Source organism: Leptodactylus fuscus, chromosome 2 (assembly GCF_031893055.1).
Source record: "Leptodactylus fuscus isolate aLepFus1 chromosome 2, aLepFus1.hap2, whole genome shotgun sequence".
NCBI lineage: Eukaryota > Metazoa > Chordata > Amphibia > Anura > Leptodactylidae > Leptodactylus > Leptodactylus fuscus.
The window spans coordinates 72,640,777-72,784,955 of NC_134266.1; the positions used below are offsets into that span (position 1 = coordinate 72,640,777).

A 144,179-nucleotide genomic window follows, 5' to 3' on the forward strand; every position below is an offset into this window, starting at 1 on the left:
GTAGTACGGGGCACCACAAGGTACAGTTCTTGCCGCTTTTCTCTTCACACTTTACACTGCACACTTTATTTGCAACTCGTCTAGCTGTTACTTACAGAAGTACTCTGATGACTCTGCAATAGTAGACCTCATCACTGACAGAGACGACAGGGAATACAGAGACTTAAACCAGGACTTTGTGGAATGGTGTCAGCAGAACCACCTCAGGATTAATGCTGGGAAGACTAAGGAGATGGTGATGGACTTTAGTAAGCGGAGGAGTGCCCCAGATCCAGCGGACATCCAGAGGACGGGCATTGGGATAGTCAAGACTTCTAATCACCTGGATGCTCTGCCAAGAAAGGGCCACAGCAGGCTCTACCTGCTCAGGAGGTTGAGAGCCTTCTTAGGGCCTTTTTCAACTTTGTGGTAGCATCAGTCATCTTCTTCGGAGTGGCCTGCTGGGTGAGTAGCATACCAGCCAGGGACAGAAATAGACTTGACAGGCTGGATAGAAGGGCCAGCTCTGTCCTGGGGATCCCCCTGGACCCAGTACAGGTCATGGGTGACAGAATGATACTGTCTGTGGTGAGCTCCATGCTGGAAAACAGCTCTCATCCCATGTATGAGACTGTGACAGCACTGGACAGTACTGTCAGTGACCGACTGCTTCACCCCCAGTGTGAGAAGGAGCACCATTGGGGATCCTTCCTCCAAACCGTGGTCAGGCTGTATAATCAACATCAGGTTAAGTAGAGATCACTCCACACAGAGAACTAAATGATCCTGAGCCTTTCTTTTTTCTTCCTAGTTGCTATGACTCCTAGTATCTTTTTCTATCTGCTATGAGTGTGTATGTTCTTTCTTGAATTATATTACTGTATTATCCATACTACTGTAACACATACCTCCCAACTTTTGAACAAGAGAAAGAGGGACAAAATGCGCTGCGCGAATAGCGTGCTGCTGCAAATTTAGCTCCGCCCACTTTTATGTTGACTCCGCCCATTCTCATTCATTTTTCATGTGCCTCCACACAGTATAATTCTCCTACAGTCACCCGTACATTATACGCCCCCACATTGTAATGTTCCCTTCCAACTGCCCCGCAGTATTAAGTCCCTCTCCTGGTGCCCCAGTTTAAACATGAAACTGGAGCAGCTGGAGGGGGACATTAGCAATGGGGGTAGTTGGAGGGGGACAATAAATTAATGGCAGATGAAGTGGGACATTAAACAGGGGCAACTAGAGGGGGACATTAAACTCGGGCAGCTAGAAGCAGACATTAAACCATAGGTGTAGCTGGAGGGGGACATTACACTGGGGGCAACTAGAGGCAGACAGATCCCCATCCAGCTACTCCCACGGTTTAATGCTCCCCTCCAGTTGTCCCCAGTTTAATGTCCCCCAGTTTAAGTGCCCCCTTCATCTGCCCCATTTCATCTCCCCTTTCATCTGCCCCCAGTTTCATGTCCCTCTCCATCTCTGCCCCCAGTTTCATGTTCCCCCTCCATCTCTTCCCCCAGTATAATGACAAAGACACAGACAGACAGACACAGAGACACACACACTCTCTCTCTCTCTCCACCCTGCATCTCACATCCCCCCTCCCTTCTCAGTACATTACACACATCTCTTCATCTCTTCACTGCACCACCTAGTCACGTGACCGTGTGATGTCAAACAAGGTCCTTGCACCATAGTGAAGCGTTCCTCCGATCTCCAGAGCCTTTTATCTGTTATAAGAGCATATGGTGATTGAAGGAATGATTGTTCAGTAAAACATTAAAGGGACATAGCGGGACATGTAGGGAGCTGTGCGGGACCACAGGACAGGGGTATGAAAGTGGGACACTTGGGAGGTATGGTAGCACACTGAATTTCCCCATGGTGGGACTATTATATTATCTTATCCCTCTTGCAAAGTTGCCAGTATAATTTTTGTGTAGTTAAAGTGTAACTAAACTTGCGGACAATTTTATATTTTCTTGCAGTATTTCCCATGAATACATTTTGTAATATATTTTACTAACACATTTTGTCTCCTTTCTGTGAAATCCTGTATCTCTTTATTCTCTCCTTTGCTTCTATATTGAGAGCTGTTCCTGCCTCTCACTGAGTAACTCTGCATGGAGTACGGTCTTGGAGTATAACGTAAGATATGTAAGATATGAAGAAAATGAGGGTGGCGGAGGGTAACTTCAAACACTTATATCTCGGCCATTATAAAACGTACAAACTTGATTTTGTATAGACTGAAAAAAATGTGTTGATGTTCCTTTTTGGTGCTCTAAATATATAGAGGATTGCTAGCTATTGACAGTGAATGGCCCGTTACTAATTGTTAGTAGACCTAGGGTTTAGGTGTTTATATACATATATAGGTATTCAACTGTCTCTAACTAGCAATAACGATATTCACATGGTCTGGTGTTTTTCTAGATAAACGCATTGCATTATTTCTGTCTAAGCAAAGGCAGGATTCTGTTCTAAATGTCAGATCTGTCTTTTCTATAAATGTATATTTTTTTTTAAAGAAACTTATGAGTTAAATAAATATATTTTATACTTCCATAATAATGGTGTTCAGTATTTTCAATTACAGTCCAGCACGCTAAAAGGTCTGTAGGATTTATATGCTGAATAAGTGTGGGCTTTGCAATTTAATAATTATATACTGATATTTTTTGTGTCTGGGGAAAAATTTGTCTACCGTACTTATCCCCTGGCAATTGACAATTTAGTTGCAATATAGTTCCATGCTACTGCAAAGGCTCTGCTTCTAGGTGAGACAGGACAGGCACTTAGGATGAGGATGAACTCATACAGACCTCCCTGTGCCAAAACACTTCTGCAATGAAAATCATGATATTACCAAGGATATGAAGATCCTGGTACTAAGAGGGAATTTCAGAAACAGAAAGGATCGCCACATATGGGAGATTAATCTCATGATGACCTTCAACACTCTCCAAAGGGGATTAAATCAGGCACAGGGTTTTATGACGTTTTACAACAACTAGACACCACATCACTGATCAAAGGAGACATAAACCCAGAGAACTTTTCCTGTGAACTGATATATATGTTTTTTTAAACTGTGTATTTACATGTTCTGTTTTCCATCTATTTTGCATCTAACACTCCATTCCTGTATATACAGTCCTATGAAAAAGTTTGGGCACCCCTATTAATCTTAATCATTTTTTGTTCTAAATATTTTGGTGTTTGCAACAGCCATTTCAGTTTGATATATCTAATAACTGATGGACACAGTAATATTTCAGGATTGAAATGAGGTTTATTGTACTAACAGAAAATGTGCAATATGCATTAAACCAAAATTTGACCGGTGCGAAAGTATGGGCACCCTTATCATTTTATTGATTTGAATTCCCCTAACTACTTTTTACTGACTTACTGAAGCACAAAATTGGTTTTGTAACCTCAGTGAGCTTTGACCTTCATAACCAGATGTATCCAATCATAAGAAAAGGTATTTAAGGTGGCCAATTGCAAGTTGTTCTCCTATTTGAATCTCCTCTGAAGAGTGGCATCATGGGCTACTTAAAACAACTCTCAAATGATCTGAAAACAAAGATTGTTCAACATAGTTGTTCAGGGGAAGCATACAAAAAGTTGTCTCAGAGATTTAACCTGTCAGTTTCCACTGTGAGGAACATAGTAAGGAAATGGAAGACCACAGGGACAGTTCTTGTTAAACCCAGAAGTGGCAGGCTAAGAAAAATATCAGAAAGGCAGAGAAGAAGAATGGTGAGAACAGTCAAGGACAATCCACAGACCACCTCCAAAGAGCTGTAGCATCATCTTGCTGCAGATGGTGTCACTGTGCATCGGTCAACTATACAGCGCACTTTGCACAAATAGAAGCTGTATGGGAGAGTGATGAGAAAGAAGCCGTTTCTGCATGTACGCCACAAATAGAGTTGCCTGAGGTATGAAAAAGCACATTTGGACAAGGCAGCTTCATTTTGGAAACAAAAATTGAGTTGTTTGGTTATAAAAAAAAGGCGTTATGCATGGCGTCCAAAAAGAAACAGCATTCCAAGAAAAACACATGCTACCCACTGTAAAATTTGGTGGAGGTTCCATCATGCTTTGGGGCTGTGTGGCCAATGCCGGCATCGGGAATCTTGTTAAAGTTGAGGGTCGCATGGATTCCACTCAGTATCAGCTGATTCTTGATAATAATGTTCAAGAATCAGTGACGAAGTTGAAGTTACGCCGGGGATGGATATTTCAGCAAGACAATGATCCAAAACACTGCTCCAAATCCTCAGGCATTCATGCAGAGGAACAATTACAATGTTCTGGAATGGCCATCCCAGTCCCCAGACCTGAATATCATTGAACATCTGTGGGATGATTTGAAGCGGGCTGTCCATGCTCGGCGACCATCTAACTTAACTGAACTTGAATTGTTTGTCCAAAATACCTTTATCCAGGATCCAGGAACTGATTAAAATCTACAGGAAGCGACTAGAGGCTGTTATCTTTGCAAAAGGAGGATCTACTAAATATTAATGTCACTTTTCTGTTGAGGTGCCCATACTTTTGCACCGGTCAAATTTTGGTTTAATGCATATTGCACATTTTCTGTTAGTACAATAAACCTCATTTCAATCCTGAAATATTACTGTGTCCATCAGTTATTAGATATATCAAACTGAAATGGCTGTTGCAAATACCAAAATATTTAGAACTAAAAATGATTAAGATTAATAGGGGTGCCCAAACTTTTTCATAGGACTGTATATATGCCTACCTTCAGAAATTGTGTTATACCATCCTGATGAAGGGACCTAGTAGTCCCAAAAGCTCAAAATATGTCATCAAAAATTTTTTAAGTTAGCCATTAAAAAGGTATCAACTACTGAGGACGTCTCTCAAAAAAATGTTTTCTTTCCTGACAAGCAGGGAGAGACTTATTTCTATCGGCTGCTCTGCGGTCTATAATGCACAACTGTCTGTAGGAAGAGACGGCATTCTTATTGGCCAAACACTCAGCTCATTAAAAGGGTTGTCCAGGTAAAAATGGACATAAAAATATTTTTTTTCAAATCAGGTGAAGACCCCCCCCAAAAAAATCATACTCACTTTTCCATGGAACTCCGTTGCCTCCCGGCACGGTCCGGTCCTCCTGGTTTAGGAGGTATTCACATGGAGTATTTTGGTGTAGATTCTGACGTGGAATCCGCGCAGAAAAAAAAGCCACCCATTGACTTCAATGGGTTTTGCTATCCATGTGAAACCCATTGAAACCAATGGGAAGCTTTTTTTCCCATTGATTTCAATGTGTTCCACGTGAAAAAAAGAACCCATTAAAGTCAATGGGAGGCTTTCTTTCCACGCGGATGCTGACGCGAATTCCGCGTCAGAATCAGTGCACGAAAACTCTGTGTGAATGCCCCCTTAGAATTCAGAGTTAAAATCTCAATAAAATACATTTAAGTTTGTGGTTGTAAGGTGACAAAATGTGACAAAGTTCAAGTGGTATGAATATGTTTGCAAGCCACTGTATCTTAATTGGGTTGGGTTATTTTGGTGTGGAAGGACTGACCTCAACCCTTTTGAACACTTTATGGATGAACTAGAACAAAGATTTAGAGCCAAGCCCTCTCTTCCAAGTCCTGCTCCTTTCGCCCTTCTGGATGAATGGACAAAAATTCCAGCAGACACACTCCAAAGTCTTGTATAAAGTCTACCCAGAAGAGTGGAAGCTGTTTTAGCTCCAAAGAGGAGATCAACACCATCATAATATCTATGGATTTAGAATGGGATGTCATAAAAACTATATAGGTATATAGGTGTTATGTGTAAGTGTCCCAATACTTTTGCCTTAATAGTAATGGTATAATTTGTTGCTGATGGTATTAGGGTGCATTCACACTGAGTAAACGCTAGCTTATTCTGAACGTAAAACACGTTCAGAATAAGCGGCGTCTAAAGCAGCTCCATTCATTTCTATGGGAGCGGGGATACGAGCGCTCCCCATAGAAATGAATGGGCTGCTTCTTTCACTCCGTGCAGTCCCATTGAAGTGAATGGGAAGTGCCGGCGTATACGGCAAGCTCTGCTCATGCCGGAGCGTACACGCCGGCACTCCCCATTCACTTCAATGGGACTGCACGGAGTGAAAGAAGCAGCCCATTCATTTCTATGGGGAGCGCTCGTATCCCCGCTCCCATAGAAATGAATGGAGCTGCTTTAGACGCCGCTTATTCTGAACGTGTTTTACGTTCAGAATAAGCTAGCGTTTACTCAGTGTGAATTCACCCTTACTCTTTTATGTAATGAATTACTTACATAAAGAAAAAGGAAAACTACCAAACCTTCACGCAATATAAATAATAGAGTTTTTTAATCACAATGTCACAGCAGGTAATGCCAGCAGGTATGATAATGTAGAATTTAGCCTTGAGAAAGCATAATAAACTTTACCTGAATATACCCCGCTGATTTTACATGTTGACATTGGAGAAGGGTTATGGTATTTTCCTGGTTTTTGAATATATGCCTGTCATTATAAATGAGTATGAACGTCAAATAAATATATAAGAATGTTAGCCTTGGGTGATTTTTTTCAACAGTATTTTTGAAAGGGTGTTAACTCCATGCAGAAATGAATGAATGAAAAGTCCATTGCATAGGTTGTGCTTTCAATAAACTGCAGCAACGCTCCTATTACTTGATTAGGTTTGGTGCAACACACCTGGCCACTAGTTGCTTCCTGCACCCGGAGGCTGCTAGAATAGATGATCTGTGTGGGGTCTGAGTGGTAAAGCACTTTTTAGAGTAAGTTCACACAGGGTTTTTTGGTCAGGATTTTGAGGCCGTATCCACCTCAAAATCCTTACCAAAAAGACAGCTCCCATTGAAATCAATGGTAGCCAGTCAGTTTGTTTTTCCGGGAGCCATTTGTTTTGGCTCCTGGAAAAAGAAGCGAGATGCTCATTCTTTCAGGCGACATCCAACTGAAGACACTCCCTCCCGACTAGGCCCCATTTTGGCCTAATCCACAGCGGAGTGCGAGACTGGATGTCGGTGCACTTCACCGCCATCCAGTCACAGCTACCCGTATTTTGGTTCAGAACCTGAGGCGGCCTCTGCCTCAGGTTCTGGACCAAAAACCCCTGTGTGAACTTACCCTCAGAGGTAAAGCACTTTAAACATGGTTTCCCAATGCTGGTTGATGGATATACTAGCTGCATAACTGGTGGAAACAAATTCCTTGCACTGTGATTGAAAGCAACCTATGAGCAGTCCCCTCCTCTGCATTGTCCTGGGCTCTTTGCCCTGAACATTCGCAAAACCCCTCACATTTTAAGTGTTGTCTCTAGCATCCAACAGGAGACCACTAAAAAGGTCATTCAAGAGCAGAGGGGTTAGAGAGACTTCAGTGCTGAGAGACTGGAACGCTGCATAGTAATAGACTACCTCCAGCAAGGAGGTGGCAGAGTCATTTTTTAGGCTAGAATCATGGGGAGAGATCTTGTAGACCTCTTTAGGGTGTGGAAATGACCTCTACAAAGTATCTAGAGTTTCTGACTGATCACGTTCTTCCATGGTACAAAAAGAAGAACTGTGCCTCCTGCAGCAAGACAATGCACCATCTCATGCAGCAACAAATACCACATTTTTTAGACTATAAGATGCACCGGACCATAAGATGCACCTAGGCAAGGGAAAAAAATTTTGAAGCAAAAAATGTGGTAAAACATTTCATAACATATGGGAGTTGTAGTTTTGCAACAACTGTAAGGCCAAATTGACAGGTGGCCCTGCAGCTGTTCGGGGATACATAGGGCATCTTTTTTTGCAGGGTCCTGTTTACTTTTTAGTTACATCATTTTGGGGCATATCTATTGTTTTGATCATTTTTATTCAAATCAGAAGCGAAACAGCGAAAAAACCAGCAGTTCGGCACTCTTATTTTTCTCCACTACAACGTTCACCCTATGGGTAAAATATTTTTATAAGTTTTTATACTGGGCATAACTAGGAGGTAAGAAAGTTTACAAACTTATTTGTTAGAATGTTGTCATCCTATTACAGTACTATGCCCAAATTCTTTAGAAAAACCCATTCTTTCAGAAATGTTTGTAAGGATGAGTACCCACGTTGTGGAAATGCTACTTTTTTGTTGTTGCAGATTTTCCTGTGGTTTTTTGAGCCAAAGCCAAGAATGGTTACAAAAGGAATAGGGAATATATAGGAAGGTCTTCACGGAAATACCTTCTGCTCAATCCACTCCTGGCTTCGGCTCAAAAAACTGCAGCAAAATCTGCAACAAAGAAAGCTGCGTTTCCACAATGTGGGGCTTAAGTCTAAGGCTGGATTCACACAATGAAGTTTTCATGTTTTTATCCCCTTTTCATCACAGGAATTTTTTAATTTTCGTTTTTGACTTACCAACTGCAAAACCTCATAATGGCTAAGGCCCCATGAGACGATCTGCAGTGCTAAAGTGCTGCGGGAAAAACCACCGTTGGGCACACATTGCAGTTCTTCCCGCAGCGCTTTAAACAGAAACTTCTCTGAATTTTCCTCCACTGACTTTCTGTTACAATTACATCTATGGGGAAGCCGCCAGCATTTCTGTAGATATAATTGACATGCTGCGATTTGGCAGAGCCGACTGTGCATGTGTAGAAGTTTGAAGCCAGCACCGGAAGAAGATGCGGAGAGAGGCCATTCCAGACGAAGATGGAGGCGGCGCTGGAGAATTCTCTCACAGCTCTGGGGGTGGTCCCCAGTGCTGTGTGAGCACTGGGGACCACCCCCAGAGCTGTGAGAGAACTCATTTGCATTCCGAAGAAAATCGGGATTTCTACTGAACGGTGGCGCGGAGAAGACATCTAAAGGTAGGAGAAGAATAGCCTTTCTTAAGGCTATTCCTACGTGTTAGTGAGAAAAAAATAGCAATTTAATGATAGAATCCCTTTCAGCAACTGCTTTTAAAAGGCTGCCATGACAACCTGGGGAAGATTTTGTGTTGTGTACTTCCATGTCTTGACCAATTAGCAGCTGACGAGGCCTTTATACTATATTGACTAATTTAGTTTGCTATTCCTTGTTTGGCTCTCCATTTTGTGTGTGTTTGATCTTTGGCTTACTCCCTGGATTTTCCTCCTGATTTTGCTTTGACGCACTCATTTGGTTTTGTGACCCTTGGCTTGATTTCTGGATATTACTCTCATCTTCTGATTTTGCCTATTGCATCCACTTCTGCTTTTGACCCATGTTCCACCTCACTGTGTAAATTTTAGTAGAGTTTGTTTTGGTTTCTGTAGAAGAGCATTTATTATAAGTACATGTATCTGTTTGGTGACAATTCTGATTCTCAGACTCAGTGCAAGTCATTCCTAAGACACATACTGAACCGAGGCAACTTTGTTCCACAATGTTGGCTCATGACAGAAGAATATTTTGGAGATAGTTAGGGTTATGTTCTTACTAGCATTACCCGCGACTTTGTCCGCGCTGCCTACAGTCCCTACATAAGATGTATGCGTTTCACAGTATGTAATGAGTTTTTAATGTGTTCTAGGGAAAGTGGCGTTTTATGTTTTGGTCATTTTTTTGTAAATTTTGTTTGTGCATTTATTGCACTCTCTAGGGGTCTCGAACCCCAGGGTTTGTGATTAGTAATGCAATGCATTACAATGGTAATGTATTGTAATGCATTGCATAATACCGGCGCTTCGATTGCAGGCCATGTAGCATAGCCTGCAATAGAAGTACCAGTTTTATGCCATGCATTTCATAATACCGGCGCTGCTATTGCAAGTGACGTAGCATAGGGTGCAATAGAAGCGATGGTGTTATGCAATGCATTGCATAATACCGGCGCCTCGATTGCAGGCTACGTAGCATAGGCTGCAATAGACGCGCCTGTTTTCTGCACTGCATAGGCAGCAATAGAACCGCGGGTTTTATGCTATGCTTTGCATAATACCGTTCAGTGGCCGCAATGATCCTCCGCATTAACCCTTCTAGCGCATTGGTCAGCATTTTCTCCACCAGCGCGTGGGCGCTGCTATGTTCCTTCTCTGCGCCGGAACCTGGACCAAGCTCCGGGGTTGGCGTCACGTTGCTATGGCAGCTGGGAGCCTTGCGCAGGGTCCCCGACCTGTTGGTCTTTCGCTCCTACTGCAGCCTATGCTACGTAGCCTGCAGTAGAAGCGCCGGTTTTATGCTATGCTATACCAGCGCTTCTATTGCAGGCTACGTAGCATAGGCTGCAGTAGGAGCGAAAGACCGAAAGGCCGGGGACCTGCACAAGGCTCCCAGCTGCCATAGCAACGTGACGCCGGCCCGGAGCTTGGTCCTGGTGCCGGCTGCCATAGCATCGTGACGCTGGCCCCGGGTGCCGGCGGGGAGAAGGAACATAGCAAGGAAGGAACATTGCAGCGCCCACGCGCCGGCGGAGGACATGGTGCGTCTGTCAGCTGTGACTGAGGTGCCGTTAGGGTTAATGGGGACGCTCGTTGCGGACACCAGTCACCCCCCTGGACTCACCATGTGCATGCTGTGTAGGCCGCAACATCTGCTGGCATGAGCGGGCCTGTGTAGCCGGCTGGCATGCTGGCAGCGGCCGGCGGAACATGCAGGCTGCCGTCATGTTGATTACCATCTCCCCGGTCAATCGCCCCGCCCACACTTCGCCAGCAACATATGGTGCCGCAGCGCTGGCTCCATAGCCCGCCCACACCACACCAATAGGAGGTGCATGGAAAGACCTTGCTGGCGTAACGCCAGCGCCTACAGCAGAGCCGGAGTGAAATTTTGAGGGTCGCAGTCGCGATTTGGGGTGAATGACCCACATTTAGAGTAGCCTATCCTTCCTTCCTGGGCAATATGTCAGTGTTTGTGAAATTTCAACAAAATCCATTCAGCCGTTTGGCTGTGATTGAGGAACAAACATCCAAATACACAAACTTTTTTTATAATATTAGTAGAATAGTGGGGATGCTGATCATGTTTTGAAAGAATGTTCCAAGTGTCCTGTGGTGGAAAACTTCAGCATCTAGGTGGTTTTCAGGAAGCAGGTATGTCCCATCGTTTCTCAGCAGAAATTTTTTTGCCTGTTAAGATTCAGTTTTCTGAATGTAGTATCTTAGGTAATGCTTTTGTTGATTGTGGGTCAGTGGCCTATTTTCTGGATTTGCAGGTTGCGCAGACTTTGGGAGTGCCACTAGTTCCTCTCACTAATCCAGTCTGTTTAACCACAATTGAAAGTTAAAGGGGTTGGCCACTTTCAGACCAATATTGACAACCAAATGTACAATAAAAAGGTACACAATTTTCCAATATACTTTCTGTATCAATTCCTCACGGTTTTCTAGATCTCTGCTTGCATGGTCATGTGGTTTACGGTCCATGGTCATGTGATGGGAATTATTTGCGGTGGCTTTCTGTACCATATATGCCTCAGGCCATCCTGAAAAGAGATAAACACACACACAAGCACGTTCTTAGGACGGGCAGGGACCTCAGCTGTGTTGCGTGGAGGCGCCCAACCCGATCCCTGTCCAGCGCCGGGATCACTGCTGGTTCCGGCTCTGGCGTAGGCCGGAGGCCTCCGCTTGAGTGTGCGGAGGTTCTGGTTTCTCGCTAGCGTCAGGACCAGTCACTGGTTATTCGTTTTACACCATGGTATCAGCTCCCCAGTGACGAGCCTCTCCTGCTTCCTTCCTGCTCTCTGTCACTTCTCTTGGATTCCCTGGATTATTTGACCTGGCTTGCTTTACAAACCTCTCTTCTGTGATCCTGATTTGGCACTTTCCTGACGTCCTGTGTATGACCTTTGGCTTCCATCTGACCCCCCGTTTGGATCCTGATTTGACTACTCCATTGACCTCCTGTGTATGACCCGGCTTCCCTGACTACGCTTCTGCCTCCTGCTACCACGTGACCTTCAGTTATCGACCTGGCTTGCTTGACCATAGATTTGTTCCTCAGGTATCTACGTGTATTCCCTGGATTACCCTCCTGCTCATTTGCAACTCCAATCCTTCCCGCTCTCTTGGACTTCACTCTAAGGTTAGTGACTGGGTCCTTCTGGGTCCTCCTACTTGGGGTTCGCTGGGTGTGCGTCGCCTCTGACTTTTACCAAGTCCAACTCCACCATCAGGAGCTCTGGTGAAGAACTCCGGGCCTGGTTCCACTCCAGTTAGGAGAGCGAGACACACCCAGGACTGTTTTTGCCTCAGTGCTTGGAGATTCTAGTTGCCCAGAAATTACGCTGGGTTCACACCTGCGTCTGGGGTCTCCGTACTATGGTTTCCGTCTTCTGCATGCCAGAAGACGGAAACCATAGACCGGGTCCGGCCGTGCGTGGCGGTGAGCGTTTTGCGCTCTCCGCCGCGAAACCGGATTTTTTTATCCGGACACAGAGTACTGCATGTCCGACTCTGTGACCGGATTATAAAACCCGGTTTCACGGCGGAGAGCGCAAAACGCTCACTGCCGCGCAGCTTTCTCACCCATTCAAATGAATGGGTGAGAAAGACTCCTGCAGGTTTCCGTATCCTGCCTGTGTTTTAGGCAGGAAACGGAAACCTAAGTACGGAGACCGGGCCGCAGATGTGAACGAGCCCTTACTGAGTTATTTGCATCAGGTTCTGTATAATAGTAACTGTATATAGTCAACCTGCAATCTCTGAAATGGGTACAAGGGCTTTCGGGTGTGTTTTTGAGGAACCTTTACTTTTTGGTCCATATTATGCCTAGCAAATGTCATGCAGGCTTGAAATCATGCCAAAACCTGGAGCTAACTATCGTTTGTTCACCAGGTCACAAATGGATGTTTTTGAGTGGTGAACTTGAGAATGAGCTGCTTGTGCCATCATTGGGAACAATACTCTTGGTTACCATACTCTTTTACCACTGGTCATCAGGCCTTTTTTTGCACCTTGCTGCTCCCAAGTCTTCTTTTCTTCTGGGCCAGTTTGGTGTTGCAATGTTTTTAGAACCTGAAAAGAGAGCTGAGAAACTTTCTCTGGTATGGTGACCATGTGTATTGAGGCATGTTCCCTAGAATTTTTTTTTTTCTGCAGCTAGTTTGGCGGCAGCATCTGCCCTTGCGTTACCTTTACTTTCTTTTGTATCAAGCCTTGGTTTGTGCCTTGACTTTAACTATACCCACCTGTTTGGGTAGAAGTTAGGCCTCCGTCAGTTACTGAACAGCATGGGAATCCTTTATAGGCTTACCATTAAACGTAAGGAAAGCTCTTGCTCTCCAGATCAGACCATAGTTGTATTCTATATCAAAGGCATAGTGGGTCTACCCTCAGCAGTTTTACACCGTTTCAGTGACCGTTTACAATTCAGCTTCTTGAGCTGAGGCCAGTGGGGTTAATGGTTCTGCTTGTTTTCAGTGACCATGGCATATCTGTTATAGAATTTACCATCCTTCCCAAATTGAGAGCCATCTACAAAAGAACTCAAAATCAGAGTTAGCAATAGATTCATCATTCACATGACCAAATTCTACAGTTTCTTGTTACATCAGTTAAATACAGTTCATCAAAAAATACATTTGTGTACAGGTTGTTTTACTGTTGTACTTCCTCCCCCTTATCCTGAATATTTTGGTAACAGGGCAGAGTGCAAGGGTGTCATTAGAAGGCATACGTACGGCACAGTGTAGTCTGAGTTGTCTAGCCATTGAAATGTGCTTAGGCTGGACCTGGTACACTATATGCCATGTACATCATGAAGAGTAAGTACTGTGACAGGGAAATCCAGTACGATGTCAGCACATTTTTCCAGGGACAATTGGACTGCAGCTATAGGTAAGCTACTGGTCTTTGTTGGTGTCTATGGCTTTGAGTAAGCATTGCTGTTTCCTATCTCGAGACATTTCAAGTACAATAAAGAGAAAAAGGTCTTGTCATAATTAGTACCGTATATACTCGAGTATAAGCCGACCCGAATATAAGCCAAGGCCCCTAATTTTACCACAAAAAACTGGGAAAACTTATTGACTCGAGTATAAGCCAAGGGGGGTCAATGCAGCAGCTACTGGAAAATTTCATAAATTAAAATGGGTGCTGGAGAAGGGGAGGGGGTGTTTTGGTTGTCTGTCTGCCCCTTCCCTGAGCTTGAGGACTGAGTTTTTTTCTCCCCACTTGGAATTCAGTCTGGCTGAATATAGGGTATCTGCAGTGCTCCTATTACGTTTATAGTCTCGAAAGCTCGATATATCATCAAAAAACTTTTTAAGTTAGCCATTAAAAAAGGTATCAACTACTGAGGACTTCTCTCAAAAAAATTCTTCCTCACACTGCCCAGTGAAGACACTAGCTGCTAAGGTTTGCCTTTCTCACAGTGCACTGTTGGCTTTCTCGTAGTATATAACATTGCACATCTCTGAAGACATGAAAGGTCCTCTTTAAGTGGGACTGAGTCGCAATCAAGCCATGAGATCAATGAACTGACATGATTGGCCTGGGAAGCAAAAGTCAGGAAGTGCCACTATTGCTTCAACCAACTGACCCAAGGGGGTCTAAGGGCTAGTTCACACAGGGGCAAGGAGGCGAATTTTGACAGCGGATTTCGCCTCAAAATCCGCCTCCAATGGTGGTCTATGGAGACTACTAGCACTACTAGAATTGACCTGCCCTTTCTTCAGGCGGATTCCGTGGCTCGCTGAGCTGTGGCTTCCGCCTGGTGGCAGCAACCTCTGGACTCGGCCCATTCATTTGAGCCGACTCTGGAAGGGGAAGCTGCGACGGTCGTGGCAGGCAGGTTTTGACCCGAGAGTAACGCGGCTCTCTGCGTCACTCTCGGTGCCAAAATCGGCCACCCCGTGTGAACGAGCCCTTAGGTATCAGACCCGCCATAATCTTCAACTGAAGAAGAATTTCAAAGGTCCCAGAAAATATCTTTAGGCCGAGACCCCCACAGGACATAAACGCAGTGATTTGCCCATAGCGGAAATGCCACAGGAAAAATCATGACGTTTTACAGTCAGTGCAAAGTGAATGGGATTCTAGCAAATCCCATGCCCACTTTGTGGTACAAATCGTGGTGCAGACACACCGCGATTTCCAAAACTGGCACAGTTTTGGAAATTGCAGCATGTCAATTATATCTACAGAAACCCCAGCGGTTTCCCCACAGGTATAATTTTATCAGCAAATCCACAGAAGAAACCTCTGTGAACTTTCTGTCAAAAGCGCCGCAGGAATATCCGCAATGCGTTGCTGCCACGGATTTCACGCTACGCTTTTTTGCTGCAGGATGACCTGTGGAGCCTTAAATCACTTATTTCTGTCAGAAGACTAGATAGTAGTTCCTGAGAATTCAGCTGTGCTGTGAAGAAATCAGTCTCCCTGCTTTGAGATCTCCTCTTCTCCATAGACTTCTATTGTACCGATTTGTGACAGAAGACAAATAAGTGAAGAAACAAGCAATTTTCTACATTAAAGTTTGTTCCCTTCATGAAATTCAGAAAAATAAAAAGATTAGTTACACTTTGTGTTCTGCTTACCAAACTATTGCCCTAATAGTCAAAAAGACCCCCACTCCAAATAATAGAAACCCCTCTCTCCATCCTGCAGGCCCGGGCTACATGACCAGAGACTTCCAGGGTTTAGGGTGTTCTGCATGAAAACTTCTCACACAGTACACCAGCGGTACCGCACATAATACCGGGAGTATCTCTCCCTCTCCTCGCTGCTATCTTGCGTATTCCGCCCGTTATTTCTAACGTTAAGCTAATGCCGTAAATGAAGCTGCCGGCTCGCAATGTGACAGTGTGTATGTCCGGGCATGAGGAGGAAGAGGAGGTGGTTGATGTCGATGATGGTGGGAGAGGAGGAGGTGCTCAGCTGAAGCTGCTGCTTGTGCTCATGACGCAGGAAAAACGCACCGGCGGCCAAAAAGAGAGACACTGCGAGACTGGAGAAGCCAGGAATAAATAAATATATAAGCGGAAGGGGAAAGGACGGAGGCGCAGCGCACCGCCGGGATCAGCCGCTGACAGGCCGTGCACACCGGCAGGGAAACCGGCGCGAGAGGCAACGCCAAGAAGTTTATTAACGCATTGGAAGTTGTGGGGGAGGATATAAAGGAAGCCGCACCGCTATACGTTATTGTGTATGAACATAGCGCTAAGAGGCGGCCGCGCTCACTCAATGGCTCTCCGGGCGCCTCTCTTATGAGCAGCAGATCGGCTCCTGAGGCTCTCCAGCAGGGAACCAGGGCTCACTAGTTGGCGGTGAGTACATGGCTGGCTGCGGGGGTCCTGTCGCATTGGTTTGGGGGCTGCATGATACCTGAGCGGGGAAGCCCCAGGTACCCGAGAGCCCCTGGCAATGGCTACTAATGGCCGGGCCTGCCTCATACGTGTAAACATACATGACATGTAATAACGTTATGTGTGCACTGTGCCTCCACCCTGCTGTCTTCCTCCTCTCCGCCTCCCTTTTTTTTTTTTTTCTACATGATGAAGTGTAAAGGAAAATGGCTGACGTCTCTGCTCTCCCCCATCCTGTCTGGGGCTGACTGAGGATGATCTAGCACTCCACCTCCTCCTCTTCCTCTCTCCTCCTCCAGAAGCCATTGCTGCCCTGTAGCTCCCCCTCCCCTTCACCTCTCTCCTCAGTCCCCGTATAGTTTTATTTATTTCCACTTAACCCCTAGCTGCCCGCGCCCTCTTCAGAGAGGGAGGGTGGGGGTCGCCCCGTTAGCCGCTGCCTGGTCCAGTGTGTGCGCAGCAGCCTGTGTGTGCCCGGCAGGCCGGCATTTCCTCTATCTGTCTCCCTCCCTCTGCCCTCTCGCTTTCTCCTCCCCCTTCCCTCTTCTCTTCTGCTTTCTGCCAAACGCCATTACTGAGGTGGAGTGATTTGGAGGGGGTGGGTGGGGGAAAATCAGCGAGAGACATGTAGGCCCTGCCTGCAATTACAGGCCTCTGACTAATTTATTTAAATGGCTGCCGCTTCTCCCCCGGCTGAAGCCCTCTAACAGGAGCGGGCTGCCCCCCTCGGCCCTGGCCTGCACCTGAGCAGCCCTCCGTGTAAAATAAAGACGGAAACTGCCGGACATGTAAGTAGACACGAAGCCGGGCCTAGTGCAGCGCAGTCTGGTGGGAATCCAGTCCTGGATTTGGTGACTGTCAGTCTGACGTTGTTTGCCGGTGTCATTGTAACCTCTGTGCAGGCCCTGACTAGCACAGCAGCTCCACCATCTGTGTCCTCAGATAGGAGTATATATATGTATATACATGCACACACTCTGGGCAGGGTATTGAGGGTCAGGTATTGTCTGGCTGTCTCACATACATGGATGAGAGCTGTGTGCAGTCAGGCCTGCTATGGCAGACATTTACTGTCAGACATCTGTGACCCTACACGTCAGGCACAAGTATCAGTATAAAATGTCTTCTCCTATGACTCATGTATATGGAGCTTTTTCACCCTCTGGTCCACCATATGTGTTCTGAATATCTGCTCTAGCCAGCAGGGCTGTGGAGTTGGTAGGCCAAACCTCTGACTCCCACCCCTCTGTTTTTCACAGCCTGACTCCTTCCTAGACGACTGGTCAGAAAGACGCAATAAAGTCCCTCTAATAAGTCAGACCTAGAGATTTCCTTCCTATGATAGTAAATACATGCATGTAATTGTTTCCACAATATTGATCTTTGTGTAATAGAATTGAAAGTCTTATTTTGATGTCTTGAGAAGGTAACATTTTTTCCTACTCCACCCAATACTGGTCCTAATTCCAGAGTCCTGATAACCGCTGTTACCTATGTTACAGTATACTACACATATTATGTGGTGTAACCAAGGTGCACTGTCTGGTAAATTTCTTCTGTTTGGTTTTTTTTTCCCTTTCACTTCCATTTCCTTTCTCAGACCTAATTTTTCCAGATTCTTGTTCTCTCTGAATTTGCACAATTCTGAATGCAGGTACTAAAGCATTGGGTTGCAGTATATGAGACCTCTTAGGATGACCATATATAAGCATAAGGTAGCTGTCAGCTGCAAAGCTTCTTTGGTGGACACTGTTGTGGAGTTGATGGGCCAAACCACTTTTTTCCATAGTCTGACTTTTCATAAATGTCCGGCAGCTGTAAAGATCCTCTAATTCATTAAAGGGCTACTGGTTATATTTCTGTGAGGATGTATATGCAATAAGCTATTTAGAAAAATGTAATTAAAAATGTCTAATTCTTATTTTGAAGCCAAAGATGTCAACTTTTTTCTGACTCCACCCAAAATTTGTCTAGATTTACGATGCCGACTCCACCCAAAATTTGTCTAGATTTACGATGCCGACTCCACAGCCTCTTGGGTCTACAGATACTTCACCCAGTCCCCTGTTCCCAACATACACATGCATGCTTGGCCGAGCAGCTGTGTGCCCTGAATGGGGAGGGGGAGGAAGTTCCTGCCATACACTTATAGTATAAGTTTACCTTCCTAAAAGCAAAAGTATTGAACAGTTGAAGTCTAATAACAGCCAGATCCTTATCCTTCCCAACTTGTGCTGTAGGGGAAGGAAGGGGAGGGCACCATATACCAAAATCGGGGTTCAGTCAACAATCTAGTATATGGCTAGCTTTCTAGGTCTGTTTGCATCGGCAGCAATAACCATGATGTTATGTTATACAGTGCCAGTGCCAGACAGCCCTATTGATTTATAACGTCAATTAGATTTTGCCAGGAAAGCGAACTCTGTATGCAGTGAATGTTCTGTCAGGGAAGAATCTGCAATAGTGCTGTGCCAATGTGAACGTAGCCTTGCGCCCAAAGGCAAAAGATATTGATTTTGATTCTAGGCTTGGTAAAGGATGTGCATGGACAGACTGCTAGGCTGGAGACATGCAGCATTTGTTTTGTTGGATGTTTTTTTTTTTTTAGCCAAAGCAAGTGTCTTCCAAAGGAATGGGAAATATCAAGTAAGCACCTATACTTCTCCCTTTTGCCCCTCCTGGCTTTGGCTCAAACAGCAGCAAAATTATGCTGCGTCTGTCCAGGCTTACCTTTTTTTTTCCCCTTAAGTATTGATTTCTCTAGTTTTTCCAAAACTAGAACTGACATCATGCTCTGACAGGTACAAGAACAGTTTTGCACTTCTTGGTGAGCCACAGGTTCCTAATAAAGAGAAATGTCACATTTCCGCAGGTAATTTGACATTTCTATTGTGGTCTTCTAAAGTTTGTTTATAAATGTTCTTGCTCTTCTGTACGGTTCTTTTACGTTGTTAGTTTGTATACAGGAAGATTGTTCACCCTTACCATCTACAGAAGTCTTATTGGGAGCCATCCTGTGTGTATTTGGGTTCTAATGGATGGAGCTGGCAGAAAACCAAGTGCGTGCATTTCTGCAAGCCCCATTTATATGAATGGGATATTTGTGCTACAAACTTGCAGTGTGTGAATTCAACGCTAAGGTTCAACTGTGGCAGGTAAGGTCAGCTAAAGTAACCTAAACTTCTGTATTACGAAAATGCCCATACTTCCATACTGCCCATACTTGGCTGTGGTTATGGGGTCAATACAAACCGTGATTAATTCACACAATAAACAGACTTGTAAATTTATGTCAGAAACCCAAGCTGCCGCTTTAATGCCGTATCTGCCAAGAACTGTATGGCAGATTCTGTAAAAAAATGCCAGACAAAATAGGGGAGTGCTGTTTGGTTTGGGAAAATCCTGGAGCGGTGGACCCTTTTATAGTTACTGGGACCTTTGGGTGCTCTTGGTGTCCCTTAGCATTGTTGTTAGCAGACATTGTGCCCAAGTATGACTACACCTGCTTATTTTTGTGGTATCTTAGCAGTCATCTGCTTACTTTGATTGTATTTTCTGACCTTTGAATACTTGTCTTTATTTCAGGAAGCCGGTAATTTTGTTGAAATGAGTTATATTAGGGATGAGAATTCAAAATATTAGATATTTATGTTTGGAAGTTTTCAAAAACTTCTCTTTTTTTGGGCACTTGAAACATCTATGGAGGAGTTTCAAAATTAACTTATTTCTAATTCTTCTTCTTCTGCATCTGAGGCTCTGTTCTAGATCGTTACAAACACTAGGTAAAATGCAGAAGGTTGCTGCACCATTTTGTCTAGTAAACTGTCCAACACCTTGATGAAAACCCAACGGATCACCTTGGTGAATGGGATCCATTGGGTGCTGTCATGTGATCGATCCAACACTGGTCTTATTTATGGGGCACATATGAATGTAGCCTAACTGTACTATTAACTTTTGCTTGTTCTTACTGTTGATTTAGTGGCATTATCAGAATCCTATTCACTTACATGCCTTTAGCCTTAGAGTGGCTGTCGATTTAAAAAAATAAAAATTGGGGAGGGGGAGGTTTGGGGCAACAAAACACTCTACTGTCCTGGTGGTCTGGTCCTGCTGCTCCAATGTTTTCTTCTGGCTGAAGTCCCCACCGTACATGACCGCTGAGGCCAGTCAGCGGCCTCGGCGAAAGACTCGAGATGTCACTACCTGTGAAGTCCCGTGTCATTTCCTTAGACCGCTGACTGTCTTTAGCAGTCACATTACTGCTGAGACCAACCAGCGATATAAGGAAAGTGATGCAGGACATCACAGCCAGCGAGGACTTCCACTGTAAGGAAAATCTTTTTGACAACAGGTGTTTTTAAGATCCTAGAAATAAACATTTCAGTATATCGAGGTTCAATATATACTGTGTGGGGCTTATTATATGGAATGGCAGAGCATGGCTGTTCTATGTCCGCTAATGTTCCACTTTATTCTTTTTCTGCTGCTCTCACAACTTTTTAAAAAGATGGCAGGGCAGCGACCTGGTTTGTAATAGAAAATAAAACCTTATGCTAATGCTCACCAGCCAAATGGAGGCCAAGACTAAACTATTGTGGAAGTCTGTGTTAATATATGCATATGAATGTTTTCCTGACTTAAGGCTGATTGCAGACAACCACGCTGGACCCGGCCTGCTGGGATTTAAAAGCATGGGCTGCACATGGACGGCACTGAGATGTCTTCGTGTGCCACCCGTGCACGGGCCGTGCTTCCTCGTCTCCTTTCATTAGATGAATAGGAGCCACAGAAGCACTGCAAAATAGGGCAATGATAGGACATGTCCCATCTGATGCAGCCCGTACGCAGGACCGTGAAAATCACGGTCATGTGTACGGGACCATAGAATAGAATGGGTCAGTGTTCTCTCCATGAAATATACGGCAACACACTGACCTACACCATGGTCGTCTGCAACTGCCCTTGGTGCTAGGCTCAGTGAACATTGTGTTTCAACCTAATCTTAGCATTGCCTAAGATATGTCATTATGGATATCTCGCCCCTTGTACCCTCCGTTCTTGTCATCCGTGAAAGTTCCATTATTTAGACCAGGGCTCTAGAATTTGGGCTAGAATTTGGTGCAGTTGGAATAGGGCAAAGTTATACAGTCTGTCACCGGCTTGTATTGTTGCATATTTACCCTTGCATTCATAGGTGTTCAAGTTCTAATTTGGGGGGAAATTAGAACTTTGCAGCTTCTGTCTGGCTGGAATCATGACAACTTATGCCATGTTCTCTAGATATGGGCCAAGTTGCACAATTTCTTAAATCTGTAAATTGGTTCATGAAGACAACCCCGTCCATGTGTTCTGTTAGAGCATATGGCCATCATAGAAAGGGTCCTTAGTTAGAACAGAGACACTGTTATTAACACTCCTATTATGGCCGAACTGTCCTTGTAGTGGCCGCCATGCAATACGACATTACTGACTTGCTTCATTACTTCTACTGGCAGTGGCAGCTGTTTGCTGGAAATGCATTTTGAAAGGTTTCTCTGGGAAAACCCTTCAGTGAAGACTTGTCTACAGGTTATGAGTTGTCAAGATGATATAGGTAGTAAATACCACTGATGGCTACAATGCTGAATCCCAACACATTTGCGCTTTGACCTTACTTGACTTGAGTGATATTGTGTGTCCGCCTTATTCAGTCGTTCCCTTATGTGTTCTAATTATTGGAATTGCTCCCCTTACAGTTAAAATTGACTAATATTCTTGCAGGCTGGATTTTGCTGTTTTGAAAATCTTTAAACCTAATTTTAAATTCCATTAACGGCACCCTACGTTCTAGCTACTATACAGCAGATGGAAAATGAAACTCCCAGGGCCTATGGTATGGCAGTCATCTATCTGAAAAGGGCATAAGGAAAATACCTCTTCACTGGGTGAAAGAAGGCAGTGTTTTGGTACAGGGCTTCATAAAATGCACCTTCATGTAGATGCGGCTGAACATGTCCATGGCGTTACCCATTCAAGTCTGATGGACACTTTGAAATGGCTGAGTGGAGCTCAACATTCAGGAGACGTTGTGTAACAACCAGCTTGAACACACACACACAAATATGTGATCTACCCTGTTTCCCTGAAAATAAGTCATCCCCTGAAATTAAGACACAGCAGAGGTTTTGTTGAATTGCCTAATATAAAGCACCCCCTGAAAGTAAGACATGCCCCAATAATAATAATCTTTCTGCGCAAAGATTGTATGAAGAAAAACATTGCAGCCGGCTGAACACTGTGTGCAATGTTCTGTGTGCCGCTGCGATACGTTGTATCCACTGTTCCTGCTGCGGTAGGATGAGCTGGGAGACACCGCTGTGCATACACTAAGCATCGTATGCGGCGAGGGGTCCACTCTCCCTGCTCAACCCACAGCAGCACGAACAATGGATGCAACGTACGGTATCACGGCAGCAGCTGGCTTTCCTGTGCACACTGAGCACCGCACACAGCGTTCAGCCGGCTGCAATGTTTTTCTTCATATAGTCTTTGCGCAGCAAGCACATCTCAGCGTAGCGCAGTGGTGGCAGCAGCACACAACAATAAAATTATCAAAAGACATCCCCTGAAAATAAGACCTAGCATATCTTTAGGACCAAAATTTAATAAAGACTGTCTTATTTTCGGGGAAACACGGTATAGGTATTGTTGCTTGTAGCCCTAACAATGCACTGTAACTTGTGGGGGAGTTTGGCAGCAAGTGTTAAATTTTCTTGCAATGTCAATTCTTAGAATTGAAGCACTGAAGCGACTCTAGTCATATAGAATACAGTATTTGTATAGCAAACGATGGGTTCTGCTTTGGCATCAGGTCTAATGATGATTGTGCCTATCAGAAGTTTATGGCAAATCCTGTGGTTATGCCAGAAGTGTCTGTCATGGTACAAGTCTTCAGGTACGGATCAGTTGGGTCAAGTCTACATTGAGCGGAAACCGCTGGTTGTAAATGGATGCACAGGTTTGTTTTGTTTTTTTTTTGATAAAAACTGCTGTTTACCTGTGATATTGGTCATGTGGCCATTAAGGAGTAGACCCTAGCGGTAAATGTTGTATCCGGAAACAGTAACTCGTATTTGGCAGGCCTAAGAATGCCACAGTGATATGGGAATTTTAGTTTGGAAGAGAGGCCCACACATTTCTGGGCTGCAATGTACTGTCAGCATATAGTCCAAAATTTTCCTAGAGTATATGTTGACATATACCAGGAATCCTGCAGGGTATTGAAATGTCTAGTCTTCTGCATTTTACAATAGTTGTGTTGAAAGAGATAGGCAGATGCAGAATATACCCTTCCTGCACCACAAGTTCCTATAGTTTTTTTTTTTTGTTTTTTTTTTGCGGCAGCTTTTCCAATTTACTTCCTGTATCAATTCCTCATAGTTTTCTAGATCTCTGCTTACTTCCAGTGACTGAAAATGTGTCCACAGTCATTTGGTGGACAGGTGCATTACTTTTGTCACCACACAGTAATCGAAAAACTGCTTGGAAACAAAACCTGTACATGTGTGCCCTGTGCTAAAGGCTTCTAAACTGCTTGTGTAACAGCTAGGGGGCATAAAAAAAAAACCAAATCATACTCTCCTGTCCCCGATACTCCAGTGTCCTTCTGCTCAACGGGTCTCTTCTGGAGTTCCACTGAAGCAGCTGATTGGCCTCAGCGGTCACGTGACTACCTGTGACATCACGGGTCTCCTCCTAAGGCCGCTGATTGGCCTCAGAGGCAACATGAGCGCGGAGGCCAATCGGCAGCTTCAGCGGAACTCCAGATGAGACCCGTTGAGCAGGAGGAAACCGGAGCATTGGGGATAGGCGAGTTTGACATTTTTTTTTTTTTTTTTTTTTTTTTTTTTTTCTTCACAGCTCCTGGCTGATTTAAAGTTAACCACTTCCGGACCACTTCATAGACTATATACATCCGGGAAGTGGTTGTCTAGTTCTGCCAGGACGTACCTGTACGTCCACCAGAACACAGCAGCTCCATTTTTGCCTGGACAACCCCATTAAAGGCACTTTTAGTAGAGATGAGCATAGAAATGAATGGACATAGCCGGCACGCGGGGGGTTAAGCGGCCGGCCGCGGTCAAAGCGGAAGTACCAGGTGCTTCCATTCATTTCTATGCCTAGAATAGCCTTTCTAAAGGTTTTGTAAAGATATGCTTATTTAAAAAAGATCTAGGCAATGATAGACTTCCTTTAAAGAGGACCTTTCATCAGATCGGGCACAGGCAGTTTTATATACTGCTGGAAAGCTGACAGTGCGCTGAATTCAGCACACTGTCGGCTTTCCCGATCTGTGCCCCGGGTAAAGCTCTATCAGTCCCGGTACCATAGCGCTTTACAGTCAGAAGGGCGTTTCTGAATCTTAGCCAGGGACGCCCTTCTGCCCAGCAGCACCTATCACGCTTTACTGTGGAGCAGGGAGGAACTCCCCCGTCCCTCTCCTGATAACACTCGTCTATGGACGAGCACTGTAAGCAGATGGAGGGGGCGTTCCTCCCCGCTCCACAGTACAGCGCGATAGGCGCTGCTGGGCAGAAGGGCGTCCCTGGCTAAGTGTCAGAAACGCCCTTCTGACTGTAAAGCACTACGGTACCGGGACCGATAGCGCTTTACACCGGGCACAGATCGGGAAAGCCGACAGTGCGCTGAATTCAGCGCACTGTCAGCTTTCCTGCAGTATATAGAACTGCCTGTGCCCAATCTGATGAAAGGTCCTCTATAAATAGTGCAGGTGCAGTGGAAAAAACAAAAGTACTCTCCTTTCCCCCAATGCTACGGTGCCTCCCAGAACGGTCTGGTCTTTTCAGTCCAACGTTGACGTAAGGCGAATCAGCAGCCTCAGCAAAGCGCATGAGATGTCACTCCCTGTGACATCACAGGTCTCTGCCCGAGGCCGCTGACTGTAAGGGCACTAGTATCACGTAGAGGGACAAGGGTGATGCAGTTACCATGAATTGTGGTCGGTACAAGGACATCCCTTTTGTCATTATGCTTGAGGAACAGCATATTCTCATTGCAGACCACCCTATTCTCACCCCGTTTTGAATCAATGGGAGGCGTTTTTTTTTTTTTTTTTGAGTCTGATTCTGAGGTGGATTCCACGTTAAAAATAAAAGTCCAAAAAACCCTTTGTGAACTTACCACTTAGGGGGAACTTTGTTTTTCTTCCTCCTGATCACCACAAACTTGATACAGGCCCCCAGTGATGCAATCCCTTTACCCTGAAAATGTTAATCCTTGGTTATTGACTTAGTCTAGGCCAGGGGTGCCCAATACGTCGATCGCAATCTACTGGTAGATCGCAAAGGACGTATGGGTCGATCGCGGGATGCAGGGATCCCCACTGTCTGCTTGTTCACAGTGCAGGCTGAGAGTCCTCTCTGGACACTGGCAGGCGGGGCTGCCGCAGCCCCAGCCTGCCAGTGTCCAGAGATAACTCTCAGCCTGCACTGTGAACAAGCAGACAGCGGGGATGCCTGGGCAGCCACAGAACGCCGCGGTCTCCTGCTGTCACGATCCGCCTGGCTCCGCCCTAGTAGATCTTTTGCCTTGGTTAGCTAATAAAGTAGCTCACACGCTGAAAAAGTGTGAGCACCCCTGGTCTAGGCTATGTCTTTATGGGGTTAAAGCTCTTAGGACCTGTTCACATGGGGCGGGGATGGCAGATTTTTGTCCTGATTCTGATGCGGGAAGCGGTAGGGTATTATTTTAAAATTGGGGGGGTTTAAAATAACATTAGCGGTGCCTGTATAGCCTTTTTAAAGCATAATTGTGCTGATAGAGCCTCTTTGAGCATTTTCTTGATCCGTCAGCAAATAGGGTTTGCTGGTTGATACAATCATTTCTGCATACACAACGCAATGCATCCTATTATGTTAACATAGGGCTGTGGTGGCGAACCTATGACACGCTTGCCAGAGATGGCACTCAGAGCTCTCTCTGTGGGCACCCATCTGTGGAACAGATTATACTGTGTGGGGGTCACTGTGGAGCAGATTGTACTTTGTGGGATCCACTGTGGGGCAGATTGTATTGTGTGGGGGCCTCTGAGGGGCAGATTGTATTGTGTGGGGGCCCTTCACTATTTTTGTCATGCAGTATGATATGATATTACTAGCCTCTGCCCATGACTTTGTCTGCGGGTTGTTGGAGTGGATGATCCGCCTATATTCAGCAAATTGCTGCCGTCGATGGTTTGCCTGCTCCAGCGTTTTGGTAGCTGTTGGGGTCCATTCACACGGAGTAAACGCGCGTTCATTTTGGCAGAATACACGTGTAAAGAATACACGTGTAAAAATAAGACTCCCATTGACTTCAATGAGATTTTTTACACGTAAAAAAACAAAACAACAAAAAAAAACACAACGCATCAAATGTCTCGTTTTCTGGCGCGTTTTTTACACGTGTAAAAAAAATGTCATTGAAGTCAATGGGAGTCTTATTTTTATACGTGTATTCTGCCAAAATGAGCGTGGGTTTACTCCATGTGAGTGGACCCTTAAGCTGTCCTGCTGCTGAACTTGTTCCTCACACTGTGCCTGTGATTGTTGCGGCATCTCAGTAGCTTGCTGGGACGCCACATAATGAGCGTGTTGTTAGCGTTGATGATCCACCTGCACTGGCGATTCAGCAGCTCTCAAGTTGGCCTGGCACTGAAGTTGTTCTTTAACCGTGCCTGTAATTGTTTCGCCATTTCAGCAGTTTGTGGCGACGCCATATAAAGAGCGTGTTGTTAGCATAAATGATCTCCGTGAGCTCCGCTTGAGGAGAACGCCATGACTTCTGGCTTCCTTCATAGCGTTGTTTCCGACAAATTAGATTCTCTTTTTCCAGGCATGTTTAAAATTGACAAACTGCCAATTTGGATTAAAGGTGTTTGCCCATGTCAGTGTGTCAGCAGTGCCTGGAACAGATCAGATAATATGCAAATGCCTGTACACTGAGGGTTAGCGTGTGTTTCCACAGAGAAATAACAGCCCTGGATTTCTCAGAAGCTGAGATAAGAGCAGTGTAATATAGTATGTGAACATAAATACATAAGTTGTAAAGCCATGTCACTTACCGGGATAAAAAAAATAGCCTATATTTTAACTGAGGTTGAAAACTATGTGCCAAATTTCACTTCAGCCATTTTTGTGTTTTTGAGGAACAAACATCCAAACTTTCACATATATAATATTAGTAGGTGTACGATTACAGGCCTTAATAACATCCTATTAATATTATAAATGTGAAAGTTTGTGGGTTTGTGTGTTTGGATGTTTGCATGTTCGGATGTTTGTTCCTCAATCACGGAAAAACCGCTCGACCGATTCGGCTGAAATTTTCCACAAACGTAGTTAATACACCCGATTAAACAATAGGCTACTTTTCGTCACAATAGCGCACATACGTTTTTCCCAGGACCCCCACAAAACCCAAACTCACACCACCATCTCTGCAATCTCACACACTTTGGACCATAGCAAGCCACAAAATTCATATTGCCCTTTACAGCCTCGCCCCTAACCCCACACAATCACATATACATATACTTTACCACTTTGCCCCTCACCTTAATGATAATCTAGAGGCTTTCTTTAACGCTCTGGAGCAGCCATGTTTGCCGACCCCCACCACTCTGACAATCCGCGACACCCCCCACCCATGTCAATACCCCTAGGCGGTCTAATAAATGCAAAAAAAAAAAAAAAAAATTAAAAAAAGTAAAAAAAAAATAAAAAGGATTAAAAATTCAAATCACCCCCTTTTCCCTAGAACACATATAAAAGTACTTAAAAACTGTGAAACACATACATATTAGGTATCCCCACGTCCGAAATCGCCCGCTCTACAAAGCTATACAAATATTTTTCCTGTTCGATAAACGCTGTAGCGGGGAAAAATGGTCAAAAGTGCCAAACCGCTGTTTTTTCACTGTTTTGATTCTGATAAAAATTTGAATAAAAAGTGATCAAAGCAATAACATTTCCCGAAAATGGTAGAACTACAAAGTACACCCGACCCTGCAAAAAAAGACGCCCTATACATCCCCGTACATGCACGTATAAAAAAGTTACGGCTGTCGGAATATGGCGAGTTTAAAAAAAAAAAAAATTTAAACACAGTTTTGGATTTTTTTTTAAGGGGTCAAAATGTAAATAAAACCATATAAATTTGGTATCCCCAGAAACGTAAGGAAACACAGAATACAGGGGACATGTCATTTTGGGTGCACAGTGAACTCCGTAAAACCAAAGCCCGTAAGAAAGTCGCAGAAATGCATTTTTTTCTTCAAATCCACCCCATTCAGAATTTTTTCCCTGCTTCCCAGTACATTATATAGAATAAATAATGGTGGCATCATGAAGAAAAATTTGTCCCAGGAAAAATTAAGACCTCATATGGCTCTGGGAGCGGAAAAATAAAAAAGTTATGGGGTTTAGAAGGAGGGGAGTCAAAAACGAAAATCAAAAAATGCCATCGGTGGGAAAGGGTTAACTTCAAATACTTCTGTCCCAAAGTCGCTATGTAAAGTTTCTCACAACACCGTATAGCAGCTCTAATACAAATTAGCTTCAACACAAAAGTCTCACGTATTCTCTGAATTACAGCAAAAACAAGATACAAAGTTACATTTCATATCCCATACCTTATACACAGTACGAAAACCTTACCCGCGCCTGTATATACCCACTTCTACAATCACCGCAGACGAAGTCGCGGGTACCAGCTAGTAACACTATAAAACAGATCCTGTGTGATGTAAATAGTGAACATTAATTGTTCAAAAGTACCAAATGCAAACTTTTATATTTCAGTACAAAGTTGTTTTGTATCATTGAAGTGCTTTAAAGCCCCATTCACATGACCATATTTTGCAGGTCCGTAACTGTCTGCAATTTTGGATCTGCACAGTACTATGGTTAAATTGCTGTATTGGCATTTTGTGATAAATTATTGGGTTTTAGGTTGCAGTTTGGGCACTCAGTTTCTGAAAGTTTCGTCATCACTGACTTAGGGTCTGTTTGCAACATAATTCAAGCTGTGTAGGACATGAATAATTGTTCCTACACCCTGCTATATGTACATCAGCCGATGCCACCACCTTTCAGTCATGCTCTGATCGACATGTTGTATTGTTTATTGGTAATGATTGCAGACTGGAAATTCAATGTTGAATTCTTAAGCTGTAGTAGTAGTGAGGTATTAAAGACCTCTAGCAGGAACACCGATTTCTATCCCTACAAGACCCACCTGACTGTCTCACACTCTGAATTTCTTGTGTGTGTACAACACTCTCTGCAGCTCATTCCTTACTTTAAAAAAAGGAAGGGGGGGGGGGGGGGGGCTACCACTGCGATTTCTAGTTTTCTTCTGCTTTCTTTGTCACTGATTTACTATCAATTCCATGAAGCTTTAGCACAGCCTCTATTGATCAGCTAAAGCCAGTTCTTTCTCTGCCTGCTGAGCATACACTGGTTATCCATCATTCTAGTTTTGTTTTCACCAGTCCCACCCACATTCAGTCTAGCTATGATCAGATTGAATGTGGAGTGCAAGAGACCTGCTTTCCACAACATGGAGCCTCAGCCTGAAGCTTCTGTAATTAAGAACCCTTTCCCAAAAAAATAAAATAAAACTGGGAAAAATGCTGAAGTCAGCATTGCTAACTTTCTCACTGTAGATTGATGACTTTCAAATTGTTTTGAAATTACGTTCTAACCCTTCCCAGGTTGGCACCAGCAGTTCCTTTTCTACGATCATTTCTGTGCTCTTTCCATTTTGACATTGTGTACATGCCTGAATGTACATGCCTGAATTTACCAGACCAGCAAACTGCTAAAACTGGCCATACTTGCTAATGATCAGTTAAAGCCTCTAGGCCATACCTCCTAGTCAACTATCCTTTTTTTTTTCCTTCATAAATTACTGATAGTAAACTTACTGTAGTTTATCAGAAATCTAGATTGAATTTCTGTTAAAGTAAATATGCTACAAACTGTATCTAATTTACAAAATATATTTAAGAATAACGCCATTTCATTTTGAAGCTGGTAACATTTATCTCCATTTTCTTTTTAATCTCCTCCACCCAAGATTAGCTGGTTAGCAGTACCTGCCGCTGCTTACCCTCTTAATTCATATGGGAGCTGGTTTCATACAAGCGATTTTTGTGTCTGCGGCTGAAGCCGATTTCATGCAGCTGTCTATCATAATGTAATGGTATCTGTGGTTGAAGATCTCACTTTGTACTGTGTGTGCTGAATGGGATACTGTTAATATACTGTTTTATTTGGAATGTGAATTCGGCCACCATGACTGTAAAGCAAAAGGATAGGACTGATGGGCAAGAGTTGTTTTTTTTTTTTTTTTTTTTTTTTTTCTTTCATGTTTTGCACTTTAAGGTGTGGGGTGTTTCCGTCCCCGTTTCCCCACCCACCCTCCCTGTATAGGATACAACCTATACTTCTAGGCTTATGTAAATACCTAAATACATTGCTCTAGCACTGCTGTTTTATTTGCTTATGTAAATTATTCCTCCCAATGTTTGATTCTCATTGTTGTCAAAGTACCTGGAAAAAACGAAGGAAAGTCCAGCAGCCTCGAATAAAATTCCAAAACTTTATTTAGTCCACATAAAAGCGGTACAAAAGTTAATAAGATGGCAAAAAGGTATTTCCCATAGAAAAAAAAATAGTGTCCTGGCTGACGCGTTTCGGAAGCTATGTTCCTTAGTCGTAGGCTACGACTAAGGAACATAGTTTCTGAGACGAGTCAGCCAGGACGCAATTTTTTTTTTTTTTTCGATGGGAAATACCTTCTAAATACCTACCATCTTATTAACTTTTGTACCGCTTTTATGTGGACTAAATAAAGGTTTGGAATTTTATTTGTGGCTGCTGGACTTTCCTTCGCTTTTTCCATGTGGTATATTCTGGGCCGACAGAGCCATTGCTGTCCGTGCATCTTCACTTCAAATACTGTATACGTGAGTGTTTGTAATCTATATGCAAGATATACTGAGTTTTTGCAAGTGGGCTGTGTTTTCCCCTTCCCTCATCCCTCTACTAGTGGTCAAAGTACCTGCTCTGTGTCCGATACCAGGTTATATGACTTGACTATCTGCATTTGAGCACTCAGGTCAGCTAACTGCAGTTTGCTGATACAGGATCAGACAGTATCTTTTCTATATTCCTCTAAGTGCTTGTTATTGCTGATGGGATATTAGTAATAGACAGCAAGCAGCTTTCCTGATATTGGTCAAATCCTTGTGCCAGATCTTTTTAGCTACATCCTAACCTAGATTTGCAGTTCATTGTCCCTAGATCTTTATTCTGTTAGTTTTGACTTTTGTCATCAATTTGTCTATTTTTGTTACCTCTCGTAGAATTACAGTAGTGGTAGTAATGAATAGAGGAGAGGGGGCGACTGCATTGTATTATACACAACATTGTAACACCTCCCCCCCTTCCCGAACAGAAGTCTATACGCATTAAAAAGCGGTTACCTAAAGGAAACCTGTGGACCCCATAGAATATGATGCACAGAGAAAAATTCTGCTTGCAGGACTCTTCTCTCTGTGTGTTTCGTGCAGAAACCACACGGACCCTATTATAGTCTATGGGGTTTGTGGGTTTACCAGGTAACTGTTATTTAATGCGTATTGGTTTTCATTCAGGGGGTCCCCAAGCAGACGCCCCGAACGCAGATGTGAATAGGGCCTAAAGCATTTTCCGAAATCTCATTGAATGGTCTTTATTGGTTTACAAGTGCTGCATAGTTCATAAGACGTCTACTTTTCTAAGTTACATTGTGAATTCTGCTCTTGAATGAGCTGTTTTGTGACCAACAAAAATATTTCGCTTTTATCATCTTTGTCATGGCAGCAGCATAGTGCAGCCATAGGCTGCTGTAAGAATTTGTTTAGGGGTCTTTGTTGCTCCTCTTTCTGTACTAGTAAATTTTTCTTAATTGCTGAGTGGTGGGACTGCTCCTGGTATGATATGAGTTGGGAGGGAATAGCTCAACCACAATGAGATGATTGGGATGTAGTGCAGGGAAAGGGGAGCTGCCTCTTGCAGGAAGACGAGAAAGATGACAATTTCTTCTGACTTATTTCAGCTCCTGATGTGCTGTTTATCTATTTCCCACTGCATGTAAGCACTGCAATGATGATGCTTACACAGGGACTTGTCAGTGTTTGTTCATTTAAGACCAGTGTGTGGCATCTCATGGTCCCCTGTGTCATTACATCAGCTTGTTCCCTGGGCTGTCTGTCCTTGCCTTAAAGAGTAAGAGCTTTAAATTTTATATTTTTATTTATTTTTAATTTTTTGTGAGTCTGCACCAATTCTGCACTTGCCTAATATAGGGGCCCACGCAGTGCATGTGATGATCATTTACCCCATTAGATAATATAATTTTCTGCCTGCAGTATAGGTGAACGATGGTGGGTGTGTGTTTTATATTTAAGCTGAAAATAAACTCATTGGTTGATGGCGGCACTATTATACAAGGCTATTACAATGAACTTAGTAGGATTCTCAATATAACCCTGAATATCTGGTTGTCTAGTACAGGGGTCCTCAAACTTTTCAAACACGGGGCCAGTTCACTGTCCCTCAAAACACTGGAGGGCCGAAATATTTCGCCTCAGGCGGCAAAAAGGCTAGGTTCACCCCTGCTCCTCAGTATGCCCCCACCCTACAGTATTATATGCTCCTCAGTACCCCCCACTGTATTATATACTCCTCAGTACCCCCCACACTGTATTGAATACTCTTCAGTACCCCCCCCACACACTGTATTATATACTCCTCAGTACCCCCCACTGTATTATATACTCCTCAGTAACCCCACCACTGTATTATATGCTCATCAGTACCCCCACCCCACTGTATTATATACTCCTCAGTACCCCCCCACTATATTATATGCTCATCAGTATCCTCCCCCCACTGTATTATATGCTTATCAGTACCCTCCCCCCACTATATTATATGCTCATCAGTACCCCCCCTGTATTATATGCTCATCAGTACCCTCCCCCCACTGAATTATATGCTCATTAGTACCCCCCCCCACTGTATTATATGCTAATGAGCATATAATACAGTGGGGTGAGTACCCTCCCCCCTCATCAGTACTCTCCCCCCCTGTATTATATGGTCATTTGTACAATCACACCCACACTGTCATACTTACCCATGAAGAGCCGCCGTGGTGCGTCCTCCTCCTTCAGACTGCAGGAGCGATGACGTCATCGCGCCTGCGTCGGGGTAGAGGTCACTCTCTGTAGTCAGTGTAGGCTGCGGTCGGGCGGCCCCTGACAGCTTTCAGTTGTATGTGCAAATGCACATACAACTGTAATCGGCGATCTGCTCACTAACGGGGAATCGGATTCCCTGTTAGTGAGCGATCCAGGCGACAGCGCAGGCCGGATAAATGTCCTCGGCGGGCCGCATGTGGCCCGCGGGCCATAGTTTGAGGACCGCTGGTCTAGTAGATCTTTTAAAGTGTTTATCTAAGAATTTCTCCAACCCTTATGAAGGCCGGGAAAGATGTTGAAGGGAAAAAAAAGGAAAAACCCACAAGAAAAACCATAAATTTTGAAGCTTTTTTTTGTTTAATACTGAAAGAATTCAGATATATGCGATGGAGGCTTCCTCAATATCCTAGTAAGAAGACTTGTGCACTGAGAAACTTATTTCATTTCATCGAAGAGATTTTAAAGAGCTTTAATGTCCTCAGAGATGTGCGGTAGAAACGGAATTCCATGTACTGTCTGCTTTATCGGTATGCACCCCCTGTGCTGGAGATATTGGTGCCATTAGTTTTGACACCGATATTTCTCCACTGTCAGAACTGCGGGCCTTACAATCTAGCGACATCGCTGGGCTGTATGGAACGCCCACCCCTCGACAGTACAAAGCTATTGAAGAGTACTGTCAGGGGGCCTTTCCTTACAGCCCAGTGATGGCGCTAGACTGTAAGGCCTGCCTTTCTAGTGCTATGTAATACAGTGTATCTGAGGACATGAAAGGTCCTCTCTTAAATTGGCAGATTGATGGATACAGACAAAGACTTCGCTTTTGTGTCCATCACTGTTAACAGCGATATTAAAATAGAAATGGAAGAGCAATAATGAACCCCAGTGACATGGAACCAGGGGGCTGCTCAAAAAAATAAAAATAAAGGGTACACTCAAATAACACATCCTAGATCTGAATTGAATACTTTGATCTGTACAAAGTTGAATATGATGACGACAAAATCACATGGAAATCAAATTTTTTTTAAAAAAAAAATGGAGGGCTGGATTTGGATTCACCCCCAAAATTAAAGTGGAAAAACACTACAGGCTGATCCAACTTTGATGTAATGCCCTTAAAACATGTCAAAATGAGGCTCAGTAGTGTGTGTGTGGCCTCCACGTGCCTGTATGACCTCCCTACAATGCCTGGGCATGCTCCTGATGAGATTGCAGATGGTCTCCTTAGGGATCTCCTCCTAAACCTGGACTAAAGCATCTACCAGCTCCTGGACAGTCTGTGGTGCAATGTGATGTTGGTGAATGGAGCGAGACATGATGTCCCTGATGTGCTTAATTGGATTAAGGTCTGGGGAACGGGCGGGTCAGTCCATAGAGTCAATGCCTTCATCTTGCAGGAACTGCTGATGCACTCCAGCCACATGAGGTCTGGCGTTGTCCTGCATTAGGAGGAATCCAGGGTCAATCGCACCTGATGATCTCATCTAGGTACCTATTGGCAGTCAGGCTACCTCTGGCGAGCACATGGAAGGCTGTGCGGCCCTCCATAGAAATGTCACCCCACACAGTTACTGACCCACTGCCAAACTGGTCATGCTGAAGGATGTTGCAGGCAGCAGATCGCTCTCCATGGCGTCTCTAGACTCTGTTACATGTGCTCAGTGTGAACCTGCTTTCATCTGTGAAGAGCACAGGGCGCCAGTGGCAAAGATGCCAAGCGTTCTACACGGTGTTGGGCTGTGAGCACAACCCCCATCTGTGGACGTCGGGCCCTCATACCATACTCATGGAGTCGGTTTCTAACAATTTGTGCAGACACATGCACATTTGTGGCCTGGAGGTCATTTTGCAGGGCTCTGGCAGTGCTCCTCCTGTTCCTCCTTGCGCAAAGTCAGAGGTAGCGGTCCTGCTGCTGGGTTGTTGCCTCCTATGGCCCCCTCTACATCTGGTGTACTGGCCTTTCTCCTGGTAGCGCCTCCAGCCTCTGGACACTATGCTGCCAGACACAGCAAACCTTCTTGCCACAGCTCGCATTGATGTCCCATCCTAGATGAGATTGCACTAGCTGAGCCACTTGTGTGGGTTGTAGAGTCCGTCTCATGCTCAAGCCCAATCAACATTCAAAAGTGACCAAAACATCAGCCAGAAAGCATTGGTACTGAGATGTGGTCTGTGGTCCCCACCTGCAGAACCCTCCTTTACTGAGTGTGCCTCGATAATTGCCAATAATTTCCATCTGTTGTCTATTCCATTTGCACAACAGCATGTGAAATTCATTGTCAATCAGTGTTGCTTTGAGTTACATTGTGTTGCTTAAGTGTTCCCTTTATTTTTTTGAGCAGTGTATTCCATGTAGGCTTCCTCCTCCTGACTCCAGCTATGATAAAAGTTTTGTAGGACAAGTCATCTGATTTATCCAACTCTCTCTTTCACAGTGCCTGATCAATGGATAAATATTTATATATTGCAAATATACACAATTTGAAGATTAAAATAAAATAAATAAATCACTAGGCTTTTCAACCCTTCCCTCAATGACTTCAGTGAATAAACTGTTGCTGTTGAATTTCAATGTGAAGAGAAAAGCCTGCATGGAGTTTGGAGTGTTGCTAATATTGATAATGAGGATTTTGATGCAAATAACTGGATCTTTGATATTAATTTGAGCTATACTTTGTGACATCTTATCAGAGGAAAATGCTTCTAGTTCCTTTTATCCTCCTCTCCTCAGCTAAACTTCTCAATTCACTAAGGCATGTGAGCTTTTACACCCCCCCCCCCCCAAAAAAAAAAAAAAAATCAGCAATGAAAACAGTCAGTTTTTAACGGCTGTATTACATTCATGCTGCACGTTTATTTAATACTCTATGGTATGACGAGTTCACTGTTCTAATTTGGACATATGTGGTCCGAAAGGAACTGCAGGTAGAACCTCTTAAATATTGTAATAACTGAAGTAAATGAACAAGTTCAAGCAGACACTTCGGTTATGTTGGTTCATGTTAGGTTTTGGTTATTTTTTGATTAATTGCTCAGCCCTAGTCTCTACTCTTGTGTATATAGGTAATGTCTGTAATTATTTTCCTCTGATTGCCAAAGCTCACCATAGACGTGCACAGGACAGTGTTCGCTTAATTTGCCACTTCTTTGTGCACAGGAAATGGCACTGCTGCGAAACATTTCAAGGCATGGGCGCAGTAAATAAATTGGTCAAATTCTGAATAAAAAGGGATTTAGATAAGCAGTGTGCTTTCTCCTACGCTTACTTCCATTCATTATTTACCAGATTGAGAGGTTTCTAAATTTGTCTGGAGATGCTGTTCCAAGTAATTTTGGCAAATTAAATGCCACCCACAGAACAATAGAGAAGAAGCGAGCAACATAGTTGATGACAAAATTGCATTTATACACTGTGATCAAAAGTATCCGGACACCTGGCTGAAAATGACTTACAAGTTTGTGGCACCCTCCATCAGTAATGCTGGAATTCAATATGGTGTTGGCCTACCCTTAGCCTTGATGACAACTCATACGTTCAATCAGGTGCTGGAAGGTTTCTTGAGGAATGGCAGCCCATTCTTCATGGAGTGCTGCACTGAGGAGAGGCATCAATGTAGGTCAGTGTCTGTGCGACCTGCTCTGCCTCCGCCCACTGTTTAAAAAGTTTGAGGACCACTGGTGTTGAAAGATGCAATTGCCATCCCCGAATTGCTCTTCAGCAGTGGAAAGCAAGAAGGTGTTTAAAACATCAATGTAGGCCTGTGCTGTGATAGTGCCACGCAAAACAACAAGGGATGCAAGCCCCCTCCATGAAAAACACGACCACACCATAACACCACCGCCTCTGAATTTTACTGTTGGCACTACACATGTTGGCAGATGACGTTCACTGGACATTCGCCATACCCACACCCTGCCATCGGATCGCCACATTGTGTACCGTGATTTGTCACTCCACACGTTTTTCCACTGTTCAATCGTCCATTGTTTACGCTCCTTACACCAAGCGAGGCGTTGTTTGGCATTGACCTGCGTGATGTGTGGCACTCAATCACCTGACCACGTTCAAAGTCCGTGAGTTCCGCGGAGCGCCCCATTCTGCGCTCTCACGATGTCTGTCTACTGAGGTCGCTGATATGGAGTACCTGGCAGTAGGTGGCAGCACAATGCACCTAATATGAAAAACGTATGTTTTTGGGGGTGTCTGGATACTTTTGATCACCTAGTGTATGTATACTCCATGATTGTTGTGGAAAATATTGGGGCCCAACTTGGTGTAAATGCCGTGATTTGCCTGCAGCGGACATGATGTGGGAAAAATCCTGGCGTTTTACAGTCAGGGCAAAGTGGATGGGATTCTAGCGAATCCCATGCCTACTTTGCGGTAAAAACCGCGCTGCAGACACAACATGATTTTCAAAACCTGCACAGTCAATTATACATACAGAAACGCCAGTGGTTTCCCTATAGGTATAATTGTAACAGTCCGCAAAAGAAACCTCTGTGAACTTTTTATCTAAAGCACTGCGGGAAGAACCCAATGCATAGCCACCGTGTTTTTTTTCCACAGCGCTTTTGCTGCAGGACGCCTTAAAGGTCTTTAGCTTTAGCCTAAGGCTCCGTTCTCACGGAGTAACGCACCACTCATTTAGACACGTATACATGTGTCAGAGCGTGGTGCTTCAAAACAGATCTCCATTGATTTCAATGGGTGCCGGCTTATGCGTGCTGCACATTTAAATCAATGGGAGGCTTTGTAACCCATTGATTTCAATGTGTTACGTGCCTAAGCCGTCACCCATTGAAATCAATGGGATATGTTTTGAATTGCCCCGCTCTGACACGTGTATACGTGTCTAAGGGCTAGTTCACACGTGGGCAAAGGGGCGGATTTCGCTTCAAAATCCGCCCTTTTACAATGGTGGTCTATGTAGACCGCCGGGCTTTTTTTCCCCCGCTAGCAGCGGGCTGCCGCTAGCGGAGAAAAGAGGCGACCTGCCCTATCTTCAGGAGGAAGCCGCGCGGCTTCCGCCCCCGGCAGCTCCCTCCTATGTCGGCTCATTCATTTGAGCCGACAGCGGAGGGGAAAGCCGCGACCGCGATGGTCGTGGCAGGCGGGTTTTGACAAGAGAGAGACGCGGCTTGCCGCGTCTCTCTCTGTGTCAAAACCCGCGCGGGCAGTTCACGTGTGAACTAGCCCTAAATGGGTGGCACGTTACTCCATGAGAACGGAGCCTAAGTGTCATATCTATATGGTGAGTTTGGCAGCCAAAGTTCACTGGATAATATGATAAATAAGAAAATTGTCGAACATAAAAATAATCCCCAGCCCCTTCTTTCACCATAACATTTATTACATCTGGGGCTGGTGGCAGTTCCTGATAATGGCTGTTTAAACACTTCCCGCTGCAGGCATTTTCAATTTTGTTTTTGACTTCCTGCTTTCCAAAAGTCATAACTATTTAATTTTTAATTTTTTTATTTTTTTTAATTTCCATCAGAGAGCCATATTGGGGCTTAATTTCTGCAGGACAAATTGTACTTCATAATGGTATCATGTTCTTTACCATGTACTGGGAAGCTGGAAAAAAAGGTCAGAATGGGGTAGAACTGTAGAAAAACCGCTCTCGCACATCTTTATTAGCTTTGTTTTTACGGTGTACAATGTTCAGCTAACCAACTCCTTATATAGGTGCCACTCCACTGGATTCCAATGCTGAAAAAGATAGCTCTGGGACTCTGTGTGGTCTTATCCTAATGGTTTAGAGATTTTGATGTGGTGTGTTCGTGTTTTTATAAATTTTTAAAAAAACGTGCTCAAAAGAAGGAAAAAAAAGATTCTCATGGCTGTGTCAATGGGAAAAATAAGTTTGTTTCTGCTCTTAGAAGGCTAGTATGGAGAAACAAAAAAAAGTTTAGCTAAGGCAGGCATTGATGATTAGACATACTGTTTGTACTGTGCATTTGTCCCACTCAGAGACCTTAGTATAACAGAATCTGCTAGAACTGTTTTTTTTTCATTCACCTTGAATGACCAAAGAATGACCTTTTAACCTTTGTGAATGAGTTTTTTTTTTATTTGCTGGAAAAAAAAGTTGGTGTTGACGGGGACCAGAGGAATACACTGGCTCCTCTTGACTTATGAATTCTCTTCCAAAACGACCAATCTTTCTCCAGTTATCTGACCCAATAACTTTACCTGATACTATTATTCAAAACCTGATCTGAACACATTGTTTAGCAGATCTGTTCCTAAAGAGATCTAAAAGTGAAGACTGACCACAAACTTGTATTGCCATACACTGCATTACAGCACGTTTATGACTAAATAGATTGTTCAGGTCAAACTAGAGACTATCCCCGTTAAGAAATCGTGGGTGCCAGCCCAAGGGCACAGGCAATTTGTCCCAATATATAAATATGAAAAATGAGTAGTGCTCCCAAAATACAGTGAAAAATATGAGGACTCTTTATTGCTTAATTTGAGTCAATACAGTACCATCCCTTTATTTTTTTTTAAAAAAAGCTATTTTTGGGAATGCTGCCTGATTTTTGTTATTTAGACTAAGGCCCCACACAGTAGTCCACAGTCAAAAAGCACTGCGTGAAAAACCTTGACAACAACACATCACAGTTTTTTGTTTTTTATTTTCCCTGCAGACTTTCTGCTTCCATTATACCTATACACCTATATTCATCTGTATTGTGGAAAACCCCCTTTAAAGAGGACCTTTCACCTCCTGGGGCACATACGGTTTTATATACCGCTAGAAAGCAGAAAGTGTGCTGAGTTTAGCGCACTATTGGCTTTCATGTTCTGTGCCCCCGGTGAAGAGGTACTGGTACTGTAACACTGACTGTTAGAAATGCCCTTCCTCACAGTAGCGTCTATAGCGCTGTACTGTGAGAGGGATGAGGAATGCCTCCCTCCCCTCCTGATAGTACGCATCCATAGATTAGTACTTGGAGGGGCGTGGCATTTCTCATTGCTCATTGTCATCGCTGAGTAGTAAGGAACGCCCCCTCTTACAGTTCAATACGTTCCTGACTGACTGACACCGATAGCTCTTCACCGGGGGCACAGAACGTGAAGGCCGATAGTGCCGTGAATTCAGCGCACTGTCGGCTTTCTGGCTGTGTATTACACCTCATGTGCCCCAGGAGGTGAACGGTCCTCTTTAACTGCTGAGGATAGATGACTGTTACATCTGGTAGTCTCTTCTGACAGTTACTGTATGTTGGCTTTGGGAACCATCCTGACATTTAGGGCTTATACTAGTTACTGTTCAAAACCTTTCTCTGCACAGTTCATGTACTTCTCACTTTGACTAATCTGACCGTATCCCTACAGGCTCCACGTGATTGCTTAGGGCTATATTACTAACAGACCTGTGACCCAACATGGTTTTAGATTAGCACTAGCTGGTACCCGCGACTTCGTCTGCGGTGATTGTAGAAGTGGGTATATACAGGCGTGGGTAAGGTTTTCGTACTGTGTATAAGGTATGGGATATGAAATGTAAGTTTGTATCTTGTTTTTGCTGTAATTCTGAGAATACATGAGACTTTTGTGTTGAAGTTACTTTGTATTTGAGCTGCTATATATACGGTGTTGTGAGAAACTTTACATAGTGACTTTGGGAAAGAAGTATTTGAAGTTAACCCTTTCCCGCCGATGGCATTTTTTGATTTTCGTTTTTGACTCCCCTCCTTCTAAAAACCATAACTTTTTTATTTCTCCGCTCCCAGAGCCATATGAGGTCTTAATTTTTCCTGGGACAAATTTTTTTTTATGATGCCACCATTATTTATTCTATATAATGTACTGGGAAGCAGGGAAAAAATTCTGAATGGGGTGGTTTTAACGAAAAAGTGCATTTCTGCGACTTTCTTACGGGCTTTGGTTTTACAGCGTTCACTGTGCAACCAAAATGACCTGTCCCCTGTATTCTGTGTTTCGGTACGATTCCAGGGATACCAAATTTATATGGTTTTATTTACATTTTGACCCCTTAAAAAAAATCCAAAACTGTGTTAAATTTTTTTTTTTGAAAAGTCGTCATATTCCGACAGCCGTAACTTTTTTATACGTCTGTGTACGGGGATGTATAGGGCGTCTTTTTTTTGCGGGGTCGGGTGTACTTTTTAGTTCTACCATTTTCGGGAAATATTATTGCTTTGATCACTTTTTGTTCAAATTTTTATCAGAATCAAAACAGTGAAAAAACGGCAGTTTGGCACTTTTGACCATTTTTCCTGCTACGGCGTTTACCGAACAGGAAAAATATTTGTATAGCTTTGTAGAGCGGGCGATTTCGGACGCGGGGATACCTAATATGTATGTGTTTCACAGTTTTTAACTACTTTTATATGTGTTCTAGGGAAAGGGAGGTGATTTGAATTTTTAATCCTTTTTATTTTTTTATATTTTTTTTACTTTTTTTTTAAAACTTTTTTTTTTTTGCATTTATTAGACCTCCTAGGGGTATTGACATGGGTGGGTGGTGTTGCGAATTGTCAGAGCGGTGGAGGTCGGCAAACATGGCTGCTCCGGAGCGTTAAAGAGAGCCTCCTGGAGTATCGTTAAGGTGAGGGGCAAAGTGGTAAAGTATATGTATATGTGATTGTGTGGGGTTAGGGGCGAGGCTGTAGAGGGCAATATGAATTTTGTGGCTTGCTATGGTCCAAAGTGTGTGAGATTGCAGAGATGGTGGTGTGAGTTTGGGTTTTGTGGGGGTCCTGGCACAAACGTATGTGCGCTATTGTGACGAAAAGTAGCCTATTGCGCAATCGGGTGTATTAACTATGTTTGTGGAAACTTTCAGCCAAATCGGTCGAGCGGGTTTTGCGTGATTGACTAACAAACATCCGAACATGCAAACCCACAAACATCCAAACTCACAAACTTTCACATTTATAATATTAATAGGATTTCATTTCACAGACCGCGTAAGGGCTACTTCACACGGCAGAATTTGTATTTGCATTTTTTAAACTTTTTTTTATACATAACTTTTATTTGTCACTATGTTGTAGGGCTGTGAGATTAATAGAAAATAAATGAAACTGACCTTCAGCCAGGATAACTAACTATTATTTTGGTTTGATTATTAGAATACTTGTAAGGTTCTACCGGTAGATTCGTCCGACCCAAAACTGCTGTTATACTCTGGGAGTTCTTCAGACCCAAGAGTATAATAAGGTGAGGTAAACAAGTAATCTGGGACCTCTAAGGCCTTTGATTTGGCCTAATTTGATTACGTTGCATTGTGACGCATAGACACAAGCATCACAATGCTGCGTGACCCATGTAACAGATCCCTCACATCAGTCAAGGATTTGCACCAGAGTTCCAGATAGTAACACTGATCGCTTATAATAGAAGTTTTGGTTTGACCATGTTCGCAGTCATTGACGTAGACTTACGTTGTAGTTATGTAAGCTTGTTATATGAAAGTCATGTTTCCTGATCTCTTTACTAATATATATATATTTTTTTTTTTTGTCCCCTCTCAATAGGTTATGCAATGGTCTCTGCAAAACGTTCTGTGTTTGAGGTGGAGCTTCGTAAGACAGACATATGCCGGCTTGTCATCTTTGTTAAAGGGACTATAATTTCTTCTCTTACAACTGCTACATAAACAGACAAAATTGCAAAGATCTGCCCTGTGTCGAGTATGACAGCCACGACCCGTGGCTCTCCAGTTGGAGGGAATGAAAGCCAGGGCCAGGCTCCCGATGGACAGTCCCAGCCTCCACTCCAACAGAATCAGGTCTGAATCTATTTAATGTTTCTAACGTGAAATTGTATTGTAAAGGCCACCTTTTTATTGAATTGAAAGAGTATTTCTTTGTTGCCACTTTTTTAATATACAATCTATTTGTTGCATAGGTACTGTTGTATTTGACGCTTTAAAACGGGTTACTGAACTACTACAAAGATCTGTTGACAGGGTTCCTCCAAGTAAATAGCCGCTGAACACGTCCAGTATCTACAATATCTTTTGGTTAAAAAGATGTCTGACTATAAGATGCCAGGTTTAGACAAGAAAAATTAGGAAAAAAATATGTCCTATTGTGGCATTATAGTGTGTGTGGGTGCTAAGGAGCATTATACAGTTTGTTGGGCTTTAACCCCCTTCCTAACTTCAAACTTATTACAGAGTTTGTTGGGCATTTAAATATAATGGCAGCTCAGGAGCTGAGCACCGCCATTACTGCAGGGTCTCTACAATATTATACAGCAGAGACCCAGAGCTCATGCCCACGATCAGTGCCCACACTGATCACTGAGTTAAGGCCTCGATCAAAGTTGACTGAGGTGCCATTTTTGTGGAGTCACTTGCACCTGGAACAAGATTTGGGGCTGGCAATCACTTGCCTTGTGCTATAGCCCTCGTGTGTGAAGTCAGCAGTTATAATTCCTGATTTCTGCTGATGCTAGTGCAGCGGTTCAGGGCCGCTTTAATGAAACAGCCGGGAGGCAGGGGTCTGGACAGAGGACAGCTTGCGGTCTGTGTTCGAACCATGGTTCATCAGTTGAAAATCCCTGCTTTAAAATATCCCCATGAAATCATGAGCTTCAAGCCAAACGAATGGAAGTATAGATGTTGTTCCACCACCACCACCCGGGCCATACGGTTGTGCAGCACTCAGTGGAAGCTGTGACCACTGAGGCCAGTCAGTGGCCAAAGATAAGGATTCTGTACGACGCTCGCACAAGTCACCTGTGACATCCCGATTCTTTTACTTGGGCCACTGTTTAGCCTCAGCTGTCATGTGCGGCGAGGCTTCCAACTGATGCTGCTGGACTGTAGAGCCAGGAAGAGGTAAGGTGAGGTGGCTGGTGGGTTTTGTTTTGTTTTTTTGTTTTTTTTTTTTTTTATTTTGTTATTGTTTCTCCCCCATCACCACCTTCACCAGCCTCGTGGCAAAAATTTGTAGTTTCTGGACAACCCATTGTATTACTTAGTTTGGTTCAGAATATTTTCTTGTTTTAGGCAGTCTGGGTGGAATCCTTTGCACTTTACAAAGCAAAACCTCTCCTGAGCTATGCTTTTGAACAGGGCTATGGAGTTTGATTTTATTATTTTCACATCCCTGACTCATAAGTGGCAACCATGGTCAGTCAGAAGCAGTAAAGCCTGTGATTTTTATTCCTTAGAAATTAAATATGCAACAAACATGTATCTAATCTAATTATAAATATAATAAAATTAATACTTCTATAATTAAAAATTATTGTATTCTTCAGTCAGTAATTGTTTCTCAAATGCTACCCAGAATCTGTATCTAATCCACAGCCCTGCTTTTGACATGGTGTTTTATAAGCAAAGTGTTTTAATCTAACCATTAATAAATCTAAAACCTTTACTTTGTACATGAACATAAAATACACCAGGAGGTTAAGATATTAATAATTTGGAAAATAATTTGCAATGCTATCTGCTCTGCATTGAACTATGTGGACCCTGTTAAAAAGCCAATAGAATTTGCAAAATATTTAATTGAAAAATGCTGACTCTGTGGTTATACTGGGCGAACGATTTTTACTACAATCTTTCAACTTTCTATATTTGAACTAATTTGTGTGATTATTGTAGCGTTACATTGTTCTATACATTTTGTTATGTTTGCGTTTAGACCTCCTCACCTGATTCTTCCAATGAGAACTCCCCAGTCAGCCCTCCGGATGAGCAGGGACAAGGGGATGTACCTCCTCCGCTCGAAGATGAGGAGCCCGCTTTTCCTCACACTGACCTGGCCAAGCTGGATGACATGATCAACAGGTACTTTATTTTTATTTATTTATTTTAATCTCCTCTAAAGTACAGTTGCAAACTTTGGCCTAGAAGGCCGATATAACCAAAGAATTTTATAAAGCGTTTTATCAAGGAATAGCCAAAAGACAGAAAACAAGAATGAGATTTTCACGGTTAGGATAGAGAGTTGTAATTAAAGGGGTTTTCCACGTCTTAATTGATGATCCGTCTTCCTAGGTAGGTCATCAATTAAAGATTGGCAATGATCTTACTCCCAGGCCCCTGGCTGTTCAGCCTTTATGAAGAGACTACAGCATTCACGTGAGCACTGCTGCCTCTTCAGTACTTAACTGGTGCTTTGCACTTGACATTTGTGCAGCAGTCATGGCTGGTATTGCACCTTAAACCATTTACTTAAATGGGACTGAGACCTGATCGCACCCTCTTACCGATGAACGTGAGAGTGCATGAATTGTGATGCTGAAGGAGGAATGTTGATACAGATAATCCGTTGGAAGGAAGGGGTCCCAGGTAAGGTTAGGTCATCAATATGAAAGTCTCAGAAAATTAGTGCAGTAAAATTTTAGATCTACTTCGTGTTTATATTTTCTCAAATTGTTTTTTGGGGTCTCCGATAAGTCTTGTTAATTGGTCTCTAAGCATCATCCAGAACAACTTGGTTTAGAGAAGGTCCATGGGACATGGTGATGTATGCAAAGATTTAGCTATGGTGGTCTTAGTGTCTAGAAAAACATACTGGGGCAAGGTTAAATGTTGAAATTGTCTGCCTGTGTGTCCCTCATCTGATTCTCCCATTAAGAACTCCCCAGTTTCAATGAATAGGACGAGAGCTGCAATATCCCGGTGACACCTCTGTACGGTGGACAGTCTGCAGTTCTTGTCCTTCTACTTAAATAGGTGCAGATTGGCTTCTCGCTCCATCCATCTCTTTAGCTTCTGACACCAAGATTAACTGGTTTTGTAAGGAGCTTGGGATTCTGACCCTTATCAGTCATGATGACCTATCCTGTTGTAGGTATTTGGTGTGGAAATCCTGGATCTAACTCTTTCTTGTAAATGTCAGTTTGAAGAAGACAACTGTGGAAAGACTATGTTTATTTCAAATACCCTATGGGGACATTTTTTTTTGAGGATTTTGGGCATATTGCTTCCATCATACCTAAAGCTTCCTAGGAAAAACTTCTTTTTCCACTATATATTTAATAGCACAGAAGAAGGGAACAAACTTTGTAGTCTACTAAAAGTGTCCTTAGAGTCTTAAGAAGTAAAGACAGAAGTAATACCTTATTGATGGATAATGACTGGTTTTCTTCTTGTAATACAGCTGTGGGTGAATTGGCAGATCTGACTTTTAGAAGCTTAGCCTACAGTGATTCACTGACTCTGCATTAAAAATGGTTTGATTAAAATTTATGGCTCGAAAACATATGTATAATATGCAGTCATTAATGCCCCAGTGTAAAGAATAAAAGCATTGGATAAACTTTATATGTATGTATTGAAACTGCTTGATTTCAGTAAATGACATGGAATTCTTTCTTCTAGACCTCGCTGGGTTGTTCCAGTGTTGCCGAAAGGTGAATTAGAAGTTCTTTTAGAAGCTGCTATTGATCTTAGTAAAAAAGGTATGTTTTGTGCAGCAGAAAGGAGGAATAAAATCAGTCTTCTCAATGCATTAGCACAATTGAGGAGCAATTAGCAACAACTTGCCATTTTCTTCAATAACCAAATATATCATGCAAGTGTATTTTCGGCATATATTTTGCTGTTGTTTGTCAGTGACATCATCTTGTTTATTTTCTAACTTAGGCCTTGATGTGAAAAGTGAAGCATGCCAACGATTTTTTAGAGATGGGCTAACGATATCCTTTACCAAAATTCTCACTGATGAGGCAGTGAGTGGCTGGAAGTTTGAGATCCATGTAAGTGTGCAGTGTTTCAGAGACATCATAAGTAGAGAAGAGCGAGTACTATTCGAAACGGCCGTTTCGAATGACACACACCCATAGGAATGAATGGACGCAGCCGGCACGCAGGGCGTTAAACGGCCGGCCGCCGCCAATGACTGCATGCTGGCCGCTTCCGTTCATTCCTATGGGTGCGTGTTATTCGAAACGGCCGTTTCGAATAGTACTCGCTCTTCTCTAATCATAAGTAAAGTGTATGTAACTGCAGAAATTATTGGGAATCTGTCACCGGAACCTAGCCTATTAGCCCAGCGCTGCAGATAGGTTAACGCCACCTGAATGAGACTTATTTTCCTCTTGTGCATCTTTTGCCATTTTTGTCAATATGCAAATTAAATCTTTGGGGCAACTCTGCAGGTTCTATGGAGCAGGGTTGATATGTTGGCTTCTGGTGACACACTATGTTTTTGCAAAATTTTTATTTTCAGAATGCCCCAATAGTCCCAGCACACTTTTTTTTTTGGACGGAAAGTGGTGGCTACTCTTATGAAAGGCTGACTATCTTGTATGCCATTTGAGCCCAGTAGCACTACAGTTTCTCCTATGTGCATTTACCATCCCCTCATGATAATCACATTGGTCCCAATTGCATGACATCACATTGGTTGACAAATAATTCTGGTTGTGGTATTTATAGAGTTCATTCCATTTATATCATTAGTAGGCTAATAAAATACCCAGGATTACAGGCCGTCTTTTACACACTTTATAGTTTTGATATTTTACTACCAACTGCCTTATATTTGACATTTTGATATATATCCATATATAAACTAGTCTTAAATGGAAGTGTGTTCATTTATTTGGCTGTTTTTGTTTTGATGGACAGAGGTGTATTATTAACAACACTCATCGCCTTGTGGAGCTATGTGTGGCCAAGCTTTCCCAGGATTGGTTTCCTCTTCTTGAGCTTCTTGCTATGGCCTTAAATCCTCATTGTAAATTTCATATCTACAATGCTACACGTCCATCAGAGACAGTTCCAGCTGGTGTCCAGCTGGCAGAAGATGAGCTGTTTGCCCGTCCTCTTGACCCAAGGTCTCCAAGGGTGAGTGGCATACAAAGTGAGCTACCGAGTTTACATTGAGCTACAATTTTTAGCTTTCAATCCTATCTTTCATTTAATTACCTTCTTAAAATCCGGATTTTAATTTTTCTGTAAGATTAGAGTTTATTATTGACTATTTTCTTGCATTTATATGTTCTGGCATCATAAAACGCCAAATATATATGTGTGTGTGTGTGGGGGGGTTTCTCCAAACGTGCATATAAAGGTACAAATATTTTTCTACTAAGCTAGAGATGTGTGTTGTATTTTTGTCTTATGGCTCTAACATATTTCTCTTTATTTAAAGGGTTGGTTAGTAGACCTCATAAATAAATTTGGCACATTAAACGGGTTCCAGATATTGCATGATCGCTTTATGAATGGCTCCGCATTGAATGTTCAAATCATTGCCGCTCTCATAAAGTAAGTTTAACTTGTATCTATGCTTTAGACTAAACTGATATGTATCATTACTACACTGGTCTTGGAGCAGCACTTCTGTCTCAGTGCCCCATATGCTATAGAGGATGGAGAGCTCCACAAATGGTTATTTTTTATATTTGCATCTGTCTCGTCTCTTTGAATTCTTGTTTGTTAGACGTTCAAAAAAAAAACTAAGGCAAAACAGTTTTGTATCACTCGAAGTCATGATTGGTCCCCTAGGTAAGATCAGTTACGGGGCCCCTTGTCTTCCAATATCTGTACAAAGGACCAACTGTGGTGTGTGTCAAACAATTCGACAGTAAAATTTAGCAATGAAGTTCACTACCTTAGGCATCTACCCTCACTGACACCTAAAATTAATAGGTAAAAGGACTTGAGTCAGTGCTATGCCTTTTTGTTTTTGCTGAACTCTTGAAGAGCATAGTAAGTGGTATATGGGTTCTTAGTGGCTGTGGGAAAATTGACCATTGCAAGTTACCTTTCCCTGCATCAAAAGGGTTGGTCTCTACTGACTGTGACACAGTCCAATATAGTCAGAAGTGATGAGACCGTATTGGATTGCACATATTTGACAGCTGGAAAGTTGACAATCTGGTGTGCCATTAATGTGTTCCTCCTGGATATAAATTAATATGCTGATAAAAACAGATTTGCATTAAATGACAGGCGTGACTTATTTTCTGGGAATAGCCTTTTTTTCTTTTTTTTTTTTTTTTTGTCCATCTTCAATGTACTCCACATACGAAGAGCAGTTTAATTCAGATATTTGACTGCTATGGAAGATTTGTTAGTATGTTAACAGAAAAACTGACATCCTTCTATTAATGAATGTACAGAGATAGGACTTCCTCCACCATTAGATCACAGTTTCTATCAGTGACTGACAGCTAAAAACAAAGCGAGCAAAGATATTAATGATCTATACATATTGGGCATCAACATAATTGTATTTACTCGCAGAATAAGTTTAAAACGTAATGTATTTTTACCGCATGATTTATAGTGCAAAATAGAATAGTGAAATTGCTGGGGGGGGTTTCCCCACTTTACTTCCCAGAAATTGTTGAAGAAAATGCAAATTAAATTAAATTATTTGTGCAATAAAAATAGCAGTGTTAAAATACAACACAAAAAGAAGTCCACATATGGCAACAGCTTTAAAGGCGTATTTTGGATTTCATTTTTTAAATGTGTATAACTGTATTTAAAATACTGCTGACACCTTATTATTGTGGCAGTCAGACCTATTTCTGCACTGTATAATGGTATAGCCAATGGATTATGCCTATGTAATACAACTAAGGGCTATTAGAAGGAGACTAAACCTGGTGTTAGGGCCACAAGTTTAGATTTTGAGGGCCGCATCTCCAGAATCATGTTTGCATACACAGGCCATATATACGTGTGGTAACCTGATGATCATTGAATACTGATATAGTATAGCCCTTCCTATACAGTTAGGAGTGAGTTTCCTACTTCCTCTTTATAGCAGGTTCCTTTTCCTTTGCAGTCCATGCATATTTCAGTGGCGCACACTACAGCTAGTAAAAATGTTTTCTATTTCTTAAAATTCCCATATTTTGTGACCTGTGTTTGTTAAAACTTCTCTGTTCTCTCCCGCAGGCCATTTGGACAGTGCTATGATTTTTTAACTCTTCACACAGTCAAGAAATACTTTCTTCCAATTATAGAAATGGTTCCTCAATTTCTTGAAAATTTAACAGATGATGAATTGAAAAAAGAAGCAAAGAATGAAGCCAAAAATGATGCTCTTTCCATGATAATAAAATCTCTTAAAAATCTAGCTTCCCATGTTCCAGGGCAGGAAGAAACCGTAAAAAATTTAGAAATTTTTAGGCTTAAAATGATTCTTAGGTAAGTTGTAGCGGTCTTCTGGAGACTGACTTTACAGACCAGTGTATTATTTTTCTCTTTTCCCCATCCCCTTCCCCCTACATGCACTTGGAATGATCAATCCCTATATCCTTCATTATATTTTATTTTACACAACAGGCACAATTCTAAGCTGTAGTACACAGCTTTTAAAGGGACTTTGGTGACATTTATGTAATGTTTTTAATTATTTGTCTAGTCAAAAAGACCATCCCCTCATTAGTAATGGTTGTTCGCTGTTTCCTTATCCTGCTTTTGCTTTCAGCAGTGTCCATGATTGTGACCTCTCTTCCAATTTTAGTTGCTGTGTCTCTGCTCCCTGTAATACTACAATCCTGCCCCTGTTCTTCTGCCTCCATGCTCCACCTCTGCTTCACATAATCTTCTCCTTATAGCCCCTCTCTCATACCTACTGCCCATAGTCCCCCCTCCCTTTGCCAGGTCACCATGCACCTGTTACCCTCCCCAGTGCTATTAACAGCAGTTGTTGCAGCTTCCAGAACTTGTGATGACATCATCCTCACAGTAGAAGATCCTAAAAGGTCAATTTTAGTATTAACACCACAGTTTTATTAACTTTTTTGTTCAGAAAATGAACATGGGTGCAGGTTCTAGACATACACAAAAGAGATGAGTGAATATACTCGATCGACTACCTCCGTCGTGTAGCTCCTGTTGCAAAAACGCTTCCGGGGCTTTGAATTTTTACTGCCCCTCCCACCTTCCCTGGCGCAGGGAGCTATGCGACGGGAATATTCAATCGAGTATATTCTCTCTTCTCTAATAGACAACACATCTACATCAGTGACTGCCTTGAATAACTTAAAAGAAAAAAGGGGTTTCTTCAAAGCAGTTTTTGCTTCAGTTTGTTGTTACAATGCCAGAAGTAGAATGAAAAGGAGACTTCTAGAGAATGACTTGTACTTCTCCTTTCTGCTGAATCTGCTACTGGTGCAAAAATGCTACAAAGACTAACACCAGGCTGTGGGAGTTTTCCCAAAATGATGATCCGTGTTTTCTTTTGTGTTTTTTTTTTTTTTTTCCCTTCCATATGCCCTTTTTAGAATCTTTCTAAAAGGGAGACCCCCTGCTTGATACTGTCTGGTAGCTAAAGCAAAGACCTGCTGTACAGAGAAACTGTCATGTTTTACATGGTCATTCTGTTAGTTTTATGGGCTTGTAAGGCTACATACCTCCTAATGCTGGGTTCCCCTATCATCACGGTAAAGGGTGTTCTGTATCCCCTATTCAGAGTGGTGATGAGATAGATATGTCACTCTAGTCAAGCTATAAGGGAATGACTGACAGGCAGGGGAGTAAACTTCCCAGCTACCAGTGATCAGACACACGCCATGCTTTGAATGGGGGATAAGTATTGGGCATAGGATGATTCTTTCATCTGTTCTCTCCAATGTTTAGATTAGACTAATAATCTAGCTTGTTTATAGCTCAGGTTAGCTTTATGGAGTACAGTAAAAACAAATTGTGTGTATTCAGTACTCTCAGGTATTATTCATACAGTTAGACATTTTGTGATGGCTTTACTCCTGCAGTGTAACTGTTTTTTAAATATGTTTTTACTGTAATAACGTTTGTTCTAGGTTGTTACAAATTTCATCCTTTAATGGAAAAATGAATGCACTTAATGAAGTGAACAAAGTTATATCCAGTGTATCATACTACACGCACAGACATGGCAATCCAGAGGAGGAGGAGTGGTTGACTGCCGAGCGAATGGCAGTAAGTACAAACTTTTGAGCTGATGTTTATGCCTAGAGATATTTAAAGAATATTTAATAAAGGCTTTTGTTTAGAGGACCCTTCACGTTCTCGTCGATTAATTCAGCGCCTTGTCGGCTTTCCTGGTATGCATCTCGAGACTGAAGATATTGGTGTCATTGTGTTCGGCACAGTCTCCTCACTGTGAAAAGGGTGGGCCTGAATTCGGTGCACTTTCTAGCGCTATAGAACGCCACACATCGACGAGAACATGAAAGGTCTTTAAAGAGGACCTTTCACCACTTTTGGGCACATGCAGTGTTATATACTGCTGGAAAGCTGACAATGCGCTGAGTTCAGCGCCCTGTCGGCTTTCCCGATCTGTGCCCGCTGTAAAGAGCTTACGGTGCCGGTACCGTAGTGCTCTATGGTCAGAAGGGCGTTTCTGACCATTAGCCAGAGACGTCCTTCTGCCTCGCGGCGCCAATCGCGCTGTGCTGTGGAGCGGTGAGGAACGCCCCCCTCCCTCTGCTCACACAGCTCGTCCATAGACGAGCATTATCAGGAGAGGGAGGGGGCGTTCCTCCCTGCTCCACAGTACAGCGCGATAGGCGCCGCGAGGCAGAAGGACGTCTCTGGCTAATGGTCAGAAACGCCCTTCTGACCATAGAGCACTACGGTACCGGCACCGTAAGCTCTTTACACCGGGCACAGATTGGGAAAGCCAATCTGACAGTATATAACACTGCATGTGCCCAAAAGTGGTGAAAGGTCTTCTTTAAATAGAGTTTTCACTATGAGTGCCCTGCAGTTCATCTCTATTGAAGGGGTTGGTCTTGAGCTAGTATATCGGGAATTATATTTGAGTACAATGAGGTTTTCCCAGCTCAAGAAACATGCATGTTTTTTTTATTTGTGAACAGCTGCTTTTTGTAACCTACTACAAACCTATTCTAATTTCTCTTTGCCATGAAGTAACAGTCTGTTAATCTAGGGCAGTTGTCGTTTTACTGTATGGTAGATGATCAGTGTTTTTTTTTTTTGGTAAAGCAGACAGTAGGTTAAAAGATTATACTTTATGTAATGCAGGTTTAGTTCATAATTTTAGTGTATTTTGTATACAATCATATAACTGTTAAAACTTTTGGGAAAGGCTAAATGGGAAGATGTGGTCATATGCAACTTGTGGTAAAATCTTAGGATTGCTACAAACAAACCTAAGGCCCCGTTCTCACGGGGCACGGGATGGTGTATTTTGGTCCTGATTTTGTCGCGGGAAGCCGCGTCAGAATAGGACCAAAATGCGCCTGTCGCAGCTTCCCACTCCGGAGTAAGTCCAAATGAATGGGCCTAGTCTGGAGGGTGCTGCCGCGAGATGGACGCTGCAGCTGAATCAGCCGCGGAATCCGCCTGAAGAAAGGGCAGCCCGCTTCTTTTTTCTGTGAGCAGGAACATACCCCCCCCCCCCCCCCCTCCAGCTTCAATTATTTCACAATAGCATGTACACCCACCATACTTCAGGGAAAAGCAAAGAATCAGAAGAAGAAAAATAAAACTGGTAAGGCTATGTTCACATATGCATTCGAAGGGGGTAGGGGAAGGGTCTGTATTGGGACCCCTTTCCCTCGAATAGAAACCTAATCCGCTTAAAAAAAAAAAAAAAGGGGTTTCCCGCGGACCCCATAGACTATAATAGGGTTTCTGTGGTTTTTGCTCAGTTTCCACCCAAAAAAGGCGGAGAGAAATGTTCCGCTTGCAGCGCTTTTTCTCCGCATTTCTCTTGCAGAGAGGAGAATGGAATCTCTGAATCTAGTACAAGCGTTGGTGTGAACCCAGCGTTGAAAAGCATTTCAGCGTATGACTTCATAAAAAAAGAGAATCCTTTTATATAATGCAATATGTATTAATGTACTATAAAGGTATGCTCCAAAGCCCACGTTAAGTGATTCTCATCCCAACACTCATTTTCCCTGTATTACACATACACAAGCACAATACCCGGTGAGAAGCAGGGTACAGCCCTCTAAAAGAGAATCAAGGGGAAAAACAAAGAAATATAAGATTTCACAAGAAAACTGCAAAATGTATTAATGATACAAATACACAGAGGTGCATCTGTTTTTTTTTTTTCGACAATTGTACTGTAAAATAATGTTCTTAGGATAGGCCATAAATTTCTGCAGATCTGCAGGTTAGTTGGGAAGTAGTGCTTGTATAGTGTATGGCTACTGTGGCCCATGAACATGACATGACAGGCCCCATGGCCCCTTTAGTCAGTTCATCTCAGGTGAAGGAGTACCAGGAATCCTCAGTTCCAGAAAACTCCTTTTAAGAAAAGAAAAGTAGTAGATTGGTTTTCTTTAATGTATTCTTGCAGAATGCATCCTTTTGTATGGGTAGAACTAGCAATGGATGTGTGAACTGTGTGATGCTGCAGTCATCAAATCTTCAGTGACTGCTAATTATTTTCAGACCGTTGGTGTGCTTAAGCAGTGTACTTGTGAAAATGGGGAAAAACATGCTGGAATATATATGTACAAAAAATAATAAAAGATTTGCGTTCGTCTGAATTCTCCAAATATTTCTATAAAATGTCACACATGCTGCTGCTTAAGTTTCTGGACATAAGCTACACCCTTTTTAATTTGTGTTATAACATCCAGATTGCTTGTAATTAATCGTAAAGCACATAACCAGTCTCTGTGTGATTTTCTTGTCAGAATGTTAGATTCCACCAGCATTTATAATAGCATAGATGGGTATGTTAACGTTAGTATATTGTAATTGAACTTTACAGGACTTGGGTATAATGAAAGCCTCTTTGCCTAGCGATTAAAAGCCCAGATATTATCTAGTTTGATGTAGAACTGGGCAACTTAATCAAAAAAATAACCGAAACCGGACATCAACCAGGATAAGACATGATTTTGTTTGTCTTGTTATTTTGGTTCAGTTATATTTGCGGTTTTGTTCACACTGAACATGGCGAACTGAAACTGCTATTAAATGTATCTGGGGTCAGAAAAGACCCCACGGCATAGTGAGCAGAGAGCCATGGGAGGTGAGTAAACCAAAAATCATATCCTGGGCTCCAGTGCTACTTCCTGCTGGCTAATATCACCTGATTTTTATGTTTACTCTCCTCCCCTTGCCCTCCACTTAGAATACTCCTAAGAGACCCCACAATATGAATACAGTCGAAACTGCTATTAATCAAAATGAAACTGTTCGGTGAGTCTTGCAGCGTGAGTGGGGACATGACCTAAATAATAAGCATTAATCGTAATCTAGGTAAAATGCCCGATTTTTAAATTGCGATTTTGATTTTCCGTACTTGTCCATCCCTAGTATGAGGGATCATTTAGTTAGTTGGTTTACAAAGGTGATTTGACAACTGTTTTTGAGTTTGATTTTACAAAAGCATTTAATTTTAAAAAACAAGTCAACTTTTAACATTCTTGTATTCTAGGAATGGATTCAACAAAACAATATTCTGTCTATTGTTTTGCGGGACAGTCTGCATCAGCCACAGTATGTGGAAAAACTTGAGAAAATTCTTAGATTTGTCATCAAAGAAAAAGCTCTAACGTTGCAAGATCTAGACAATATTTGGGCAGCACAGGTAAAAAAGAAAAGAAGCTTCTAATTTCATTTTAGTGGTGTTAAGGTTAATACTGTTTGATATAACGCAGATTCTGGAATGTGGCCAGACTGAAATATGATTGCGTGCATGAGGCCATAAAGTACCCATACAATTCATTTCATTATTTATTTATTTTTCTCTCCAATTGGGAAAGTGAAGAGAGGGAGTTTTTGGCCATCCACATCATACACAAAACAATTGGGTTTGTCTGACCCGTTCTTGCCACCCTTAGAATTTGTGGCGTACATTTTAGAATCCTGGTGAATCGTTCTTCCCGCTGCCAATGCAACACTCGTTTCTGAAATAAGGGTTCTGTTGAAAATTTATATTGTGTATTTTCACACAAAATGTCCTGGCAACTTGTTTGAATATGGAATAATGAAAAAAGTCTTAACGTTTTACCCCCTTTCCCCAGGCAGGAAAACATGAAGCCATTGTAAAAAATGTCCATGACTTGCTTGCTAAGCTAGCATGGGATTTTTCCCCAGAACAACTTGACCATCTATTTGATTGTTTCAAGGTAATTTTATTTTCATTTATTTTGTGCTAGCAAAGATATTGCTTTAGAGGTTATAATTTGCACGCATGGCTCTGTGAATATTAATTGGGTATTTTTATGATGGGTCATCAATATGACAACTTTGGCCTTTCCAGTGTTTAGACTGCTTCAGACCCCCCTTGCAGGCTATTTACTAGGTATTGCAACCTCACTTGGGATGAAGCTGCAGTACCGTTCATCACTACTAAGTAAATGATGTTCAAGTGTATGGAGTAGTGTAAACAATGGTGAGGCCTAAATGTCTGGAAGAGTGCCATGGTCCTGTCAAACCACTGATCCGCAGGAAGCAGATAGTTAGAGCCCTCCTTTGTTTAAGGAAAAAAAAAAAAATACTTCCTGTATGTGCCAAAGCACTGCTGAAATTCCCTTTGATGCCTACTATACACAGGCATTTGTGGCCACTAAACTGCTTGTATGTTGTTATCCAGCTGGAGTTTAGGGTCTCGGGCCTGTATAAATTACAGCTGTGCCTATTAGAGATGAGCGAACACTATGCGAAATGACTGTTTCGAATAGTGTTCGCTCATCTCTACTGCCCATCTCTGCAATGTATACATTATGACTCGCCAGGGGTGAACCTACCCCTTTCGCCGCCCGAGGCGAACGACAGAAAGCGGTCGCTTCAGGTCGCCTCATGGGAGGTGCGGCGCTGCGACTCGCCTGGCAGGTTCCCTTATACGCATTGTAGTATTCTGCATTGTATGACTGAAGCCTATGTGGTTGTTAGATGTAGCGATAATTAAGTGTTTGTTTATTTGTTTCTAGGCTAGCTGGACAAATGCAAGTAAAAAACAGCGTGAGAAACTTTTGGAGCTGATTCGACGACTAGCAGAAGATGACAAGGATGGAGTAATGGCTCACAAAGTGTTAAATCTTCTATGGAATTTAGCGCATAGTGATGATGTACCTGTCGATATAATGGACCAAGCCCTAAGTGCTCACATTAAAATTTTGGATTACAGCTGCTCGCAGGTGGGTAGTTTGCTTTATTTTATATTTTTTTGTGCTGGTTGCCAATCCTAGTCAGTCCTAAAGAGCACTTTTAGGGTCATGGAAAAAGCTGGCTACTGGGCTCTGAGCCTAATGCATTTGATTAAAATGATTTGGAGATAAGTCTTTCCTTTAGTATGGAAACTTCATGCTTTCAACTATAATATGCTGGTGTTGCTGTAGAATTTTCGTAAATGGATCAGGTTGGTGAACCCTCCCTGAGCTCCAGAAATAGTTCTTATTTTTATCTTTCTAGGATCGAGACACCCAAAAAATTCAATGGATAGACCGCTTTATAGAAGAGCTGCGTACAAATGACAAGTGGGTCATTCCAGCACTTAAACAGATTAGAGAAATTTGCAGTTTATTTGGTGAAGCACCTCAAAACTTAAGGTGAGGTTCCAGCGTATAAGATTCTAGACTATACTTTTTATTTAAGTACACTGTATGTTAAGATCAGGTCAATCTTAGCAATTTGTAATATCTATTGTACATTTCCATTTCAGTCAGACACAACGTAGCCCCCATGTATTCTACCGTCATGATTTAATCAACCAACTCCAGCATAACCATGCCCTCGTCACTTTAGTTGCTGAAAACCTCTCTTCCTACATGGACAGTATGCGGCAGTACTCAAAAGGTAACTCAGATTGTTATAGTTTACGGATTTTGTGTGAAAGTAATCATGTGAAAGATAATCCACCTTTGGAACTTACTACTGGGGTATGCACACTCTGGACTGATAATCTACACATTTGTAGCAGCAGCAAAAACCTCCACAAGCAGTACGATTTCTGATATGGAATTATTAGTGTAATTGTTGCGGACTTGCCACAATTGCAGAAGGTGAAAATCTGCAACCTACACTGACAAGTCCATTTTAAATACTCAGTGCAGGTCAGTGTTTGCAAATTCAGTCTTTTACTCCTCAGCATGTGGTTGAGTTGTTGCTACTGTAAATGCTGCTCATTTTACATTTACAACTCCACAGATTATCCGTCCTGTGTGACCATACCCTTAGAATAGGGTAAACAAAATGTTATACTCACCAATGTGAGTCTGATACACCAACTGATCTCGCTTATTTTATCTTCAAGAACATGGAGAATACGATCCACAAACTGTGAGGCCAGGAAGTCGCTATAGCCATGTACAAGAAGTCCAGGAAAGGCTAAATTTTTTAAGGTAATTCATAGGAAGCCGTCTTCCAAGGAAGTGTAATATTGCACTATTGTGGCTGACATCCACTTGTGGTTGTGTGGCTCCAAAAATAAATGGTTACCTAAAAGATATCCACACCTTTCCCGTGAAGGACTGTAAAATGAATGAAAATTGTGAACTCCTGTTTTTGCACATTTTCATTATAATTACAATATTATAATAAATATTATTACAGAAATATTTGTCCTAATGTTTGTTTGTTTGTTTTTTTTAACAGATTTCTATTGAAGGATGGTCAGCTTTGGCTTTGTGCCCCTCAGGCAAAACAAATTTGGAAGTGTTTAGCTGAAAATGCTGTGTACCTTTGTGATCGTGAAGCTTGTTTTAAGTGGTATTCCAAGCTTATGGGGGATGAGCCAGACCTTGATCCAGATATAAATAAAGACTTTTTTGAGAACAATGTACTACAGCTAGATCCCTCCCTCTTAACAGAGAACGGCATGAAATGTTTTGAACGTTTTTTCAAAGCTGTTAACTGCCGAGAAGGAAAGCTTGTGGCAAAACGGCGAGCTTACATGATGGATGATCTAGAGCTTATAGGACTCGATTATCTTTGGAGGGTAAGTGTGTGTTGGTGTTTTTTTTTTTTTTGTTTTTTTTTTTTGGGGGGGGGGGGATTGGCTTACTACATTAAATGCAAATGCATAGACAGCACATTCTGTCTACAATTGTCATTATTGACTATAATGTTACGGAAGTCTTTCAGACTTTCAATAGAAGATAAACTTGTGGCTGGAGGAATCTGTCTTCTGTTTAAAAAAAAAAAAAAAAAAGACAAAAAGAAGGCTTCCTGGTCTTCTCCTGCTATGATAGATAAGAACGATAAACTAAGCCATTACAGTGCGAATGTAGTTTGTCAGTCCAGAATTAGTTTTCTTCTGTGAGGTTGAGTTGGATATTTCATGTGAAGAAAAAGCAATTTGTAGTTCTTCTGTGTGATTTTTGGGTATTTTTGTGTTAATATATTTTTTTTCCATGCTTTCTTTTTTGATTTCTGTTACAGGTTGTAATTCAGGGTAGTGATGATATTGCAAACCGAGCAATAGATCTTCTCAAGGAAATTTATACCAACCTTGGACCAAGGTTACAAGTAAATCAGGTAGGATTGTCTCAGTACTTTCCGCCCCTCTCTGTGTGTTTGTTTTTTGTGATTTGTATCAATTGCATGCGTTCGTTGACATCTTCCCGTGCAGCAGAGATTTAGCTTTTGACCACATTTCCAACAGTAGCTTAGGAATTCAAAATACTATGTATCAGGAATACCTTGTGCAACACGGAGACTGAGTTCCTTCCACTCTACCTGCAAGAGCTGGCCCACAGATTTGTTCCACAAGTGTTTGAGTGATCCTATGTAGGTGAAGAAACTCTTCCTACATCTCCCTGTAGGCCAAAGAGATGAACCCTCTAGTCGTCTCCAAACTGGGGATTTTCTCTAAAACTCCAGAGTGGCCCGCAGCTCAGATTCACCACCCGTGCCTGTGCAGCATGTCTTAACTAAACATACTGAAAAATGTCATTTTTCCAGGCCAGATTTTTCTTTAATATGTTGGGCGGATTTCCTCCTGATATTAGTGGTGCAGGTATCGGATTCCATGCTGCTCCATACTCCTCCAGCAGCTGTAGTTCCCACAGATGAGGTTTTTGCCATAATGGCATATCATTAGAGCAGCTCAGTATTCCCATTATATTTATACTCCAACCACGTCTTATGCAGAAGCAGTCTGTTGTCTCTCCATCACTCTCCATCTTACAGGAGTGTGAATTCCCCACATGCCTTAAGATGGAGGTTTCTACAGTTTCACATTTTCACACTAAATCTCATAAGGTTATGTGTTCTTCATTGTGAGATATATATGTTGCACCTGCCTCATGAATGTCTTTGCAATGAAGGTACAATAACTATTTATTGAACCCTGTATTATTGCTAGAAACAAATGACCTTGCAGATGTGTTTCACAAAAATGCCTTGTTTTTAAATTGTAATTCTTTTATTAAATTTTCTTGTGACTAAATTACTTTTGCCTATGGTAATGCATCTCCACTATGTATGGTGGAGCATAACCTTGACCGTGTCTTGGTTTTTCTATAGGTGGAGATACATGAGGACTTTATTCAGTCCTGCTTTGATCGGTTGAAGGCCTCATATGACACATTGTGTGTGTTAGATGGTGATAAAGACAGTATTAATTGTGCAAGGCAGGAAGCCATAAGAATGGTCAGAGTTTTAACAGTCCTCAAAGAATACATAAATGAATGTGACAGCGACTACCATGAAGAGAGAACAATTCTTCCAATGTCCAGGTACTGCTTACTTGTCATATTCTATTCTAAGGTTATACTTCGGAGAGCATGTTCTCTTCATGCATTTCACTCAGATATTGATGTGAACACATTTCGATCTAGCACATTATTTTTCTGATTTATGCTGAATATTGATTGTGTATCATATTACAAACTTTTTTTTTTTGTGTGTGGAAAGGACATATGTTATGGCTTTAACGCAAGCCTGTCATCAGTTTCATGCTTCTCATGTTTTGACAATATCCCTTATTGCAGAGAAATGTTTTACTTGCTGTGTTGTTTCAAAAGAGAACTTGGGAGGGGGGTATTTGTTTGGGTTAGAAAGTAACATTTGGGGGGGAAAAAGAGCCTTGATACTTGTCTGCATCTTCCCTTGGTTCCTGCGCTGGGTTAGTCCTCATTTTTGCATAGAGAACGACTGCAGCACTGATCTCCTGTAACCAATCCCTGCTCTCAGCCGTACGCAGCAGAGAAGGATTAACCGCATGATAAGTAAACAGAGTGCCTGCCAACCCAGTGCCGAAACTGAATAGAGGGTGCAGGTAAGCATCGGTGCTTTCACTTTGTAGCATTCCCCTGTTTTTATCTAACGAATCCTGTGCAACCTCTTCAATCATTTTGCACCAGTTGTCTGGCAAAAAAAAAGTCAAAAGTTTGTGAAAGCCATATTGGCAAAAAAGATTTGTCTTTTTTGAGAGATTTCATCACTCATGGTACTTCTTGTGATGGGTAGAGATTATTGGAAGGGTCTTCACATCCTGATAGGCTTACTACTAGAGATGAGCGAACACTATTCGAAACTCCCATAGGAATGAATGGACTCGGGGGGGGTTAAGCGGCCGGCCGCCAGCAAAGTCTGACGCTTCCATTCATTCCTATGGGTGCGTGCTATTCGAAACGGGAGTTTCAAATAGTATTCGCTCATCTCTACTTACTACAGTTTATAGAAAAAAATTATGTATATTATTGTGAAAATCTATGCCAGCCTATAGCTGGTATAGACTCGCATTTCCATTGCACCAAATTTAAGATATATACATACATACATACATACATACATACATACATACATACATACATACATATATATATATATATTTATCCTCAGTCGTTTTATTTTGATAGAAGGGTCACCTCCAGCTTCCTACCACCTGGCTCTGCGTGATTGACAGATCTCTCATTATTTCCATATAGGGAGAGACTTGATGGTCAAGCTGAGGCTGCTGTGGGGAAGCCAAATAGGTGCCACCTAGTGGACACTTCTCACTATGCCTGGGGATTTTTTAAATTACTTGGTTGAAACACCACAGTTTCAGTGTAAAACTTGGTTTTTCATGATTTGGGAGTCTGGCAGGTATGCCAAGCAACCTGTGATTAAGGCAACATGAATCTGGTGGGGTTCCTCTTCACCAGTCTCGAAGGATTCCCCCCCCCCCTTTTTTTTTTTTTTTTTTACAGTTTAAACGAAAGCAGAATACACAACTCTATTAGGAGGAAATATACAGAACATGTAATTATTCAAGGATTATAAAAGCATCACCCCAATCTATACCAGGACACTCAACCCCTAAGATCATCCATTATAGGTTCTTTTTCTCATAAGTAGGTTCATCATTGAGTCACTAATGTCCAGCAGGCATTGGTCACCTGGCAAGTCCTATAAAAGGGCATTGTCTACTCAAGGGTTTCCTTTCTTAGGTGGTTCACTATACGATGGGGATAGGTTTGCAGATCAGAGGGCGTCTTACTTCTAGTGCCCATATAGATTATGAGATTAGGGTGGTTTGCTGCCTGTTCTGAATGGAGTAAAAGAAAGTCCCTGTTAAGTTAATTTCAGTGGGACAGTTGGAGATGGCCAAGGTAACTGTGCTTAACAATCCCATTGAATGGAGCAGGGATCAAAATACTCCTATTCCCTTCATTTGTGGGCTCCACAGCAGTTGATTCCTTCCCCACACTGATCTACAACTTCCCCCTATCCTGTTTATAGGAGAGAGTTTCTTATGGAAAACTCCTGAGTGTCCATTTATAATCAAGAAGAACAATATTCACTAAATTGTGTAGGCACAGTTGTTCCTTACAAATTATACATAAGGTCTAAGAAATTCATTCATCTGTCATTGACTATCGCAAATATGTTTCTATATCTGCTTTAGTTCTGATTGACTGCTTAAGTGCTGTAATTTTTCTATTCTGCTCTTAGGGCTTTCCGTGGAAAACACATTACCTTGGTTGTGCGATTTCCAAATCAGGGCCGTCAGGTGGAGGATTTAGATATTTGGTCTCACACTAATGACACAATAGGCTCTGTTCGTCGTTGTATACTTAATCGTATCAAGGCCAACAGTGCACATACGAAAGTTGAACTCTTCATTGGCGGAGAGCTAGTAGATCCTTCAGAAGATAGAAAGTTAATTGGCCAGCTGAACCTGAAAGATAAAACTGTAAGTAAATTTATTTTTTTGAACAACTTCTGTAGATACAGTATGTGTAAACTATACTTCAATTTTTTTTTTTTTTATTACGAGCATATTTCTTGAAAGTGTTGTGCACTGGAGAACACAATAGGCCTGCTATAACTCCACCACCTTCCCCTTCGGCCTTTGTACACGTGGATGTTCCGCCAATAACCTGACCACCGGGAAGCCGTCCCCTGTGCAGTTTCTCCGGGGCTTAGGACAGAAATCTGGCGGAATGACAGAGTGCACAGGGGTGCAAGTGTGAACGCTCCCTAAATGAGCGTTGTTTCTCTCCCCCATTCAGCTTGCATTAAACTTTGTCCACTGTAATAAATCTGTGGATGTGTTTCAGGACTATATTGGAAAGCCTGATCATCAATATCAAATTGGTCAGTGTCCGACACCCAAGCCCCCAAGGAATTCCCTGTCCCTTGCACTTTAACCTCATCTGTATATTTATTTCAATTGTATTTTCAAACAAATGTTGCTTTTGTAGTACCTAAAGGTATAATGGTGCTTAATATAATGTCCCCTACAATGCAATATGTCACAATGGTGATAATTCCCTTTAATCGATGAAACTTAGAGGACTTCTCACCTCCACCAGTTGAAATGTGTAGCATCTGTTAATAGGCGCCACTCCACTGACTTCAATGCAGTTGGATTTTTTATTTTTTTAAACCTTCGCTGCTCCTGAGCAAAAAATTTCAGCTGTGCTAGAATCAATGGCAAAGCGACTATTAATTGATGCAAAGAGCTGGACTCATTGGATTTCGTGAAAGGTCCACTTTAAAGCAGATAAATATTTTACAACTGAGCGTAAATGGATGCCTAATGCAAAACAATCTTGTCTCCTGTATAGAGTACATTGTGCACTAATAAAATATATATGGGCTTTATGTTACAGCTGATTACTGCCAAGCTAACACAGATCAGTTCAAATATGCCTTCAAGTCCTGACAGTTCTTCAGACTCCTCAACTGGGTCTCCCGGAAATCATGGAAACCACTACAGTGATGGCCCCAACCCAGAAGTTGAAAGCTGCCTGCCTGGAGTGGTTTGTATATTTACAATGTACTTCTAAAATGTATTAAAGGAGTTTCCATGTGAATGGAATGCCAGTGCTTTTGCATGACAGGCCCTCCATTTCCTGTTATGGTGCTGCCAGGACTGCAATCTCTGGCAGCACCCTCATTCCCATAACTGTGAATGGAGTGGAGCACTGGTCACATGAGCACTAGCACCCCATTTATAATGTCGGAGGCATGGAGACTTTTGGTCTCCCGTTCTCCTGAGCGCTGGGGAACCAGATGGTCAATCCCTGGTGTTATGGCACTTATTCCCTATTCTATGAGTACAAAGTGTCCTTCATGGCCCAATCCCTTTAAAGCTTAAATGTCAAAACTTGGGCCACACGGTGGTTCAGTGATTAGCACTGCAGCCTTGCAGCTCTGGACTCCTGGGCTCGAATCCTGCCAAGGGCAAAAAACCATCTGCAAGGAGTTTGTATGTTCTCATGTTTGCGTGGATTTCCTCCCATACCACAAAGACATACTGATAAGGCTCACAATCTACATTTTTTTTCCCTATGTGGGGCTCACAATCTACATTAGAAAAAAAAAAAAAGTCAAAACTTTGGCACTTAATGGAGCCATGGCAAAGAATATCTATCTGTATTGATTTCTAATTGGGTTTGCCAGAGTTCTGATGTGTTTTACTGCACAAACAGGTTGTATTGAAAATGCATCAGGGTATCAAAGTTGAAGACATTTTGCTGTTAGACTTCTCTGCTCACAGGATAGGGGACAATTACCGCACTGCTTATTTTCCAGTCTATGTACAGGAAAGATGAAAAATTGAAAAATAAGTGTCAAATACCAGTGGATCTGAAACTGTGTCCCCAGTGATTGAGAGAACAGATAACTAAAGCTCTCCCTGCATCCCCCTATGAAGAGCCAATGTGCTTGCCACTCAATTTACTGCCATGGGCTATAAGTGTCTGTAATGGGACGCCCTTTTAATGTTACATAGATGTATTTTTGTGATTGTAGTCTGTGGGAATAGTCACGGCTTCTAAGATTGGACACACAAATCGAATTTTAAATGATTGCAAAGAATTACAGCTCATCGCTAACTGTAGGTTTCTTAATTTTTCTGTCCCTAGATAATGTCTTTACACCACCGATATATCTCTTTTCTTTGGCAAGTCGCAGATTTAGGCAGCAGCCTAAGTATGCCTCCTTTACGTGATGGTGCACGTGTACTGATGAAGCTCATGCCACCAGGTAAATGCAGGCCAAGCCTGTCAATGTTCACCTGCATGTGTTTAGATTCTGATCCACATCTGTACTGGTCCACAAAGATATTGACGGTTTTCATAATTCTGTATTTAAAAAAATAAAAAATTTAGATTTTCTTACCTTATAGCTTAAGTTAAAAATCTAAAACCTGGAGAATGCTTATACAATCCTTGTGGCCAGAGTTCTTCCTGTCAAACCTTTGCTCTTGTTTGTTATTTCAGACAATACTATAGTGGAGAAACTCCGAGCAATTTGTTTAGATCATGCTAAACTTGGAGAAAGCAGCCTAAGTTCATCTTTGGATTCCCTCTTCTTTGGCCAGTCAGCTTCACAAGTTCTCTATCTGACAGAGGTGTGTGGTTTGTACGTTTGTTTTTTTTTGTTTTTTTTATAAACATTTTTGTGTTTATATGAGGCATGGATGTACTTAAAAAAAAAAAATATATATATATAAAAATTATCGTGACTTTATGAAGACCTCAAAAACTAAGTATGTGATTTATGTGTTTCTGATTTCTAGGTTGTTTATGCCTTGTTGATGCCTGCCAATGCACCTTTGGGAGAAGATGCTAGTGACTTTCAGTACAACTTCCTGAAAAGTGGAGGTTTACCTCTTGTGTTGAGCATGCTTACTCGGAATAACTTTCTGCCAAATGCTGACATGGAAACAAGGAGAAGTGCGTATCTTAATGCTCTTAAAGTAGCCAAATTGTTGCTTACTGCAATTGGTTATGGACATGTCCGAGCTGTTGCTGAAGCGTGCCAGCCTGTTGAAGGGTCAAATCCTGTGTCACCGGTAGGTTTATTATTTTAATAAACATGTACTAAATGTGTTTTGCTAATCATGTAGGGTATATGCCGTTATCTCTGGCAAAGTAAAACGTTTCTTCGACTTAAAATGTTAAAATGCTGCTGTTTCTACCATTTCTCCAAAAATAAGACCTACCCTGAAATTAAGCCCTAGCTAGCTTTTGCAGGTTTTTTTTTTTTTTTTTTTTTTTTTTTTTTTGGAGTAGGCGTGAAAAATATAACCCAACTCCAAAAATAAGCCCTAGCTACAGTTGGGTTTAATCTCTTCCCAACCTGCTGCGCGATTACAGCAGATGCCGGGTTCTTAAAGATGTATTGATGTGGAGGCGAATAAATGTATTGCAGATTCCACTGGGAGTGAGTTGAGAAGTTTATCAAAATGTAGAAGATGAGCAGGCATGACAGTCTGCAGGGGGAGGGAAGTATGTAAAATAACACAACACACTGTGTACAGTACAGATTCTACGGATTGTACGCTCTGTTCCTGTAAAGGAGAAAAACTCTCATGGTGCTGTAGAAAGAAATCTATTGAGAAATGAAGTTGTACTGATGCATGAAAGCTAGGGGCAGATGGCAGTGTTCTGGACGCTCAGGCTTCACATCTAACACTTATTACAGCGAGAGACACTTCTTTTTGAGAAGTCTGAAACTAGGAGTAGATTCCAAACTGCATGTCAAGGGGGTAAAAATGAAGTTTGTGACCTAAACAATTTTTTAAGAGCTGTCAGTCATAATTTTGGTAGTGATGGAATTAGGTATTTTAGTAAGATTTGCTGGTTGTGTATGTTTTATATGTAAAGTGATTCTCTACTAGTTACAATTTACTCTTTAGGCCACCCATGATCAAGCCGTGGTGCTACAAAACGCCCTACAGAACATTCCTAATCCAACCTCAGAATGTATGTTGAGAAACGTAGCAATACGCCTGGCACAGCAAATATCTGATGAAGTAAGCGCTCATGCTTTTTGGTTTTGGAGATGTCAATTTCCCTTTTAAGCCTCTTGTTAAGGAGTTTTACTTTTGTTTTAGGCTTCTAAGTACATCCCTGATATTTGTGTAATTCGAGCAATACAAAAAGTAATCTGGGCTTCTGGTTGTGGATCTGTTCAGTTGGTGTTTTCAGCCAATGAAGAAATAAGCAAAATTTATGAGAAGGTAAGAGGATTGAATAGTATTCAGATGTGATTTTGTCTGGTATTTTTGTTCTCGTGTAATGTATCTGAAATTTAAAAATGAGGAAACTTTTTGAAAGGGTCAAAACATAATAGGCCTCTATTCAGGACAATATGTCTCCATAGTATATGACTATAAACCAGCCTTATGTGGTCTGGTTTGTCATCTTACCCTGGGGAAGCACATATAACAAATTTGTGCTCTGCAGAACCAAGGTACTGGGTTCATATAAAATAAAAAAAGATAAACTTCTGCTTTTTTCTTCACAGGTTTATATGTGTTATGTGCGTCTTAGCTTGAGTTTATTTGCTCCTTCACTCTCAAAATAGTTTTTATTTTCCAATGCTAAGATATGGTATTTATTTGTGTAATCTGCTTGTCTTTTAACAGACGAATGCTGGCAATGAACCTGACCCAGAAGATGAACAAGTTTGTTGTGAGGCTCTTGAAGCGATGACTTTGTGCTTTGCTTTGATACCGACAGCACTGGAAGCCCTCAGCAAAGAGAAAGCATGGCAAACTTTTATTATTGACCTGCTGCTACATTGTCAAAGCAAGTGAGTACTTCAGTTTATTCCTAGTTATGGTGCAAAATGAGTTTGAACCGACCCATTTCCTAGAAAATGAGGAAAGTAAATCCGTATTTACTCAAAACCTGCGGATAACCCAGAATCACGCTGTTTACCTTTGATGTATAAGTGACTGTGTCCAAATGCATATGCTTATACCTCCTAATGGCGGATCTTTCAAGGGGTTATCCTGGACTTTAAAATTGACTTGCCTTTAGACAAGCCTTCAAAAGCAGGTAGATGGGTGCTCCCAGTCTTGGTACCCTGCCAGTCAGCTGTCTGAAGGTGTTGCTCGTAATGGTTGTACCTAATATTACAGCTCAGTCCCTTTCACTTAACTAGGACTTTAGTGAATTCTAATGAACAGTCACTATTTAGAAGTTCAGAGTTGTACCTGGTAAATAGTGAAAGGGGACAGCTGGCTGTCCCTGTATCTGCATACACAGTACTAATCACTGGGGAGATGGTTGGGGTAGAGAATGCTTTACTCATAAACTGTCAGATGTAAGCGTACTAGTGTTATTTTTCCACCAATCTGGCTAATGGAAGACCTTACGTTGTCTTATATTGCTCTATTTGTACATGGGTAGCATAGACCTTAGACTGATAACTCTATAGTTATGTCCATTCCAAGCGACATGCCCCTTATTACCACTATGTTTACAATTTTAAGTTAATTCTGGAAGTGTTGAGACTGAAAAGTTAAAAGCTGCAGCTCTGTAACCTGCTGCTGCCATGTCTTGTGTGAACCCAGTTTTATTGGTTAACTATTAAAATACTTTGACTAATATTTAGCCTTTGGGTAATTGAACCTTTTCTATATGATGGAATGGGAACCATTGTTGTGTATGAGAACATTAATATGGGGATCAGTTCTTTCTCGACTGCCTTAAAAAAAAAACAAAAAAAAACACAAAACTGACATTCTTGTGCCTACAGTTGTTATTATTATTATTATTATTAATTTTATTTTTTGCAGACTTGTGAGACAAATGGCACAGGAACAATTCTTTCTTATGGCCACAAGGTGCTGCATGGGGCACAGACCCCTAATTTTCTTCATTACACTGCTCTTTACAGTATTGGGGGTAAGTTAATCTCAGTGTTTTTGACTGTTTGAAATGGGGTATAACTACTTGGAAGCCGTAATCCTTAGACTCATTTATGATCTTTTATGCTTCCTTTTACAGAGTACAGCAAGAGAGAGAGCCAAACACTCTGGAGACTACTTCACCCTCCTAAGGCACCTTCTGAATTATGCTTACAATAGCAACATCAACATCCCTAATGCAGAAGTTCTTCTCAACAATGAAATTGATTGGCTTAAAAGGATAAGGGTAAGCAATTTTTTAAAAACCTTTTCTAAAAAGAATTTTTGAGCCCCTGCTCAAAAACCACGATCAAAATCAGTCTTAATCGTGTGAGTGTGGTGTTTGAGTTTTTTTTTGTTTTGTTTTTTTCTTTTGTTATGGTTGCAAAGTGGCTAAATAGGATTTTCTCTTTCCAGGATGATGTTAAGAGAACAGGTGAGACCGGTATTGAGGAGACTATTCTTGAAGGTCATTTGGGAGTGACAAAAGAATTGCTAGCGTTCCAAACACCTGAAAAGAAATACCACATCGGCTGTGAGAAAGGAGGTGCTAATCTCATTAAGGTAGTGATTCTATTTTTTTTCCCCTTTTTAAACATGGCATCTGTCGCAGCTTTTTCAGACATTACAGATTTGTTTGTATAACCTACTGACAACCTGTAATGTACAAGAGTACACCATATTCTGTTAGGGTTTATGGAGCCAGAAGCAGACTGCTCAGGACACAAGGAAGTTGCTTGGAGTTGAGCAGCACCATTATACAATGTACAGAGCGTGGCAATGTACACAGCTTCATACAGTGTGCTAGTTCTGGCAGCAGTTTGTTGAAAGGTTAGATTAACGCTAGGCAAATAGTGTGATGGATTTATCATCCAGCCACTGTGAGACATTGTTTACATTAACTATTAGACAGAATTGGTAAATCTTCCATATTCTGCCAAACCTATTAATCCGGACATAAGTTTATAGCCATACAACTGAACAAGTAAGGTTACAGCTTGTACATTACTTACATTTTATGTCTGATCATCTACTGTAGAATAGAAATATAGCAGGGAGTGTCCACACAGACCTCCGTGTTTTTTTTTTTTTTTTGTTTTTTTTTAATGCGCTGATTTTGGGAAAAATCCTGTTGTGCCTAGAATTTTCATTTCCCACCCCCCTCCCCAAACAGAAAAATCCAGCACTGTGTGCACATACAGCACAGGTTACCGTTGAAATCAATGAGAATTTAATATGGACATGAATGGAAAATGCAATAATAACCACTTTTTAAGGTATTCAGTGTGGCGTATTTTTTATTTATTTATTTTTTGAGGGGGGGGGGGGGGGGTGTGAAGCATATTTAGGGCGAAGCATATTTAAACCAGCAACACAGCTTCATAAGTTAATGATTGTAACACATACCCCAGACCTCCACCCCCACCATACAAAATTCTATTCGGAATATGAAAATGAACAATTTGGCTGCTCTGCTTCTCCAAACTGGCTCCATTGACATAGCCAGGTGCAATTTAAGCTTGGCTTTCTGGCCCTATCATTCACAGAAGGTGGTTCAGAAGGAGTGTGTATTAGAGCAGAGTGGGGTGTAGTAGTTTGGAGCAATGAAAACTTCCTCAGTGCTCCAGACTGTTAATTTGGGAAATAAATGAATATCTTAAGAGGCACAAAATGTTCATGGAGAAAAAGGCGTTCGATTCGGGTGAGCCTGACTTATCCAATCTGTGTTGCTGGTTTAATAAGCTTCAGCTTAGTGACACCACTTTAAAGTAATCATTGGGCTAATGTGACAAGCAACAAGATTTCTCGAATAATCACATCTCAAGCATGTATGCCTTGCAGAATTTGTCTAGTGGTTCTAGTGAGGGGTCATATGTATGGTAATGTGCTCTCTTCTTCTCTTTCAGGAGCTGATAGATGATTTCATATTCCCAGCTTCCAATGTTTATTTGCAATATATGAAAACTGGTGAGCTTCCAGCTGAACAAGCCATTCCAGTATGTAGTTCACCGGCCACCATAAATGCAGGATTTGAACTCCTGGTTGCATTAGCTGTGGGATGTGTTCGCAATCTCAAACAGATTGTGGATACACTGAATGAAATGTATTACACAGGTAACGTATATTAACATTTTCTGTTTTCCTAGTGCTTCCCATTGGCTTGTCTTTCAGTATTCTAAAGAAATCCTCAACCAATGGTCCATAAGCCACATGGCTCAAGCTCCATCCAACTGCATGTAGATCTTCCATTAAATGAGCCACTGCTGCCAAATGTTAGTTGTAGCTGCAGTTGCAACAACACATAAAGTCTACAACCACCAAAATCACTTCTTAACCACTTTATGCTGCTATAAGGGCAGTTGGCATAGTGAACATACCTACTATTTATGCACCAAAGTGCAGTCGTGCAGCCAAGAAATTTAAACTTTCAGGCCAAGACCTCCCACGGCCTCCCTAAAGCGCTGCGTGAAGAACCATGGCATGAACGCATTGCGGTTCTTCCCGCAGCGCTTTCAACAGAAAGTTTACTGAATTTTTCTCAGCGGACTTTCTGTATATATCGATTAGAAAGCCGCCAGCGTTTCCATACATACAATTGACATGCTGCGATTATATCCGTGACTGTTTGGAAATCACAGCGCTTCCGTGCTGCAATTTTATTTTGCAAAGCGGGCATGGGATTCCGCCGTGGCCAAACCACGGCATTTCCGACCCGTGGGGCCCTGGCCTTAAACTCTAACTAAACTTTTTGAGCAGCTTTTGATTTTCTAGCTTTTTTTTGTTTGTTTGTTTGTTTGTTAGTAAATGTAATATTAACATATTTTGTCTCTTTGTATTTCTCTGTGCTTTTTTGTGCAAAGCTGGAAAAATGGGGATTAAAGGATGGTCACTGGTGTCGTACGTAAGAGGAGATTCTCTTCTTTCATAAGACACAAATTTCTACCTATTTCCAGAGATCACTGGTTGAAAACATAGTGATATTGGTGGGCAGACTTGGACACACTATAGATACACACTAAGATTTGACCTTTACACACAAAGTATGTTCATTATATGTCTAACATTCCCTGTAATAGCACTTAAATGGTTTAGAAGCTGTTTTGGTGGTGGTAGAATCCCTTTAATTAGGTATTTGATCTGTGGGGACCCCCGCAGATCGCTGGTACTCGGCACAGCTTGCTATATTGTTTACATGCTGTTCACTCACCATACAAACTGTATTGGTAAGTATAGGTTTTACAGCACTCTCCTATAGATCACAATAGGACAGAGCTGCAGTACCCACACCCCTTTTAGCTTGCCATTTATTATTGGTCCGTAGTGGTTTTAGTCCTGGATGACTATACAGAAGTCAAAATTATTTACTTTCTCAATCTTTGCCCAACTATGTGTATTCATCTGCATCTTTGTTGGTGGGCATAGATCTGTCATCCAGTGTGAAGGAATTTTTCATGTACAGTTCTCCCCGTGTTTGCGTGGGTTTCCTCAGACATTCCAAAGACATACTTGAGAAAAAAAAAAAAAAACCTTTAGGTTTGATCCAGGTAGCAATAAGTAAAATCTTTCAAATTCTGACATTTCGGGAATTTTTTAAAATTCTTTTTTGATCCCCTCTCCACCATATAGGTTGTGAAGCACTTACAGAGTGGGAATATCTGCCTCCGGTTGGCCCACGACCACCTAAGGGCTTTGTTGGGCTGAAAAATGCTGGTGCTACATGTTACATGAATTCTGTGATCCAGCAGTTGTACATGATACCTGCTATCAGAAATGGTATTCTCGCTATTGAAGGCACTGGTAGTGATGTTGATGACGACATGTCTGGGGATGAAAAACAAGACAATGAGGTAACCATTCTGTGAAATAAGAACACTTTAAAAGGTTGATGCTTATTGTGTTTGCACAGTATTGATAAAAATAAAAAAATTCTTGCTGTCTGCATTATTGGGGGTCAGTGTTCACTAGAATGGGGTTCCTGGGCACACTTTTTTTTTTTTTTTTTTTTGTATTACTGCAGTCAATGAGTAGGGTTTTGAATGAGACTGCTGCATTTATAGGCTGAGGGACTGATGGAGGTGAAGAACACAGCGTTGGGCTGTTTGTTATCCCTGTCACTGGGAACATTTTCCTACATCGGTTTCTTCTTAAAGCTATAACTGGAGCGTGTGGGCGAGTGAGAAAATCATCTTTTAGACCAAACATTTTGCATGTTTTCATGGTGCGATGCCTGAATTAAAAATAACATATATATAAAAATACATTCATATGGGTAGCTGTGTCAAAACTGACAGTTTGTATGTTGGTCTTGATATCCACTGCAAATGTGTTTTTGCTTTGTGACGTGGCAGAAATTAATAGTGTCCTCTGTCACTTTGTTGTCATTTATTCTAGAAACACTGGCATAAATGATAAATCTGAGGCCAATGGCCCAGCCCATAAAACACACCTTTTTCCGAAAGTGCCCACTGCAGCATAAAAAAGACATTTGCACAAAACTATTTGTGCAAAATGGTGTTCAGTAAGCCACAAGCCTGTCGTTTGCAAATTCTTTTTATATCTGTGCCTGTTTTTCTTTGGGTTTTAAATTTGCCACTGAACAAGTTGGAGAGCTGAATCTATATTTTTCGTTTGTTCTTTCTTGACAGAGTAATGTAGACTCAAGGGGGGATGATGTTTTTGGTTATCCTCATCAATACGAAGACAAGCCCTCAGTAGGCAAAACGGAGGACAGAAAAGAATACAATATTGGCGTACTGAGACATCTGCAAGTGATATTTGGCCACCTGGCAGCATCTAGGTTACAGTACTATGTCCCAAGAGGTTTCTGGAAACAATTTCGGTTAGTTACATATTGCTGTGGTTGAAATATTGAAGATCTTTAATCTAAACTTATAGCATTAAAGGGGTTGTCCCGTCACAAGGATCCTATCTATACTGCTTGTTAATGTGAATGTAAGACTTTTCCTAAATACACTGCTTCAGCAAAATTGCTTTGTTTGTCCGCTATGTTACTTTATTCATTTTTTTGTGGCCACAGCCCTGACCTAGCTGCTCCTGAGTCAAGTGATGTGTCTGCCTGCTCTCAGGGGGAGGGAGGAGGGGCTATGTGCACGGGAGCGAGCCTGGGGTGAGGGGGGGTAGTTTACCCTTTGGGGGAAGGTGCCGCCAATACAGGGTTAGATGCCGACACAAGTGAAGTCAGCAACATCTCTATGCTTCTGCCCTGCATGAAGCCAGCAGCGGCAGAAGCGATGCTGCTATTCCGGGGCGGAGGAGCGGAATAACAGCATCGCTTCTGCCGCTGCTGGCTTCATGCAGGGCAGAAGCATAGCGATGTTGCTGGCTTCACCTGTGCCGGCGTCTACACTCCCCAGCATCCGCTGTAATAGAGAGGCGGATGCTGGGGACAGTTAGACGCCGGCACAGGTGAAGCCAGCAACATCGCTATGCTTCTGCCCTGCATGAAGCAAGTAGCGGCAGAAGCAATGCTGTTCCGCTCCGGGGGCACATATGCAAAGCCAAGCGGAGAGATGCCGCCGGCCCTGCGTGCACGCTCATACACCAGTTCTAGCCTTCACAATGCGAATACAGACCCGACACCCTGTCGGGTCTGTATTTGCACTGTGAAGGGTAGACTGGTCTATGAGCGCGCACGCAGGGTCGGCGGCATCTCGCCGCTGGCTTTGCATATGTGACCCCGCCCACCAATGACGAGACAAAGCCGGAAGACAGAAGAATTCACAGAAACGAAGACTGGTAAGTATGCGATGTGGGAGTACCCCTTTAATTAAACTTTTATTGTAAATAGAAAAGGCAAAGAAACTGATAGTGTTTGACTACTTATGCAGAGACCCAACATTCGTGAACTGTGACGGAGGCAGATAGAATTACAAAATGAGTCTGTTCAACAGACAAAATGAAGCTGATGTGAACTTGGCCTAAGTCACATTATGTAATCTCTAGAAAATCAGTATTGTAGTATGTGTATGATCTGCCCTATGATGCCATTCATCCTTGCTCTGTTAACTAATGACTGAAAATAGTTCCATGTCCTAGGTTGTGCTGTGTGAGTACTTCTTAGACTCTGAGGGCACTTTATTGTAATTTGCTTTTACAACATTTAGATGTCTCATGATAAATAACACTTTTTTTTTTCTTTTTGTCTTAGGCTTTGGGGAGAACCAGTTAACCTTCGAGAACAACATGATGCTTTAGAATTTTTTAATTCTCTTGTTGACAGTTTAGATGAAGCTTTAAAAGCATTAGGCCATCCAACTATGTTAAGCAAAGTCTTAGGAGGTTCCTTTGCTGATCAGAAAATTTGCCAAGGATGCCCTCATAGGTGAGTTACCAACTTTAGGAACAAAGTTTAGGTATGGTACATGTAAAGGAAATTGTTATGGCTTTGCTGTTTAACCCCTTCCCGCCGATGGCACTTTTTGACTTCCTGACAAAGCTCGATTTTTCAAAACTGACATGTGTCACTTTGTGGCAATAACTTTGGAACGCTTTAACTTACCAAAGTGATTTTAAGATTGTTTTTTCGTAACACATTGTGCTTCATGTTAGTGGTAAATTTTGGTTGATATGTTTTGTGTTTAATTATGAAAAAATTGGAAATTTGGTGGAAATTTTGAAAAATATGCATTTTTATAAAGTTTGAAATGATGTACATTACATACAGATAGTCAGACCGCCAAAATTATATCATAAATCTCATGTCCCAGATCTCTGCTTAATGTCGGCATCAAACTTTAGGCGCCCTTTTAATTTTTACGGACATTATAAGATTTACAAGTGAAACAACAATATTCAAAATTTTCAAGAAATTTCCAAAACCCATTTTTAAAGGGACTAATCCAGTTATGAAGGCGTTTTGAAAGACCCTTGTATTAAAACCCCCCATAAATCACCCCATTTTCAAAACTGCACCCCTTAAATAAGCCAAGACAACATATACCTAGTAGTTTAACCCTATAAGTGCTTAACAGGAATTAATACAAAATGGAGGTGAAATTTTCAAATTTGATTTTATTTTACTAATATTTTCGTTTAGCCCTAGAATTTTCACATTCACAAGGGGTTAAAGGAGAAAACGCATCCCACAATTTGTTAGGCAAGTTCTCCCGACTACCACAGTACCCCACTTGTGGGTGTAAACTAATATATGGACGCACCGCGAGACGCAGAAGGGAAGGCGCGCCAAGGAGCTTTTAGAGGGCAGATCTGGCTGTGATCAGTTTCAGGAACCATGTCGTATTTACAAAGACCTTGAGGAGTCAAAACAGTGGAAACCTCTAGAAAGTGACCCCATTTTGAAAACCGCACCCCTCAAAGAATTTATCAAGTGATGTAGTGAGCATTAGTAACCCCGAAGTGAATGTGTAAGCTGTGCGGAGTAAATTGGGCACACCAAATCCCATTCTATTTTCCCACCAGCTCCTATGACATGGACGGGGAAGAGGGGCATTCTGGGGGATCAGCGCTGGTGTATTATCTCTCATAAGCTCTAAATATGGGGGGTCCCCTGAAAACGCTCGCACCGCTTACACATTTCCTTCTAGTCGCAGCCACTTATGTCCTAATGATTTGGCGACTTTTGGGGTTTTTGTCTTCACATTGTACAAGCTAGATTTTTATTTTTATCTTCTGGCAATGTGGCCATATGAGGGCTTGTTGTTTGCGGTATTAGATGAGCTTTTCAATGCCACCATTTTGGGGCCTGTAACTTATTGGCTACATTTTATTAACTCTTTCTGGGTGGGATGTAAAAGAAAACATCAATTCTGACATTGCTTTTTAGCATTTTTTTTTTCCCCCGTGCAGCGTACACTATAAGTAACGTGTTACCTTTATTCTGCGGGTTGGTACGGTTACGGCGATACCTCATTTATATGATTTTTTAATGCGTTGCTATTTGTGCAGAATAAAATTCAATTTAGGGAAAAAAAATCAATTATTTTGCATCGCCATCTTCTGAAAGGCATAACGTTTTTATTTTTCGCTAGACAGAGCTGGTTGAGGGCTTATTTTTTGCGGGAAGACCTCTTCTTTTTATTGGTACCATTTTGGTTTTCATCTGACCATTTGATTACTTTTTATTGAACATTTTGTAAGGGAAAGGTGGTGAATAATCATTATTTTGTGCGGTTTTCTACGTTTTTTTTTTTTTTTAACGCCGTTTGCCGTTCGGGTTAAATAATGTTTTAATTTTATTGTTCAGGTTATTACGGACGCGGTGATACCAAATATGTAATGTTTTTTCCTATTTTTCTTTATTTTACATAATAAAACATTTTATATGGGGAAAAAGGGATTTTTGGGTCTTTATTTATTTTTATTTTATTTTAAACTTATTTAAACTTTTTTATTTTTACTTTTTTCAAACTTTTTTTTTCTGTCCCCATGGGGGATTGAAGCAGTGATCGGCTGATCACCGCTTCACTACACATACACTGCAATACACGTGTTACACGTGTATTGCATTGTATAGGAAGCTGTCAGCCTGTGTAGACGCACAGGCTGACAGCTCCCTTTACGGCAGGATCAACCAGGTGCGTGAAGGGGGTAAGTGATGGGGCAGACCCGGGGTCACTGATCAGACCCCGGGCTGCCCCCTACGAACACCAGCACCCCCCGAAACCGGCGCGGGGGGTGCCGATCGCCACAAAAACAAAGTGAAACCCCGGAGATGCCGGTGGTCATGTTGACCACCGGTATATCAGGGGTTAACACCCGCGATCGGACCCGGTTCCGACCGCGGGTGTTACAGGGCAATGTCAGCCGTAACATACGGCTGTCACCCGCAGCGCATGGTGCGCACACAGTTTCTGTGTGCGCACCATGCATCCGCCGTAATAGTACTGCGGTTTGCGGGAAGCCCTTCCCTGCAGCGCCGTACTATTACGGCGAATGTCGGGAAGGGGTTAAATATATATATATATATATATATATATATATATATATATATATATATATATATATATATATTCAATGTTTCCTTTCCTGTTAACTAAACAAAAATTGCATTAATCAGTCTTTTAAAACCTTAATCTTTCATCTTCTCAGGTACGAATGTGAAGAATCCTTTACAACCCTGAATGTAGATATTAGAAACCATCAAAACCTGCTTGATTCAATGGAACAGTATGTCAAAGGAGACTTGCTGGAAGGTGCAAATGCTTATCACTGTGAAAAATGCAACAAAAAGGTGAATTCTCTCAATAAAATGGACACAATTCTGTAAAACATAACTTGCTCTGCCTGGGGAAGGTGTAGAAATCCAGATCTTCTTCGCTTAATGGACATGCTTTATTACGTACACACACGCGTGTGTATACCCTCACTCACTCTTATATTTTTATTTTTAAAGTTTGCTTATGTTAGGCTATGTTCACATCTTTGCAGCATTTAGAAAAAAAATAACGTAAAAGCCTCTGGTAAATGTGCATGTCAGGAACCCCTAATGATGTATGGACCTTTCTCACTGGGGCGTTTCAGAGCCTCAGTAAGTAGCCAGACTCTGTCCTGTAAAGACCCTTTTGGAGCGAACTCTCACCTGAGTTGAGTTTAGGAGTTGAGCGAAGATTGCAGCTCAGTCTGATAAAACTGCCCTGTGTGAAGGTTGCACACACTTTTCTTAAGCACACTAAAATACCCTCCTAAATTAATGGTGGAGGGCTGTGGAGAGGGCCTAGAATGTAATATTACAGTCACTGGGCAGCACATCAAGACTTAATGAGGACATGAGCGACCCAGATCTCTGGGGACTACAGAAACGTCACTGACTGCTGTTCCAATTCATATTCAGCTAGTAGAATATAATAAGATGGGTTTTTTGTGAATATTTATAGATGATTGTCCTGGGATACCTACGCCAACGAAGGAGCATGGAGCTCTATTGTATATACAATGGAATATACTGGAGGCATACTTTGGTGGGCTGCTCTATGTATGCCTTTGCATAGGCAGACAAATTGTGAACCAAGTTTAATGCTTGCTGCACATATTGATGTGCTGGATACACATAAGCTAGCTGTTGGGCTAACAATTGTTCATCCTCCATCTCTCCTGGTTCCTCCCATATATGTGCACACTTGACATGGCCAAACAGTAGATGTATTCAAGAGGGGAGAAGGGAGGAATCTGCTGCCACACTGCTATGTCAGTGGCCTATTTCCTAGAGAGCAAAAATAACTGGGGAGCGGAAATCCTTTATCTTAATGCTGGCCTCTGGGGAAGAGTTAGGAGGAACCCCTACATATTAGATGATCAGACGATCCTGTAATAATAGGTGGTTTTGGCTAATCATTATCTTAAGTGTATGGCCAACTTAAGGTGTTCAAGACAAGATGTCACTGGGGGTTCTTAGTGGAAATGACTGTGATGCTTTAGCTATACTGTTAGATTCAGTACCACCTTACATGCTCAAACACACAAATGCTATATAGACATGTAATCTATAACAGATCTCTTTGTTTTCAGGTTGATACAGTGAAGCGTCTGCTGATAAAGAAGTTACCTCCAGTTTTAGCCATCCAGTTGAAACGCTTTGACTATGATTGGGAAAGGGAATGTGCAATTAAATTCAATGACTATTTTGAGTTTCCACGAGAACTGGATATGGAGCCATACACGGTGGCTGGTGTAGCAAAGTTGGAAGGAGATGATGTAAACCCTGAAAATCAGGTCATCCCCAATGAACAAACTGAAAACGAGCCTGCTGGAAGTACAAAATACAGGCTAGTAGGGGTATTGGTGCACAGTGGGCAGGCCAGTGGAGGTCATTACTATTCTTACATCATCCAAAGAAATGGTGGAGATGGCGAAAAGAACCGCTGGTATAAATTTGATGATGGCGATGTAACTGAATGCAAAATGGATGATGATGAGGAAATGAAAAACCAGTGCTTTGGGGGCGAGTACATGGGGGAAGTGTTCGATCACATGATGAAAAGAATGTCATACCGACGTCAGAAGAGGTGGTGGAATGCTTACATTCTCTTTTACGAACGCATGGACACTCTAGACAAGGACAATGAACTGATCAAATATATTAATGAACTAACAATCACCTCAAAACCCCATCAGATCAAGATGCCATCAGCTATTGAGCGCAGTGTTCGCAAGCAAAATGTGCAGTTCATGCACAACCGAATGCAGTTCAGCTTAGAATATTTCCAGTTCATAAAGAAATTACTAACCTGTAACAGCGTCTACCTGAACCCACCCCCAGGTAAGTTCTAGTTACCTATAGAAGTTATAGAAGCAAATATTTATATTGTCTTCATAGGTTTATTTTTTTTTCCTTTACCTAGATCTTATTTTAGGACACTAAGCATTGGCTAAAATGCCATTTGTAGTGCAAGAAATAAGAACCCAACTACTTAGGGGATGGGGTAGATGCTTTTGTTGACCTAATGCTATATACAGCAGTTTGAGAAGAAATTTGTCACTATTAAAGGCAGTTCCACGACATGTTTGAAATTATTCTTCATTGTTAGGCCAGGAAAAAAAAAATTGGTCAAATTTGCACCCAATTCAATGAACAGTGACCAAAATAAATTTGTGCATTGTTTGTATTTTTTTTGTTTTTTTTCCTGTATGGCGTTCATCATATGACATATAAATTTTTTATTTTTTTTTTTTAAATATAAATAGTCTGGATAATTTTCCTAATAGGGATGCCGACTAAGGTGTAATAGCCAATTTGAGTTAGTTTATGCCCTTAGCAGGTCGTGTCTCTGTAGCACACATCCTGCAGTGAATCTGCCTTGGGTGGCCTTGGCTTGAGGAGATGTTCCCACATTTTATAGCCTGATCCTTTTGCCACATCTTCTGGGTTGGAATTGGCAAGAAGAGATGCTTGCTGCCACTTCCATTGTTAATAGTGTAACTAATTTCCAGTTTTGCATGATGATAAAATGGCATGACCTATGTTCTCACAGTTTTTAGCATTGACATCTGTGATGGAGCTAATCGGCATGTGAACCTGTGACAGTCAAATTTCTGCCATTGTTTGCAGTTTTAAATGAACCATAAATTCTGCCCCGGTTACTTTAAAAAAAAAAAAAAAAAAAAAAAGTCTAACTTTTCTGCCATCTACAGGTGTAGCCATCTTTAACTTGAATCTGATAAGTTATGGCATAATCTTTTGAAAGTAATAGGATATTTACCTGGACAACTTTGATCAGACGGAAAAAAAATCTGCCTCAGATATCTGAAGCAGGTTTGGAAGCTGATTTATGAGGAGTTTTCTGAAAATAGACTCTCAAAATATGTCATCCGTTCATTTTAACCAGAGTTTCTGGCACAATCCATAGGTAGGAGCAGGAAGCAGGGCGACTTGCACCATGGACTGGCTGAATGGCTGTGGAATCTGCAGAGTAATCTGGCATCCTGCTTTTTCAGTCTCTATTTCCCATTAAAAACAAAGGGAGGTAGTCAGTCCGGCATATGCTATTGATTTTTGGGTCAGAATCCTCCTCACAATTACTGCCAACTTTTGCAGTGTCAACATACCCTTAACAACAACAACAAACAACATACCCTTAAGACTGAAATCTGTAAAATGTGTATGTACAGCAGAGGCTACTGCTCTCATACACATACAGAATAGCTGACTGTGATCACAGACACTTCCGGAGTGCAAGGTGGAGGCTAATTAGCATATGAATAAAAACGGACTTATTCAAAAACCACTGAGACGATTTACATACAAATGGTAGGTGTGGAATAGACTCTTTAAGGCTATGCAAGGATGTGCTTAGTTAAAAATGACTTTTCCCAATGATAGAGCCCTTTTAACTTAAACATTTTAATGTATTTTTGTGCGGGAGGGGGTTTGTATTTTCTCTCTCTCCCATACAAAAAACAAAAACCTGATTTTTCCATTTTCTCTTTGACCACTGGGCCTTTTTCAGGCATGATTACAATTAAAGGCAATACCTCTATTGAAAATCTAAAGGCCTATAGCCTAGAATCCTCCTTTCTCTCCATTCCCTGCTCATTGACTTCTGGAAGAATTGCAGAGTATGATCATAACACTGACCTCAATAAGTAAGATCTGTCTGCTGTAAAGCCTACCTCTGGAGGAAGTAGGAGGGCAGCAGGTCAGACAGAACAGAGAGTTTAGATTTTGTGCCCTATATGGCCCTGTCTGTAAAACACCCTGGAATATGTTGGCGCTATACAAGTAAGAGAAATAAACAAACTGCTTTTAGCAGAGCAGCAAGCAAGATGGATGACCTGAAAAGGTGAAGAAAAATAGAATTAAAAAAAAATCTAACATTGTGGCGATATTAATTAGAGGATTTTTCATGGTTTGGGGCACAGGCAGTTCTATATACTGCTGGAAAGCTGACAGTGCGCTGAATTCATCACACTGTCGGCTTTCCCGATCTGTGCCCCGGGTAAAGAGCTAACGGTCCCGATACCGTAGCTCTTTACAGTCAGAAGGGCATTCCTGACATTCTGTGAGGTACGTCCTTCTCCATAGCAGCTGTACAGTGTGAGCGGGGAGGAACTGTGAGCAGAGGGAGGGGGCGTTCCTCCCCGCTCACACTGTACAGCCCGATAGGCGCTGCTGTGAAGAAGGACGTTCCTGATAGATTGTCAGGAACGCCCTTCTGACTGTAAAGAGCTACAGTACCGGGACCGATAGCTCTTTACCCAGGGCACAGATCGAGAAAGCCGACAGTGCGCTGAATTTAGTGCACGGTCTGCTTTCCAGCAGTATATGGAACTGCCTGTGCCCCAAACCATGAAAGGTCCTCTGTAATCATCCTACTTTAATTTTTTTCTTTCTCCTTTCTTTCTTTTCTTCTCTACACCTCCTTGCCTTCCTTCTTTTTTTTTTCTTTTAAGCTTTTCCTAGTTCTATTTCTGCAATCTTCCTTTCTGGAGTTGTCCATTTCCTCCCCCATCCTTACTAACCGTTCTAAAGCTTTTTCATTCCTCTTACCTCCACCGATGCAAAGTTGAAACCCAGGATATCCGTACAGGCCACCACCCATGAAACCTGCATCACAAACTAGACGATTTCAGCAGATTTTGCTGTCAGGGTTATTGCGGGATATCTGCTATAGATATTCTGCTGTGAAATTTTATCCTGCCTCCATAACTAAAAAGGGCTTTCCCTAAATCATAAAAGGATTGACCAATGAGAAATTTTATTTTATTCCACCAATAAGTGACTTCACTTGTTACTGGCAGGGCTGTGGAGGCAAATGGTCCCTTACACCATTCAGAGGCAGAACTAGTTTGCCTGCTAAAACCAAGAAGCTCTGCCATGCCCAGGGGTCTTTGTGATCCAGTAGTAAAACCTGCATTACTGCTGCCTATATTCTCTACATGGTGCAATGTAGGCCAGAAACGACTCCTATATGACATCAGGGTCTTTGGCTGTCTTAATGTATTTCATGTTGTGTACAACATATATTGTAATATTATATTGTGTATTTGTATGTTTTCAGGGCAAGAACATTTGATGCCTGAGCCAGAAGAAATAACTATGATTAGTATACAGCTTGCTGCTAAATTCTTGTTCACTACAGGATTCCATACAAAGAAAGTCGTTCGTGGGCCTGCCAGTGACTGGTAAGGGGATTCCTATAACCTGTATAGCTATCAGATGATAGACGTGACTGACTTACTGAGGCTTCAGGTTCAGGAGATGTGTAGAATAAATCCCTGTTCCTCCCTACATCCGGACTCTTTAATTTAAACATCATGGCACAAAATTGTAGAACTGGAGGATGACCACCAGGGAAACCGAGGCCTAGATTTACTATTGCCAGTACAACACACTGGTATGAATGTACCAAGACTTGGTGCACCTAGTTTAAGCTATATTATTCCCGACTTGCTAGGTATGTAAGCATGGCTTCTCAAAAAAAAAATAAAAATGGAGGGGCTTTTTGAAATCCACTAAAATTGTAGCCTAAACTTTTTTTTTTTTTTTGCTCAAAGTAAGCCAACAAAAAGATGGCTAAAACTTAGACTAGACAGTCTAAAGATACAGAGGATTTATCATTCGGCATCAGTCATTGTGATAGATCTGAAGCCTTTTCAGATTGCCTGTATATGTATGTACACTGGCTAACTTAGTAACTGTGGCCCACTGTTTCAGAAATATGAAGCCAAATGGATTATAATTGTCACAGTTAGTTTAAATGCATTGCCTAATGGATTGTTATTGTAGAAATAGGAATTCAGTAGTAGTCATATTTCAGTGGAGATAGGAAGAGACTGTATGCCGCCAAGCTGGACAATTGGACAGTCAGCTGTAAAACTGCCTAACTGCTTTATAGGCCGGACTTCTGTCTCTTGTGGGGGGTTTTTGTTGTTTTTTTTTGTTTTGAAACAAGCTCCAGGCCACTGTTACAGAAAAAATGTTCATTGTCCACATTTCACTATAAGACTATGTAACAGAGCGGAGCCCTCCTTTTTCACTAATTGACGACTTTTCAACTAGTGGTAGATGAAGTTTCTGCCTCCTGAAATGACTGGGAAGGGGAATTTGTGCAGCAGAATCTGCCACAAAATTTCTTCCATATGAACTTATCCTGCTTGTAGGTCATAAGAGCAGCTCAAACAATTAGAAATGATATAGTAAAGTGTAGAGAACATTTCAGGATAATATTTAACTTTAACATATTTTGCTCATTTGCAAAAGTGGCCTACATAGTCTGTTTTCCTTGTAGTTTGTTGTTCAGCTTTGTCATGGGAGCAGAGCCATGAAAATAACACTAGTACAGGATCTTTTGCATGACTAATGGAAGCAGCCCCTTGAACAACCCCACTCAATATTATGGGGTTTGTCAGATTTCCATGATGGATACGTTCAGCGCAGTGGCACCGCATGATATGCTAGTTTGTCCCCCATTTTTGGCAGCTCCTGCAGTAGAGGCTTCTTTTGGATGCAGATATGAATGCAGCCTTTTTCTGTCTATCGAGTTTTGTATTTATCTATGTGCTGACTTTGTTACTGCTTTTGTTTCTAGGTATGATGCGTTGTGCATCTTGCTCCGCCATAGCAAGAATGTTCGCTACTGGTTTGCACATGGCGTTCTTTTTGCTTATCCAAATCGCTTTTCTGAATATCTTTTGGAGTGCCCTAGTGCTGAAGTTAGAGGAGCTTTTGCAAAACTTGTAGTATTTATTGCACATTTTTCTTTGCAAGATGGACCCTGTACATTACCGTTTGCCTCACCTGGACCATCAAGTCAGGTATGTTCATATTATACTTTTTGAGCAGGTGCATCCTTTTCTGAGCACTACAAAGGTTTTGTCACTCATCTCTATGGAGGGAAACACAATTCTGTTTTTATTTATTTTATTTTGTTTTTTTTAAGGCTTATGATAATTTGAGCCTGAGCGATCAGTTGCTACGGGCAGTCTTGAACCTTCTGAGAAGAGAAGTGTCCGAGCATGGACGTCATTTACAACAATACTTCAACCTTTTCGTCATGTATGCTAATCTTGGTAAGACAAAAATACTTTTTGGATATGTTTTTTTTTTTTTTTAATGAAACTTAAAATGAGGTTTAATTTAATTCAACTTGTACCTTTGTTGTTTTCAGGCATGCAAGAAAAGACCCAGCTCTTGAAACTCAATGTGCCTGCAACTTTTATGCTAGTAGCAATGGATGAAGGGCCAGGTCCTCCAATCAAATATCAGTATGCTGAATTGGGCAAATTGTACACTGTAGTGTCACAGCTAATCCGGTGTTGCGATGTATCATCGCGTATGCAGTCTTCTATAAATGGTAAAACACCACACTTAAGGATTTCTGAACAGCAATTAAAACCATGCAGTAGAAGTGTTACACATAGCAGGGCAGAATGTGCCTAATAGGCCTAGTTCACACGGGGCTCCGCATGAACACATTCTGACGCGGCTTTCCTCTCCGAAGTAGGCCCAAATGAATGGGCCTAGTCCGGAGGGTGCTGTCGCTAGCATGGCTGAATCAGCCGCAGAATCCTCCTGAAGAAAGGACAGCTTGCTTATTTTTTCCGCGAGCGGGAACAAACCATTAGTGGTCTACATAGACCTCTATTGTGAGGAGGCAGATTTTGAGGCTGATTCTGCATCAAAATCCACCCCCTCTTGCCCCGTGTGAATGAGCCCATAAAGAGGTTGTCCTACAAACAGGGCTTATCTGCTGACCACTCAAGTGATGAGAAACTGAGTAAGTGCTTTGTTACCGCCTGCAGTTCTAGAGAAATTACTGGAGCTGCAGCACACCTAGGCAATTGCCTCTCCATGTAAAATGTGGGAACTGGAGACCCCTGTTCTCAAGGTTAGAGAGGACAGAGTCCTCACAGTGGTAGGATCCCAGCAATGAGCCACTTATCCCATAACCATCTAGAAATTCCTGTCATTTTACAAATGATAGAAAGGTTTGTGGGAGAATGTACTGAGGAAGAATCAAAAATAACACTAACACCACAACAAACATGTAACTGCAATATCTAGATGCTGATTCCAGTTAAAAACCTACTAGTAAATTCATATTGAACTGGAGGGCAACTCCTTGTAAATTTGTTCTCTGGAAACTGGACAGACAGAAAATAAATAAAGCTTAAGGTACTTGTCCTCCATAGATGCTTGCGTACCATTTCCTAGATTCAGGCGCTAACTTATATATATATTTATTATACTATATAAATAAAAACTTGTCTTGGAGCATAGGAGGAAGCAGGACTGGAGTTGGTAGTGAAATTGTCATGCAGATTTGCAACAAAAAAAGGGGGCGCTCAGTGTTCAGAACCTTAAACAAAATGTTAAACACACTCTCACTAAAGGACCCATGTGGATGGGTGCTCACAACAAGTTGACCAACAAGTTTTGCTACAAGGTCTGAATAAAAAAAAAACCCAATGATATCAAAAGGGATTCTATCATGGAGAGAACTCATTTTTAACTAAGCATATATTTGCATTGCCTTTAGAAAGCTTATTCCAGACATGCCTTTAATTTGTTAATCCTCTCAGCCGTTTTTGAATTAGCCCGCTTTTATTGATATGCTAATTAACCATCTCTGAGCACTCAGGAAGTTCACTGAGCAGGGAGGTTGATGAGTCTTCCTGCTCTCACCTTCCCCTGTGTACACACAATGCTCAGTGAACTTCCAGTGCTCCAAGATGCCTAATTAGCATATCAATAAAAGCGGGCTAATTAAAAAACAGCTGCAAGGATTAACAAATTAAAGGCATGTCTGGAATAGCCTTTCTAAAGGCTATGCAAATATATGCTCAGGGCTCGTTCACATCTGTGCCCGCGTCTCCGTTCTGCAGGTTTCCGTTTCCTGCACAAAACAGAGGCAGTAGACGGAAACCTGCAGGACTCTTTCATACCCATTCATTTGAATGGATTTGAAAGATGTGCGGCGGTGAGCGTTTTATGCTCTCCACTGCGAAACCGTTTTTTTAAATTCGGACACAGTCGGACATGCAGTACTCTGTGCCCAGTTTTAAAAAAACCGGTTTCGCGGCGGAGAGCATAAAACGCTCACGGCCAGACCCGGTCTGACAGCTTTCCGTCTTCTGCATGCAGAAGACGGAAAGCTGAGAGCGGAGACCTGAACGCTAGTGTGAACCTAGCGTTAGTTAAAAATGAGTTTGCCCAATGACAGGATCCCTTTAGGCCCCACCAGCAGCAGCAAATGAGGTTTTGGTGACATTCTAGAACAGGTTTTACACGGAGAATTCTACATTTAGTGTGTGGTCGTTTTTTTTTTGTTTGTTTTTTTCACTCTTGTATAATCCATCCCAGGTAACCCACCACTTTCCAACCCCTATGGAGATCCCAATTTATCACAGCCTATAATGCCACTACAGCAGAATGTGGCAGAATTGTTGTTTGTGAAAACCAGTTACGTAAAGAAAATTATCGAGGACTGCAGCAACTCTGAAGAGACCATCAAACTTCTCCGATTTTGTTGCTGGGAGAATCCACAGTTCTCATCTACAGTTCTCAGCGAATTGCTCTGGCAGGTGAGAATTTAAAGGGAATGTGTCTCCAGAAAATGTTGTCATTTACATCATAGACTAGAGAGGCAGAATCCTATTAGAATTATGGGTGTCATGTGATCTGTAAAAAAAAAAAAATCTACTACTGATGATATAGATAATGTTACAGCTTGTCTAACTAGAGGTTCATGTCCCCTAAATAATGTCCTCTTATGTACTGGGACTTATGGCTGTAGTATAGAGTACAGAATAGTAGTTCAATCCTGTGAACCTGTCGTAATTCTGTGTTTGTATGTTCACTGGATGTCTTTAAAAGCACGAGTTTAATAGTATACCCATACCATACACAGGACTACTGTACCCTCTTTATCTCTTACATGTGTATGGAATGAAGGGGATGCAGTAGTTATGTGTTATTATTCAAGAGGTACAGCTTGCGGCAGTCCTTTATAAGGAAAGAAGGGGCACTAGGCTGCAGTAGTTCTGTGCGATATATACATTACATAAGACCGTTGTAACCAGGACTCAAGATCACCATCTTTCCAAACAAAAGACTGCTTTTCCCTCCATACTTTACACAAGACACTTGCCAGAATACCCATACCAATAAATAAATCGCATACCATAGACCAGGGATAGGGAACCTTTGGCTCTCCAGCTGCTGTGAAGCTACAACTCCCAGCATGCTCCATTTACTTCCATGGGAGTTCCAAGAACATCAGAGCAAGTATACATGCTGGGAGTTGTAGTTTTGCAACAGCTGGAGAGCCGTACGTTCCCTACCCCTGCCATAGACTGTTGGAGCTATATACAGACTGGAATGGGAGGAAACAAGCAGAGGGAACTCCAGCAAAGGTTAACTCCATTGAGGATGGCCAGGCTGGAATGAGTTATTGGAAGAGAAAGTTCTCGCGTGACTTTGTGTTCCAATAACTCATTCTGTGCTAGGCAAATGGAGCTTGCTGGAGTTTGTCTATCATAACGGACAGTAACTGATGGCTGTCTGTTTTATGTCTGTTGCCCATAGACCTCAATGTTTAAAAAAAAAAAAAAAAGGACACTTGCTATCCGTTTTTTATTGAATTGAAAGTGGACCAGCTTGTCCGTTGCTAAAATCTTGTACTGACAATAGCCACGGACACTGCTGAGCGGACACCAACGGTAGTGTGAATGCCCCCTTACTGTTAATCTCTTTATGAAACATTCGTCAACAGCTATACTTGTCTTGTGGGAGTGTAATATAAGTACTCTTGGTGTTTGTTTGTTTTTCTGTAGGTGGCCTATTCTTACACTTATGAGCTTAGACCCTACTTGGATCTATTACTTCAGATCCTCTTAATTGAGGACTCTTGGCAAACCCATAGGTGAGTGCCTTATTAGAGATTTTTGATCATATTAAATACCGCTTTTTTTTTTTTTTTTTTTTTATTCCTTATTTTGCAAACTGCATTGGTTTTACTGTGAAGGTGTTCAGTGCAGTGATGCAAAGTTGTTTTTCCTGTCCTTAGGATTCATAATGCACTTAAAGGAATACCAGATGACAGAGATGGTTTGTTTGATACCATCCAGCGCTCCAAGAACCACTATCAGAAGAGAGCTTATCAATGTATAAAATGCATGGTGGCGCTCTTCAGCAATTGTTCTGTCGCATACCAAATATTACAGGTAAGCAAGTATCATGTCATTTAATTTCAGCAGTGACCATGGCTGTGGATAGGAGCGGTGTTATATGTATTCTGCAGTATTGTATATAAAGAAACAATACAAAATTGTTGGCTTTTAAGGTCTGTAAATTCCCTTTTAATGAATTTTTCATATGTCATCAATTCTGCGTACCAAGTGGTTTGTATGCTAATGGTTTTTTTTGTTTACCAAATCTATGATTACAGGGTGCTAGGTGGATGAATAAAACTCCTTACGAATAGACAGGTTTTGGTTAGGCAGAATTTGAGCTACTTTTAAGTAACTATACTGTTACCACATTAGACCTTATTGTAGAGCGTATCGTAACCCTCTTTGTTTTCCCTTTGCTAGAGCAATGGAGATTTGAAAAGAAAATGGACTTGGGCAGTGGAATGGTTGGGCGATGAATTGGAGCGCCGGCCTTACACTGGCAACCCTCAGTACACCTACAACAACTGGTCTCCACCAGTACAAAGCAATGAAACCTCAAATGGCTACTTTTTAGAGAGGTCACACAGTGCTAGGATGACTCTTGCTAAGGCCTGTGAGCTGTGCCCAGAAGAGGTAATAGATTATATTTTTATATTCTCTATATTTTAATTTTGAATGCCCTCTTTATAAATTTTCAGTCACCTAAAGTCTATTTTTTATTACAGTAATGGTAAGTTTGCTTGGTGGAAAATGAAAGGGGTTTGACACAGACCTTTTTCTCGGATTACTCTTCATTTTACAACTGCCCCATTCCCCCTCCCCATGGCATAATGAGGAAACTGAGCTTTCCGACACTGATTAGGTCTGGAAGGGCCTAACCAGAGGGCTGTCTTGACCCGCAGAATCTGTGGCTGAATTGGCTGGCAGTGGATTCCACTGTAAGATTGAGCAAGATACCTGTTTTTCAGTGTCCCTAATCTGATCTCTGCCCGCTGTTGCATACAATGGGAGGAGGAATTGGGGCAGAATCTGCCGCTTACTACAATGAAGAGGTCCACAGTTCTTCCCTAGATTACCATGCCACACTTAGTTCTGAGCATTTCACCAGGTGGTTTCAGAAGCTATCCATAGACTTGGGGGGGCTTTCCTCACAGCTCAGTGATGACAATGAGCTATGAGGAACACCCTTTTGACAGTGGGGAAATATCGGCACCGATATCTCCAGCCCCGGGGCACATATGGGAAAACGGACAGTGTGCTAAATTCAGTGCACTGTCTGCTTTGTAGCAGTATATTAAACTGCACATTCATGAGGATGATGGGGAAGACTGTCAGTGAGTAGGGCCTCCCACTGGTCACCAAAGGGATGTTAATTCTTACTTTCACAGAATGATTATATCTTAAACAATACCTTAACACTCCTACCAGATATTTCATTTATGTGTAGGATGTTTGACTGGCTGATCATTGTGCTCTGATTGCCTTTATGGAAAAGCTGTGGTTTCAGCAGTATTACTGCAGAGGCGGAGCACAATGCGTGAGGCCTATTATAATGTGTACAGAGTGGATTAGAAATTATTCTGGAGCGCTCTTTCATTTGGCAGTCATGTTATCATCCTAGATATAATAACTTTTAATAAACTGCACATCAAAAAATAATGTTCGCAATAGAAAATTGATGTCTGAAAATGTTGAAATAGATGTTAGTATTACTGAACAAGCAAAGGGGGGGGGGGTTGTTGCTGTTTTTTTTTCTATCTGCATAACGCTGGTTTATAATACGCACTACTAATTCTACTAATTTTCTACTAATTGTCATTTTGAGACCTATATTTTGAATGTTTCGGTAGATATTTTAGAACTTTTGAACATTTGGAATTCTTCAGGTGCTTATTTGATGCCTTTAGCCATATTTATTCTATATTTACTCTAAATACCTGTGCTTTCTTTATGGAGTTAGCACTTGTCTTCAGAGGGTTCTTTATTTGGCAATGGTGTTTTATTGCATTATGAGGTTTACTTTGACTACAAGAAGAATATTGAAAAAAAAAAAAGGTGTATTAAAGGAGTTTTCCCAGCACAACCTATCCCTTGTCCACCCGAGATGAGCTGCAGATCACTGGGGGTCTGACCCCTGGGACCCACACCTGTCCTAAGGTGCCAGGGGTCTGACTGGTCCATTAAAGCTAATGGCGTATGTGAGTTCCTTTCTGACCATTGCTTCAGATAACGGAGCAAACACCCCTGTTCTCATGATCTGCAATTTATTCCCTAGCTTGTGGTGGGAAAACACTTTAAATGTAATGGTATTGAGAATAATATACTGGGATGTTACAGTGAAATATTATATATATTATGTGTATGTAATAGAAATATAGTAAAACAAAATATATATAATTTTCATACACATAATATATAAATAATTTTAGATATTTTATCTATTTATGAGCCAAGTGGAGATTCTTCTAGCAGTGAAATCTGTTGAGTCTGGTAAACTTATGTAAAATTCGACTCTTGCAAACTTTATAGGAGCCAGATGACCAAGATGCTCCTGAGGAACATGAGTCCTCTCCTCCTGAAGATGCCCCATTGTACCCCCATTCACCTGGTTCTCAGTATCAGCAGGTATAACATGCTCTTCTATTTCTTTGGTTACTGCTCTTCTGTCCCAAGTATAATATTACATCTTAATGCTGTGGTTCTAGGTTATGTCTCGCTTAACCACGTATTATTCATTTACATCAAAATGGCAGGTGGTTACTCTTGCCCACGTGTGTCAGGAATTTGTGTGGTTTCTTGCACTACTTGTATTTGTATATTATAGCTGTCAACATTTTTTTTGTCATTTCCCCACCGAACCTCTTCCTGACGCTTCTTGTCACCTTGACCTTTCTCACCAAAAAGTGTGATTATTGGATCTGATCCAATTCTGGCCACCAGAAAACCCCCTTTAAATTTATGTATGGCTTACTACTTTCCAGTAGGATTGCTGACATTTTAGACCTACCTTTAGGGTATATTGACATCAAGCAGTAGTGGTGTCACAGGGACCATGACCACAAAAATGTGGCGGCATCGCATAAAAATACCTGCAGACTTTTACAACAGTTGTGTTGGTTTAACAAAAGAAGCTGCTCTGGGGACTGTTGTGTGTAGACAGGCTCTTGGCTGTGTAGGTATTTTTCTGTTGTTGAATCTTATTCATGACTGAGGTAAAGTTATTAGTACATCTTTGATGTCCCCTCCTAGTAAGAATAGGGACCATGATGATGATGATATGGTTTGGGGAATATAGATATGACTAAAGGTTTAGGTCTTTATGGCGTGCATGCTTTTGATGCTTTGGCATGAATGTTTGGTTGAATTCTGCTGTGATGTTAACAAGCAGATGATTCACTGTCCTTAACTTTTACTAAGGGCCTTCAAAATCTGATGGGAGAACTCACCCATGTTTGCAGTGTTAATTTATTAACCTAGAATTAAATTGTGTGCCCATAATAAAGTATAGTTTGCCCATGCACTTTCTGTATGTGTGTCTGATATACTGCAAACCGCTGTAGGTATAAATAAGATCCTATTATCATAGGGTAAGAATATCTTCTCTTACAGCACCAAGTGGAGATCACCCCCTACAAGTCATCTTGGCTTGGTGCTACAAAGCTTTCTTGGAATTGTTCTGATCGTCTTTAGAGATTTTAGATGAACTGTGCGCCTCAACTCTCCCACAGTTTCTTAGGGGACGAGTTCATAAATGAATGTATATTATAAATGTTTCTCTGCTGAGTGTATCGCAGGTTTTTTTTTTCTTCTCTAATTCCCAGTAGGTGAGCTCCTTCATTAAATGACTACATCTGTATCAGATATATATATATATATATATATATATATATATATATATATATATATATATATATATATATAATTTGATTTATTTTTAGCTCGCCTCTGAAAGCAAAGCAACATGTAACTCTCTTTATCTGTACTGCTTTTCTAGAATAACCATTTGCATGGACAACCATATACCGGCCCAGCAGCACATCACATGAACAATCCTCAGAGGACGGGCCAACGAGCACAAGAAGAATTTGAAGGCAGTGAAGAAGTCCCCCTAATTCAGACAAAAGATTAGTCAAACTCTTAGTCATTTTACTTAACTCCTCTGAGACTGTGCACCCAGGCCTTACAGTCCAACCTTCCTTTGTGTCTGGCTAATATTTAAAACTAGAAAAGAAAAAAAAAAACTATTCCTAATCAACTTGGAGTGGAGAGTCTATTCACTGTCTTATCTGCAGAAACTTGCTGTCAATATATAACCCGCCTGCAGTGGAAAGTGTATAGTGTTTTGTAATAAACGGCCTGATGCTAATGTGTAAATGGCAAAGGTGTACATAGTATATTAATGTTTGACTGTTAATTCTTAAGCAAGACTTTTTGTTTTTGGGTTTTTTTTTTTAATTTTTGTTTTTCTTTTAATTTGGGGCTCAACAAGATGCAGATTTACAAAAAAGAAAAAAAAAAAAGGAAAACACAAAATCTCTGGGAAAAAAAAAAACACCTTTTAGTTTCTTGAACTATGTGCTCTGCTCAGCAAGAATTTATTTTTATTTTTTTTTCTTGGATTTTGACGGCAAATGAAAAGCTAAATCTTTCCACGCCAACCACAGATCTAGTTCAATTTTGACATCTCGCCACCAAGATGGTTTTCCTGTGAGCAACTTTGATGACTGGTAACCTTTTCATGTTTCTGGCTGATGTGGATAAGTGCTAATATTTGTTTCTAGAGTTCCTTCCATTGCCTTCTCCATACTCCATAATAGTTTAAACATTTGAAGATTCTTATTGCTGTAACATATAGCATGGCTTCACACCAGGCTAGTGTAGCCAGACATTAGGGGTTCTGGGAGGGGTTATGAGGACTATATGCCATGATCTACAAACAGTTGCACTCTTCATGGCTTTTTTTTTTTGTTTGTTTGTTTGTTTAGACCTTGATTATTAAGTGGACAGAGAAATTAGAGGCAAATTGCACATGTGCCCATTTGTAATATTTGAGAATTGCCTGTGAATATGATACTTAAGTTTCAATAATTAACACAGGATGGGACAGGGGAGATCAAATATGCAAACAATCACTATGCCAGGACGTCTGGAGCATAGTAGAGATGGTATTTTGTGTGCTTATTTTGTTCCTTTTTGGTAAAGCTTATTTAAGACACTTGTCCGGCACTTTTCCCTTCTACTGCATCTCAATAAAGTAAAGGCCTGTGACATTCTATTACACTTCGGAATACCACTGCCTGGGTAAAACTTGGTGGTATTTGCTCAGTGTACAACATTTCTACTTGAAATTAGTTTGTCTTGTAGTCCTTAATCGGCTCCGTGATGAATATTTAACGTTAAGAAGCAGGGACTTAAGAACTACTGGTTAGTCATACACAATTTTTTTTTATTTTTTTTTTTGGAGGTAGAGCAAGTACCAGGCTAAAATGTTTTACTAACGTCAAGCAAAGCAGTAAATACTGTATTTAAGAGAAAATTGGTAACTTGAATGTGTGTATTTTTTGGACCTGTCTAAAAACCAAATACTCCCCTGCAAACCAGATACAGCCCATCCTATAATATTTAAATATTTTGCTGTTTTATTTTATAGAAATTATTTTGCTGAATTCACAAATAGAATTTGATTTAAGAAGAAATCCTGTTGTGTGTTTTTTCTTATTGCACAAACATAATTGTATCATAGATCAACGCAGAATATTATGTTTGATTTATCTATTTATTTTGTTTTTGGAACCATCATCCCATATAATAGGCAATAGATTTGTTTTATACATTTACCTGTAGGGTTAGTGTATATATTTACCTTGAATCTACTTATAGCAATAATTTATAATGGGCAAGGTGGGTGTGTGACAAGGAAGGATTTTTGTTTGAGGGTTTTTTTTTTGTTTTTTTAAATTTATGAAGAAATGTTTTTCCATCCTGGTTTTCCAGCTATTGCTCATGTGTACAAGTATATTTCCATTACTCAGATTTTTACTGACAAGCACTTTTCATAGGGCTTTCTATAGACCTGTTTTGTCCTCTCCAATCAAATGGGGTGCGTATATGTAAATGGGTCCATGGAAATAAAGTATCCATATACTTGATTTATATGTCTTTTACTACATTATAGGTAACGCTTGCTAAAGGTTACTGCACATATATTGAGGCCAGGGCCTCACGTGGCATAAACGCTGTGGTTTTACCATCGTAGCTGATTCCATCCCCAAAATACAGCATGTGAATTATACCTACAGAAACGCCAGTGGTTTCTCTATAGATATAATTGAAGCACAAAGTCTGCAGAGCGCTACAGAAAGGATTGTGATACGTTGCTGCCATAGTTTTTCCCACAGCAATTTTTTTTTTTTTTTTTTTTTGCGCTGCAGGATGCTACTTGGGGCCCTGGTCTCAAGGATTTTCCCACTAATAGCACTTATGTTCCTGTAAGTGTCTGATCTGATGGTCCAGCTGTTGGTGCCCCCAACAATCACAAAAACTAGAGTTTGTTACATGCACCATGTGAATGGAGCGGTAGCCTGCATGCTCTGCCATTGTGCGTCTACAGTGGAACTTCGAGAACTACAATTTTTTGTTATCCCTATAAAAGTGAATGTGAGTGGTGGCCAAGCTTGCACATAGTGAGCCATTTTTATTGGACACTTGGAAAAATCCATTCTCATTATCCCTGTGAGTTACAGAAGTCGGACCCTCAGATAAGCCATGTCTAGGAGATATGTGGTGGTAGTGACTTGCATACAGTAACCTTCAGCAGGGTTATCCATCATGCTGACATGTAGTGGAGGAGAATAAAGAGAATGTATGGATACATTACTTTACTATCAAATATTGCCTCTGCACCAGTTTTCATAATGTTCCTCATTATGTTTTGTAAGTGGGCATTGCAGAAGTAATGAAAATTAGTTTTGTCTATACCCTGGTCACTGGGCTGGACAAAATTTCTTATTCATTTTGGTATTGACTTGATTTAATGTGTCCTAAATTTTCACAAAATACTATTCTGGGTTTATCCTGTAGATTAGGTTATCATATATGTATTTTTGTATTATTTTGTGTATATATAAAGCCTCGATGCTTTCCCCTTTGTGTTCACGATGGCACCGTCACACTGCTGCTACGATACACACAATACATGGGATCTTCATGGTTTCTGAAAGCTTTACATGTACAGTAGAAATACGTATCTGAATGCTTGTTGTGCATTTAGAAATATTACACGGCAACATTATATTCAACAAAACTATATTCTGTTCATCTGAATGAAACTGGTTCCTCCGTTAGGAAAAACAAAACTAATACAGAACAGTCTAACCTAAGAACTGTTATCTTGCTAAAATGACACAATAAAATGGAATTTGCTTTTGTTATAATTGGAGCGGTGCTTGATAAATTTATTTTTCTTAGACCATTTAAGTGAATTATGTGTCAGAAATTGTAATTACTAGTTACAGTCCGCAATGTCTGTACCAATTACAGGGAACCTATCGTACTGAAAAGGAAGCATGTTCTAGTACAGGAAATTTCACCTCCGCAAGGAAATTTAAGTAACAGGCAGGACTTGGTGATATGGTAGGTAACCTCTGGGATGTTGTGAAGGAGAATCGCTGCAGTACTGTTGGTCCCAGTCAGGTCTATTTGGTAAATAAATGAAAATTCAGGCCTCATTCTTCTATTGATATTTTGAATGTTTTTGTGTTTTATGACACTAAATCTGGACTGAATACCCACAAAGTGGAAAAGATTAACAAATGAATTTATAGAGTGGTGTTTAAAGGGAGTCTGTCACCATGGATGAACAAATAGAAGTAAACCCACAGCTAAATGAAGGTCAACTGATTGTAAAGGAGATTTTCATTTCTCAGTTCAATCCTTCATTCTAAAGATAGCTTTATAAATTTGATTAGGAAAATTAGCAGCCCGGAGCACTGAGGCCACCGCCGGCTCTCCAGACTTCTCTCACCCAATGCATTTCCTTTGGCATCTCTACCTAGCCCTGGCATGAGCAGCGGCCAAATTTTCACAATTCCACCGTGATTCACTCAATTGACCCTTGTGCACTACACCTGCTACTACCTGAATCGTACCAGAGCATATGTAGTGTGCGTGCACTGATTTCCGATCACCCCACTACAGAGTTATGTGAGAACAGTGGCCAATGAAAATGCAGGAGTATTTGGTGCTCCAGACTGTCCTTCTCCATATTTACATTTATAAAATTATCTTTGAAACTGAGGACTGAATTTGCTCATATTTGGTGGCACTGCCTTTTAAAGAGGACCTTTCATCACCTCCATCAATTCCAACCCTTTGCTCTAGAATGGTGGGGGCTAGAGAGAAAAAAAATTCCAGGAACCTAACAACTTTATGAAGAATGCAATCATTTTAGTATTAGCACAGTTCTCCCCTATACTGTTTGGGGCTATAGCAGGCACCATGGTACGGACCACATGACTGGGAGTGGTGAGGGTTAGAGGAAAAATTCCAGCTTTGCCAGAATTGGTGGAGTTGAACCTATCATAGGATACAAAGAGTTAAAGTTGATAGAGATAGTGAAAGGTCCTCTTTAAATCAGGAGTTCATGGGTAAACATGGGTTATATGTTTGTAATGTTCAACTGCAGTGATGAATCTGAATTTTGTTGAGCATTTGGATGTAGCCTATTTAACCTTTTCGCTGCGAAGGGTCTCTGGAAATTTTGCACCTCCAGTAGCCAGAGCAATTTTCACAGTTTTGAGATGGACAAATCAAACCTAAATTGCAACATTAAAAAAGCATCCAAACCCCCCCCCCCCCCCCCATACCTATATATTTTCTTATATTTTCTTCAGTAGACACCTGCAGCATTGACAGAATGCCACTTGGTATTGTATACGAACAGGCACCTTCATGCAATTTTGACTTAAAGTGAATGTTTTATGAAAAAATGCAAATAAATGTATATTAGTTGTTAAAAGCGGAAACCAAACAAAAAATTAAATGCACCAAACCTCCTAAAAATAAGAGTTCAACATGTGCAGAATTCATACATATCACTATGGCCTGAATCCGCATGCACGTGTCTTCAGAAAATCGCTAGAACCGGAAGGAACAAAATTTTGCTTTGAAGCTGGAAATGTTAAAAAAGTATCATCCTATAAAATGTAGGGATTACACACCATGAAAAGTAAGTGAACCCCTAAACCCTATATATTTTTTGAAAGTAGACAATCTGAAGATTACAAATGTCTTAATGGGTCATCGATGGCCACATCCACCTTCATGCAACTTTGCGACCAACACAAATAATTTTTTGAAAAAATACGCTAAAACACATATTTGCACCTAAAACTAATGTTCAATCTCACATTCATATACAAAATACTTTTAAAATAATAGCTTATGGTGTATACAATGTGTATATATACTATATGTACCGCAAACATCAACTACAACAAGAGCTCGGACTCCCAAAAACACGAATACAGAAGACAAGCAGGATTTTGCTGTTGTTCACTAATATGTTAAAAAGCTATACTGCACCTACCAAACTGTGACTGTGATACCAAAATCTAACTTTTTTCAGAGTACACAGCATACCGTATATAAAAACACAATTTAATAGTTTATATATACAACCACCTTCATTCAACTTTGCCGCAAACAGAGATTGCTAGCAAAAATTGCGCAAAAATTCAAATTTGCCACTAAAGTGCGGCTCAAGAAATCCCTTTCTGCAAACATAATGTACTGTCCATAAAACTGCAATATGTGAGGAGTTCATACATACCACACATGTATATATTTACACGGGCGGGTGTTAAAGAATCGCAGAAATGCGCCATCCCATTTTGTGCATGCAAATTAAATAGGACTTTACATAAAAATTTTATTTTCCATCCCCCTATAATAATTTTAGCAATCTATACGTTCATCTCTAGTGATAATCGTTATTACTATTATTTTAGTGCGTAACGGATATCACTAGAGACGTATTTTACTGTAGAAAGCTCAGGTATAGACAGGACAGGGATTGGGTGAAATGTAAACTTTATTTGCGACTTTATGTATATGTTGTGTAAGTGTTTGGTGCGACTTTTTTTTTTGGCTTGCGACCTGGACAGTGGTAAACGTCTGGGTCACAGCGCTAATAAACTTCCTGGTTATGTTCAGGAGGTATAACATAAGAATACCCCACTAGTAAAGCTCAGGGGGGAATTACATTATAACTGTATGTGACAATCAGAGACAAATGTATAGTATACGCTCTGATTGGCAGGAGAAGGGTTAATAGGGACAATAGAGTCCCTGCCACCCCCCTCCTGCTGTCACATACAAGTTATGCACAGAGAGAGATCGTTTCTCTGTCTCTCTCTCTCTGCTGCACTGCTCCGTGTCCCTCTTCCTTTCTTGTTAGATCGCAAATTGCTTGCTTAGACAGGAGTGGGGGGGGACACTTTGGAGCTCCATATCTTTGGACTGCATCAACATATCTTGATGCTTTCAATTGCATTTTAAAGAGGAGAATCTCATCTTTAAAATGATATCAAGAACTCGATGATTGGATGTACAGTTTTGGAGAAATTCACTGTTGAAACGCTGTCGGGAATTGAGATCTGCAGTTGGATCTCAATGCCAAATAGTGTTTTCAACAGTGAATCACTACAAAACTGTAAGTAAAATCATCAAGTCCCTGGTATCATTTTAAAGATGAGTCTCTTCTTTAAAATGCATTTTAAAGCATCAAGATATGTTGATGCAGTCCAGAGATATCGGCATTAGTAGGGAGGACGTACTAAGTACGTCCTCCGCTACTGAAGTGCCACCTTGGGAGCACGTACAGTGTACGTGCCTGGCAGCGAAAGGGTTAAAGCAGTTGTCTAAAAGTTGCAGCTTAAAAAAAAAAAATAATAATTATATAAACTCTCAACTCTCCTTGCAGGTTTTTCAATACCAGCAGTTGCAGTCTGGTCATCTCTGTAACATATCATTGACTATGGCTGGTAGTTGTAACCAGTGGTCACCTGACAGAATGTCATCAATGGTCAGTAACAAAGGTGCCTGGGCTGCCAATCCTGGTACTAGAGGACCTCTAACGGGCGTGGGGGGTTTTTTGTTTGTTTTTTTTAAACTTGCACCATTTCCTGCTTGGACTTGCACTTAAACGTATCCATATTTTTTTGACCTTCTATCTTTGAAAATAATCTAGTATAAATATGAGATGAGATCATACAATGACCATTTTTCTGTATGTTGCATGATTGTACAACTCTGTCTGCAGGAATTTTCATGAAAGGAAATCTTCAATGCCTTTAATCTTTGATTACTAGAGAGATTTTGTGTTAAAATATACTGAACGTAAGTGCTATATTAATCTCACTATTTATAGAGGCGCTCTCCTTTCAACAAACAGGTGCTTGTTTTAAAAAACAAAACACTTTGTAGGTAATGTTTTTTTGTTCACAATCTAAATAACCCATTAGTCTGTTTTTGCAGTGTGGGAGTATACTGCCGGAGACTCACATAAACCTGAGCAAAACATACAAACCTTGTGCAGATTTCTTTTGTTAAATTGAACCTGGATGTTCCGCATGGCAATGGTGCTAACAGCTGCTGAAATAACTTGTCCAGTTACAGCAGTGATTTCTCTGTGTGTCGCATGCCTCAGCTGACCTGTGTATAAGAGCCTATGGAGAGGGGAGGAGAGAGAAAGTAGTACTTAAAAAGAAACTTTATATTTTACTGAAACACTTTACCTACTTAAATACAGGTCAGTATTTCTCTATAAGTCCCAAATGTTCCTGGAGCTGTTGTGGAGTGAGAGAGATGATTATGAAGCATATTACGTTTATGGCAGAATGTCTCCATTTGTCAGTTCAGAGAGGAATGCAATTTTAGCCCCTGTGCATGCACAGTCTATAATGATTGGTATTTAGCTTTGTACCCCAGAAATAGTGTTATTCCTTATGTAAACACAGCATATAAAAAAAAAAAAAGCATGGTAATCTGAAACAACTTAAGGGCCCATTCTCATGAAGTAACGCGGCGCTCATTCTGACATGTAAACATGTGTCAGAGTGAGCGCTTCAAAACCGAATCCCATTGATTTCAATGGGTGCCTGGCTAGCGCGCGCTGCCCATTGAAATCAATGGGAGGCTTTTTAACCCATTGATTTCAATGTGTAGCGCATATAAGACGGCACCCATTGAAGTCAATGGGATTCTGTTTTGAAGCGCTCACTCTGACACGTGTTAACGTGTCAGAATGAGCGACGAGGTACTTTGTGAGAACGGTCCCTACTTAAATGAAGAGGTTTGTTTTGAGAGCTGTTCCAAAAGGTAGCTAAATTCACCAGTGGCTTTTGGGTTTGCTTGTTTGTTTTTTTTGTGTACTCAATTTCCAAAGATTACTTTAGTACAGTTTACTCAATGAAACGGTCACATATAGTATGCACTATGTTTTTGTTTTCACCCATCCTAAAACTCGCACAAGATTTACATCAACACCCCCTATGGATAACCTTATTGCGGTATATACGGCATCATCACTTTATAAACTACAATCCTGTCAAATTGATACACCAGGTGAAATTTAGGATGACCTATTAAACCATAGGAGAGGGAGAAGCAGCCTTCAGCACTCCAGCTGTTGTAAAACTACACCTCCCAGCATGCATACTTGTTCTACTGTTCTTGGAATTACCAATTTTATGTGACTCTGAACTGAATAATAAAAAAAATTATGACTTGAAGTATAATGAAAAGTTGAAATATGTGCAAGGTCTTGCTGGGCAGTCTGTCTATGACTGTATAAGCCTTCATGTTAAGTTTCCTATCAGTTCTTCTACTGCTAGAATTACATTTCTCTCTGAGGCTGTGTAGAATAACCAGCAGTTTGCCCCCTCCTATTCATTACTGATATTGACCTGCCGTGCTAAGAGCAAACAAATAGCTGAGAAAAATCCAAGGAACAAAGTTCAAGAACAATGGACTGCAAATACATTCAGGCATCATGTAAGTAACAATGGTGGAGGAGGAATCTATGACTATAAACGGCAAAGCTGCTTGCTGGCTGTGAGTAATATACCATTTGTAATTACAAAGGCAGCCAGACGTAGATACAAGTACATAAGCAGAATATACTTACATTAAAAGTTGTGAGAGGTGCAGAAACTTCAGTCCTTTGCACACAGCAACAGTTTGCAAATGTGTTGTGAGGAGAATCAACCCCTCCCATCTTTTTTCATTGTGTGAAGAGAGAAAAATAACCAATCCTGTTACTCAATGTGCTTCTGTGTTGTTCATCTAACATATCTATATTACCAGTGGAGTACATCCAAATTAGCTAGAAGTAAGACACCTAGTGGTAGGAACTTGAGACATTTTTTCAGGCAGAAATCAGCCACATTTTTTTTTTTTTTTTTTTTTTTTTTTTTATTACAGTGCATTACATTTTAGTCCTGAATCAGATTTTCTTAAATGAGAATAAAGTTGTCTGAAAAGATTTAAAGTTGAAGCCACAAGGAAAGGGTCCACTGTGGGACACTTGCAGCAGAAATTCTGCATCTGCAAAAACAGCTAGTTTGTACCCAAGGCCACAAACCCCAGTTTCAAACTTTTGCATTGGAAAATTAAAAAAACCTGCAGCAAAGCAGGAATGTATGTGTTTTGTTTTTTGTTTATTTTTCTTTTGCATAGTGTTGAAGGGATACTGATACTGTATATCGCAGTTGGTTAGGCACTGTTCATTTTGAGCGGTTAACCTGTTGCATTGTCTGTGTACCTAGCCCAATAAAAATTTTTTTTTAATATATATATATATATATATATATATATATATATATACTATAATATATTATTCACCTTACCCAAGACCAGCGCTGCTTGCCCCCAGCCCAGAAAAGCCAGCAATGACTGCTTACGGCTGTGATTGGCTGCTTTACTTCATGCACTCAGACCCTGAACTCAAGTATATTTTCATGCTTTTCACAAGATTTAAAGAGGACCTTTCATGTCCTCAAGCACATGCGGTTTTATATACCGCTAGAAAACCGACAGTGCGCTGAATTCGGTGCACTGTTGGCTTTCCCGTTATATGCTTCGGGGCAAGAGATATTGGTGCAGATACCGATAGCGCTTCACTGTCAGAAGGGCGTTTTTGACAGCTTAGCCAGGCTGTGAGGAACACCCTCCTCTGACAGTATTGTCCATAGCTCTGTATTGTTAGAGGGGGTGTTCCTTACCGCCCAGCCATGATGCTAAGCTGTGAGGAACAGTACTCGTCCCTGTTCCTCACAGCTTAGTGTCATGGCTGGGTGGTAAGTAACCCTCCCCCCCCCCCCTCCTCTGACAGTACAGGTCTATGGACGAGTACTGTCAGGAGGGGTGTTCTTCACAGCATAATAGATATGTGTTATAGGTCACTTTTCAAAATTTGGGGAAAACAAAAAAAAAACACCTTACTTTGAAGTCTTATGTATGTGTGGCAGTTGGTGCACTGGTGGTCAGGCCTTCAGCTTCCTACAGTATGCCACTCACACTCCTACCATCTCCTGCCTATGACACTCCGTTTAGTAATAGTTGATCCTCTCACTGTTTTGGCATCATCCATCCTACTTGAACCGCAGTGGCCGAACTCTCACATGCCCCTACAGTGGCATCACACATTAACTTTGTCCCCTCAGCTGTTATATGCCCTTGCAGTAGATACATTTTCCCCTCCTTGCAACCACAGGGCAATGAATAAAAAAAACAAAAACCTGTAATACCTTCCCAGTTTTCCATTTCTCTTATGCCTCTACTTACAGAGGCTTCAGAGAGCAGCAGGAATAATATAAGTGCCATAATCACTGGGGGCAAGAGGCAGGGTCTGAATGGTGAAGCAGCAAATGGACAGCTCCCTGCTTAACCTGTGTGTTCAACTTATCTTATAGGATGCTGATGATGATTTGGAGTCTAGACAGCCCAGATCCACTGCCTGGGATGACACTAAATGGTGGCCTGGTCCAAGGGGGCCCATACTACCATAGGGCCTGGTAAAAGTACAATTAGCCCTGGTTTCAGACTGTGTGAAAGCAGGTTATCTTTTCTGTGCATTTTCTCTGAAGCTTTTGGGACTATTTTAAATAGCCTATTACAAAATACGTCATTTTGTCCATTAGTGTCATCTACTAGACATTAGCACTGGCACCCAATTGTTTACTATACTTTGTCATAAGATTAGATGAAGAATGCAAGATCACATTAGTGCTTATCTATGGATCCACACTGTAGATATCAATCCTATTAATATTATAAAGGTGTGAGTTTGGATGTTTGTGTGTTTGGATGTTTGTGGGTTTGTGTGTTTGGATGTTTAGATGTTTGTTACTCAATCACGCAAAACCCGCTCGACCGATTTGGCTGAAATTTTCCACAAACATAGTCACTACACTCGATTGCGCAATAGGCTACTTTTCGTTACAATAGCGCACATACGTTTTTCCCAGGACCCCCACAAAACCCAAACTCACATCACTGTCTCTGCAATCTCACACACTTTGGACCATAGCAAGCCACAAAATTCATATTACCCTCTACAGCAGAGGTCAGCAACCCCTGGCACACATGCCAAGAGTGGCACTCCTGCCATATTTCACTGGCACACCAGCAGCACAGGACCTGCAAGAGTTAAATGAAAGTCCGAGTCTCTTCAGTGGGCTGCTAGAGCTGAGGCATAAGGACACTCCCCTTTGAGAGGGGTGCAGGAAACCCGGGGGGTGGAGCTTAATCGCTCAGGTCTGTGCCTGCTATAGTGGTCTGCATCCTGCAAACATTCCCCGAGGAGAAGAGGAAGCTGCTAGCAAAGTGAAACTAAAAAACACGCAGGTACATAGGATTACAGTTCTCATTAATGTCAGGCATTTGGGGTTATTAGTTTAGTCTTAGTAACTCCATGTGCCTCACATTAATAGGAATAAACCCCATCATGTCCTCCATATTAACCCCTGTGTGCCTCATATAAAGGTTACTACTATGTGAGACATATGGAGGTATTAATAAAAGACCTCAATAATGAAGATACTTAATTATTACCTCCAAGTCTCTCACATATCAGTAACTCTTACACAAGGGTTAATGTGAGGGACATGATGGGGTTAATTGCTATTAATAAGAGGCGCATGGAGTTACTAAACTGTCATGCACAGGGACAGACTTTATGTGGCTTCCTCGAGAGTATCCTGTGCCCAAAACTTACATGTACTGGTGGAAAATAACAAATCATACAATGTCGTATATCGAAGTTTATTCACTTGAAATACCTCTATCCCAAAGACACTATGTACAGTTTATACCAACACCATATAGCAGCTGAACTACAAATTACATTCATCACAAAAGTCTCACGTATTCTCAGAATTACAGCAAAAACAAGATACAAACTTACATTTCATATCCCATACCTTATACACAGTACAAAAACCTTACCCGCGCCTGTATATACCAACTTTCACAATCACCGCAGACGAAGTCACAGGTACCAGCTAGTGTATAATATGTACGGTACAGACACTATATAATATTGCTTATACATAACTTCCTTAACCAGTGATCGACCAATAGACTTTCTATGTTCATTACAAACGGCTTAATTTTGGTGCATATAACTTGCATCCTAAATCATGATGCAGCTGGGTCACCTCCAGTTTGTGAAATGGATACAACTACAACACTTCCAATCCTGGGCTTATAACATTTTAGATGCTCTGGTCAATAGCTCCTACAGCATTTATAAAGCTCCAGCTAGGCATCAGCAACTACAGGAATGCGATAGTGGGGTGCTAATGCAGTTACATGGTGGCCTAATCATGGCCCCACTGATCTGCCTTCATTGTGTCCCTGTGGCACAGCTCAACAGACTGCCTACCAGTTGCATACTGACAACAGAAAACATTGTACTACCTAGGTAGTGCAGTGTAAGTGTTCAAAAGATGTTAAGTTCTAGTTGTCTTGTCTTAGAAGAACCCCACACACACACCAAAAACACCACACAAAATATTGGCATCAATTTCATCCCAGAGAGTTAGTAAAAGTTAATGATTTATGTGCTCCAAAATGCAACATATATTAATCACATCACTGCGGCTCGCTGTATATAAATGTCGGCTCTTGCTGGACTTTGTGCAGAGCCGACATTTATAAACTGACCCTGCTAAATTAGGGATAGAGTCTACCCAAGGGTCAGGAAATCCAAAAACACAGCGCTAATTATTGCTGGTGTTCACGGAGACATGATCAGGACCTGATCATATAGCCGCCATATCAGGGAAAGTTTGTGGCAGTGACAAACTTTCTGATAGTAGCTGCAATCCACCCGCAGGCGGCATCAGAAGTGGGTATTAGCAGCTAACACCCTGCTTCTTAATCACCGATTGGATCTGAGCTCTGATCAGGAGTTTTAACCCCTTGGATACCGTGGTCAAACATGGTCGTGGCATCCAAGGGGTTCTGCAATGCCAAATGTTCCCCTCGGGTGCCACCTACAGCGAGATCGGTGGGTTCCCATATGCATCTTCTGCAGTATCCAGTCTTTCCAGTGACAACAGGCTGCTAAGTGCCCCCAGTACTTGGTTGATTCTGCTGAGAACTGAGGAAGTCAACCTAATTAACTAAAATGCTATAAAAAGTCATATGTACCCCAAAACAGTAACAATAGAAATCACAGGTCGTACCACAAAAAAATAAGCCCTTAACCAACTCTGTCAACCAAAAAACTTAAAAATTGCTACAGATCTCAGTAGATGGCAATGCAAAAATAATTGATTTGTTTCTCCAAATGGGTTTTTGTTCTGCAAAACTAGTAATGCATAAAAAAAACAATATAAATGTTATTGCTGTAATCGTACCGACCTGCAGGATAACGGTAACATGTTACTTATACCGTACACTGTGTGGCTAAAAAATTTAAAAGTAAAACACAATTGATGGGATGGGGTTAATTCACCAAGAAAGAGTTAATAAAATTTAGTCAAGTTATATGCACCCAAAAATGGTGTCATTACAAAATACATCTCATCCCATAAAAAAAACAGCCTTCATACTGCTACATCACCAGAAAAAAAACAAATATCTATCTATCTATATCTTGCACAGCATGGCTTGTATAGGTTTGTCTTCACATTGGCAAAACCCCCCCAATTTAGAGCTTACAAAGGAAAAGACACCAGAAGTGATGCCAAGAGTGACTCCCCCAATCATAGGAGCTACTGAAAAAATAGGGAATTTGGTGTTCCCAATGCACTCTGCACAGCTTACATATTCACTGTTCATCATACACTGTGCAATCACGTCTGGGATACTAATACTCACTACACCCCCTGATAGGTTCTTTGAGGGGTGCAGTTTTAAAAACTGGGTCATTCCCTAGGGAATTCCATTTTTACTGATACTTTAGAGGCTCTGGTATCTGGGTGCCATGTCAAAAAAAAAACTATTCCTAATCAACTTGGAGTGGAGAGTCTATTCACTGTCTTATCTGCAGAAACTTGCTGTCAATATATAACCCGCCTGCAGTGGAAAGTGTATAGTGTTTTGTAATAAACGGCCTGATGCTAATGTGTAAATGGCAAAGGTGTACATAGTATATTAATGTTTGACTGTTAATTCTTAAGCAAGACTTTTTGTTTTTGGGTTTTTTTTTTTAATTTTTGTTTTTCTTTTAATTTGGGGCTCAACAAGATGCAGATTTACAAAAAAGAAAAAAAAAAAAGGAAAACACAAAATCTCTGGGAAAAAAAAAAACACCTTTTAGTTTCTTGAACTATGTGCTCTGCTCAGCAAGAATTTATTTTTATTTTTTTTTCTTGGATTTTGACGGCAAATGAAAAGCTAAATCTTTCCACGCCAACCACAGATCTAGTTCAATTTTGACATCTCGCCACCAAGATGGTTTTCCTGTGAGCAACTTTGATGACTGGTAACCTTTTCATGTTTCTGGCTGATGTGGATAAGTGCTAATATTTGTTTCTAGAGTTCCTTCCATTGCCTTCTCCATACTCCATAATAGTTTAAACATTTGAAGATTCTTATTGCTGTAACATATAGCATGGCTTCACACCAGGCTAGTGTAGCCAGACATTAGGGGTTCTGGGAGGGGTTATGAGGACTATATGCCATGATCTACAAACAGTTGCACTCTTCATGGCTTTTTTTTTTGTTTGTTTGTTTGTTTAGACCTTGATTATTAAGTGGACAGAGAAATTAGAGGCAAATTGCACATGTGCCCATTTGTAATATTTGAGAATTGCCTGTGAATATGATACTTAAGTTTCAATAATTAACACAGGATGGGACAGGGGAGATCAAATATGCAAACAATCACTATGCCAGGACGTCTGGAGCATAGTAGAGATGGTATTTTGTGTGCTTATTTTGTTCCTTTTTGGTAAAGCTTATTTAAGACACTTGTCCGGCACTTTTCCCTTCTACTGCATCTCAATAAAGTAAAGGCCTGTGACATTCTATTACACTTCGGAATACCACTGCCTGGGTAAAACTTGGTGGTATTTGCTCAGTGTACAACATTTCTACTTGAAATTAGTTTGTCTTGTAGTCCTTAATCGGCTCCGTGATGAATATTTAACGTTAAGAAGCAGGGACTTAAGAACTACTGGTTAGTCATACACAATTTTTTTTTATTTTTTTTTTTGGAGGTAGAGCAAGTACCAGGCTAAAATGTTTTACTAACGTCAAGCAAAGCAGTAAATACTGTATTTAAGAGAAAATTGGTAACTTGAATGTGTGTATTTTTTGGACCTGTCTAAAAACCAAATACTCCCCTGCAAACCAGATACAGCCCATCCTATAATATTTAAATATTTTGCTGTTTTATTTTATAGAAATTATTTTGCTGAATTCACAAATAGAATTTGATTTAAGAAGAAATCCTGTTGTGTGTTTTTTCTTATTGCACAAACATAATTGTATCATAGATCAACGCAGAATATTATGTTTGATTTATCTATTTATTTTGTTTTTGGAACCATCATCCCATATAATAGGCAATAGATTTGTTTTATACATTTACCTGTAGGGTTAGTGTATATATTTACCTTGAATCTACTTATAGCAATAATTTATAATGGGCAAGGTGGGTGTGTGACAAGGAAGGATTTTTGTTTGAGGGTTTTTTTTTTGTTTTTTTAAATTTATGAAGAAATGTTTTTCCATCCTGGTTTTCCAGCTATTGCTCATGTGTACAAGTATATTTCCATTACTCAGATTTTTACTGACAAGCACTTTTCATAGGGCTTTCTATAGACCTGTTTTGTCCTCTCCAATCAAATGGGGTGCGTATATGTAAATGGGTCCATGGAAATAAAGTATCCATATACTTGATTTATATGTCTTTTACTACATTATAGGTAACGCTTGCTAAAGGTTACTGCACATATATTGAGGCCAGGGCCTCACGTGGCATAAACGCTGTGGTTTTACCATCGTAGCTGATTCCATCCCCAAAATACAGCATGTGAATTATACCTACAGAAACGCCAGTGGTTTCTCTATAGATATAATTGAAGCACAAAGTCTGCAGAGCGCTACAGAAAGGATTGTGATACGTTGCTGCCATAGTTTTTCCCACAGCAATTTTTTTTTTTTTTTTTTTTTGCGCTGCAGGATGCTACTTGGGGCCCTGGTCTCAAGGATTTTCCCACTAATAGCACTTATGTTCCTGTAAGTGTCTGATCTGATGGTCCAGCTGTTGGTGCCCCCAACAATCACAAAAACTAGAGTTTGTTACATGCACCATGTGAATGGAGCGGTAGCCTGCATGCTCTGCCATTGTGCGTCTACAGTGGAACTTCGAGAACTACAATTTTTTGTTATCCCTATAAAAGTGAATGTGAGTGGTGGCCAAGCTTGCACATAGTGAGCCATTTTTATTGGACACTTGGAAAAATCCATTCTCATTATCCCTGTGAGTTACAGAAGTCGGACCCTCAGATAAGCCATGTCTAGGAGATATGTGGTGGTAGTGACTTGCATACAGTAACCTTCAGCAGGGTTATCCATCATGCTGACATGTAGTGGAGGAGAATAAAGAGAATGTATGGATACATTACTTTACTATCAAATATTGCCTCTGCACCAGTTTTCATAATGTTCCTCATTATGTTTTGTAAGTGGGCATTGCAGAAGTAATGAAAATTAGTTTTGTCTATACCCTGGTCACTGGGCTGGACAAAATTTCTTATTCATTTTGGTATTGACTTGATTTAATGTGTCCTAAATTTTCACAAAATACTATTCTGGGTTTATCCTGTAGATTAGGTTATCATATATGTATTTTTGTATTATTTTGTGTATATATAAAGCCTCGATGCTTTCCCCTTTGTGTTCACGATGGCACCGTCACACTGCTGCTACGATACACACAATACATGGGATCTTCATGGTTTCTGAAAGCTTTACATGTACAGTAGAAATACGTATCTGAATGCTTGTTGTGCATTTAGAAATATTACACGGCAACATTATATTCAACAAAACTATATTCTGTTCATCTGAATGAAACTGGTTCCTCCGTTAGGAAAAACAAAACTAATACAGAACAGTCTAACCTAAGAACTGTTATCTTGCTAAAATGACACAATAAAATGGAATTTGCTTTTGTTATAATTGGAGCGGTGCTTGATAAATTTATTTTTCTTAGACCATTTAAGTGAATTATGTGTCAGAAATTGTAATTACTAGTTACAGTCCGCAATGTCTGTACCAATTACAGGGAACCTATCGTACTGAAAAGGAAGCATGTTCTAGTACAGGAAATTTCACCTCCGCAAGGAAATTTAAGTAACAGGCAGGACTTGGTGATATGGTAGGTAACCTCTGGGATGTTGTGAAGGAGAATCGCTGCAGTACTGTTGGTCCCAGTCAGGTCTATTTGGTAAATAAATGAAAATTCAGGCCTCATTCTTCTATTGATATTTTGAATGTTTTTGTGTTTTATGACACTAAATCTGGACTGAATACCCACAAAGTGGAAAAGATTAACAAATGAATTTATAGAGTGGTGTTTAAAGGGAGTCTGTCACCATGGATGAACAAATAGAAGTAAACCCACAGCTAAATGAAGGTCAACTGATTGTAAAGGAGATTTTCATTTCTCAGTTCAATCCTTCATTCTAAAGATAGCTTTATAAATTTGATTAGGAAAATTAGCAGCCCGGAGCACTGAGGCCACCGCCGGCTCTCCAGACTTCTCTCACCCAATGCATTTCCTTTGGCATCTCTACCTAGCCCTGGCATGAGCAGCGGCCAAATTTTCACAATTCCACCGTGATTCACTCAATTGACCCTTGTGCACTACACCTGCTACTACCTGAATCGTACCAGAGCATATGTAGTGTGCGTGCACTGATTTCCGATCACCCCACTACAGAGTTATGTGAGAACAGTGGCCAATGAAAATGCAGGAGTATTTGGTGCTCCAGACTGTCCTTCTCCATATTTACATTTATAAAATTATCTTTGAAACTGAGGACTGAATTTGCTCATATTTGGTGGCACTGCCTTTTAAAGAGGACCTTTCATCACCTCCATCAATTCCAACCCTTTGCTCTAGAATGGTGGGGGCTAGAGAGAAAAAAAATTCCAGGAACCTAACAACTTTATGAAGAATGCAATCATTTTAGTATTAGCACAGTTCTCCCCTATACTGTTTGGGGCTATAGCAGGCACCATGGTACGGACCACATGACTGGGAGTGGTGAGGGTTAGAGGAAAAATTCCAGCTTTGCCAGAATTGGTGGAGTTGAACCTATCATAGGATACAAAGAGTTAAAGTTGATAGAGATAGTGAAAGGTCCTCTTTAAATCAGGAGTTCATGGGTAAACATGGGTTATATGTTTGTAATGTTCAACTGCAGTGATGAATCTGAATTTTGTTGAGCATTTGGATGTAGCCTATTTAACCTTTTCGCTGCGAAGGGTCTCTGGAAATTTTGCACCTCCAGTAGCCAGAGCAATTTTCACAGTTTTGAGATGGACAAATCAAACCTAAATTGCAACATTAAAAAAGCATCCAAACCCCCCCCCCCCCCCCATACCTATATATTTTCTTATATTTTCTTCAGTAGACACCTGCAGCATTGACAGAATGCCACTTGGTATTGTATACGAACAGGCACCTTCATGCAATTTTGACTTAAAGTGAATGTTTTATGAAAAAATGCAAATAAATGTATATTAGTTGTTAAAAGCGGAAACCAAACAAAAAATTAAATGCACCAAACCTCCTAAAAATAAGAGTTCAACATGTGCAGAATTCATACATATCACTATGGCCTGAATCCGCATGCACGTGTCTTCAGAAAATCGCTAGAACCGGAAGGAACAAAATTTTGCTTTGAAGCTGGAAATGTTAAAAAAGTATCATCCTATAAAATGTAGGGATTACACACCATGAAAAGTAAGTGAACCCCTAAACCCTATATATTTTTTGAAAGTAGACAATCTGAAGATTACAAATGTCTTAATGGGTCATCGATGGCCACATCCACCTTCATGCAACTTTGCGACCAACACAAATAATTTTTTGAAAAAATACGCTAAAACACATATTTGCACCTAAAACTAATGTTCAATCTCACATTCATATACAAAATACTTTTAAAATAATAGCTTATGGTGTATACAATGTGTATATATACTATATGTACCGCAAACATCAACTACAACAAGAGCTCGGACTCCCAAAAACACGAATACAGAAGACAAGCAGGATTTTGCTGTTGTTCACTAATATGTTAAAAAGCTATACTGCACCTACCAAACTGTGACTGTGATACCAAAATCTAACTTTTTTCAGAGTACACAGCATACCGTATATAAAAACACAATTTAATAGTTTATATATACAACCACCTTCATTCAACTTTGCCGCAAACAGAGATTGCTAGCAAAAATTGCGCAAAAATTCAAATTTGCCACTAAAGTGCGGCTCAAGAAATCCCTTTCTGCAAACATAATGTACTGTCCATAAAACTGCAATATGTGAGGAGTTCATACATACCACACATGTATATATTTACACGGGCGGGTGTTAAAGAATCGCAGAAATGCGCCATCCCATTTTGTGCATGCAAATTAAATAGGACTTTACATAAAAATTTTATTTTCCATCCCCCTATAATAATTTTAGCAATCTATACGTTCATCTCTAGTGATAATCGTTATTACTATTATTTTAGTGCGTAACGGATATCACTAGAGACGTATTTTACTGTAGAAAGCTCAGGTATAGACAGGACAGGGATTGGGTGAAATGTAAACTTTATTTGCGACTTTATGTATATGTTGTGTAAGTGTTTGGTGCGACTTTTTTTTTTGGCTTGCGACCTGGACAGTGGTAAACGTCTGGGTCACAGCGCTAATAAACTTCCTGGTTATGTTCAGGAGGTATAACATAAGAATACCCCACTAGTAAAGCTCAGGGGGGAATTACATTATAACTGTATGTGACAATCAGAGACAAATGTATAGTATACGCTCTGATTGGCAGGAGAAGGGTTAATAGGGACAATAGAGTCCCTGCCACCCCCCTCCTGCTGTCACATACAAGTTATGCACAGAGAGAGATCGTTTCTCTGTCTCTCTCTCTCTGCTGCACTGCTCCGTGTCCCTCTTCCTTTCTTGTTAGATCGCAAATTGCTTGCTTAGACAGGAGTGGGGGGGGACACTTTGGAGCTCCATATCTTTGGACTGCATCAACATATCTTGATGCTTTCAATTGCATTTTAAAGAGGAGAATCTCATCTTTAAAATGATATCAAGAACTCGATGATTGGATGTACAGTTTTGGAGAAATTCACTGTTGAAACGCTGTCGGGAATTGAGATCTGCAGTTGGATCTCAATGCCAAATAGTGTTTTCAACAGTGAATCACTACAAAACTGTAAGTAAAATCATCAAGTCCCTGGTATCATTTTAAAGATGAGTCTCTTCTTTAAAATGCATTTTAAAGCATCAAGATATGTTGATGCAGTCCAGAGATATCGGCATTAGTAGGGAGGACGTACTAAGTACGTCCTCCGCTACTGAAGTGCCACCTTGGGAGCACGTACAGTGTACGTGCCTGGCAGCGAAAGGGTTAAAGCAGTTGTCTAAAAGTTGCAGCTTAAAAAAAAAAAATAATAATTATATAAACTCTCAACTCTCCTTGCAGGTTTTTCAATACCAGCAGTTGCAGTCTGGTCATCTCTGTAACATATCATTGACTATGGCTGGTAGTTGTAACCAGTGGTCACCTGACAGAATGTCATCAATGGTCAGTAACAAAGGTGCCTGGGCTGCCAATCCTGGTACTAGAGGACCTCTAACGGGCGTGGGGGGTTTTTTGTTTGTTTTTTTTAAACTTGCACCATTTCCTGCTTGGACTTGCACTTAAACGTATCCATATTTTTTTGACCTTCTATCTTTGAAAATAATCTAGTATAAATATGAGATGAGATCATACAATGACCATTTTTCTGTATGTTGCATGATTGTACAACTCTGTCTGCAGGAATTTTCATGAAAGGAAATCTTCAATGCCTTTAATCTTTGATTACTAGAGAGATTTTGTGTTAAAATATACTGAACGTAAGTGCTATATTAATCTCACTATTTATAGAGGCGCTCTCCTTTCAACAAACAGGTGCTTGTTTTAAAAAACAAAACACTTTGTAGGTAATGTTTTTTTGTTCACAATCTAAATAACCCATTAGTCTGTTTTTGCAGTGTGGGAGTATACTGCCGGAGACTCACATAAACCTGAGCAAAACATACAAACCTTGTGCAGATTTCTTTTGTTAAATTGAACCTGGATGTTCCGCATGGCAATGGTGCTAACAGCTGCTGAAATAACTTGTCCAGTTACAGCAGTGATTTCTCTGTGTGTCGCATGCCTCAGCTGACCTGTGTATAAGAGCCTATGGAGAGGGGAGGAGAGAGAAAGTAGTACTTAAAAAGAAACTTTATATTTTACTGAAACACTTTACCTACTTAAATACAGGTCAGTATTTCTCTATAAGTCCCAAATGTTCCTGGAGCTGTTGTGGAGTGAGAGAGATGATTATGAAGCATATTACGTTTATGGCAGAATGTCTCCATTTGTCAGTTCAGAGAGGAATGCAATTTTAGCCCCTGTGCATGCACAGTCTATAATGATTGGTATTTAGCTTTGTACCCCAGAAATAGTGTTATTCCTTATGTAAACACAGCATATAAAAAAAAAAAAAGCATGGTAATCTGAAACAACTTAAGGGCCCATTCTCATGAAGTAACGCGGCGCTCATTCTGACATGTAAACATGTGTCAGAGTGAGCGCTTCAAAACCGAATCCCATTGATTTCAATGGGTGCCTGGCTAGCGCGCGCTGCCCATTGAAATCAATGGGAGGCTTTTTAACCCATTGATTTCAATGTGTAGCGCATATAAGACGGCACCCATTGAAGTCAATGGGATTCTGTTTTGAAGCGCTCACTCTGACACGTGTTAACGTGTCAGAATGAGCGACGAGGTACTTTGTGAGAACGGTCCCTACTTAAATGAAGAGGTTTGTTTTGAGAGCTGTTCCAAAAGGTAGCTAAATTCACCAGTGGCTTTTGGGTTTGCTTGTTTGTTTTTTTTGTGTACTCAATTTCCAAAGATTACTTTAGTACAGTTTACTCAATGAAACGGTCACATATAGTATGCACTATGTTTTTGTTTTCACCCATCCTAAAACTCGCACAAGATTTACATCAACACCCCCTATGGATAACCTTATTGCGGTATATACGGCATCATCACTTTATAAACTACAATCCTGTCAAATTGATACACCAGGTGAAATTTAGGATGACCTATTAAACCATAGGAGAGGGAGAAGCAGCCTTCAGCACTCCAGCTGTTGTAAAACTACACCTCCCAGCATGCATACTTGTTCTACTGTTCTTGGAATTACCAATTTTATGTGACTCTGAACTGAATAATAAAAAAAATTATGACTTGAAGTATAATGAAAAGTTGAAATATGTGCAAGGTCTTGCTGGGCAGTCTGTCTATGACTGTATAAGCCTTCATGTTAAGTTTCCTATCAGTTCTTCTACTGCTAGAATTACATTTCTCTCTGAGGCTGTGTAGAATAACCAGCAGTTTGCCCCCTCCTATTCATTACTGATATTGACCTGCCGTGCTAAGAGCAAACAAATAGCTGAGAAAAATCCAAGGAACAAAGTTCAAGAACAATGGACTGCAAATACATTCAGGCATCATGTAAGTAACAATGGTGGAGGAGGAATCTATGACTATAAACGGCAAAGCTGCTTGCTGGCTGTGAGTAATATACCATTTGTAATTACAAAGGCAGCCAGACGTAGATACAAGTACATAAGCAGAATATACTTACATTAAAAGTTGTGAGAGGTGCAGAAACTTCAGTCCTTTGCACACAGCAACAGTTTGCAAATGTGTTGTGAGGAGAATCAACCCCTCCCATCTTTTTTCATTGTGTGAAGAGAGAAAAATAACCAATCCTGTTACTCAATGTGCTTCTGTGTTGTTCATCTAACATATCTATATTACCAGTGGAGTACATCCAAATTAGCTAGAAGTAAGACACCTAGTGGTAGGAACTTGAGACATTTTTTCAGGCAGAAATCAGCCACATTTTTTTTTTTTTTTTTTTTTTTTTTTTTATTACAGTGCATTACATTTTAGTCCTGAATCAGATTTTCTTAAATGAGAATAAAGTTGTCTGAAAAGATTTAAAGTTGAAGCCACAAGGAAAGGGTCCACTGTGGGACACTTGCAGCAGAAATTCTGCATCTGCAAAAACAGCTAGTTTGTACCCAAGGCCACAAACCCCAGTTTCAAACTTTTGCATTGGAAAATTAAAAAAACCTGCAGCAAAGCAGGAATGTATGTGTTTTGTTTTTTGTTTATTTTTCTTTTGCATAGTGTTGAAGGGATACTGATACTGTATATCGCAGTTGGTTAGGCACTGTTCATTTTGAGCGGTTAACCTGTTGCATTGTCTGTGTACCTAGCCCAATAAAAATTTTTTTTTAATATATATATATATATATATATATATATATATATATATATATATATATATACTATAATATATTATTCACCTTACCCAAGACCAGCGCTGCTTGCCCCCAGCCCAGAAAAGCCAGCAATGACTGCTTACGGCTGTGATTGGCTGCTTTACTTCATGCACTCAGACCCTGAACTCAAGTATATTTTCATGCTTTTCACAAGATTTAAAGAGGACCTTTCATGTCCTCAAGCACATGCGGTTTTATATACCGCTAGAAAACCGACAGTGCGCTGAATTCGGTGCACTGTTGGCTTTCCCGTTATATGCTTCGGGGCAAGAGATATTGGTGCAGATACCGATAGCGCTTCACTGTCAGAAGGGCGTTTTTGACAGCTTAGCCAGGCTGTGAGGAACACCCTCCTCTGACAGTATTGTCCATAGCTCTGTATTGTTAGAGGGGGTGTTCCTTACCGCCCAGCCATGATGCTAAGCTGTGAGGAACAGTACTCGTCCCTGTTCCTCACAGCTTAGTGTCATGGCTGGGTGGTAAGTAACCCTCCCCCCCCCCCCTCCTCTGACAGTACAGGTCTATGGACGAGTACTGTCAGGAGGGGTGTTCTTCACAGCATAATAGATATGTGTTATAGGTCACTTTTCAAAATTTGGGGAAAACAAAAAAAAAACACCTTACTTTGAAGTCTTATGTATGTGTGGCAGTTGGTGCACTGGTGGTCAGGCCTTCAGCTTCCTACAGTATGCCACTCACACTCCTACCATCTCCTGCCTATGACACTCCGTTTAGTAATAGTTGATCCTCTCACTGTTTTGGCATCATCCATCCTACTTGAACCGCAGTGGCCGAACTCTCACATGCCCCTACAGTGGCATCACACATTAACTTTGTCCCCTCAGCTGTTATATGCCCTTGCAGTAGATACATTTTCCCCTCCTTGCAACCACAGGGCAATGAATAAAAAAAACAAAAACCTGTAATACCTTCCCAGTTTTCCATTTCTCTTATGCCTCTACTTACAGAGGCTTCAGAGAGCAGCAGGAATAATATAAGTGCCATAATCACTGGGGGCAAGAGGCAGGGTCTGAATGGTGAAGCAGCAAATGGACAGCTCCCTGCTTAACCTGTGTGTTCAACTTATCTTATAGGATGCTGATGATGATTTGGAGTCTAGACAGCCCAGATCCACTGCCTGGGATGACACTAAATGGTGGCCTGGTCCAAGGGGGCCCATACTACCATAGGGCCTGGTAAAAGTACAATTAGCCCTGGTTTCAGACTGTGTGAAAGCAGGTTATCTTTTCTGTGCATTTTCTCTGAAGCTTTTGGGACTATTTTAAATAGCCTATTACAAAATACGTCATTTTGTCCATTAGTGTCATCTACTAGACATTAGCACTGGCACCCAATTGTTTACTATACTTTGTCATAAGATTAGATGAAGAATGCAAGATCACATTAGTGCTTATCTATGGATCCACACTGTAGATATCAATCCTATTAATATTATAAAGGTGTGAGTTTGGATGTTTGTGTGTTTGGATGTTTGTGGGTTTGTGTGTTTGGATGTTTAGATGTTTGTTACTCAATCACGCAAAACCCGCTCGACCGATTTGGCTGAAATTTTCCACAAACATAGTCACTACACTCGATTGCGCAATAGGCTACTTTTCGTTACAATAGCGCACATACGTTTTTCCCAGGACCCCCACAAAACCCAAACTCACATCACTGTCTCTGCAATCTCACACACTTTGGACCATAGCAAGCCACAAAATTCATATTACCCTCTACAGCAGAGGTCAGCAACCCCTGGCACACATGCCAAGAGTGGCACTCCTGCCATATTTCACTGGCACACCAGCAGCACAGGACCTGCAAGAGTTAAATGAAAGTCCGAGTCTCTTCAGTGGGCTGCTAGAGCTGAGGCATAAGGACACTCCCCTTTGAGAGGGGTGCAGGAAACCCGGGGGGTGGAGCTTAATCGCTCAGGTCTGTGCCTGCTATAGTGGTCTGCATCCTGCAAACATTCCCCGAGGAGAAGAGGAAGCTGCTAGCAAAGTGAAACTAAAAAACACGCAGGTACATAGGATTACAGTTCTCATTAATGTCAGGCATTTGGGGTTATTAGTTTAGTCTTAGTAACTCCATGTGCCTCACATTAATAGGAATAAACCCCATCATGTCCTCCATATTAACCCCTGTGTGCCTCATATAAAGGTTACTACTATGTGAGACATATGGAGGTATTAATAAAAGACCTCAATAATGAAGATACTTAATTATTACCTCCAAGTCTCTCACATATCAGTAACTCTTACACAAGGGTTAATGTGAGGGACATGATGGGGTTAATTGCTATTAATAAGAGGCGCATGGAGTTACTAAACTGTCATGCACAGGGACAGACTTTATGTGGCTTCCTCGAGAGTATCCTGTGCCCAAAACTTACATGTACTGGTGGAAAATAACAAATCATACAATGTCGTATATCGAAGTTTATTCACTTGAAATACCTCTATCCCAAAGACACTATGTACAGTTTATACCAACACCATATAGCAGCTGAACTACAAATTACATTCATCACAAAAGTCTCACGTATTCTCAGAATTACAGCAAAAACAAGATACAAACTTACATTTCATATCCCATACCTTATACACAGTACAAAAACCTTACCCGCGCCTGTATATACCAACTTTCACAATCACCGCAGACGAAGTCACAGGTACCAGCTAGTGTATAATATGTACGGTACAGACACTATATAATATTGCTTATACATAACTTCCTTAACCAGTGATCGACCAATAGACTTTCTATGTTCATTACAAACGGCTTAATTTTGGTGCATATAACTTGCATCCTAAATCATGATGCAGCTGGGTCACCTCCAGTTTGTGAAATGGATACAACTACAACACTTCCAATCCTGGGCTTATAACATTTTAGATGCTCTGGTCAATAGCTCCTACAGCATTTATAAAGCTCCAGCTAGGCATCAGCAACTACAGGAATGCGATAGTGGGGTGCTAATGCAGTTACATGGTGGCCTAATCATGGCCCCACTGATCTGCCTTCATTGTGTCCCTGTGGCACAGCTCAACAGACTGCCTACCAGTTGCATACTGACAACAGAAAACATTGTACTACCTAGGTAGTGCAGTGTAAGTGTTCAAAAGATGTTAAGTTCTAGTTGTCTTGTCTTAGAAGAACCCCACACACACACCAAAAACACCACACAAAATATTGGCATCAATTTCATCCCAGAGAGTTAGTAAAAGTTAATGATTTATGTGCTCCAAAATGCAACATATATTAATCACATCACTGCGGCTCGCTGTATATAAATGTCGGCTCTTGCTGGACTTTGTGCAGAGCCGACATTTATAAACTGACCCTGCTAAATTAGGGATAGAGTCTACCCAAGGGTCAGGAAATCCAAAAACACAGCGCTAATTATTGCTGGTGTTCACGGAGACATGATCAGGACCTGATCATATAGCCGCCATATCAGGGAAAGTTTGTGGCAGTGACAAACTTTCTGATAGTAGCTGCAATCCACCCGCAGGCGGCATCAGAAGTGGGTATTAGCAGCTAACACCCTGCTTCTTAATCACCGATTGGATCTGAGCTCTGATCAGGAGTTTTAACCCCTTGGATACCGTGGTCAAACATGGTCGTGGCATCCAAGGGGTTCTGCAATGCCAAATGTTCCCCTCGGGTGCCACCTACAGCGAGATCGGTGGGTTCCCATATGCATCTTCTGCAGTATCCAGTCTTTCCAGTGACAACAGGCTGCTAAGTGCCCCCAGTACTTGGTTGATTCTGCTGAGAACTGAGGAAGTCAACCTAATTAACTAAAATGCTATAAAAAGTCATATGTACCCCAAAACAGTAACAATAGAAATCACAGGTCGTACCACAAAAAAATAAGCCCTTAACCAACTCTGTCAACCAAAAAACTTAAAAATTGCTACAGATCTCAGTAGATGGCAATGCAAAAATAATTGATTTGTTTCTCCAAATGGGTTTTTGTTCTGCAAAACTAGTAATGCATAAAAAAAACAATATAAATGTTATTGCTGTAATCGTACCGACCTGCAGGATAACGGTAACATGTTACTTATACCGTACACTGTGTGGCTAAAAAATTTAAAAGTAAAACACAATTGATGGGATGGGGTTAATTCACCAAGAAAGAGTTAATAAAATTTAGTCAAGTTATATGCACCCAAAAATGGTGTCATTACAAAATACATCTCATCCCATAAAAAAAACAGCCTTCATACTGCTACATCACCAGAAAAAAAACAAATATCTATCTATCTATATCTTGCACAGCATGGCTTGTATAGGTTTGTCTTCACATTGGCAAAACCCCCCCAATTTAGAGCTTACAAAGGAAAAGACACCAGAAGTGATGCCAAGAGTGACTCCCCCAATCATAGGAGCTACTGAAAAAATAGGGAATTTGGTGTTCCCAATGCACTCTGCACAGCTTACATATTCACTGTTCATCATACACTGTGCAATCACGTCTGGGATACTAATACTCACTACACCCCCTGATAGGTTCTTTGAGGGGTGCAGTTTTAAAAACTGGGTCATTCCCTAGGGAATTCCATTTTTACTGATACTTTAGAGGCTCTGGTATCTGGGTGCCATGTCATATTTGCAAACATCTAAATCTGCACTGCAAGCGCCACATAGCGCGCCTTCCCTTCTGTGCCCTGCCGTGTGCCCAAACTGCAGTTTACGCCCACATGTATGACACTGGTGTACCCAGAATAATGTTCTTAATGCCATTTGTGGGTATAAACTGCTGTTTGAGCACAGCTAGGCACAGAAGGGTAGGAGTGCTATTTTGGTTTTTGGAGCACAAATTTAGACAGTGTGGTTTTTGGACACCATTACGCTTTTGCAGAACCATGAAATGCCAGCAAAGTAGACTCCCCTGACACGTGACCCCCATTTTGGAAACTACACCCCTGAAGGAATTTATTCAGGGGTACAGTGAGCATTTTTAACCCCCCAAGTGTTGCATTAATTTTCCAGAAATGAATACTCAGATGATGGTGGAAGGTGAAAATGACAATTTTTCCAGGAATACCTCATTTCAGTGCGTAATATGTTGTGCCCGACTCGTATCAGAGATGAACGCTCCAAAAGCTGTTGTGCCTGGGATACCTGCTTAACAGTTTTTGGAGTGTGAATCTCTGCTGACATAATCTGGGTACAACATATCGGCCCCTGAAATGGTGAATCTCTGGAAAAATTGCAATTTTCACTTCATTATCAGCTGCGCATTCCTTTTTTAGAAATGAATGCAACACTGAAGGGTTAAAAATGCTCGCTACACCACTTGATAAATCCCTTAAGGGGTGTACTTTCCAAAGTGGGGTTATGTGTCTGCAGGTTCTACTTTACTGGCAATTCAGGAGCTTTGCAAAAGTGGCATGACGTTCAAAAACAAACTGTGCTCCAAAAACCAAAATAGTGCTCCTTCCCTTCTGTGTCTGGCTGTGCCCAAATAGCTGTTTCTCCCCACATATGGCATTAAGTACATTATCTGGGGTACAACAGTGTCATACATGTGGGCATAAACGGCTGCTTGGGAACACATGAGGGCGCAGATGTCAAGGAGCACTAGGTGCTTCTGGAGTGCAGATTTAGATTGTTGGTTTTTGGACACCAAGTCACATTTGTAGAGACTCTAAAATTGCCCCTGCAAAATGGAGTCGCTTCTTAAGGAATTCCAATTTACTGGCACCACCAAGGCTCTGCAAAAACAACATGGCGTCCAGGAAATCCCTCTACATTTGTACTCCAAAAGCTAAAAAAGGGCAGTGTTCCTTCCCTTCTGAGCCCTGCTGTGTGCCCAAAACAGCAGTGTACACCCACATACACAACTTCTTTCTACCCGGGATATCCCACGTAATTGTTTTATGAGTGCAGGTCTCTGATGACACAAAGTGGGTGCAACGTATTGGGCACTGAAATGGCATATTTCTTTAAAAATTTAAATTCTCACTTTGTGCATTGATTTTTGGGAAGCACTCTTAGGCTCAAAATGATAATACCCCTTGATAACTTCGTTGAGAGGTGTGGTTTCTAAAATGGGGTCACTTTTTGGGGGGTTTCCATTGTACTGGTACTTTAAAGGCACAGCAAATGCAACGTGACACCTGGAAACTATTCCAGCCAAATCTGCCCTCCAAAAGCCAAACAGCACTCTTTCCATTCCAAGTCCCACCATGTTCCCATACAGCAGTTTATACTCATACAGGACGTTGCAACGTTCATGAGAAATTGTGCAACAAAGTTTGGGGAGCTTTTTCTCTTTTATCCTTTTGGAGAAAAAAAAAAAAAAAAGGGACTAAATTGATGGTTTATCGCAAAAAAAAAAAAAAAAAAGATGTAGGGTCAAACTGCTCATATCCCTTGATATGTTCTGTGGGGGGTGTAGTTTTCAAAACTGGGTCACTTTTGGTGGTTTCCCATTGTCTTGCTATTCTAGGGACTCTGTAAATAAGACATTAAAAGGACGACCACAGTGATTTATGATTGAGTTTCTAATATATAGGCCTTTATAATCCCCTTCAACACTAAAGTTGTCCCTAAAAAATTAGTTTGGGAAATTTTCTAGTAACTCTGGGGGCTGGGGCTGTTACACTTGTAAGCTTTATAATGTCCAAAATATATTAGAGGACAGTTATGAAAAATGATGCCTGAGCATGAAGGTACTTTTAGAATGTCTTGAAGAGGTTAACCACCAAAAAGCAGCCTTCATACAGTTTCCTTATTAGAAAAACAAGTTATGGTTTGTCCTTATGACTCCAAACTGGCTGGTCACTATGAGGTTAGACGCCTATTTATATTCTTCACTAGAAGCTCCATAAGCTTTTTCAATGACTCTTTTTAACAGAACTTTAAAGCATACCTCTAGTAACATACATATACACAACTTCTCACAAATGACTAGTACAGGTGAAATACGTCTGATCAGGGCCACAAGGTGGCTCAGTGGTTAGCACTGCAGCCTTGCAGCGCTGGAGTCCTTGTCTCGAATCCTGCCAAGGGCAAAAAAATACCATCTGCAAGGAGTTTGTATGTTCTCCCCGTGTTTGCATGGATTTCCATCCCATACTCCAAAGACATACTGATAGGGAAAAATGTACATTGTGAGCTGTATGTGGGGCTCACAATCTACATTAAAAAAAAGTCTGATCAGTGTGGGTATGAGCGGTCAGACGCCAACTAATCTGCAAGTTATTCCCTATCTTAAGGACGGGGACAACTTGTGTTGTGGGAAAAACCCCATTTAGACTAAGGGTCCTGGAATATATGGAATCCCATTCACTTTGCAAGTAATTTAAAATGCAGTGGGGTTTTTCTGTGCCACAGCCAAAACACTGCCTTTTCGCAACCAGGGCCCCAACCTTAATGCGCTTTGCATAAACTGACTTGTGCCTTGTTATCAGACCATATTTTAGGCAATTTTTTATGCAAAAGACAGCCAAACATTTTGCACAGTAACTTCCATTGCTACTTGTTCTACATTTAGAAGAATAAGCGTTATTTACAGACAAGCCCTATTCACACACGTCTAATACGTTTGTGATCATACGGAAACACTTTAAGGATCACATTTAATAAAGACAACATTTCTCTTTTTTTTTTTTAAACAGTTTATTATGTAAATTACGCCTGAATTATTAGTTCTCCTTTTCTTGCACAGTCTTTGTGCCGCGCAGACGACCGGTACGACGAGCAGCAATAAGACCAACTTTGCGACCAGCTGGAGCATCTCTCCTGATAGTTGAAGGTTTACCAATGTGCTGATGGTTACCACCACCGAAGGGATGTTCTACAGGCTGGAGATAAAGAAAGAAGAAGAATGTAACAAAGTTGTATATTAAGTATGGTAGACCTTCCAGGATTCTACAGTGTCTGAACAGATCACTGGACAGTGCAGTACTAAAAGTCACAACAAAATATTCAATTCTCGTAATAAAAACAATACAAAAACTTACGTTCATAGCCACACCACGGACACGTGGCCAGCAGTTTCTCTTGGCCTTGTACTTGTGGTAAGCACGTCCTGCCTTCAGAATGGGTTTGTCAATACGTCCACCTCCAGCAACAACTCCTACATTTGCAAAAAGATTAGTCAATATAAGTTGTACTCGAGTATAATTTTACAAAAGCAATGGAGTTTATGTAGGAGGGGGTATAGAATCTAAGAATCTGGGGTGAACAGTCACCGTTATTACCCACCAACAATTGCTCTGTTTGCAGAAGAGATGACCTTCTTAGAGCCAGAAGGCAACTTCACTCTGGTTTTCTTAGTCTCGGGATTGTGGGAGATGACTGTGGCATAGTTGCCAGATGCACGGGCCAGTTTGCCACGATCGCCTGGTTTCTCCTCTACACAACAAACAATGGTTCCTTCAGGCATGGTGCCAACAGGGAGGACATTGCCGATGTTAAGCTGAGCTGAAATCAAAAACATGAAAATTAGTCCATTGCATAATTTTGTAACAGAAGCCCCTTCCCCATAAAGATAGCAACTTCTAGGAAATAGTAACGGCACAAAAATCTGGAGAAGTACGAAGAGCCAGAATTTAGAAAGCAAATCCTGAGATGCATCACTTCTATTACAGTATAAAACCATCAATATACCTTTCTTTCCACAGTATACAAATTGACCGGTGTGGATTCCCTCAGCAGCAATGAACAGTTCAGTCCTCTTCTTAAACCTGTAGGGATCACGGAAGGCAACCTTGGCAAGAGGAGCACCACGGCCAGGATCATGGATAATGTCCTAGGGAATAGAAAGAAATCTTTTATTCTCATACCAGAGCAGCAGGAATTAGGGCACTTATACACTTAATACTGAGAAAAATGTGGTTCAGTGGTCAGCACTGCAGCGCTGGAGTCCTGGGTTCGAATCCTGCCAAGGAAAACATCTGCAATGAGTTTATTTTCTCCCCGTGTTTGCATGGATTTCCTCCCATACTCCAAAGACATAATGGTAGGGTAGGGAAAAAAATGTAGATTGTCAGCCCTATTCTAAGAGGCTATCGCACTATTTGCTATTGCCAAATACGCAAGCCCATTAATTATGACAAGACAATATGAGCCTAGAGTGAAAGTCAGCGACGGGTAGTACTCCAGTCATTTTTGCAGCTTTGGCCTGCTGCAGGAAATTAACAACCCCATAGGGGACAAAGACTGCACACGGATCTCATCTATTTGCCATCCATGAAATTTTCCCACAGGTTCTGCAATGCACATGGTCTTACAGCCTAAAGCTAGTTCACATTTGTGTTGGAGTCTCCGCCACAGATTTTGACTAAAATCGGGGCAGAGAAAAGCCCTGCACAGAGGACTTGTCTCTTTACTGGTTTTAGTATAAAACCTGACAGACACCATACAGTACACCTGTACAGTCTATAGGGTCTAAAGGTAACAATTTGGGGGGTTTTTTTCCCCCCTTAAAGAGGACCTTTCATCAGATCGGGCACATGCAGTTTTATATACTGCTGGAAAGCTGACAGTGCGCTGAATTCAGTGCACTGTCGGCTTTCCTGATCTGTGCCCGGTGTAAAGCGCTATCGGTCCCGGTACTGTAGCGCTTTACAGTCAGAAGGGCATTTCTGACACTTAGCCAGGGACGTCCTTCTGCCCAGCAGCGCCTATTGCGCTGTGCTCTAAGACTGGGGAGGAACGCCCCCTCCCCTCCTGATAACACTCATCTATGGACGAGCTGTGTGAGCAGAGGGAGGGGGCGTTCCTCCCCGCGCACACTGTACAGCGCAATAGGCGCTACTGGGCAGAAGGGCGTCCCTGGCTGTCAGAAACGCCCTTCTGACACTAAAGCGCTACGGTACCGATAGCGCTTTACACCGGGCACAGATCGGGAAAGCCGACAGTGCGCGGAATTCAGTGCACTGTCAGCTTTCCAGCAGTATATAAAACTGCATGTGCCCGATCTGATGAAAGGTCCTCTTTAAAGGAGTGGGCTCTCCGTCTTTTGAATCTCAATGGAGTCTAAAGGTAACAATTTGGGTTTCTTTTTTTTTTTTTTGTCCCCTTAAAGGAGTGGGCTCTCCGTCTTTTGAATGCCAACACAGACCCAAATGACGGAAAGCCGAACACTAGTGTGAACTTAGTGATGAGTCTCATTAAAGTGACAGTGATGCGTCATTGAATGATCAATGCACCAGGTCCACAGCAGACCTGTACCAAATTCAGACTGTTGTGAGAGGATAGGGAATACAGAGTCACTCTACACATCAACATGTCACACACCCACTGTGAAACACCACCTTCAATACCGTAGTGTTAATATGGTCACCTAAGGACATTATTAAACTACTTTTCACCCCAACTGTTAAACAGTGTACTCCCTTTAAACCAGGATATATTAGAACACTGTTTCCAATACCTTCCAATGTCTATAATAAAGTGCTGCAGAATATATTGGAACTATCAGAGAAATCTACAGATGTTTTGTGCCAGTAAGGTCCATGATCTATCTTTTCTGTACTGAGAACACCCATGAGTAAGACCATACCATACACACATGAATAATGCAACTATGCCAGCCATGCCCATCTACTAACAATGCCAAAGGTGCTAAAGGCCATTTCCCTGGGATTCCAGCTGCACACTACCTTTCAGGACACTGCCGAAGTCTGCAGACTGGAAGCCACAGGTAGCCAAACAGAAAGACTACAGCCTTCAATGAATCAGAACTAACTGCACTGAATGGTCACTGCTACATGTACAATCTCTAACACACTGGATTATACTCACTTTTACAATACCCTTGATGTAGCCATGTCTTTCAGCGAAGTCGACAGCCCTGAGCTTAGCGGGGCCTTTCCTGTGCTTTACATGAGCTCTGAAAACAGAGCCAGCACCTTTTCTCTGTCCCCTGATCACACGTCCCATTGTGTCCTGTAGAATCAAACAGAAAGGAAATATGACAGATCAATGCGGGAACATGAAGACCAGGATTTCCAACCACAAGAAGAAAATTAAAAACCACCATTTAGAATAGTATACGGTATTAACAGTAGTAATAATCACCTTACAGACCCCCTCGATCAGTACTTTACAGGTCCACTATCTGACTCCATATTATGACCTGCAGTATGGGCAGCTTCACACTACCATTAGGAATCGCCATTCTCATCCTATGACGGATAAGAACATTCAATACGGCTGCTGCAACCCATCACTGCCGACAGTGGCTACAGATCAACCCTGCTGCACCCAGTGAACAGTTACCTGCCTGTGGTGTCGCCATTTTATCACTTGGGGAGAATATTAATACTTTTATCACTTTATACCAGATGTTTTCCAAAATTTTTAGCTGACAAATCACACATTAAGAGGGTTGTTTTCAAATGTTGACAAATGTATCGAACTCTGAACACAGAGTATCTACCAAGGCCCCACACAGATCAGCTGCTCTCCTATTCCAAGTAGCAGGAGCAGCTGCAGTTCTCTGGAGCCACATCTATACAGTGAACATGGCTGCTGCTGGAGACACCTTGCAGTAAAGTCATCAGCATGAGAAATCTATTTGGGGCTGGACAACTCTTTTAAGGAGACACTAACCAAAGCTATTGCTCACTGTTATCAGCTGTCTCAGGCCCACGACAGGCTGAATATAGACATGTAGGGAGTCTGTATGAAATGTGGCCACTGGTACACGTGACTGCCCGGCTACAGCTAGCTGCCGTTTATTGCTCCCATGTCTCACAGGCAGCGGGGACATAACCCCTATAGCTCCCCATATGTAAAGATATGCGTTACCTCACAGTACAGCGAGCAGCCATTTACCTACAAGTACAACAAGCCCCAGCGGCCTCACAGACAACACTAACGGAACGTGTGGGGAACCGTATTCTCTACTATAGGAACGACTTCACTCCACACAGCAATGTCCGCCCATAGAGAAGCAATGTCCGCCCGGCGTAACCAGGAGACAGTCACAGAACGACCCATAATCCACATCAAATGACACCAATATGTCGCCCAGCTGGACATCCAGGTACTCAGATACAACTACCCTGCAGACAGGAGCCCGGCTGGGCGGGATGGCGAAGATCTACTAAGGATTGAAAACGGATGAAGTAAGAGGAGCCATGGCTCCATGATCCTACCTAGGCCCGGGCTGTTGGCGAAGAGGAAGTGCTCAGCAGCGGGCAGCCGATTTCTTCCGGAGGACTTGATGACGCAGAGCCGGATGGGAAGACAGTTCCTGCTATTTCCTAGTGTGCGTAAGGACCTCTGATGACGTCACGGTCACGTGATCAGACTGTTATGTGGGGAGAGCTATAATAAAATTATACGGGACAGTGTAGAGTTATACAGGGAGAGAAGGAGGCTGTGTGTGAGCAAGAGGGGGGTGTGGAGGTGCAGGCTGTGTATGAGAAAGAGAGGGACATGGGGGTGCGGGGTGTGTGTGAGCAAGAGGGGGGATGTGGAGGTGCAGGCTGTGTATGAGAAAGAGAGGGACATGGGGGTGCGGGGTGTGTATGAGCAAGAGGGGTGACGTGGAGGTGCAGGCTGTGTATGAGAAAGTGGGATATGGGGGTGCGGGGTGTGTGTGAGCAAGAGGGGGGATGTGGAGGTGCGGGCTGTGTGTGAGAAAGAGGGATATGGGGGTGCGGGGTGTGTATGAGCAAGAGGGGTGACGTGGAGGTGCAGGCTGTGTATGAGAAAGTGGGATATGGGGGTGCGGGGTGTGTGTGAGCAAGAGGGGGGATGTGGAGGTGCAGGCTGTGTATGAGAAAGAAAGGGATATGGGGGTGCAGGCTGTGTATGAGAGAGGGATATGGGGGTGCAGGCTGTGTATGAAAAAGAGAGGGATATGGGTGTGTGTGAGCAAGAGGGGGGATGTGGAGGTGCGGGCTGTGTATGAGAAAGAAAGGGATATGGGGGTGCAGGCTGTGTATGAGAGAGGGATATGGGGGTGCAGGCTGTGTATGAAAAAGAGAGGGATATGGGTGTGTGTGAGCAAGAGGGGGGATGTGGAGGTGCGGGCTGTGTGTGAGAAAGAGGGATATGGGGGTGCGGGGTGTGTATGAGCAAGAGGGGGGGACGTGGAGGTGCAGGCTGTGTATGAGAAAGTGGGATATGGGGGTGCGGGGTGTGTGTGAGCAAGAGGGGGGATGTGGAGGTGCAGGCTGTGTATGAGAAAGAAAGGGATATGGGGGTGCAGGCTGTGTATGAGAGAGGGATATGGGGGTGCAGGCTGTGTATGAAAAAGAGAGGGATATGGGGGTGCGGGGTGTGTGTGAGCAAGGGGGGGGGGTGTGGAGGTGCAGGCTGTGTATGAGAAAGAGGGATATGGGGGGGGTGTGAGCAAGAAAGAGGGATATGTGAGTACAGGCTGTGTGAGAGGATGAAAATGGTGTCCAGGTTCAGTGTGTGAGAAAGAGGGGTAAAATGGGGGGCGCAGGCTGTATGACGAGGGGGATTATGTCCCCCTATTTTTTCTTAATTCTTTTCACAGCCTACACTCTAATGTCCCCTCTACTTCTGGGAAGGGGGAAAATGGGGGTGCAGGCTACATGAAAGGAAATGGAAGTACATATTTGGGGGGGGGGGATGGGTGATTTGGGGTGCAGTTTATGTGACAATCTCATATGGGGAATACGGGGGGGGGGGGCAATGGTCACTGCTGCAGCCCAATTTTCTTCATGAGGTCTCTGCAGAAGTACCAATAATGCCTGTAAAAGTATAGACACTTCTAAAGTCATAGAAAAAGTCTGTAAAAGAATTTTTGTGTCTTGTAAAAGTTCTTGTGTGTATCAATACTTGTGATTTTTCCAGACATTTGAACACTTGCAGTGCAGGGATCCTGATGGTGACCAAACTGGTACTGTAACTACGAACTTGTAACTAGTGCTGCAACTTTTTAACACAAAAAACCGTCAGCACCTTCCACTTCATGAATTGACATTCACTAAATTCACCGTGAATAGAATGGTGAGGCAGGAAGACTGGTTATGTGCACGATCACTCAGGCTGCTACTAGTAATGTCTGGTGCTGGACAAGAGGAGGAGATCCGAACAGAGATTAAAGTATTTTGCTGGGGACTTCCCTCTTCCATACTTGGCCACATTTGAAAAATAAATGTCCTTACTTGTATTCTGCCATAAGGAATTTTAAGGCCACTTACCAGGAGAATTTGTGGGCCCCCCCTTTCCGATATATCTTACCAATTCCTGTCCTGTGGCCCTCACACAGTATATATATTGTTCCCCAGTTGGTTCCACATAGCTGGAAGCTTCGGCCACTTCATTAGTAGAGATGGACAAACTGCACAAGATTCATTTTGATGAAATATAGCAAACACATACTCGCTGTGCCTCACCTCTCCTGGGAATCCTTGCAGCATTTTGGGGACACTCCGTCTCTTGTTGACATCACAGTAGCCCCACACAGTATAATGTTCCACAGTGGCTGGTAGTCTTGGGCCACATAATTAGTAGAGATGCGTGAACCCCATGGGATTAACAAAATATACTTATGCTCATTTCTCTTGGGCATCCTTGCAGTGTCATGCATGGCCTCTTCAGATCTTTTGCTAACATCATGTGTTCCAGGGGATCACTGCTGAGGCCTGTGATTAGGCCTCAGCAGTTAAGTTGGACATCATGACGTCAGCGTGTCCCATGTGACCCTCCAAGGCATGTGGTGTCAGTCAGAAGCCTGAAGAAGATGCTGGGATATCTCTGGACATCCAGGAGAAGTAAGTATAATGTGTTTTTACTTACCTACCCTGGACCCACTGTCAGCTAAGGGCTGCTATAGACATGACTGTTGATCTTTATCGGGGCTGCAGCGCTACACGGCCTAGTCATCACTAATAGCTTGTGTGCCCCTCCCCAGCAGTCTTCGCACTAGACTCCAAGAGGTTGCAACTTGCAGTTTGGGAACCACTGTTTTAAAGGGGGGGGGGCACTTGATAGAGCATTAGAAAGGGGGGGGACTAGGGAGAGCATTAGAAAGGGTGGGGGGGCACTATAGGGAGCATTAGAAAGGGTGGGGGTGGCACTAGGGAGATCATTAGAAAGGGTGAAAGCAACAACATTTCCAACATTTTAGATTTTTATGAAGGTATTAAAACATAACAATAACTATATAAATTTGGCATCGCCGTGATCATGCCAACTCAAAGAAAATAAGGAACATCATTATTACCACACAGTAAATGCCATAAAAGCAAAACCCTAAAGTCTCTATTTGTAAAGCAGAGACAGTTACAGCAATTCTGAGGCCCGGTTCACATCTGTGTTTGGTATTCCGTTCATAGAGTCCACTTGGGGACCCCCAAACAGAATACCAAACTCATTAAAAAGTGGTTAGCAAAGAAACCACACAGACTCCATAGACTATACTGTTTGTGTGTTTTCCGCGTAGTGGCTGCACGAATCATGCGTAGAGAAAACTACTTGAAGCAGCACTTTTCTCTCCGCATGATTTATGCGGACAACACACAAACACATGGACCTCATTATAGTCTATGGGGTCCATGTGGTTTCTTTGCTAACTGCTTTTTTAATGCATTTGGTATTCCATTCGGGAGGTTCCCAAGTGGACTCGCTGAACGGAATACTAAACGCAGATGTGAACCTCTTAGCATTATTATGCCTACGAATCATTTATTTCCATTGCAGCAAACTTCATACTCTTCCTTGGTGTAAAATACTCCTCCTAATACGCAGTAATAAGTGGCTGAAATACTCCTGATAAGAGGAATATTTTTACTTTTCTAGAAAAAAAAAAGTAGTGTGACCTCTGAGGCCGGGCTTCAGCTGAAATGGACCTTCATGCTGTGAAGACCCCATTACAAGATCATGTGCCCTTGCTGTAGACTGATGGCGTCCGGAGCTTTGATCTCATGTGTATTATATAGTAAAGTGTTGACTTTTATCTGAATGGACTTTGTTGCCAATAGCAACTAATCCCAGTGCAGAGTTTATTCAGCTTTTTGTCTTGTTTTGTCCTTGATCTTTTTAATTTTTTTTCTATTAATGTTGCCTAAGGGGGCACTTAAACTGGAGGGACATTAAACTGGGGACAACTGGAGGGGGCATTAAACCGTGCAGGTAGCTGGAGGGGGACCTGTCTGTCTCTAGTTGCCCCCAGTTTAATGTCACCCTCCAGCTACCCCTACGGTTTAATTGTTGCTTCCAGCTGCCCAAGTTTAATGTCCCCTCTAGTTTCCACCAGTTTAAACTGGAGCACCAGGAGAGGGACTTAATACTGTGGGGCAGTTGGAAGGGAACATTATAATGTGGGGACGTATAATGTACGGGTGACTTCAGGAGGATTATACTTTGTGGGGGCACATGGAAAGATAATTAAGAATGGGCGGAGTCAACATAGAAGTGGGTGGAGCTAAATTTGACACAGCGCACATGGCCCTCTAGAATAGTTTCAATTTCTTATGCGGCCCAATGGGAAAATTAATTGCCCACCCCCTGTTGTAAGCTGTACAGTGAATGCCATAAAAAAAAAACAAAGCCTGTAGGAAATTCTCACAAACGCAGTTTTTCTACTACAGCTAGTCACGTACAATGTGATTAAAATCTTGCACATGCTCTGTACGTGACTAGCTGCTCTGGAAGCAGTGAACAGGTGTAGAAGGAGGGATTGTCTTTCAAGAAGGGGGCGGTGAGAAACGGAGTCGGCTGATGACGTAGGAATGCTCGGAGCACAGGGATAACACTCCCTGAAGATTAATTTGCATAAGAAGAAAAACGGTTTTATTCAAAAACGGTTGCGAGGATCAAGCAAAGACAGGTATGAACAGAATAGCCTTGCATGCCTTTCATATACAGTACATAGTCATACTACAATTCTATGAACAAGTATTGTCAGGAGGAGCCCAGCTAGACAGTGGGCAGAGGTCAGTGCTGAAACTAATGACACCGATATCTCCAGCCCGGAGGCACAGCACATTGTCGGTTTTCTAGCTGTATATAAAACTGCATGTGCCTGAGGACATGAACGGTCCTCTTTAAAGGAGAAAATGCATTCCACAATATGCTATGCAATTTCTTCCAAGCATGAAATTATCCCACGTGTGGATGTAAACTAATACAACAGGGTAAAGAATGAAAGGAGCACCGTTGAGATTATTGAAGGCAGATTTTGCTGGAATCTGTTTTAGGCACCATGTTGCATTGCCCAGCCCCTGAGGTACCAGAACAGTTGAACCCCCCCACGTTCGTCCCCCAAAAAGACCCCATTTTGGAAACTAGATCCCTCAAGGAATTTACAAAGGGGTATAGGATATAGTATTTGTGTTTCACAGATATTTTTACCATTAAGATGTGAAAATGAAAAGATGTGTCTTTAGTTTGCGCTTGAAGCTGTAGAAATTGGGATTGTCCGGGATAGAGCATTCCAGAAGTACAGAGAAGTAGCCATCCCAAATTGCGAAGGGCACTGCATTACAAGATCACCTTGTGAAGTTGTTTCTTCTCCCTCCACAGGCTCTTTGATTAGCAGTTTTGCTGCTGCGGAGAGAGTGCTATTGTTTAGCCTTTAGCTAAACTAAGAATTATACTGCAAGAATTATACTGATTACGCTAGGTTCACACCTGCGTTCAGGTCTCCGTTCTGTGGTTTCCGTCTTCTGCATGCCAGAAGACGGAAACCACAGACCGGGTCCGGCCGTGAGCGTTTTATGCTCTCCGCCGCGAAACTGTTTTTTTTAATCCGGACACAGAGTACTGCATGTCCGACTCTGTGTCCGGATTATAAAACCCGGTTTCGTGGCGGAGAGCATAAAACGCTCACGGCCGGACATCTTTCTCACCCATTCAAATGAATGGGTGAGAAAGACTCCTGCACGATTCCGTTTCCTGCTCTGTTTTATGTAGGAAACGGAAACCTGAAGTACGGAGTGCCGGGCGCAGATGTGAATGAGCCCTTATACTTATTTGCCAATGCTTTTATTAATTATGTCCCTTCTGTTATCCTGGGTCTATATATACTCCTGCTGTTTGCCTCTCTATCCTCCATCAAGTAGCCATGTTCTCTGCACAGTAGCCCAATGCTAGAATAATATGTGATAGCGGGGAGTTACGGGAGACTGCAACACAGTCCTAGATCTACTGCTGGATAGATTACAGGACTCACAAGCTCAAGTGGACTCTTCTCAAGAAGCCACACTTTTACCTACAACGAAGATCTTGGTGAGACAAAGTAAGATGGTCTTGGTCAGTTCCCCTACCAGTGCCACTGGCAAGTCTATTTGCTAAATTAGATGGTGATGCCTTTTCATGAGATGGAGTTAGAAATAGAGATATAGTTGTAGATGTAGTTCATACATTTGTTCCTGCATGTCCACAGCTAAGTTTATGCTTGAAGATAAATGTAGAAAAAAATTCCCATAAAAAATTCCCACTCAAGAGATGACTGTGTATAGTTACTGCCACTACATCTATATAAGACCTCACAGCTCACAGTGAATGTCAGAGCAAATGAGAATCATGAGGTCAAAGGAACTGCCCAAAGAGCTCAGAGAGAGAATTGTGGCAAGGCATAGATCTGGCTAAAGTTACAAAAGAATTCTGCAGCACTCAAGGTTCTTAAGAGTACTTGTGGCCTCCATAATCATTAAATGCAAAAAGTTTTGGACAACCAGAACTCTTCCTAGACCTGGCCATCCAGCCAGACTGAGCAATCGTGGGAGAAGAGCCTTGGTGAGAGAGGTAAAGAAGAACCCAAAGATCAGTGTGGCTAAGCTCCATAGATGCATTAGGGAGATGGGAGAAAGTTCCGCAAAGTCAACTATCACTGCAGCCCTCCACCAGTCGGGGCTTTATGGTAGAGTGGCATGACGGAAGCCTCTCCTCAGAGCACGACATATGAAAGTCTGCATAGAGTTTGCCAAAAAACACATGAAGGACTCCCAGATTATGAGATATAAGATTCTCTGGTTTGATGAGACAAAGATTGAACGTCTTGGCATTATTTCTATGCAGTATGTGTGAAGAAAAACAGGACTGCTCATCTCTTGCCCAACACAATCCCAAGAGTGAAACATGGTGGTTGCATCACCATGCTATAGGGGTGTTTATCAGCTGCAGGGACAGGACGACTGGTTACAATTAAAGGGGTATTCCCACGTCGCATACTCACCAGTCTTCACTGCTGTAAAATCTTCTTTCTTCCTGGTGTCTTGCGTCATTTGGTGGGCGGGGTTTCATGCAACCTGCCGTTTAGCTCTGCCCCCAAATTAGCGTGTAGCTCTGCCCACCGCATAGCGTGATCCTATGGGGCCGCTGAAGGGTCTGTGATGTCATCAAAGGTCCTCAAACAACATTATATGCACAATATTGCCTGTCTCTGCCGTAATGAACACAATTGAATTAGCTAGCCTGATAAATGGGAGAACAGAAGACGAGTTCAGAAATGAAAGCAGCTCCTCTCCCCTATCTGATAGCAGGAAACTAGGTCACGTGGTGTAGACACAGGAGTAGCTAGAAACACAGGCTCGTTCCCGTGCACTTAGCCCCTCCTCCCTCCCCCCTGAGAGCAGGCAGATACATCACTTGACTTTTGAGCAGATAAGTCTAGGGCTGTGTCAACAATGAATTGAATAACTTAAGATAGTGGACAAACAAAGCAGTTTAGCTGAAGCAGTGTATTTAGGAAAAGTCTTAAATCCACATTAACAAGAGGTATAGATAGGATCCTTGTGATGGGACAACCCCTTTAAAGGAAAGATGAATGCGGCCAAGTACAGTCCTATGAAAAAGTTTGGGCACCCCTATTAATCATTTTTTGTTCTAAATATTTTGGTGTTTGTAACAGCAATTTCAGTTTGATATATCTAATAACTGATGGACACAGTAATATTTCAGGATTGAAATGAGGTTTATTGTACTAACAGAAAATGTGTAATATGCATTAAACCAAAATTTGACCGGTGAAAAAATTTTGGTACCCTTATAATTTTATTGATTTGAATACTCCTAACTACTTTTTACTGACTTACTGAAGCACAAAATTGGTTTTGTAATCTTACTGAGCTTTGAACTTCATAGCCAGGTGTATCCAATCATGAGAAAAGGTATTTAAGGTGGCCAATGGCAAGTTGTTCTATTTGAATCTCCTCTGAAGAGTGGCATCATGGGCTACTCAAAACAACTCTCAAATGATCTGAAAACAAAGATTGTTCAACATAGTTGTTCGAGGGAAGGATACAAAAAGTTGTCTCAGAGATTTAACCTGTCAGTTTCCACTGTGAGGAACATAGTAAGGAAATGGAAGACCACAGGGGACTGTCCTTGTTAAGCCCAGAAGTGGAAGGCCAAGAAAAATATCAGAAAGACAGAGAAGAAGAATGGTGAGAACAGTCAAGGACAATCCACAGACCACCTCCAAAGAGCTGCAGCATCATCTTGCTGCAGATGGTGTCACTGTGCATCGGTCAACAATACAGCGCACTTTGCACAAGGAGAAGCAGTATGGGAGAGTGATGAGAAAGAAGCCGTTTCTGCAAGCACGCCACAAACAGAGTCGCCTGAGGTATGCAATAGCACATTTGGAGACATGCCAGCTTCATTTTGGAAGAAGGTCCTGTGCACTGATGAAACAAAGATTGAGTTGTTTGGTCATACAAAAAGGCATTATGCATGGTGTCCAAAAAAAACAGCATTCCAAGAAAAACACTTGCTACCCACTGTAAAATTTGGTGGAGGTTCCATCATGCTTTGGGGCTGTGTGGCCAATGCCGGCACCGGGAATCTTGTTAAAGTTGAGGGTCGCATGGATTCCACTCAGTATCAGCAGATTCTTGAGAATAATGTTCAAGAATCAGTGATGAAGTTGAAGTTACGCCGGGGATGGATATTTCAGCAAGACAATGATCCAAAACACTGCTCCAAATCGACTCAGGCATTCATGCAGAGGAACAATTACAATGTTCTGGAATGGTCATCCCAGTCCCCAGACCTGAATATCATTGAACATCTGTGGGATGATTTGAAGCGGGCTGTCCATGCTCAGCGACCATCAAACTTACCTGAACTTGAATTGTTTTGTAAAGAGGAATGGTCCAAAATACCTTCATCCAGGATCCAGGAACTGATTAAAAGCTACAGGAAGCGACTAGAGGCTGTTATCTTTGCAAAAGGAGGATCTACTAAATATTAATGTCACTTTTCTGTTGAGGTGCTCATACTTTTGCACCGGTCAAATTTTGGTTTAATGTATATTGCACATTTTCTGTTAGTGCAATAAACCTCATTTCAAGCCTGAAATATTACTGTGTCCATCAGTTATTAGATATATCAAACTGAAATGGCTGTTGCAAACACCAAAATATTTATAACTAAAAATGATTAAGATTAATAGGGGTGCTCAAACTTTTTCATAGGACTGTATATATCCTAGAAGAAAATCTCTTCCAGAGTGCTTTGGACCTCAAACTGTGCCAAAGGTTCACCTTCCAACAAAATAATGACCCTAAGCATACAGCTAAAATAACAAAGGAGTGGCTTCGGAACAACTCTGTGACCATTCTTGGCTGGCCCAACCAGAGCCCTGACCTAAACCCAACTGAGCATCTCTGGAGAGACCTTAATCTGGCTCTTGCCAGAGGAAACGTAAAGGTGCTAAACGGTGAACCCCAGTATCTAGGGGCTGATATGGAGTTCCCATATATGCCCATGTACCAGTACCTACTGTATAGGGTGAAGCAAATATGGGGAGAAATTTTTGAGCAATTGGTGCTGCCTCAGCCCTATCAAAGGGTAGTTTTAGATTTGGCACAAGCATGTGTTTGGAGGACACGTGGGGTACGCAAAGAGCGCATTCTATAGTGTTTCTAATGGCCAGGAATTGATAAGCATATTCAAGAGTATTGTAACTCCTGCCCAGAGATACTAACCGCTCCTGTGTCACATTTCAGGAGTCCTTTAGTACCCCTACCCATTATATAGGTACCATTTAAAGAGTGGCCATGGACTTGGTAGGTCCTGTTGTAAGGTCTAGGGGGTCATTAGCATACAGTGGGTGCGGAAAGACTCCTTTCAATTTTTCACTCATTGTTTCATTGCATTCATTTGCTAAAATCAAGAAAGTTCATTTTATTCTCATTAATGTACACTCAGCACCCCATCTTGACAGGAAAAACAGAAATGTAGATATTTATGCAAATGTATTAAAAAAGAAAAACTGAAATATCACATAGTCATAAATATTCATACCCTTTGCTCAGTATTGAGTATTTGCACCCTTTTGAGCTAGTACAGCCATGAGTCTTCTTGGAAATGATGCAACAAGTTTTTCACATCTGGATTTGGGGATCTTCTGCCATTCTTCCTTGCAGATCCTCTCCAGTTCCGTCAGGTTGGATGTTGAACGTTGGTGGACAGCCATTTTAGGATCTCTCTTTTGAGCAGTCCCAAAATGGTCAGAAGGATATCTTGAGCTCTTGCATCTCGGGAACTCCCTCCTAACCTCCAGCATCACTAGCTAATACAGACGGGTAAATTATTACCTTTTTGGATCACCCATACAACTGGTGTTTCCCTGTTAAGATCAAAGGGTTCAGGGTTAACCTTGGGCAAGATATCATCAACATTCACATTTTTAGGACTTGGCAAACTCTGTTTTTTCCACATATCCCAAAATAGAGGAAAATCCCTTCCTACAATCACATTATGGAACCTTGCTCACTTTGTAGGAGGCGAAGCCAGGGGTAGCTTTTATAGTGACCTCTGCAACAGTTCTCCATGACCTCTCTAGTTTCTTCATGTATACACAAGACCCCAATAAGTTGTTCATTGTACAGTTCAAGGTTGACCAAATCATGGTGCACTAGGGTTACCAGGCTCCCAGAGTCCAGGAGAGCCAGTACAGCACGGCACAGTTACAGTGCACATTTGTGGTTCCATCGCAGTTTCTGCCGAACAAGCGGGTCACACAAACGGGGTCACCCGCCTGGAACTGCTGCAGTCCATGGGCTCAGTTGTCAGGGGACAGTATGCAGCAACATGACCCAATTCATGGCACTGCCATCACCTGAGGTGGTATGAGTCTCCATTCTGAGACCTGGGCTTCACACTTTCAGTCCCAGCTGCCTGTTCCCCCTCTGAGCATCCTCCCCTCACAACCTTTCTAACCCCCACAGTAGTAGGTGCTGTCTTACCCGTCTTGGGGTTAGTAGATCCTCGGGGCTCAGTATCGTTCCACCAAACACACCAACTGATTAGCCAGTGTACAAGCGTGGTCTAATTTATTGCACTTGCTGGAGACTTATGGCAACTTCTCTGAATATAAGGTGAACCCCTCGAAAACTGAGGCGCTTCCCCTTAATATCCTACAGAATTTCCTTGCTCTTCTCCATGGGAATTATGATATCTAATGGCAAACTACTTCTATTCGCTATTTGGGGATCCAGATATCCTCATCCTACGCGACCCTTTACTCAGCGAACTACCCTCAGCTATTTTGCAAGTTCAGAGCCCTCTTGGACAAGTGGCAGCCCCTCCCTGTTTCTTTACTGGGGAGGATTGCTATGGTTTAGATGACTCTCCTTCCAAAGCCGCTGTATTTTTTCAAGACGCTTCCAGTTGCAGTCCCTCGTGTGGACCTGTGTAACTTACAGAAAGCTGTCTTTCGGTTTATATGGCAGGCCAAGCGTCACCGTATTCACAGTTCTGTCATGTTGGCAGAGAGGAGGTGTGGGGGTCTGGCCGTCCTACATCTTTTGAATTATTACTGGGTGGCCCATCTACGTTGTGTCCTATTTTGGGAGGCTATGCCGGTGTACACCAAATGGGTCAAGATTGAGAAGTTCTGGCTTGCTCGCATGTCCCCTAATGCATTATCGTGCTTGGCCCCATTTGCTTCACTAGGTCTATTTGATCTACATACGGCGCTAAGTTCTGCCTGATGTCTCTGCGTTTCTTAATGGTATCCATTCTATTTAACCCCCTACTTCCCGGAGAGTTTGTCTTCCGCTATGATCAAGATGAGGTCTGAGGTAGGCCTTTTCTGGATTGCTAATATGGTTGACCCAATGACGTTGGACCTCAGGCCCTTTAGTTATCTCATAACAAACTTAAATCTTCCAGCCACTAAGTGCCTTTGTTTTTCTGCTGTCTCCATGAGTCCCTCTTCCCACTGCCTTTGAGAGGACCTTCCGTAAGGGCACATCTACTAGGGGTCTCATTTCCTTAGTTTATCAGCTCATTTCTTACCAAGCTATGGGCTCTTCCACCTTTCACTGTTACATGTCCAGATGGGAGGAGGCAGTGGGTAGATCTATATCCCCAAGACAGTGGCAATTTGTGTGGTCTCATGCTCAGAAGTCCTCTTAGTGTGTGACCTTTAAGGAGACCTAGTGCAAATTGTTGATGCACTGGTATCATACTCCTGCTCTCCTGCATGCCTTGAATCCAGCAATCTCTTCGGGGTGCTGGCACTGCGGTACTGCAGTGGGTAGCTTGTATCACATATTCTAGTCGTGTCCCCTCATCCTGGACTTCTGGACGGAGGTTAGGGCTTTGATAAATGCTCTCTTCCTATAGAGGGTCACTCTAGACCGGGGTGCTCACACTTTGTCAGCATGTGAGCTACTTCATAACATGACCAAGCCCTAAGATCTACTACCCACTTCTTGTGGGCGGGGCCAGGGCGGGGCATGTGGAAGTGGCCAGGTGTATCGTGAGAGCAGGAGACAGCGCCGTTCTGTGGCCGCCCAAGGATCCTCGCTGTCTGCTTGTTCACAGCGCAGACTGAGAGTTATCTCTGGACACTGGCAGGCTGGGGCTGCGGCAACCCTGCCTGCCAGTGTCCGTAGATGACTCTCAGCCTGCGGTGTGAACAAGCAGCACCCCGGCTCCCTCCATCCCTAAGTGTGGCCTGCAAGTGTCCGGAGTGCTTGTTCACAGCGCAGGCTGAGAGTCGACTCTCAGCCTGCACTGTGAACAAGCAGACACTGGGGATCCCTGGCTGCATCCCACGATCGACTCATCCGTCCATTGCGATCGACCGGTAGATCGCGATCGACGTATTGGGCACCCCTGCTCTAGGCTTTCTTATTTATTTCCTGAATCCCCCCTCCCCCTAGACACCTAGGTAAAAAGGCATCCAGACTTTTCTTGTATCTTTGCACTGCTGAAAAGACTCTCATTGCTAGAAATTGGAAGAGTGTGACTCCTCCGTATGGCCCAGAGCTCCTGGCTAGAACGAAGGATGTGCGGAGTATTGAATTTCTGACTGCCAGCCTTAATAACACCCTTGAGGCTTTCCATCCTATCTGGACCCCTTGGGATACATATTGTATTTTCTCTCCCTCCCTTTTCTTTCCTTTCTGTTCCACCCCTGAGTCTTGTGATTGTTTCCCCTCCCTCATCCTTTTTATCTTGTTTTCTTTTTGGTTTTTATAACTGACTTCACCCTATTTTGGAGATATGGCTGGTTTCTGTTTGGAAAAACTCTTCTTCTTCAATCAAAATTACAGTTTAACAAAAATCAGACATTTACCTGTAAGGGTGGGTTCACACCTTCGCTCGGTCTCCGGTTTGCAGGTTTCTGTCTTCTGCCCGAGAAACCTGACAGGAGATGGAATCCGGCAGTCAGTTTTCCAATCCATTAACTTGAATGGGTTTGAAAAGTGACCGACCGTGAGCATCTGCTGCCTCTCCGTGGCGAAACATGTAGGACTTTGTGTCCGGTTAAAAAAAATGGTTTTGCCAAGGAGAAGCACAAGACGCTCACAGGTGGACACTGACTGCCAGGTTTCCGTCTCCTGTCTAGTTTCTCGTGCAGAAGACAGAAACCCACAAAGCGGAGACCGGATTCTGCATTACATGACCATGGTCAGAATTTTATACACTAGAAGTAAGCAGGATGAATGACAGCAAACAGATATCTAGAAAACTGTGAGGA

General features: G+C 41.7%; 2 protein-coding genes across 4 annotated transcripts; one reads left to right on the forward strand and one right to left on the reverse strand.

Moving 5' to 3' along the window:
- The first annotated feature begins 15,804 nt into the window (after window positions 1–15,804).
- USP9X (ubiquitin specific peptidase 9 X-linked) lies at window positions 15,805–96,255 on the forward strand. Of its 3 annotated transcripts, none has more exons than XM_075263981.1 (45): window positions 15,805–16,228; window positions 43,083–43,336; window positions 45,207–45,352; window positions 46,892–46,971; window positions 47,156–47,268; window positions 48,143–48,361; window positions 48,669–48,784; window positions 50,429–50,680; window positions 52,300–52,438; window positions 55,887–56,039; window positions 56,476–56,580; window positions 57,385–57,591; window positions 57,866–58,002; window positions 58,116–58,249; window positions 58,707–58,794; window positions 59,048–59,390; window positions 59,834–59,929; window positions 60,920–61,131; window positions 63,335–63,575; window positions 64,498–64,647; window positions 65,755–65,875; window positions 66,112–66,242; window positions 66,411–66,686; window positions 67,533–67,649; window positions 67,731–67,856; window positions 68,265–68,431; window positions 69,423–69,531; window positions 69,634–69,780; window positions 69,951–70,097; window positions 71,441–71,648; window positions 73,161–73,381; window positions 74,180–74,373; window positions 75,703–75,876; window positions 78,603–78,744; window positions 80,019–80,769; window positions 84,008–84,131; window positions 85,538–85,763; window positions 85,889–86,018; window positions 86,117–86,302; window positions 88,312–88,532; window positions 89,784–89,872; window positions 90,017–90,173; window positions 90,543–90,755; window positions 92,652–92,747; window positions 94,117–96,255. In XM_075263981.1, the coding sequence occupies exons 2-45, from the start codon at window positions 43,241–43,243 to the stop codon at window positions 94,249–94,251; spliced, it is 7,635 nt and encodes a 2,544-aa protein (XP_075120082.1). In that variant the 5' UTR covers window positions 15,805–16,228; window positions 43,083–43,240; the 3' UTR covers window positions 94,252–96,255. The 3 variants fall into 3 exon arrangements, with proteins under 3 accessions (XP_075120082.1, XP_075120084.1, XP_075120083.1); XM_075263982.1 differs by lacking the exon at window positions 15,805–16,228 and adding an exon at window positions 16,278–17,055; XM_075263983.1 differs by lacking the exon at window positions 92,652–92,747.
- Window positions 96,256–125,895: 29,640 nt separating this feature from the next.
- LOC142194695 (large ribosomal subunit protein uL2) lies at window positions 125,896–130,536 on the reverse strand. Its single transcript, XM_075263984.1, has 6 exons — window positions 130,411–130,536; window positions 129,053–129,196; window positions 126,914–127,055; window positions 126,509–126,727; window positions 126,265–126,380; window positions 125,896–126,105 (listed from the first exon to the last, which is right to left on the reverse strand). Exons 2-6 carry the CDS (start codon window positions 129,188–129,190, stop codon window positions 125,947–125,949), a joined length of 774 nt encoding a protein of 257 aa, XP_075120085.1. The 5' UTR covers window positions 129,191–129,196; window positions 130,411–130,536; the 3' UTR covers window positions 125,896–125,946.
- Between the last annotated feature and the right edge of the window lie 13,643 nt (window positions 130,537–144,179).

Coding starts and splice junctions, on each gene's coding strand:
- USP9X (XM_075263981.1), top strand. CDS start 43,241: ATGACAGCCACGACCCGTGGCTCTCCAGTTGGAGGGAATGAAAGCCAG. Junction 85,764..85,888: donor CACCTGGACCATCAAGTCAG/GTATGTTCATAT, acceptor GTTTTTTTTAAG/GCTTATGATAATTTGAGCCT. Junction 86,303..88,311: donor TATGCAGTCTTCTATAAATG/GTAAAACACCAC, acceptor AATCCATCCCAG/GTAACCCACCACTTTCCAAC.
- LOC142194695 (XM_075263984.1), bottom strand. CDS start 129,190: ATGGGACGTGTGATCAGGGGACAGAGAAAAGGTGCTGGCTCTGTTTTC. Junction 127,056..129,052: donor ACATCAAGGGTATTGTAAAA/GTGAGTATAATC, acceptor TCTATTCCCTAG/GACATTATCCATGATCCTGG. Junction 126,728..126,913: donor TGTATACTGTGGAAAGAAAG/GTATATTGATGG, acceptor TTTTGATTTCAG/CTCAGCTTAACATCGGCAAT.